Below are 135,623 nucleotides of genomic sequence, written 5' to 3'. Positions count from 1 at the left end.
CCACCGGGAGCTCGGCGCCAGCTCCCGAATTTGCCCCGGGATCCGCCGGAGGCTCTGAGCTTTCCACCACCCCCAAACTTCCCGCGGCTCCTCTTTGTGAGCCGCGGCCGCCGGAGCATGGACGAGCCCGGCGGGATCCATTCACCGCCATCTCCTCCTCCTCCTCCACTTCGGGGTCCCCCCCCTTCCCTTGATTCCTTTTTCCTCTTTTCTTTTCATTCTCTTGGGAACGGGGCGGGGAAGGGCACCTGCCACAACTTCAAGGGCGAGGAAGTTTGGGCTGGGGAGGAGGAGGAGGGTCCCGGGGTCCCCGCTTTGAGCGCCGCGGGATCAAAGCTGGACCACGCTTCACTGCCAAGAGCGCCCGGCCTCATCCAGCAGAAAAGCAGGATAGGGGAAAAAACATCAATCCCCTGGGGTTCCCTGCCATTCCCTCGGAATTTCTGCCCGAAGCCGAGCCAAGGTGCCCCCGGCTCCGCTCGTGCCCCCGACCCGAGGTTTTCATTGCAGGGCGCTGCCGTACAACAAGGGGGAGGGAAAAGAAACGGATTTTGGTGAAAAAAAAACCCATTTCCATCAACCCCACCACTCCCTGAGCTTCCTTCCTGCTACGTTGCTAATGAAGCTCGTTAGGTGTCGGTGCTAATTAACCTCAGAGGGACAATCAGGTGTGCAGGGAAGGCACAGGTTGTGCACAAGAGCTGCTGCTCCCAGGGGGCCTCAATCCCTTCCCAAAAAGGGGCCAAAAAGCCAAATACAAATAAAAAATTCCCCTCCAGAAGACTGGGGTGGATTTGGCATAGAGCTCCAGCGTGAGCTCCTGGTGCACCTGCGCTCTCTGCTACCTGCCCTGCGAACTCCCAGGTGGATTCTGCTCCATCCCATCCAGCCCATCCCGAAAATCCCGTGTTGCTACGGGGCTGGCCCTGCGCCCTGAAAAACATCAACATGACCTAAGGGAACATACTGGGGTAGGAAAAGAGGGAAAAGGGGGTTCGGTGGGAATTCCAGGAGCATCCCTCGTGATGTGGGAGGGAGGGATGGTGGGAAAAGGCAGAAACAGAGATGCATTCGTGGAGGAAAAAAAAGGAAAATAAATAAAATACAAGTGAATTGACACCGACACTGCCGCAGGTGAGGTGGCCACCGGCTCCACGTGGCAGCGAGCCACGATGACACCGGGAGGGGCAGGGACTGGGAAGTGGGGCACAGCGGGAGTGCTCCCGGCGGGATTCAGTTCCAGTGTGAGGAACTGGATGTGCTGGGGAGGGCGAGGGCTGGGAGCCCACAGGAGGCAGGATCCTGTCGGGCTCCCCTGGTCCAGGTGGGGCGAGCCCAGGGGGTCCTGCAGCCGCTCCCGGGGTGTGGGATGGCAGCGCCCGGAGGTGGGGGCTGTGTGAGGGTCTCTGCCCCGCCCCGTGGGGGTGATGGGGGCCGGGTCCTCCCAGTGCCCTGCCCAGAACGGCCACAGCCCCGGGAGCCGCTGGGCTGCTCAGGGGGCTCTGTCCGGACGCCCCACCCCGGGGGGCTCCATCCCAGGACCACCTGAACACCCTTGCACGGAGGGGTCTCTGCACCGGGACCCCCGAGCACCCAACGCCCCCTCACCAGGACCACCCTGCTGCCCCTTCCCCCGGGCCGAGGGCTCCTCACCGGGAGCCTCCCGTCTCTCTCACCGTGGTGGGGGGCTCCGCACCGGGACCACCGGCATCCCTGGACCCCTCCCCCGAGGCAAAGACTTCACGCCAGGACCCCAGACCCCCTTACCGCAGAGAGGGGCGCCGCACCACGACCCCCGGGACCACCGGACCTCCTTTCCCTGGGGTGAGGGCTGCCCACCGGTGACCCCGGGACCTCTTCCCCGGCAAGAGCGCGGCACTGGGACCCCCAGACCCCCTTAGAGCAGAGAGGGGCTCAGCAGCGGGACCCCCATCCCGTCCCCTCCCCTCTCACCGGCTCCACAGCGGCTGCGGGGCCGCAGGTGCGTCCGGGTGGGGCGGGGCCACCTGCGCTACCTGTGCCCGCCTCCGGGGCAGGTGCACGGGCGGGGCTGCCGCCGTCCTAAAGCCGCCCCGACCGGGAAAAACGCCGGGTCCTAAAGCCGCCCCGACCGGGAAAAACGCCGGGTCCTAAAGCCGCCCCGACCGGGAAAACGCCGGGCCCTGGAGGTGCTCACCCATCCCGGGAATAGCGCCCGGTCCTGGAGCCACTGGCCGGCCCCGCGCCTGAAATGGGGGTGCTGTGCTGGGACCAGTAAGGGACTGACACTGGGGACACTGGGAGCTGTAAGGGACTGGTACTGGAGACACTGGGATCCGCAGGGTAGGACCCCACGTGTACTGGGACCAATAAATGACTGGCACTGGGGACACTGGGATCCGCAGGGTAGGACCCCACGTGTACTGGGACCAGTAAGGGACCGGCACTGGGCACACTGGGGGCCGCAGGGTAGGACCCCACCTGTGCTGGGACCAGTAAAGGACCGGCACTGGGGACACTGGGAGCTGTAAGGGACTGACACTGGGGACACTGGGATCCGCAGGGTAGGACCCCACGTGTACTGGGACCAGTAAGGGACCGGCACTGGGCACACTGGGGGCCGCAGGGGTTTATGGAGGTGCCAAGGTCATGGCTCCAGGTGTGCTGGGACCGGTAAGCGCCTGGCACTGGGCGCGCTGGGAGAAGCAGGATGGCCACGGGAAAAGCCCCGGGGGGACGGGCCCGGACGGGCTCCAACACCCAGCCCAGGATTTTCCTTTGGCTCCGGCGCTGCGCGGAGGATTTGGGAGATTTGAGCCGGAGCAGAGCGCGGATTATTCGGGATTATTGGGATATTAGCTGGAATATTAACTGGTTTACAGGGCATGAGGTCTCCGGGGCACAAACACCCCTCAACCCCAGATTAAAGCGCTAATGAGCTGGAATAAGTTATGAGGGGAAACTGAGGCACCGACTGGTGCCAACCCTCGGTCCTCACGAGCCCTCCGGGGCCTCCATCGCCCTCCCCGGGGCTTTTCCGAGTTCTCTTCGAAGCCGTCGCTCTCTCCCCTTTCGTTTCCTGCTTCGGAGGTTTCGCTCTTCGCTCAAAACCCGAAAGGGAAATTCCCACCCCCAAATTTGCTGCTGCTCGACTTTCAGGACCAGCCACTCTCAGCCCGGCGTCACCGCGGCCACCGGGCAGGGCCAGGACGGTCCCCACCACGGTAAGTCACTTTTGGGGGAAAGAGAAGGGTTTTGGGGTCCACGCCGGGCTGGGCCGTGGGGATGGGATTTTGGGTGCCCCGTCCCCCCCACCCCGCCGGGCTCTGCCCGTCGGCGCCGCTCTGCCAACCCCGCAAACGGGAGTTCTGTGCTCCCAAATTGCTGCTTTTAATTGCAGTTTGGGAGTGGAGAAGTTTTTTTGGGACATAAAAATCTCCTGCAGGTTTGTCCCGGTGGCACCAGCCTGGGGGAAATGAGGAGTCGAGACCCGAGGAACCCTGGCAGGGCTGGGATGAAATCCACAACAAAATCTTCCCAGGCTTGTTAGGGAGTGGCGGCTCGGTGTCACACTCCAATTAATAATTAATTGGCGTCTTTATAGACAACTCTCAGGGAAAACAAAACTTGAATTAAAGGTGGAGTTGGCTGCCTTGTGGGAGGGGGTGAAAATGTTTTCTTTGAATGTTTTCAGGAGCACGAGAAGCCAAAGAGCCAAAATTGGGGTGAGCGGGGCGAGCACCGCGATTCCCTGCGCTGGGAGCAAACCTTACCATCGCCTCTGAGGTTTTCCTCGCTCCAAGTGCATTTCCTTCGGGATTTGTGCCCTTCAACCCTCCCGGGGAATCCACAGCGCCGGAGGCGGCTCCATCCAACCCTCCAGCCAAACCCCTAATTTGAGCCAGAGCTTAAATTTAACGCCGAGCTGAAATTTGCGGCTCTGAGAGGCAGCAAACCTGGAGGAGCTGACAGGAAGCCAGGCTGATTTGCATATTCATGTTTTCAAATCCCCTTTGCAGATGGTTCGCAGATTTGTGCCCAGCTTTGGGTTTATTTATTATCTTTTCGCCCGGTAATAATTGGTGCAAGATGGGAAAACTGGGAAGTTTAATCCGTAATACAGCTGTTAAAGAGGGGACAAATGTGGAGAACGCGATTTTCCTCCATAATGCCAACATTTGGTTAATTGATGCTGGGTGGTGCTTCCGGGGGTATTTTTGGGAGGAGAAGGGGCTGAGCAGCTCAAAAAAGGGAATTGTGTCCCCACCCCTGGACATCATTCCTTGGATGGGTTTGTTTTTAGGAGTTTTTGCTCTCATGCCCCAAAAATCGATCCTTTGGTACTGACTTGGAAATACAACTTTTTCCAGGTAGATTTTTTTTTTTCACTAAACGGGAATTTTGTGTTGTTTGGAGCTCTTGGAAGCTGTGGGGGAGAGGTGGAAAAGCCTAGTTCGGCTCCTCTTAGGAAGAACCTCTTCTTTTTTTTTTTTTTCTTCCTAAATTATGACAGAACTGGGAATGCTTCTCCCTGTGCAGTCCCACACACCTGCAGCACCTGACCCTCCCCATCCCACCAGCTCGGGATGACCCCGGCAGCTCCTCCTGCCCTTGGATAACACCAGTTACCAGCGGATGATTATTAATGTGATTATTATTGCTGTTACCAGGTGCTCACTCCCTCTTCTCCCCCCTGCCCCGGTGTGATGGAGATGGAGGAGGTGTTCCTGCAGCTCTGGGCGGAGGTGGCCAGGCTGCAGGAGCTGTGCTCGGAGCAGGGGAGGCTCCTCCAGAGGCTGAGGGCCAGGAAGGGACCAGTCCTGGGTGAGTGGGACCTGCAGAGTCCCCGGACTGCACGTTTGGGTCACTCCCACCTTGTCCTGGCAGGGTCACGGTCATTCCCATCTTGGTCCTGGCTGGGTCACTCCCACCTTGGTCCTGGCAGGGTCAGGGTCATTCCCATCTTGGTCCTGGCAGGGTCACTCCCACCTTGGTCCTGGCAGGGTCATTCCCATCTTGGTCCTGGCTGGGTCAGGGTCATTCCCACCTTGGTCCTGGCAGGGGCAGGATCATTCCCACCCTAGTCCTGGCAGGGTCGTTCCCACCTTGATCCCGGTGCCCTCAGCAGTTCCTCTGGTGGGGTGAAGGGGCTTGGAGCAGGAAGGTGCCCTGAGCCCATCGTGGCTTTGGGTGCTTCTGCTCAGGGATGCTCCTGGTCCTGGGAGCATCACCTGGAGGAGGTGGGAGCGGGACTGGGGAGGATCTACAGCCCAGAAAACACCCAGGAACCCTCTGGTTTTCCAAGGATTCCCCCTCTCCTCTCTCCCAAACACTAACAGCACCCCCACGGGGTCTGGCACCATTTCCCCAACCCTAAAATGGGAATTTTGTGGCCAGGAGGGATCAATTTGGACAAAGCTGTGCTGGGAACCTGCAGCCTCCCTGCCTTGGGGCTCCCTCCTCTCCACCCATGTCCTTCCAGGACTTAAACCAAAGCCCTTCCTGGGAATAACCTGGAGTTTGGGGACACGGGGATGTCCTGGTCTCCTGAGGGAGATGATGGTTTCCCACCTCTCACCCTCCCTGGCTGTCCTCTATGTCCTTCCTCTGGTGGCCCAGGCTCCAGAGGGGACAGGTGAGCTCTGCCAGCCCAGGGGTTCCCCAAGCCCAACGGGAAACAGAGCAATGGAAAGAGAATAAAAAACAACCCTTTGAATTCCCGGGAATGACCCCTGTGTCTCCCTCTCTCCCAAAGATATCCCGGTGTCGCTGCCTGTCCAGTGCACGGAGGACGTGGGGACAGGGGACGGACAAAGGCCACCTGAGAGCCGCCAACACCACCCAGGAGCTCTGACACCCTCCACATCCCACCTGGAGGGCTCTGCTTGTCCCATGGGACAGCCCCGGGCCACCAGCAGGCTGTCCCCGAGCCCTGGGCACGGCACCGGGGCCGCAGGGGCTGCAGGAGCCGCAGGGGCTGCAGGAGCTGCAGGGGCTGCAGGAGCCGCAGGAGCCGCAGGAGCTGCAGGGGCTGCAGGGGCCGCAGGAGCTGCAGAGGCTGCAGGAACTGCAGGAGCTGCAGAGGCTGCAGGAACCGCAGGAGCTGCAGGGGCCTCAGGAGCCGCAGCTCTGGGCAGCAGCGAGGGGCAGGAGGGAGAAGCGCCCGCCCGGAGGAGAACCTGGATCCTCCCCGTGCCCTGGGAAGGAGGGAGAGCTCCCTGCAGCCCTCGGGAGCTGGAAACCCTCAATCCAGGGGCTGGCGAATCCTTCCCAAATCTTCTGGATCTCTACGAAGCCCCGGACGCGCTGGAGAGGGAAGAGGCTCCCGGGGATGTGGCTCTGGTGGAGATCCGAGGGCCCCTGAAGGTAACGGGGGAGGCTGGGGAGAATTCAGTCCATGGCATCAGGGACACTTCAGCCTCCTCTCCATCAGCCCTGGACACTCTGGAAGTGTTCCAGAGTGATCATTTCCTTTAAAAGGATTATTTCCTTTAAAAGTCTCTGGGCACCCAATTTTCTGGTTCCTAGGGGAAAGCCCCTGAAGTCCGGCTGTCCAGCCAGGACATCCCTGCCCTGATCCTCACGGAGGCTTTGAGGATCCCTTGGAGGAGTCAGCTGGGGAAAAGTTCTCTCAACCTCCTTTGAATCTTCCAATTAAACTGCTCTAAAGTAGTTCCTTTATTCTCTCTGATCCCCACACCCCAAAACACATTTCCAAATCATTCCAAACAATTCCTCTCATTCTGGAAGGATTTCTACAGACCTCCCTGAGCTCTGGCCCCTCAGGCCTCCTGCTGAACCTTCACCCCAGTCCTGGCCTTCCCACCCAGGGTCCCTGGGATGCCAAACCCATTTTCTTTCATTCCTTTTCCTAAATGAAACCCTTAACAATACTTTAATGGCTTCAGGGGCTGGGTATTCCTGGAGATAACTCTGATGTTGGGCTGTACTTGGGAGGGAGTTTTTGAAGGAGAAGGGGGAAGTGGGACTGTGTTTGTTGGGGTCAGCGCTCAGATGACAATGGCACAGGGACAGGTGACAAATGTGCACCAGTTTGCTGCTCAAAGCCAGTTTTCCTCCTGGTTTGGCCCGTGGGAAGCGCTGGGGGAGGCTGGGGAGCCACATGGACACGGGATTGCCCAGTGGGATTCAGGGAGGATGGGGTGAGGGGCAGCTCGAGCCCCCCCAGGCTCCAGCCCAGCCCTTTTTGGGGGCTGGCCCAGGGCACTCCTGCGGGTTTCTCTGTCCCCAAATCCCCTTTTCCTCGCAGAGCTGCTGGACTCCGGGCTGGGTGCTGGAGGAGGGCAGCGGCCCCAGCGGCGAGGCTGCCCCGGGCTGTGAGCTGTGCCGGGAGATTCCCCCCGCGGAGTGCCTGAGCCACCTGCTGCTGCACCTGGAGCAGGATATCCGAGCCACCTGGAGCAGCACCTGGAGCAGGACTCCTCCTCCTGGTGGGAAAGCCATGGATTCGCACCCTGACCCGCAGGACAGACTCTGAACATTTCCCATTTCCGTGGACAAACTCTGGCGTTTCCCATTTCTACGGGACAGAATCAGGGCATTTCCACAGGACAGACTCTGGATATTTCCCATTTCCATGGACAGACTCTGAACATTTCCGATTTCCATGGACAAACTCTGGCATTTCCCCTTTCCATGGACAGACTCTGGCATTTCCATGGACAAACTCTGGCATTTCCATGGACAAATTCTGGCATTTCCCATTTCCACGGGCCAGTCTCTGGCATTTCCCCTTTCCATGGACAGAATCTGGACATTTCCAGGGACAGACTCTGGGCATTTCCGTGGACAAACTCTGGCATTTCCCATTTCTACGGGACAGACTCTGGGCATTTCCATGGAACAGACTCTGGACCTTTCCAGGGACAGACACTGGGCATTTCCGTGGACAAACTCTGGCATTTCCCCTTTCCATGGACAGATTCTGGACCTTTCCAGGGACAGACACTGAGCATTTCCGTGGACAAACTCTGGCATTTCCCATTTCCATGGACAAACTCTGGATATTTCCCATTTCCATGGACAGACTCTGACATTTCCCAGAATTTCAAGGAAGTCAGGGGAATTTCTGCAGGACAGACTCTGGATATTTCCCATTTCCATGGACAGACTCTGACATTTCCACAGAACAGATTCTGGTCTGTCCCATTTCCATGGACAGACTGGGCATTTCCATGGGACAGGCTCTGGCATTTCCCATTTCCATGGACAAACTCTGGATAATTCCCATTTCCATGGGACATTTCTGAGTTGGACTCGATGGCCTCAGGGGGCTCCTCCAGCCCTGGGGCTTTGGGCTGATGAGGATTCTGGGATCCTGCTGCTGGTTTGGACTGGGAGCAGGTTCCACATTCCCTGCCCTTCTCCATGTGGTCCCAGCTTTGGATCACCCCTGTGGATTATTGTGGATATCAAAGCCAATCTCATCCCAGGGTTTGATGGTGTGAGGGGGAGCTGCAACTCCTGGGAAAAGGGAATTCCTCAAAATTTGCCTTTGACTGAGTGAAAATGAATCTTCCATAAACAGTTAGGGATGTCTGGGAAGGCACATTGGCTTTTTCTGGGAGTTTAAAAGGCTGCGTGGGAGAGTCTCAAGGTTTTTGGGGTCACTAAGAATTATTTTAATTCACTAACAGGAATTTGAGTGTTTTATAGCATTTCCACCAGTGGAATCCAATGTGTTTCCCAAAGTGGGGAAACTGAGGCACAAAGCATCACTCCAAATCCCTCTTTTCTTTTGGAAAAATCTCATCTCAGGCTTTTCTATTTTGCAAGTTTCTCCCAAAGTGAATTTGGCATCTCCTCTTTGAGGAAACTTGTGTTGAAATGAAGAGTCAGGTTCTCCTCTGATTCGGGGGATGAGGAAGAACTGGGATCTCCAGCTCCACAATCTCCTCTTTGGCAGCACAGAAAAGCCAGGAGGGAAGTTTCTCCCCCAAAACAGAGCCACATTAATGGATTTACTTGTGACAAACTTCTGTGAGTCCCCAGGGTCCCTGGTACCATTTCCCAAGACAAATCCCACAATTTCTTTCTTTGCATCAGCAGCTTTGACCTTGGATTCTCCATCCACGTGGATGTTGGAGCTGCTTCCAGACCTGGGTAGAATCAGGGCCTTTATTTCACTGAAAATGGGTTTTCTCAGGGTTTTCTTGGGATTTTCTCAGGATTTTCTTGGGATTTTCTCAGGGTTTTCTCAAGGTTTCCTGGGGATTTTCTCCGGGATTTCTCCACACCACAATCAACTTTCCCACCACCGTCTCCTGCTCCAAGTTTTGTCCTGTGGCTCCTCACATTAATTGGGATTATTTGATGATTATTTGGGTGTTATGCTCTTGTTAGGGGAGAAAACCTAATTTCCCAGGTAAACCCCTGGAAGCTGCAGCCCCAAAGCTGGAGCAAGGACCCCATCAATTTATTCCCAAGGATTAGAGCTGGCCAGGAGGGAGGGATCCACCCGGGCTCTCCTCGCCCAGGAAATGGAATTCCCAAAGCAGGAGCACAGACGGTTTTTATCAGAGCCAAAGCCCCTGGCGTGGGGCTGGTGCAGCTCTGCAATGCCCAAAAAGCCGTGGAAAATCCCCCTGGGAGCCTTTGGGCTGAGCCACGAAGGAATTTTGGGCTGCTGGGACAGCAGCTCCGCCAACCCGGCCTCTCTCGAGGATGTTTTTAGTGGGGGGTAATTTTTTAATTAATCCCCTCCAGCTGGTCCCCAGGGCCACAGAGCTTCCCTTTTGGATCCAGCCCTCTCCAGGGCAGGACGGTGGCTCTGAAATAACTTTAATTGCAGGGTGCTGGTGGGACCGTGGGTGGGCTGTGGCTGCTGGGGCCAGCCCGGGCTCCAGGTGGGTGGGAGCTGTTTTGGGAAGGGAAGGAGCTGGATGAGGGCAGGTTCCCGTCAGGAGAAGCTGGAAAATCAGGAGTGGGTGAAGCTGTGCCAGGAGAGCTGGGGGTAAGGGTGCCCCACTCTGGTTCTCCAAGAAGGGATGGTGGTGGTGCTCCTGGGGAAACCACAGCAGCAAAAATACAGCTGGAAATGGGATTTTGGGTGGAAAATGTTCATTTTTGAGGGTTTCTAATACAGGGTCTGAGCTGTGGGAGGGGGAAGAGGCTGCCCAGGTGCTGGGGATGTCCTGACACCGAGCCCTGGGCACTAATCTGTGCCCAAACAGCCCCAAATTCCAACATCCAACTCCTTTGGGGCCACATTTTCAGAGGAGACAAAAGAAATGAGGGTGGGGCAGGCTGGGATTTCATCCCTGTCATGGGAGAGAGAGGAAAAAGGGAAATTTCCTGCCCAGGAACAGCATTTCTCTAAGGAAAAACTCTGTGCCTGCTGTGGTTGTCCCAAATCTGGGAGCTGCCACTGGAAATGAGGGATTGGGGGGGGATCATCTCCCCCCGTCTGCAGCATGAGCCCATCTGTGCCACCAGCGAGGACGGGAAGTCATTAATGCCTCTGTTAATTAATAACTGCCCCTCGATTTCATCCCTCGTTAAGGGAAGGGAAATGATCCTGCTGTGTTTGGACAGGAGCTGGAGGAGGCAGGGACTGGAAAATGGGACAAAAAAAAAGAATTTCAAGGAAGTCAGAGACTTCCAGGTGGTGTTTTGGGAAGAGTTGCAGGTGACAGCTCAACCCCCCGAATTTCTGAACCTTTCCTGCTGGGCCAAGGGGATTTTTGGGGAGCAAAGGGCCGGGTTTGGCCTCAGTGGGGGGAAAAGGGGGGTGGGAGGTAGTGGAGGAGGCCAGGAGGGGACATGGGGGGGAGGTTATGGGGTTTGGGGGTTCCTGAGGGGATGGGAGTGAGCTGGGGGGGGTCAGGATGGTGCTGGGGAGGAACAAGATGGGTCTGGGGGGGTCAGGATGGGTCTGGGAGGGTCAGGATGGTGTTGAAGGTGATGGTGGGGAGGGATGGTGGAGGGGAACTGGGGACGCTGCTGGAGAGGGTCTGGGGGTCTGAGGGGATTTGGGGGTGACACTGGAGAGGATCTGAGGGGGAGGCTTGAGGGGATCAAGGAACAGAGCTGAAGCAGAGTCGGGGTGATGCTGGGAGTACCAGGCTGGTGCTGGGGGGGTCGGGATGGTGATGGGGGTATCAGGAGGTGCTGGGGGGGTCAGGATGGTGTTGGGTGCTGCCTGCAAGGACAGACAGGGATTCAGGATGATGCTGGGGGGGATCAGGAGGTGCTGGGGGGGTCAGGGTGGTGCCGGGGAGCACCGAGGGTGGGCGATGGCTCTGGAGAGGGGGCACTAAAATGCCGGACGGGCCGGAGGCAATGCTTGGGGCTGGTGTGAGAGGGGAATCGGGGCGATACCGGGGGCGGTCGGGAGGATCCTGGGGTGCTGCTGCAGGGCAATTCCGGGGAGGGGGGGCACTGAACGCTGAGGAGAATGGGGGTGGATTGGGGGTAACCGGGGGTCAGCCGAGGGCAGGTGCTGCAGGGAAGCTGGGGGTGATGCCGGGGGGCAGCAGGAGGGTCCTGGGGACGTTTCGAAGGCGGAGGGGTCAAAGCCGGGGCGGGGGGCGCGGGGGGCCGCAGGAAACCCGGCGGGCATCGCCCCTCCCGGCCCTGCCTCCTCCCCCTCCTCCTCCTCCTCCTCCTCCTCCTGCCGCCGGCCTGGGCGGGGTTTGGCCCCGGCACCGGGCGATGCTGGAGCCGGTGTGAGCGGCACCGGCGCTGCAGCCGGCGGCCCCCCCTGGCCCCCACCCCGGGGGGGTGCCCGGGCCCAGCCATGCCCGCCGGCAGCAACGAGCCCGATGGCATCCTCAGCTACCAGGTGGGGGCTGGGGGATGCCCGGTGCCCCCGGGCCGGCCGGAGGATGCTCCGTGGCTGCTTCACTGCGGCATTTCCGACCGAGGGGGGGGGAAAGGGGAGCGGGGGGGGNNNNGGGGTCCGGCCTCTGAAAGAGGGGGCGAGAGGGGCTCAAGGTGGGCGCAGGAGGGAGGGGAAGAGGGGGGAAGGGCACCTGCCTGGGGCCTGCTGGGGGGTCCTCGCCGGGCCCCCCCGGCTCCTCCTCTGCATCTGCATGTGCCTCCCCTCCCTCCTGCCCCCTCCCCCGATCGGCCCTTTGGAGACGAGACAAAGGCCACTGTCCCCGCAGAGCCCCAGGCCACCCCGCCACTGCCACCCCGCCACTGCCACCCCGCACTGTCCCCTGTCACTGTCCCCTGCACTGCCACGGCGTCACTGTCCCCCATCACTGTCCTCCCCTGTCACTGCCCCTCATTACTGTCACTGTTCCCCCATCAGTCCCACCTCGTCACTGTCCCCCATCACTGTCCCCCATTACTGTCCCCTGTCACCATCCCCCATCACTGTCCCCCGTCACTGTCCCCCATTACTGTCCCTCCTATCAGTCCCACCTCGTCACTGTCCTCTGTCACTGTCCCCCGTCACTGTCCCCCATCACAGCCCTGCAGTCTGGGGGTCTCAGGGTTGTGCCCCCGTGCCCAGGGCAGGGGACACCTGGGCTGACCCCCCTTTCAGCGTCTCCTTGTCCCTGTCCCCCTGCCCTGCCCCCACAGGAGTGGCCGGAGCTGCTCTGGGTGACCACGGCAGGCGGGAATTAATTAATGAGAGGTTGGGAATTAACGAATCTGCCCGGAAATGACAGCGTGAATGGAGTTTCTGTCCCCCTGCACTGGTGACCATCGTGTCCTGGGGATGTCCTGGCTGTGACCCTCCCCAGCCCCATTTTGGGGGTCCGGAGTCCTGTCCCCTCCCCCAGGGGGGACAGAGGGGTCCCTGGGGGTGACACGGCCCAGGGGACCCCAGGGCTTTGTGCAGCAGGAGGGAGATGGAGAGGGGTGAGGGGGTCTCTGCCACCTCAGCAGCCCCCAGGTCCCCCCCGTTACCCTCATCCCATCAGAACAGTGGGTCAGTTGTTAATTAATTATTAATTACACCTCGGGCGAGGTGAGTGACATCAATCCTCCCAGCACTGCTGGTGGCCGCTCCCCCTGTGCCCTGGGCTGGGGGCCAAGGGGGCTCAGGGCTGGTCCTGAGCCTCTGCTTGGGGCTTTTCCTCATCCTCAATTACCCCAAAACATCCCCAGAGCAGGAGCTTTTCTTTCCTAACCTGAGGAGCTGCAGACAGCCAGGGAAACTGAGGCAGAACTCCCAAAGGTCTCTCTGGGGGACATAAAATCCCAACAAAATGTGAGTTTGGAGAAGGGGACAGGACACACTGAGCTCGTGACATGGAAGGGGATGGAAATGGGTTTTCCTGCCTTGCTCCAGCCATTCCTGATTTCATTTCTAGTAGCAACAACTCCTTTCAGTCTCCCCAGAAAACAACTCCCAGGCAGCCAAACTGAGGTTTTTTTCTTAGAAAACAGCAAATTGAAACAACTCTGGCTACTCTGAAACTCCAGGGTGAGCAATGCCAAGCTCGGCATCCCCTTCCCAGCCCAGTTTGGATGATTTGATGGCTCCCAGGCTGTTGGCAGTGGAGGAGGATGGAGAGGCAAGGCTGGTACCCATCCAGGCATCCTGGGATAACCCCTGCTGTGGAGCCATCCCCTTCCTGCTCCATCCCATCCCCAAACCCACGGCTCCACGGCCATAAATCCTCAAATCCCCGGAATGTCCTAGGGGGAACAGCCCCTCCCAGTGCATCTGAGTGCCCGGCTTGGGGCAGTTTGGAGGGGGAGCCTTTCCCTCTGTGTGATTTCGGGAAGGGCGATAGGATGTCCGAGCATCCCTGGACCCACAGGTGCCCACCTGCCCCTCCTAAAGCTCCGGGAGCCTCAATCCTGGTTAATAACCCGCAGTGGGGCTCCGAGCTTGGGTCCCGGCGGGATTTTCCCTGCTCAGCCCTCGGTGTCACCTTCCCCGGCCGGGTCATTTGACACCCGGGTCACCTTTCCGGGCAGGTGACCTCTGAGTCCGCGGCGCCGGGAGGGAGCTCATTAAAGCAAACGAGTCTGGAGGATGGAGATGCCGGATTAGCTCAGCTCGGGAAGTCAGGCAGAGCTGGAGAGCGAGGAGAGGAAAAATGGGGCTTGTCCAGAGCCTCTGTCCCGTGGCAGGACTGGCTCTGGCTGATGAGGATCCCCCAAGGGATGGGGTTGTGCCAAAGTGAGACCTTCCAGGAATTCCCTGACTTTCTGCAGGAAATTTGGATGGAAACCAGCCCTGCCCATGATGTTTCTTTTCCAGGCAGTTTGTACCTCACTTGTTCTTTGGGAATTCGGGTTTAAAATCCACCCAAATGCTGATGTCCTTGCCCTGGCAGGATGTGGTGTTTTCAGCCCATTCTGCAGAATTCTCCATAAGCCAGAGCTGGATTCTTCCCCTCCACTGTGTTTTCTGAGTGTGCAGAGTTTTGGGGAGTGTAAATAATCCTGGGTTGGCACCCTGGATTCTGATCCTGTCCCTTTTTGTGTCTGGAGCTGAGGGACACAAGGTGCCACCTTGTCCTGAGGGAATCTGGCCCCCTGATCCATCCAGAGTCCCCCAAAACCAGGGACTGACATGAGGATGAAGGAATGGCCTGAATGGGAAGGGACCCACGAGGTCACAGCAGTGACAGCGTGACCCTTTCTGGGAGAATCCCAGGGGCTCTGCTGAGGGCTGTGCATCCCCCTGATGGAGGGAAAACTCTCCCAAATCCTGCTGGAGCTTCCCTGGGGTGCAGGAGGCGAGGTTGACAAAATGTATTTTTGGGGAGAAAGAGGCTGCCTGTGTCACCAACGGGAGGTTTGAATCTGCCCCTCCCAAATCCTTGTTTACTCCCACTGCCACAGGTGGTGCATGCTCAAATTTGCCATTTAATTAAAATTCCCATTTTAAATTGTGATTTCTTGAGCCCTTTCACCCTGTGCCTTTTCCAGGGTTGGGGTTTAGTCCCTTTTGGTGGCTCTGGAGGGAGCAGGGTGCTGGGAAGGGCAGGAGGGTGGTGGTGGATGTCACTGGAGCGAGGACAGAGAGCCACTGGCGCAGGAAAATCCGGCTGCTGGGCAACGTGGGGAGGGCAAGTCCAGGAGCAGGCAGAGGGAGCGACAGTGAACTCTGGAATTGGTGCTCAGGGAGCAGCACTCATTCCCAGCAGGAATGTTTGCTCCTCTTCCTCATCAAACTCACCAGTGACTGGGAGGGACCCGAAGGTTTTCCATCCATTGGTTAAAGTGGGAATTTGGGGGAGCAGATTCCCCCAAATTCAGTTGTTCCAGGTGAAATCATAATCCATTATTTACTCTCCATTTTCCAATAACCCCATGGCATCATTATCAATCCAAGGGCAGCGTTTGCCCAGTGGTGCTGCAAATTTTCCTTACAGATTCCAGCTGTGGATGCTCTGAGCTGGTTCCCTGGGCATGGGGGAGCTCTTGCTCCTGGAATCTCATCCAGCAGCCCCACCAGTTCCCCCAGTTCCCTCAGGATTTTGCTTCTTTTCCACCTTCAGTTTCAGGAATTGAAATCTGGGTGTGGTTTTTGTTGTTTGAATAATTTTCGGTTGCTGCAATGGCATCAAGGTGAGGTTGGACCTCATCCACTCAATCATCCCTAACCTGCCCTTTGAGCCTTTAAATGAGGAATAATTGGGAAACTGATAGAAAATATGGGTTGTTGGGCATGCAGGGTGTTTGTTTGCACAGAGGATAGGATTTTGGTTTTCTTGGATTATCTGCGAGCACAAGGAAGGGGAAGGTGAGCAGTGGTGACATATTTCCTTTAGTATTTGAAGCATAAAATAATCATGGAATGGTTTGGGTTGGAAAACCCTCAGACCATCCTGCTCCACCCCTCTGCCATGGACAGGGATCCTTCCCACGAGCCCAGGTTGCTCAGAAATCTCAATTAAAATATGAAAAATGCTGTTTACCATGGAGAACTCACACCGAGGGGAGCCCGGGCCTCTGTGGGACCTTGAAGGCTTTTGGAGGTCATTGGTGGCCACGTGCTGTGGCCAAGAGCCACCCAGGGAGTCCTGCAGGAGCCACCCTGAGACCTGCAGTGGCTCTTTCCCCCCAGCTTAGAAATCCCTGTGTATTTTTTCTTTTTTAAGAAAGGAACCACAAAAACAAAGCAGGCGGTTGGGTATTTTTAGGTCTGAAGTGCTCAAATTTGGGTCTGAAGTCCCTCTTCCCCCACAGTAACCCTTCCAGACTCCTGTTGTGTACAACGTGGATGGGTTTATTTGGGATTGGGAAAAGAACCTTCCACAGGTCCTTGTTTCTTGGGCTGTGCCTGGAGGAGAAGCCGTGATCCTCATGGAATGGTGGATGGACAGGGAGGGTGGAGACAGCTCCACAGACCCATCCCCAAATTTTCCCTTCTTCTCCTTGTTAGAGACATGACGAGGAGGCCGTGATTGACCAGGGCAGGACGAGCAACGTGGTCAACATCCACTATGAGAAGGAGGAGCTGGAAGGTGAGATCCTGCTGGATTCCTGCTGGGATCCTGCTGAGATCCTGCTGGGATCCTGCTGGGATCCTGCTGGGATCCTGCTGGTATCATGCTGGATTCCTGCTGAGATCCTGCTGGGTTCTTGCTGGGTTCCTGCTGAGATCCTGCTGGGATCCTGCTGAGATCCTACTGGATTCCTGCTGAGATACTGCTGGGATCCTGCTGGAGGAGCCTCCAGGCCCTGGTTAAAACAGTCCCTTGCCTGCTGTCACATCAAGGGCAGCAAAACCTGTTGTGGTTCTTGATTAAACGACAAATTATTGATTCATTTTTTAACACAATGGCTTTTAAAGCCCTGGTGGAGGCGCTGGTGTGAAATGTGTTCGTGGGGTTGGATAATTCCCGTCTGCTTTTCCCACAGCAGCTGCTCCCGGCTTGGAGAGGGCAGGAGAATCATTTGATGTGGTGCAGATTCCCTGTTTTCCTCCTGGAGTTCATTGTCGTGGGGCTCCTTTGATCTTTCCTTGTCACCTTCTGCCACAAAAAATATTTCAAAACTATAATTATTGTATTATCTCCTGCTTAATGAGCAAATCTGAGGGTTGTTGGTGGTGGTGGTGTTGTCCAGCCCAAGCTGGAATTTGAGAAGGGTTTTGTTGCTCTCAGGGCACATTTAGGTGACTCCAAATCATCCCTTGGTGTGAAGCTTGAGTAAAACAGGCTTGGAAAAAAGGACAAGTCTGGGAAAGTCAGGGATCCACTGAAATTTGCATTGAGGGAAGTCGCTGTGGGATTTTTGGGGTGTCCTGGATGAACGTGCGGGTCCCTTCCCACTGAGGAGCTTCCCTGACTCCGTGGCTTCCTCCTGGGGTGGCTGCAGTGGCTGGGCCACCAATGGTTGCCACCTCCATGTTTTCCCAGGCCACCGGACCCTGTACGTGGGCGTGCGGATGCCGCTGGTGCGCCAGAGCCACCGGCACCACCGCGCCCACAGCCAGAAGCACCGGAAGCGGGAGCGGGAGAAGGAGCCGGTCCCCGCGGAGCAGGGATACCACTGTAAGTCCTGCTGGGGTGGCCACCACGGCACTTCCCAGGCAGCTCCTTGTGGACACTTTGTGTGGCTGTTTTACTGAGGAAAAGTGGCTTTTTTAAAGCAAGGCTTCTCTTTTTCCAAACTTTTCTCTGGTTTTGGAGTTAAATCCGTAATGGATTTTGGGATCCTGGTGTAAAAGTGGAGGTGTGGGGAAGGAATGCAGTCTATCCTTATGGAGCTTGGGATGGAGGCTCCACCTTCCCTGTGAGGGCCTGGAGGGAGCCATGGGAGAGGGGCCAGCCCAACATTTATGGCTGGACTGGTCCCAGTGTGATGCCACTGGAATGTGAGCGTGCCAGGATGGATCCAGGCTCAGTAATGGGATGGGGAATCTCCTCCTGTCCCCAGACACCCCATCCCAGCGGGTGCAGTTCATCCTGGGCACGGAGGAGGATGAGCAGCACGTCCCCCATGACTTGTTCACGGAGCTGGACGAGATCTGCGTGAAGGAGGGGGAAGATGCTGAGTGGAAGGAGACAGCCAGGTAAATAAATCCCTGGGATTTATTTGGGAATGGCAGGAAGCTGTGTCAGGAGGGATTTAGGTTGGATACTGGGAAAAGGTTCTTCCCCTACTGGAGCAGCTCCTCAGGGAATGGTCACAGCCCCAAGGCTGCCAGAGCTCCAGGAGTGTTTGGACAAAGCTCTCTGGGACAGGGTGGGATTTTGGGGTGTCTGGGCAGCGCCAGGGATTGGACTTGATGATCTTTGTGGGTCTCTTCCCACTTAGGAGATTCCATGGTTCTAGAGGTCAGGAAATGCTTGGACATTGGGGTTTGGGGATCAGTGAGATTTTCAGGGTTATCCTGGGCCAGTAATTGGACTTGATGGTCCTCATGGGTCTCTTCTAATTCCAGAGTTTCCATGATCCTGTGATCCTCATAGGTCCCTTTCACCTCTGGACATTCCATGATTCCATGTTTCCAGAGGTCAGGGATGGCTCTAAGTGGGATCGTTGGGGTGTCCTGCAGAGGGTCAGGGGTTGCACTCTGTGATCCTTGTGGATCCCTTCCAGCTGAGGACATTCCAGGATTCCGTGATCCCTGCTGCTGGCTGCGGTGGCAGAGGAGTCTCTGTTCCCTGGGACACGGGAAGTTCCCAGCTGCAGGAACCTCCTCCGGCCTCTCCACGCTTTTATCCAAGAGGCTACAGGGCTGGAGCCCGTTTTTCCCTGGCTGATCCCACCCCAAATCCACAGGTGGCTGAAGTTCGAGGAGGACGTGGAGGATGGGGGCGAGCGCTGGAGCAAACCCTACGTGGCCACGCTGTCCCTGCACAGCCTCTTCGAGCTGCGCAGCTGCATCATCAACGGCACCGTGCTGCTGGACGTGCGCGCCACCAGCGTCGAGGACATCGCCGGTACCGTGGGGGAAATCCTGGGAAATCCTGGCCCGGGGCTCCCAGCTGGCCTGGCGGGGTTCCTAGGGTGGGAGTGGGGTTCCGTGTGCAGCTCTTGCTGGCAATGTGGGGTCCTTCGGAAAGTGGTTTTTGGGTTGGAGAGAGACTGGAGCAAAGCTCTGCAGGAAAAAGGAGAATATTCTGCAGTAAAAAGGAGAATATTTTGCAGGAAAAAGGAGAATATTCAGCAGTAAAAGGAGAATATTCTGCAGTAAGAAGGAGAATATTCTGCAGTAAAAGGAGAATATTCTGTAGTAAAAAGGAGAATGGGTGTGCAGCTCTTGCTGGCAGTGTGTGGTCCTTCGGAAAGTGGCTTTTGGGTTGGAGGGAGACTGGAGCAAAGCTCTGCAGTAAAAAGGAGAATATTCTGCAGTAAAAAGGAGAATATTTTGCAGGAAAAAGGAGAATATTCAGCAGTAAAAGGAGAATATTCTGCAGTAAGAAGGAGAATATTCTGCAGTAAAAGGAGAATATTCTGTAGTAAAAAGGAGAATATTCAGCAGTAAAAGGAGAATATCCTGCAGTAAGAAGGAGAATATTCTGCAGTAAAAGGAGAATGTTCTGCAGCAAAAAGGAGAATATTATGCAGCAAAAAAAGATAATATTCAGCAGTAAAAGGAGAATATTCCACATTAAAAAGGAGAATATTCAGCAGTAAAAGGAGATTATTCCACAGTAAAAAGGAGAATATTCTGTAGTAAAAAGAAGAATTTTCCACAGTAAAAAGGAGAATATTCTGCAGCAAAGAAGGAGAATGTCCTGCACATTTTTGAGTATTTTGGGACCTGGCTCTTTGGCTCCCCCTGAGAGCTGACCCTTCTTCAATAACAACTCACTCCAAGCCATTTCTTCTCATCACTCTGATTTCATTTTCCCTCCACACGCCGGGGTTCAGGGCTTTAAGGGCAGAGTGGCTGTGGCAGGGCAGGCTCATGCTCTGACATGTCCCTGTCCCACCAGACCTGATCCTGGCCCAGCAGGAGCCGTCGCCAGAGTTCGACGAGCGCACGCGGGCCAAGGTGCGGGAGGTGCTGCTGAAGAAGCACCACCACCAGAACGAGAGGAAGAGGAACAACCTCCTGCCCATCGTGCGCTCCTTTGCTGATGTCAGCAAGAAACAGGACCTGCACCTGCTTGAGAAGCCAGGTGAGGCTCTGTGGGGTTTGCAGCCACCAGGTGAGGTTCTGTGGGGTTTGGAGGCAGTGAGGTTCTGTAGGGTATGGAACCAGATGAGGTTCTGTGGGGTTTGCAGCCAGGTGAGATTCTGCAGGGGTTTGGGGCCAGGTGAGGTTCTGAAAAGTTTGGAGTAAGGTGAGGTTCTGCAGGGCTTGGAGCCTGGTGAAGTTCTGTGTGGTTTGGGGCCAGATGAGGTTCTGTGTAGTTTGGAGCCAGGTGAGGTTCTGTGTGGTTTGGGGCCAGGTGAGGTTCTGTGGTGTTTGGGGCCAGGTGAGGTTCTGCAGTGTTTGGGGCCAGGTGAGGTTCTGCAGGGCTTGGAGCCAGGTGAGTTTCTGTGGATTTTGCAGCCACCAGGTGAGGTCCTTCAGGGCTTGTAGCCTGGTGAGGTTTTTGCCAGGTTTTAGCACCAGCTGGAGGTTTCTGCCAGGCTTTACCACAAGGTGAAGGTTTCTCCAGGGATTTGGCACCAGGTGAGGGTTCCTGCCAGTTTTCAGCACCAGGTGAGGGTTTCTGGAGGAGATTGTCACTAGGTGAAGGTTTCCATCAGATTTGGTACCAGCTGAAGGTTTCTATCAGGATTTGGCACCACGTGATGTTTTCTCCAGGAATTTGCACTGGGTGAAGTTTTCTCCCAGGGCTTTAGCACCAGGTGAGGTCTTCTGCCTGTCTTTGGCCTGAGGTGAAGGTTTCTCCAGGGATTTGACACCCCCTCAGTGTTTCTCCAGTCTTTGGCACCAGATGGGGGTTTCTGGGTGACTTTGTCCCCTTTAGACTTGTTCTGGCAAAATACAAACCCCAACTCCTCCTTTCCTCCCTTTCTGAGTGTCTTTCTCTTCCCTCCCAGCGCAAACCCTCACCCCTCACCCTTCTCCCACCACTGCAGAAGCTAAAAATGGGGTGACCCCTGAGACCAGTGCCATGGACCTGAGCAAGGTGAGATCCCTGCAACTCTCCCACTGCTCCAGGGGGGTGAGAGAGACCTTGGGGGTCCCTGAGGGCTTCGTTTTTGGGGGATTCCCTGAGAATGGCTGGTCCTGCCCAGGCGGAGCTACACTTCATGAAGAAGATCCCCAGTGGAGCAGAGGCATCCAACGTGCTGGTGGGAGAGCTGGATTTCCTCCACCAGCCCCTCGTGGCCTTTGTCCGCCTGACCCCGGCCGTGCTCCTGTCGGGAATGACAGAAGTTCCCATCCCAACAAGGTCTGAAGGAAAAGCACAAAGTTTTTATTTTAAAAAACCCAAAACCCACCTGAAATCGTCCCATGATTTGGGGCCCAAGGGAACAACTGGGAGCTGCATGTTTCTCCCATGCTGCTCCTCACCTTCCTCCCTTCCCTGCTGGATATTTGAAACCTATGGATTAATTTCAATGAAATTGGCCCTAAAATGAGAATTGTGATTGGTTTTGGTGAGCAATTCATCCCATGGAGGAGGTGGGGAGCCAACGTGTTTCCCCTTGAGGTCGCAGGGGTTTCCCTGGGTGCTCTTGGAGTGAAGCCACATTCCCCTCTCTCAGTTTGGTTTTCCTTGTCCAGGTTCCTGTTTGTTCTGCTGGGGCCAGGAGGAAAAGCCCATCAGTACCACGAGATTGGCAGGTCCATGGCCACCACCATGACGGATGAGGTGTGATGAGATAAGAGGCATCGCGGGGTCACTTTTGGGGTTCTTCACCATTCCCTGTCCCTGGAGCAGTGAGGAAGAGGATTTGCTGTCCCAGCCCTTCATTCACACCCCAAACCAGGCAGATTTACATCACCCCAAATCCTGGGAGCTGAAATCCCCTCTGGGTACATCCTACACCCCATCCTTCCCTACGGGATACCCAGGACATTGTCCCCAGTGGTGGCATCACCCGAGCCAGAAGAACTTCTCCCCTTTAAGCCAACAGCTCCAGTGTGGCCATGGGGGGCAGGGCTGAAATCCCACCTGGGATTCATCCTGCACCTCGTCGTCCCCACATCCAGGGCTGGCACCATCCCAGGGCTGGCATTGCCAGAGTGGTAGATCCTCAAAGCCATGAAGGACAGTGACCTCATGGAGGAGATGATTACAAGCACCACAATGCCCAGATTTTTCCTGCTGGGGAAACGTTTCCAGCTGCCATTTCCAGCAGGAGAAATTTGGGGAAGATGATCTGCCGCAGCCAAAGGGGAGCTGCCCAGGTGAGGACACCTGGGGTGGGTTGTGCTCTCACTTGGGGGTCTCCTCTGGGCAGGTTTTCCATGACGTTGCCTACAAAGCCAAGGACCGGGCTGACCTCGTGGCTGGCATCGACGAGTTCCTGGATCAGGTCACGGTCTTGCCACCAGGAGAGTGGGACCCATCCATCCGAATTGAGCCCCCCAAAAATGTCCCCTCCCAGGTGGGTGCTGCAAGGGGCACGGGCAGAACAACACCCCAAATTCTGGTAAACTTGGAATCCCCAGTTTGGCACAGCCACACCCAGGCCAGGAGCACAACAAGCTGGTGGTTGATAAAATACCTGAAAAATGCCAGTTTTGAGCTGAATTCCGTGCTCACAGGAAAAGAGGAAGATGCCGGGAGCTCTGGATGAGAGTTCTTCCCACAGCAAACCGGAGAAACACAGCGGTCCTGAACTGGAGCGGACTGGGAGGTGGGAGCTCTCCTGGTTTGGGGCCGCCTTGTTTTGCTCCCAATATCTGAGCAGGCACCTCCCCTTCCAGCAGCTTCTGGGGTCACCTGGTTCAGTGAAAGGACTGCATGTTGCCCCCTTGGTCCCCTGGGCTGGGCAGAGGGGACGTCTGGGTAGTGAGGAGGTCTGGAAAGGTGGGAGATCTGGGCAGGGAGGTCTGTGAAGGTGGGAGATCTGGGCAGGGAGGTCTGGGCAGGTGGGAGATCTGGGCAGGGGGGACACCTGGGCTGGGGGGACACAGGTGGGCCCAGCCCCAGCATCAGCACACTGGGGTTTCGTGGCTTTGGGGCGGGGGCAGGTCTGGAAACACCTCCAGGGTGGGAGATCTGGGCAGGGAGGTCTGTGAAGGTGGGAGATCTGGGCAGGGAGGTCTGGGCAGGTGGGAGATCTGGGCAGGGGGGACACCTGGGCTGGGGGGACACAGGTGGGCCCAGCCCCAGCATCAGCACACTGGGGTTTCGTGGCTTTGGGGCGGGGGCAGGTCTGGAAACACCTCCAGGCGAAGGCATTTTCTGCCCAGAGGAAACCAAACGTGGTCTCCCAAGAGAACAGCCTGGTCTTCCCTCCCTCCCTGCAGGCTCTTTGGAGGTCTGGTCCTGGACGTGAAGCGCAAGGCGCCGTGGTTCTGGAGTGACTTCAGGGATGGTCTGAGCCTGCAGTGCCTGGCGTCCTTCCTGTTCCTTTACTGTGCCTGCATGTCCCCCGTCATCACCTTCGGGGGACTGCTGGGGGAGGCAACCCACGGCCACATTGTGAGCTCCTCTCTCTGTAGGGAGCGTGGGGAGGGGGAAACGCCCCAAAAGGACCCCCTGGACTGGTGGGAAGTGTCCCTGCTCGTGGGGAGTGTTTGGAGCCCAAACCGGCCCCTGCCAACCCAACCCATTGGTCCCTTCCAACCCAACCCACTCCATAACCTTGGAATTCTCTTCGCAGCTGTGAACTTCCTTTGGATTTTCTGGGGGGCTTTTATCCCTAATGATTGATTTACTCCCTGCTCCCTCTCTTCCCTGCCAGAGTGCCATGGAGTCACTGCTGGGAGCATCCATGACGGGTGTGGTTTATTCTCTCTTTGCTGGCCAACCCCTCACCATCCTCGGCAGCACTGGACCCGTCCTGGTCTTTGAGAAGATCCTCTACAAATTCTGCAAGTGAGATAATTTGTCTTCTATTCTTCTGGGGAAAAGACTTTTTTATTTTTTTGGGCAGGGAGATGTTTTTCTCATTTTCTCGGTGAGAATTGTCAGATTTAAGTTTTTTGCTGGGTCACAGAGGCCTCCTGCTGCTGCTGCTGATGCGCAGGAAGGGTGAGAGTCCTTGGGCTTGGGGATCATTTGGGGTTTTTGGCTTGGGGTCATTTTGGGATTTTTAGGGTTGTAATGTGGGAGAATGAGGAACCAGAGGCTCTAGATGGATGCCCAAGGAAGGTGAGACAAATCCCTCTGGTTTGGGAGTGACAGAGGGTTTGTTTTCCACTGAGTACAAAACTTTTAAACCTGGTTTTTGTTGGAAGAAGAAATAGATTTTGCCCAAATATCCATGTAGTTCAATTAGAATATTTTGAGTTTTGGGGATTTTATTGAACAAGTAGGAGCTTTTCCTGGGAAATAGCTCTTTTCTATGACAGTCCTTTCATCCTGGTGACTTTGGTGTGGGATTCCAAAGTTTAATTCCCCCTCAGCGGAATTAAACTTCTCATTCACCCACAACCTGACTGTGGGTGACCGGGGCAAACCCAGCTGGTTTTGATGTCGGGGCTCTGTGGGACATGGGAGAACCTTCCACAACCTCAATCAGCCTCCAAGGCATTAAGACAACGTTAATTAATGCTAATTAAACACTTGCCTTCTCCACCCGCACTCTGCAACCTCAAGGACACGGAAACCTCAATTATCACCCGCAACCTCCACACCCTCCCCCATTGCTCCTAATTTTCTCTGCAGAAAGGCTCAGCTCCGAGGCCTGTTCTGGCCTTTCCCCCAGGAGATTTTGTGGTTTTCCAGGGAATACACGCTCTCCTATCTGTCCCTGCGGACGTGCATCGGGCTCTGGACCGCGTTCTTCTGCGTGGTGCTGGTGGCCACGGACGCCAGCTGCCTGGTGTGCTACATCACCCGCTTCACCGAGGAGGCCTTCGCCTCCCTCATCTGCATCATCTTCATCTACGAGGCCCTGGAGAAGCTGAGCCACCTGCGGGAGACCTTCCCCGTGCACATGCACAGCAAGCTGGACCTCCTCACCATCTATTAGTGGGTGTTCTCCTCCTCTCCCCAAGCAGGTGCCTCTGGGCTCGTCCTGGCGCTGTTCCCTCAGCCCTGTCCTGGTTTCCCTCCTCCAGCTGTAAGTGTGAGCCCCCAGCTCATCCCAGCAACGAGACCCTGCAGTTCTGGCAGAGCAACGGGATCAGCGTGTCGGGAATCACCTGGGGAAACCTCACAGTGACCGTAAGTGCCCTGGGCCACCACTTCCTCAGGGAGGCCAGGGGCGTTCACGGTGCCAAAGCCACCATCCTCAGGTGACTTTGGGCTTCAAAGGGCTCTGAGAAGTCCCTGCTTAAATCTCATGAGTTCTTTGAGCCTGCTTGGTCCTGGGAAGGAGAGTCCAGGGGTGCCCAGCCCACCTGATCCAGCTCCCCTGGTCCACCCCACCTGGTCCAGCCCCCCTGATCCAGCTCCCCTGGTCCAGCCCCCCTGATCCAGCTCACTTTGTCCCCAACCTCGGAGATAAGAACTGTCCCCCTCAGCTGGGCTGTGGGACCCCGATCAAGGTTAAGGGAGCGCTTTGGTTCCTGGAGCATTTGAAGGACTGAAGTTCCTGCCTGAAGGCAGTGATTGGCTCCCTTAATTGGTTCCTAATGACTCCAGGCCCTGCTGTCTGTAAGGTCTCACATAAATTTGCATGTCTGAGCAGCCCCACAGGGATTGTCCCTGGAAGCAGAGCCCAGGTGTGGGATGGGGGCTTTTTGGGAGATCTCCAGCCCCTTTTGGCCTTGTCCTGAGAGCCCCGACTGCAAAGGGACAATTTGTCTCTTTTTCCCCCATGGTTGTCCCAGCCCTCCTTCCCTGGTCTCTCTTTATCCACAAATTTCCAGCTTTTCCTTCCTCTCCAGTGTTTTCCTCAGCCATGGTGGAGCAGATGACATGCTGTGTGTCCATAGTGTCCCACCACATCCCGCCCCTGCTCCCCTCTGTGTAATTCCAGCTCCATGTGTCACTTGTTCTGATGCTGTTGCCCATATTTACATTATATAAATATATAAGTATTTTTGTTTATGTATAAACACCCTCATATTTTATAAATATAATAACATTTAAACTATATATTTCTATTTATTTATATATTTAAATATATAAATATTTATATATTTATAATATACTGATATATTTAGAATATATTGATATATTCATATTTATAACTTCTATGGCAGCTGCAGGGTCACAGATCTTGCACCAAGACCCTCAACCCTTGGCTTATCATTGTTCTCCTCCGTGTCCTGATGCTCTGTTTCTCCAGGAATGTCGCTCTTTGCATGGGGAGTTCCACGGACCTGCCTGTGGACACAACGGCCCCTACGCGCCCAATGTCCTCTTCTGGTGCTGCATCCTCTTCTTCTCCACCTTTGTCCTGTCGAGTTTGTTGAAGAAGTTTAAAACCAGCCGTTACTTCCCAACCAGAGTAGGTAGAAGGTGGTGGCCCGGCACAGATTCCATGCTCCTTTCCCAAAATGCCATTCCTGGAGCACTGAAGGATTGGCCACCGCTCAGTCAGGCTGGGAAACGCCGACCTTGGATGTCCCTCCCTCATTTCCATGAGTGCAGAGAGGTTGTGGCATTCCCCACCTGCCTCACAACCTGTTCCTTGTTTTTTGGCTCAGGCAGTGGGAAATCAGCTCTTCCAAAGTTATTTATTTCTTTTCCCCTTCTGTGCATCGTTTTCTGGAGTGGCATTCGAATGAGGAGTTGCCATGGAAAAACAGGAATGAACGATGCCTCAGTGCCTTACTCCCATTTTACCCAGAAGCGTGGCACCTTTCCTTATTTTTAGTATTTTTGTTAATGTCTGAATTAAAATTTTAATTTTCCCCCTAATTAAACTCTTTCTACTGTCCCACACCAGATCCCCAGATCTCCAACATGGCAGCAACACCCACCCCAGGGAGTTGGCTGCATGTCCTCGTAGTGGTGGAATTTTAGGGATTAACCAGTCCCAACTCCTTGGGTGTCCCCAGGTTTCCCACCTCGTGTCCTGGCCCCTCTCAGCCTTGGTTTCTCGCCCCAGGTCCGATCCACAGTGAGTGACTTTGCTGTGTTCCTCACCATTGTCATCATGGTGCTCATCGACCTCGGGATCGGGATCCCGTCCCCCAAGCTCCACGTCCCCCACATGTTCAAGGTAATGGGGCTGGGGATTGGTGGAGAAGGCTTTTGGCACCTCAGGTGCCACCAGGTGATGTCAGGGCAGGGCTGAAGGAGGTGCTGGTGGTGGAACCATCTCCTCGTCGACATCCAAGAGCATCGATCTCCCCTGGAAACCAGGGTACAGCCCCAAAACCAGACACCGGACAGGAGAACCATCTCCAGCAGGGCAGGGCTGGGCTGGAGGAGCTGCTGGTGGTGTGAGCTTCTGCCACATCCAAGTGCATCAATTCCTTCCTGTCTTTTGGGAAGAGAGCCCTAAAACCAGGGGAGAGGGGACTCTGGGACAGATGACACCGGCACTTTGAAGCCCCCTGGGAGAGGGTGACATGAAGGGAAATGGGGATGACTGCGAAGCCCCCTGGGAGAGGGTGACATGAAGGGAAATGGGAAATGTTTGGACAGAGGGATGGAGTGGAACTGAGGCCAGGGAGGTTTGGGCTGGGAGCTGATCCTGCCCTGTGCTGCAGCCCACCAGGGATGACCGTGGGTGGCTCATCAACCCCATTGGGCCCAACCCGTGGTGGACGGTGTTGGCCGCGCTCATCCCCGCCCTGCTCTGCACCATCCTCATCTTCATGGACCAGCAGATCACCGCTGTCATCGTCAACAGGAAGGAGCACAGGCTCAAGGTGAGGGGCTGCAGGGGGTCGCCCCCTCCCCGCCCCGCTGGGGCTGAGGGGCTGGGACAAGCTCCTGTCCCAAATGCTTTGGGAAGGTTTGGGATAAGACCAGAGTGTGTGGCAGGAGCTCTCCTGGACACAGGGAGGGGATGGCAACTTTTGGGAGCAGCAAGTGAATACTGGAGTGTAGAAAGGTGGTGTTTTTTCAAATGTCAGTGGCAGCTGGGGAAGGGATCTCAATGAGCTCCGGGGATCACTCAGAGCCATGTCCTACCTAAAAGTGGTGGGAATTTCTTTATGAAAGAAAGAATAATAATTTTTTAAATTATTTCTGAGAAGCAGAGATGTACAAACCCTCCAGACCCACTTTGTCTGAATCTGCCAGACTTTTGTGCAAGATGTCAAATCCGCATTTGGTTCCAGTTCTTATTTCAAACCTTATTTAAATTTCTCAGAAGTTGACCTGTGCTTGAGCAGGGTTTGAGCCCCACCCGTGGTGTTGTCCTGGTCCCTGAGGGATGCTCCTGTTCCACTTTTGCTCCCCAGAAAGGCTGTGGGTACCACCTGGACCTGTTCATGGTGGCCGTGATGCTCGGGGTATGCTCGGTGATGGGGCTGCCCTGGTTCGTGGCTGCCACGGTCCTGTCCATCACCCACGTCAACAGCCTCAAAGTGGAGTCCGACTGCTCCGCGCCGGGTGAGCAGCCCAAGTTCTTGGGGATCCGGGAGCAGAGGGTCACTGGCCTGATGATCTTCGTGCTCATGGGCTGCTCTGTTTTCTTCACCTCTGTGCTCAAGGTGAGAGCGGGATGGAAACCCCCTGGTGACCCAGAGGAGTTTGGGAGGGGATGTGGAATTAGGGCCTCTCTCCCCCAGGAGGTGATGCCAAAGGCAGGATGGGAACCAGCTTGGTGACTTCCCAGCCCTTCAGACCCAGCTTGCTCAAGTCAAGCAAACAAAACAAATCCCTTAATTCCCATGTGTCCTCCAGACCCTCTGTACTGAGAGGGATCCTGGCTGGATCCCACCAAAGCTGGTCCATCCCTGCCCTTCCCAGCTGGATTGGAGAGAAAATGGACCAAAGGTTCATGGCTTGACATAAGGACAGGGACAGATCCCTCATCAGTCATGATCACAAGAAAACAGGCTGGAATTAGGGATATGAACTGTACTGAGAGGGATCCTGGCTGGATCCCACCAAAGCTGGTCCATCCCTGCCCTTCCCAGCTGGATTGGAGAGAAAATAGACCAAAGGTTCATGGCTTGAGATAAGGACAGGGACAGATCCCTGTCATGATCACAAGAAAACAGGCTGGAATTAGGGATATGAACTGAATTTATTACTGAGAAAGTCACAGCAGGATCAGAGAAGTAAAACTAAACATTAAAAATCCTTCCTTCCTTCCTTCCTTCCTTCCTTCCTTCCTTCCTTCCTTCCTTCCTTCCTTCCTTCCTTTCCCAGCACAGGGAGGCAGGATTGAGGGTTTCAGTCAGGTCATCCCATGTTGTTCCAGCTGCTCCTCAGGGAGAGGAGCCAAAGCCCTTCCCCATCAGTCCCTCCCAGGGGAGACAGCTCTGCAGGAACTGCTCCATCCTGAGTCCATCCCAGGGGAGACAGCTCTCCCCAAACTGCTCCAGCGTGGGTCCTTGCTCCTTGGCCAGCAGCAGGTCCATCCTGGAGCCAGCTGGAGCTGGCTCTGCCAGGCATGGAAGAAACTTCCAGCAGCTTCTTACAGAGGGCATCCCTGCTCCCCAAACATGGCCACACAAACTCTACACATCCACCCCTGCTTTGGGTTAGAATTTAGCCTTTTCCGACAAGCAGGACTTTATTGGCTGCAATTCACTCCCCCAAGAGCCTCGGAAGAGCCATTCCCAGGAGCTGAGCCCTCAGAGTTCCCCACACAGGCTTCCCTGCCTGTTCTTCCCACCAAACAATCCCAGCTCCAGGTTCAAAGGAGACACAATCCCAACTCCAGGCTCAAAGCAGACCCATTCCCAACTCCAGGCTCAAAGCAGACCCATTCCCAACTCCAGGCTCGAAGGAGATGTCTCTTCCATGCCTTCTCACAAGAGTTTTTCGAGATCATTTTTTACCCCCACAGGAGGTCTCAGATAGATGAAATGTGGTCCTGATGGATGAAATCCCCTCTTTGTCTCCAACCTCTCTGGAAAAGAGGATTATTCTGATGAAATGAATCAAAAGATCAGCCTGACACAGAGAACAAAATCTGTGCTGGATAAAATCCAGCATGGGAAAGCTGGGAATCTTCAGGCAGTACCTGAGAAAGGAGTGATGAGAGAGAGTGGCAATACTGCAAATGAAATTGAAAACCATTAATTATTGCATTTTTTCCCCCAGTTTATCCCAATGCCAGTGCTTTACGGGGTCTTTCTGTACATGGGAGTCTCGTCACTCCGAGGAATCCAGGTACGGCTGCTCCGGGGAATTTCCTCTCCCTGAAGGCCTTGGGATGGGAGAAAATGTCTTTGAGAGGAGGAAATTCAAGTGGTTTTTGTCAGGGACTGATGGGTAGAGGCTCCGGAAGTTTTTAGGGCTGGGAGGGCCAGTTCAGCACTGGAAGAACCCAGTTCAGCACTGGGACAACCCAGTTCAGCACTGGGAGGACCCAGTTCAGCGCTGGGAGGACCCAGTTCAGCGCTGGGAGGACCCAGTTCAGCACTGGGAGGACCCAGTTCAGTGCTGGGAGGACCCAGTTCAGCGCTGGGACAACCCAGTTCAGCGCTGGGAGAGTCCAGTTCAGCACTGGGAACGCCGAGTTCAGTGCTGGGAGGGGCAGTTCAGCACTGGGAGAACCCAGTTCAGCACTGGGAGGGGCAGTTCAGCACTGGGAAGGCCCAGTTGAGCACTGGGACAGCCCGTTCAGCACTCGGAGGACCCAGTTCAGCACTGGGAGGGCCCAGTTCAGTGCTGGGAGAGCCCAGTTCAGTGCTGGGAGGGGCAGTTCAGTCCTGGGAGGGCCCAGTTCAGCACTGGGAGGGGCAGTTCAGTGCTCTCTGTTTCAGGTTTTAGTACAGGGTGGTGTTTGGTGATGGGAATTGGCAGAATTCAGTGTGAAGGGAAGGAAATTCCACCAGTGGGAATCCTCGCTGTGGGATTCCCTGGGCTAAGAGATGCTGACCAGAGAAAACCCTGGAATAATTCAGAATGTGGTGGACAAAGCCAGGTGGATTTTCGATGAAGCGAAGGGAAAGCAGGTGCTGCTCCCAGGAGGAACAGGAGATCCTGGGTTTCTCCTTGCTCCCAAAATCTCCACATCTCAGCAGCCGCAGGAGCTGTGGCAGTGCTCCCTTTTCCCTGCAGTTCTTTGACCGCCTGAAGCTGTTCTGGATGCCGGCCAAGCACCAGCCCGATTTCATCTACCTGCGTCACGTGCCCCTGCGCAAGGTGCACCTCTTCACCCTCATCCAGCTGCTCTGCCTCGTGCTGCTCTGGGCCATCAAAGCTTCCCGCGCTGCCATCATCTTCCCCATGATGGTGAGAGACGGCGTTCCAGTGTTCCCGGTATTCCCAGTGCTCCCAGTATCCCAGGTGTTCCCAGTATTCCCAGTGTTCCCAGTATTCCCAGTGTTCCCAGTGTTATCGGTGTTCCCAGTATTCCTGGTGCTCCCAGTGTTCCCAGTGTTCCCAATATCCCCAGTGTTCCCAGTGTTCCTGGTGTTCCCAGTGTTCCCGGAGTTCCCAGTGTTCCCAGTATTCCCAGTGTTCCTGGTGTTCCCAGTATTCCCAGTGCTCCCAGTGTTCCCAGTATCCCCAGTGTTCCCGGTCTTCCCAGTGTTCCTGATGTTACTGCTGTTACCAGTGTTCCCAGTGTTCCCAGTATCCCCAGTGTTCCCAGTAGTCCTGGTGTTCCCAGTGTTCCCAGTATTCCTAGTGTTCCTGGTGTTACCGGTGTTCCCAGTATTCCCAGTGTTTCCAGTGTTTCCAGTGTTCCCAGTATCCCCAGTGCTCCCAGTGTTCCCGATATCCCCAGTGTTCCCAGTGCTCCCAGTGTTCCTGGTGTTCCCAGCGTTCCCAGTATCCCAGGTGTTCCCGATATCCCCAGTGTTCCCGGTCTTCCCAGTGTTCCCAGTATCCCAGGTGTTTCCAGTATTCCCGGCTGTCTGGGTTTGAAAAGCCAGGTGTGTGCTGAGGAAGGCAGGAGCCTCCCTTGAAATGGAAAATGGAAACCCCCTCCCTCTGAATTGTTATAAATTTGAAATTAAGGGGCTCTCAGGCAAAGATATGGGAGCAGGAATAACAGTTCTTTATTCAAATAACTGCCCCACTTCTGACAGATCCAAATGGAATACACACTTACCTTGCAATCCAGGATGCTGGTGTTCCCAGTATTCCCAGTATTCCCAGTGTTCCCAGTATTCCTGGTGCTCCCGACGCCCCTCACTGCTGCCGGTGCTCTCAGCCCTAGAGGGATGGGAAGCACCATCTCTGGCCTCACCCATCTTCCCTTTCCTTCCTGAAGGTTTTGGCTCTTGTTTTTGTCCGGAAAGTGATGGATTTCTGCTTCTCCAAGCGGGAGCTCAGCTTCCTGGATGACCTCATGCCAGAAAGCAAGAAGAAGAAGTTGGACGATGCCAAAAATGAAGCCAAAGAAGAGGAGGTAACGCCAGGAGCTGGGAATCTCCTCTGGGCTGTGACATTCCCATTCCTGTCACAGCTCATCCTTCGATCATGGAATTGTGGGGCCATGGAATGGGTGGGAATGGACATCAAAGCCCACCCAATGCCACCCCTGCTGTGGGCAGGGACATCTCCCACTATCCCAGGGTGCTTCAGGCTCATCCAGCCTGGCCTTGGGCACTGCCAGGCTGGGAAGGGATGGGGAATCCACAGCTCCTCTGGGCAGCAGCTGTTGGGGAACATCAGAGCTGAGTCAAACAGATCTCATAGCCTGGATCCCACATTCTGAACCTTTTTCCCTAAATTCTGAGAGAGTTTCGCACTGGAACAGAGACACTGTTATAATTTTTAAATGAGCCTTATAATAAAAAGTTACTATATTTCTGTGAGGGTTTGCTCCCAGCAGTGTCACTACCCCAAACACACCCACAGGGGAAGGTCTTTACCTGCTGCTAAAGGTGCTGTGGGTCAGAGGAGAGGGCAGCCTGCCAGGTTTTTACTGGAGTTTCATTTTTCCCCTCTTGGATCAAGGAGAGAGAACTTGACTCATCTCTTTTCAGGAGTCCCAGAAAATGATGGAAGCAGCTGCTGCGAATTCTGTTCAGCTGAAGCTGGGCAAGACCAGCAGGGTGGACACCCCAAAGCCCAGCAGTGACAGGTAAAGACTCCCCAGGTCAGGACCCCTCACAGGATCAGTGGGAAATGTCTGGCTCACGTTTCTCCACTTGCAGATTTATCCCCAGTCAGCTTAGTGGGAAAATCCCAATTTACTGGCAATTTACGAGGTGACGGCAGAGCTCTGACCTCACACAGTGGCTGCACAATTCCTGTTTTATCCCTAAACTACATCACCAGTGGCTTTCTGGGGTCTGGAGACCCTCCTGCTCCCACCTGAGAGATCACAGGGGGAAACACCAGCTGTGGGTCTGCAGCTCCGGGCCTTGATTCCCAAAATTACTCATCCAGCCAAACCATCCTTGCCAGCTGAGCTCTGGTTTTCCAGGCCCTCCTGTTCCTCTGGCTGCTGCCAATGCTCCTGGTGGGATCAGACCCATCCTCATGGAAAAATATTCCTTGCAGGGCTGATCCATCCGAGATCAACATTTCGGACGAGATGTCCAAGACCACGGTGTGGAAGGCTCTGACCATGAACACAGAAACGCTCTGAAGCTGGGAGGAAGGAGGTAAAAGCTCAGCTGTGGCGTGGCCTTGCGGGGACAGCACGTGCCCACGGCCTCCCTGCGCTCTGCCAGTGCTGCTGAGCAAGGGGCACGTTCCTGGGAACAGGCAGCAGGACCATGGCCACCAGCTTCTCTCTGCAGGGAAGTGTGGGAACCGCACCTGGAATCCTGGGATCAGACTGGGACCCTCCACCCAGAGAGGCTTTGAGGGGATGGGGGCATCTCCAGAGCTGGAAAAGGGCTGGAGCAGCAGGAGGAGGGTCTGGAGAGCTCCTGAGGGAGCTGGAAAGGAGCTCAGCCTTTCCTCTTTCCTGGAGAAAAGGGCTCAGGAGGGACCTTGTAGCTCTGCACAACTCCTGACAGGAGGGGGCAGCTGGGGGGGTTTGGGATCTGCTCCTGGGCAACAGGGACAGGAGGAGAGGGAATGGACTCAGGTTGACCAGGGAAGGTTCAGGTTGGATACTGGGGAAAATTCCTTCATGAAAATGTTGTCCAAGGCCTGGCACAGCTGCCCAGGGCAGGGATGGAGCCATCATCCCTGGAAGAGTTCCATAAACTTGGGTGTGGCACCTGGGGACATGGCCAGTGGTTGACAGTTGGATTTGATTATCTTAAACATCTTTTCCAACCTAAACAATTCCATGGATCTCTGATTCTGGGTCTTCCACTGATGATACCCCCCCTGTTTCCCTCTTTTCCCCCCATCCCCACATTTAGGCGCCTCGACGCTGCTGTCGAGGAGCAGGAAAGTGACTCAGGGATGTGCCAAGGCAGACACGGAGGAGCGGCTCGTTTCCCACCCGAGGGGTCCCATAAAGCCATGCAGAGTTTCCCGTTCCCCGGGCTGCTGCGTCCCGGGGATCCGTGTTGTCCAGCCTCGTGTGTCTTCGTGTGTGTGTTGTGCTGTGGTGGAGGCTCCGCTACCGCTTCCCATCAGTTCTATTTTTTTAATCTTGAATTCCTCCTCTCCTTCCTCTTTTATTTTCTTTTTTATTTTATTTTTTTCTTTTTCTTTTCCAAATATAAACTCTGAATGTACAAAACCATTCCCTGCTGGATCTGGCGCCTTCTCCTTCCTCACAGCCGGGGTTTTGGTCTGGTTTGGGATCCTCCTTTGGATAACTTCTGTCTCTTACTGGTACAAGAGGGATGCTCTCCATGGTGGGGCAGCATTGGGAGCATCTCAGAAACTGGGATGAACCACACCTGAGCACTCAGGATAACACATAGGAAAAACTTCCTATGCTCCATTTTCCCATCTTTTTTGAGGGTTGTTGTTGGGCTCTGCCACCAGCCTGAAAGCGGTAAAATCCAGAAATGTCCCTTTTTAGTCAGCTCCAAAATGACCATAAGGGAAGCTTAAAAATAAAATCACTGGTGGTGGGAGCAGCCAGGTGAGATGTGGAGCTCTGCACCCCCAGAACCCCCACCCTTGTTCCTCCCCTTCCCTTCCTGTCCCCTCCCTGGACTCTGGTTTTTCCTTCACCCCGTCCTTGCAAAGCCTCTTTGGAGCTGGCAGGGAAGTGGGAAGTGCCTTTTCCTCCTCCTTTTCCCTGCTGTTTCACAGGGAGAGGCTGGGAAGCAGCAAAGGTCCTGAAGCTCTCCCCACATTCTGGGGGCTTGGGGGGCTCTGCTGTCCCCCTGGGGTGTGTGGTTGAGTCTGGGGGCTGTGGAGCTGAGAAGGGAGAACATTCCAGAGGAAAAGGTGCTCCCACAACCCTTGGGAGGCTTGGAACACGCTGCAGCCTCTTGGAATATGCAGCTGGGACACGGGCACCACCACTCCTGTTCATCCTACCCATCCGGGAGCGTTTTCCTGCATGGAACCACCCCAAAAAGGACAATGTCTGGGGAAAAGAAGACGTGGAATTGCTCTGTAAGGATGGAGGTGCCACCTCCCCAGGCAGGGCAAAACTCCATCCAATTTGATGGATGGGGATTTGGGAAGTGGAATTTCACTCCCACCAGCCTGGGATGGGCAGTGGCCGAGCAGGAAAAGCTGCCTGGGGCCTTCAGGAAGGAGAGGAGGTGGAAAGATGAAGTAAGTTCTGGAGAAAGGGAAAGTTGGGATCGGTGGGATCCTACGCTTGGACAAGTTTGGTTTTCCTGTTTTCTTTCTCTCTCTGGAAGTAGAGAGACAGGACTGGGCTCAATTTCCATCCAGGGAAAGGAAGGAAGGAAGGAAGGATGGAAGGAAGGAAGGAAGGAAGGAAGGAAGGAAGGCTGGCTCAGTATTTTGGGAGGAGTTGATATTTCCTTGTGCAGGGGAAAACAACACGGAGGGAAAACTTTCCAGAAATGGCTCCTGGAGCTGCTTTAGGGATAAACCTAAAATATCTTTGGAATGACCCAGAAAGTGAAATCTGACATCAATCCCCTCCCACTTCCCCCCGGGCCCTTCCAGACTATTCCCAAAAGGAAATCCATGGGCATGGGGACGACAAAGGCTGTAAACAAGGAATAACTCAAACAGGGAATAAACGAGGTGCTGACACTTTCTTTGTGTTGTTTTTGTGCTCTCTGTGAAAATTCTGGAGTTGTTTCTCTTTCTGAGAGGCGGAAATAATTTTATTTATTTTATCTCAAGGGAGTTGGGGAACACTCTGGGCTGGAAATAAAACCATGGGGGGGAATTTTTAATTTTTAAAAGTATATTTTATTTTTAATGTATTTTATTTTTATTTAGAATTATATTATTCAAAATGAATATATTTTAATTTAAAAATGATTTAATTTTGAAATTATTCTAGTTTTCCATTATTTTTTCTAAATTATTTCATTTTTAAACTACCCTATTTTAAAAGTATTATCTAATTATTATACTTTTTTCCAAATTATTTTATCTTTAAATGATAAAATATTATTTTAAAAATAATAAAAATAATTATTATTTTAAAAATAATTTGTTTTAATTATATATTTTAAATTTAATTTAATTTAATTTAATTTAATTTATCTGTGGGAGTAGCTGTGTTACACGTGTCCCCTGTGCCAGCCCTGGCTGTGCTGGGACTCCAGGAATGCCTTGGAGAGGTGAAATTCCCCATCCAGAGCTGTTGCCTCTGCTGCCTTTCTGGGCTTTTTATTGGCCCACTTGCCCTGTAATTAATTAGAACTAAATTAACTCCAAAGAGGTTCTTTGGATCCAGGTTAAATTGGAATAATTTAACACCAACAAGGGAATTACTGCAGGGTTTTTCCTAAATTTCTTTTGGCCCTGGTCAGTGGGGTCAGGTGGGCACATCCTGGTTGTCCCTTTTATCCAAAACTTAAGGAATTGAGGGAAAATGAGGCACCAAGTGGGGAGTCAGAGGCTCAGAATCCATGGGGCCTGTGTGGGATCCCAGTGGGACGCTTGGAAAGGCTGGAGACATCAGGAACCAGCTGCAGGACTGAGCGAAGGTTTTATTGGCATTTAGGGAAAACTGCAGGGAGAAGGAAGGCAGAGAGAAATCCAGGTTGGAGGGATGGCTGATCCATGGGGGCAGATTTTAGGAGGAGCTCCTAGGGACCACGGGGTGGGTCTGGGAGCTGGGAATCCTTCTGTGGAGCTCCCAGGGACCACGGGTTGGGTTTGGGAGATGGGAATCCTTCTGTGGAGCACCCAGGAACCACGGGGTGGATCTGGGAGCTGGGAATCCTTCCCCTGGAGCTTCCAGGGACCACGGGCTGGGTCTGGGAGCTTGGAATCCTTCTGTGGAGCTCCCAGGGACCACAGGCTGGGTCTGGGAGCTGGGAATCCTTCCCCTGGAGCTCCCAGAGATCATGGGCTGGGTCCAGGAGCTGGGAATCCTTCCCTTGGAGCTCCCAAGAACCATGGGCTGGATCTGGGAGCCGTGGGTGATGGGTGAATCCTTCCATGGAGCTCCCGATTCCGGCGGGCGAGGAGAGGCCCAACCTTCCTGCGTGGATGTGGCTGGAAAGCTGCTGCCTGGATTTGCTGTTAATTGTACCTTAAAAACAAACCCCAAAGAGCTTCAGGGGATGGGAACTCCTGCTAAAATCAGGAGCTGGGAAAGGGCAGGGAGGGTTCCCTTGCTCAGGAGGGAGCTGCCCCTTGGGAATGGCTGGAACAGAAATGCCGGTGATCCCAGGAGGGTAAGGCTGGAGTGAGGAGGAAACAGCCCCTTCCCATCCCATAATTCCAATCCCACCACAAATGCCTCCATTTTCCTGACCTTATTACAAGAGACCAGAGGATCCCCAGGAGCTGTGGGGCATCAGGAAAAGGGAGTCCAGCCCTGCCTTAGCACCAGATCCACAGATTTCATGGAATCACAGAATGGTTGGGGTTGGGAAGGACCTCAAAGCTCATCCCACCCCACCCGTTGCCATGGGAGAACACCTCCCACTATCCCACGCTGCTCCAACTTGGAGGGATGGGGCAGCCACAGCAGCTCTGAGAAATCCATTCCAGGACTTCCCCACCCTCACAGGGAGGAATTCCTTCCCAATCTCCCATCCATCCCTCCCTCTGCAGTGGGAGCCATTTGCTGTGTCCTGGCACTGCTCCAGGTCCCTCTCCAGCTCTCCATCAGGATCAGGATTGGGGTGGGGGGTGGTTGTTTCCCAGCACAATCCCACCCCTCTCCCTCCTCCTGGCACCTCTTTGTGTTGATGAGCCAGTGCACGAAGTCCTTGGCCTTCATCCTGTCCAGGTACCGCGTGAAGTCGCTCGTGAAGGTCCCCTCCGAGTGTCGCTTGATGTGGGACAGGAAGCTCTGGGAGTTCTGGGGTCCAAACAACTTCCATCTGCTCGGGGTGGGAGGAGAAGGGAGGAAAATGGGGTTTAATGGACACCCTAGCAGCATCCTCCCCCAGGGCATGCCCAGGGCAGGGCTGTGCCCTCCAAACCCTGTCCCTGTGGGGATCATCCCCCAGAAAAGATGGAATAGGGCAGAGGAATAAATCTGGATTATTTCATATGATTCCTACAAATCAAAAATAATTCTTGTTTCAGTTTCTGGAGGTTTGCCAAGCCTGGCCTGGATTTCCTGGCATCCATTAAATACACCCAGTGTCCTGTCCCAAATCATCCCCCTCTGTCCTGCTTGGTGGATCCCAACCTCCACCCTGGTCCCTGCTGCCCACATCAGAGCATGAACGTGGGGCTGCTCCGAGGTTTGGATCATCCTCTATAGCTCCAGGGTGAATTTGGGATTCACCACAGAGGATTCCCAAAGGACTTTGTGCCATTGGATGTGAATGGGGCTCAGCCCCAGCCTGGCTGGCCTGGGGCAGGGTGTCTCTGCTGTGACCCAGGCAGGAAATCCCGGGATTCCCTATAGGGAATGTCCCTGCCTGGGCTGTGGGGAGCCAGGAGGGAGTTTGTTTGAATCCATACAAAATAAATAGGAACACTGAAACAGGGAGAACTGGGACAGCCACCAGGAGTGGAGAGGGATAAGCTGCTCCCACAGCCCTGCTCCACCCAGCCCCCGTACCTGGATGGCTCCTCCAGGTCCTTGGGAGCCACCTGCCCTCCGGCCGGGATGAGCACGGCGAGCAGCAGCCCGGACAGGTACAGCCAGCGCACCATCTGAGCTCCTGGGGAGGCAGAAATCCAGGGAATTCCCTGGCTGCAATTGCCACCGAGCCCCCAAGCACAGCCTGGGACTGCTCCACGTGGGACAGCCCCTTCCCGGGGTGGGGGCAGCACTGGGGTGACAAACCCATCCTCACCCTTCCCTGCGGGCACACGGCATGCAGAACGGCACCCAACAATAAAACTGCAACGAGCTTTATCCCAAACCTCCCTTTTTTTTCTGGGGGTGACATTTCTATCCTGGAATTATCACCGCAGTGCTGGAGAACTTTCCCACTGCTTGGAAAAGTGCCTTCCAGATGAGCAGGTTTATTTGTATTTTACATTCCTTATTTTTGCCAGACACCTCAGAAATTCTGCAAGAATAAAATGCCACCTCCCACCCTTTATTTGCCAAAACTCAGGCTTCTGTTGCCCATCACCAAATGCTTTCTTCACCTGGTTAGATTGGAGTTTGGGAGAACGGAGGGGGGAAGAAGCACCTACCTTGGGGATTGAGCTGCTCCCTCCACACCGGATCCGATTGTCCTCCTTCAAGCCGGTTCTGGCTGAACTCTTCTCTTCTCTGGTGCTTTTAAGCTCATCTGGAGGATGCCCAGAGCTGACAGGTGGGTCACAGGTATCCTGCTTTTTCTCGGATGGGTCACTGTGAATCATTATAGCTTTTCTGGACTGGGGCTGCTGCAGACAATATTGTTACTGGTGGATTTTCCAACTGACGCCTTCAATTAAGTGTTTTTCTTTTTTTTTTTTTTTTAATTGTTGTTGCTGTTTTTCTTATATTTGCTTTTCCCCCCCACTTTTTGGACCAAAGCAGTGACCTGTGGGTTTCCTCCTCTCAGGTGAGGTGGCCTCTTGCTGGCACAGCGTGTCCTGCACGGATTCCTCTGCCCACGGGCCCCCCTTTCCAGCACCTTCACTGGAGAGAAGAAACAAGAAGGAAAAAAGAGCAAAGGCATAAACCAATGATTTGTGTCTCCAAACACTTTCTGCCGTGTGAAATTCCTGCTGCAGCTCCTCAGCCAGGCAGATCCTACTTGTGATCCCAGCCTGGTGAGGCTCCCTGAGTCCAGACCTGAAACTGGGGATGTTCCCTGTGATTTATGGGATTTGGGGGTGAAAGGAGGCCCCATGAGGGGCTGCAGTTCTGGATCCCCATGAGACATCCAGGCTCAGCCCAGGAGCCCAGGGAACACCTGGAACTCACTGGTTCAGAGTTTTCCAGGGTGTCCCATAGGAACTGGGCTCGTTTGTTTCAAATCCTTGAATCCAGCCAAGGAAAAAGGAAAAAAAGAGAAGAGGAAAACTGAGGGCAACCGTAAAGAGCTGGATCTGGGCCTGGAGGAGGGTGGGGGCTCCCAGGTGGGCCCAGGGCAGAGCCCTGAGCTCCCTGAAGAGCTTCTCCCCACCTGGGGGCCAGGTGGGCTCCTGGGGGCTCCCCATTCCCAGTGTGGATGGCAGGAGCTGTTTCCAGGGCAGGTTTGAGATCTCTGGGGAGTTTCCAAGAAAGAAGAATGTCAAGGTTTGGTGTTTGGGGGTCTGAATGTGCCTTTTCTCCCAGGCAGTGGGAGACAAGAGCCAGTCCTGGGGAGCTGGGCCTCGTCTCTACTACCTGGAGAGAAGGGGGCTCCAGGACCAGATTTCTCTTTTTTTCTCTCTTTCTCCAGAGTTTTCTGTGCTCTCCCCCCAGGACCTTTCTGCTCGTGCCTGGGTAATTATTGTCATTCCACCACGGAGAGCTCTGTAATTACTGCCACTGTCAAAATAAGGTCGGTGTTTGGGGGACACTCATCCTGAGGAGCCTTTAATGAGGGCCGCTCACGGCCTTTGGAGGGAGCCTGACATCACCCGAGGGAGGGGGACATTAATTAGCTGAATCTCGGGAGGAGAGGGCCAGCTCTCCTGCCCGTCACTCGGGTGGGATGTTTGTTATTAATGCCACCAAATTAGCTCATGATGTCACTGTTTGCAATGTCCCCCGGCCCAGCAGGCGACGGTGCTGCCTGCGGAGGTGGCAGCTCAGGGAGGGGAGATTCAGCTCAGCCGATGCTCCCCGTGAGGCTCCTCGATTTTCTCACCATGGCTCCCAGTGCTGGAGTGGCCTCAGGAAATGTCCCATGGGGATCTTTCCTCACAGCCCCCCGTGATTTTCTGCAGCCCTTTGGGACGTGGCGCTTCCCCATTCCAAGCAAACCCAGTCATGCTCCCTTTCCCAACTGGACGGAGTTGCCGGTGGCTCTCCCGGGCTGGAGGAGCCCAGCAGGCAGGATCCTGAGCTTTGGGATCTTGCAGAGCTGAATTCATCCCGGTTAGGGACTTTGAGAGGTTTTCATGGACACCAGGTGGCAGCGTTTGTCTGTCTGTCTTTCCCTGCCCATCCTTCCTCTGCCCATCCTTCCTCCCCTGCCCTTCATCATCCTCCCTTCTCCGAGGCTCCCAGAACTCCAGTCCTGCCCCTCCAAGGATCGCGGCGATTCCCTCATTTTGGGGGTTGGGAGGCCCCAAGCTGGGGGTGCTGTCGATGACCTCACAGTGACATCACAGCTGAATTGGGATGGTTTGGGGTCAAACTCTGGCTCTGGGAGCACCCCTGGAGAAGCAGCTTTGAGGTTACTGGAGCATCCTCTTCTGATGGAACAGGGACCAAAAAGCCGATGAGGGAAAACTCCTGGAGCGTGTCCAGACTCCATGTCCATCAGCTCTGGAGAAGCTCATCCATTCCCCATCCAGCCTTTTTCCTTTTTTCCCCAGGAGCTCCCATGAAGATGAGCTGATCTCCAGGAGTGGGGAGAGGCAGGAGGAGCCAAGGCTGCTCCCATGGGGGTGGTGGGACATGGCCCTGCTGGGACTGTCTAAAATCAGGCTGGAAACATGATGAGCTTGTCATGGAAGCACAGATGATTTGGGTTAGAAGGGACCTTAAATCCAGTTCCACATCCCTACCACGGGCAGGAAAGTTTATGTTTAAACCTGCTCTTAAATTTAACCCAGATTGCTTCAGTGAGGTCAAAGAGGGGATGCTTCATTTTGAGGGGATTTAGGGCTAACAGGGAAGAATAAAGGCTTTGGCTTCCTCTTGGCTCCTCTGAGAGGCCTTTGCTGCCCACAGAGCCCAGCCCAGGCTCTAACCAGGGCAGGGACTGGAGAAGGTCCCCAGCTGTCCCCCAGCTGTGGTTCCGAGCCCAGGCCCTGGAAATCAGCACTTTTCACTCCCATTTTCCTCTTGAAGGAGTTTGTGGCCTCCTCCTCCCCACCACAGCTGGAGGTGCCAGAGTGGCCAAGGCAAAACTGGCGAAGAAAAACCTCCTTGGGTCACTGGTTCCACCTGGAGCCTCCCCTGTGACGCTGAGTGCCTGGGTTTGGTCTCAGCATTTTTTGGGCTGGTTTTTTCTGTTTCGCTTTGCAGGCGTTGAAGAGCCAAGGGAGGGGCCACTGCAGAGCGAAACTCTGTGTTCTCACCGGGTACTTTCGCAGCTCTGAAGGGCTGGGGATTATTTCCTCTCCCCTTTGTGCCTGGTTTTTGGCAGGAAACATCTTGGAGTTGATGTCCCACAGGCTTGGTCCTAGGGAGGAGCAGTGGGGTGGGAAGCTGAGCTGGTGCCAAGAGTGGGACCTGATGGGTTGAGCTGTGAGAAGTCAAAAATTGGGCCCTTCCCAAAACCCAGCTCAGGCTGATCCCTGTGGTGGATCCCCATTTCTGATGGATTTATGACTCTTCTCACATTGCTGGTGACAAACTGGGTGAGGTCCCTCTCGTCCCCAGCTGCCAGCACTCTTCCGTCCCCAGGCACCTTCCCTGAGCTCTCAGTGTCCATGATCCCTGGGCACTGGACACGGACACAGAGCCACGGGGGGCCAAGGACAGGCTTTGCCCATGGGAAACTTGGATGTGAGCCTGGAGAGTGGAAGTGGTTTCATCAGTGGGGGTTGGAGCAGAAACCAGTTTGAGCCCGTTGTGGGGCTGGGAAATGGGTGGGAAAATGGGATTTGCAGGTGAAACTCTTTGGGGTCAAGCATGGGGCTCTCACCCCTGGGATCTGGACACCTCTGGTGGGTCCCCAGCCATGGTGACACCTCTGATGATGTCCCTGCTCCTCCTCATCACTGGGAGCAGGTCTTTGGGGTCACCTGGAGGTCAGGCTCAGTCCTCTCACCTGGGTGAACTTGTGCACTTCACCTCTTCTGGCTGAACCCCAGCCTTGGTGGGTGGAGCAGGGCGTGGGGTACACCCGGCTGAGCCCATGCTGCCTAAAACACCTGGGGTCCAAGCCCTGCATGGTCTCCAGCCCTGGCCCTCCTTGGTGGTTTCTCCTGCTCTCTGGAGCTCCTCAGTGACCCCTGTTTCTCCCTGGCTGGGTTCTCTGGTTCCTCCTGGGTGGTCCCTCCTACTCCTTCACTCTCCATGTGCTCCCAGCACGATTCCCTACAGTTAAAGGTGGCTTCCATTTCCTTTATGGAGGAAAGACTTTTTTGGGTACTATCAGAAGTTTTTGGGGAACCCTTGGGTGCTCTGAGCAGCCTCAGGCCCTCAAGGCCCAGCACCAGCGATTGCTGGTTCATACTGGGACCCCACAGGAGCTGAACTGGGCAGCTCTGGGCATCACCAGCTCTTAGCACTGGTTTTGGGGGGCCGTGGGGAGGTTTTGGGTGGCTGTGGGATGGTTTGGAGAGGCTGTGGGATAGTTTGGGTGACTATAGATGGTTTGGGAAACAGACGTTTTTGTGAGGTTATGGGATGGTTTTGGGTGTGTGAAGGAGGGTTTGGGAGGATGTGCAGTGGTTTTGGGTGGCTGTGGGATGGTTTTGGGAGTGTGTGGGATGGTTTTGGGTGGCTGAGGGATGTTTTTGGGAGGTTATGGGATGGTTTTGGGTTGCTGAGGGATAGTTTGGGAAGGCTGTGGAATGTTTTTGGGTGGCTGTGGGATGGTTTGGGTGACTGTGGATGGTTTGGGAAACAGAGGTTTTTGGGAGGTTATGGGATGGTTTTGGGTGGCTGAGGGATGGTTTGGGAAATTGAGGTTTTTGGGAGGTTATGGGATGGTTTTGGATTGCTGAGGGATAGTTTGGGAAGGCTGTGGAATGTTTTTGGGTGACTGTGGGATGGTTTGGGAAGCTGTAAGATGTTTTTGGGAGGTTGTGGAATGTTTTTGGGTGGCTGTGGAATAGTTTGGGTGACTGTGGATGGTTTGGGAAACAGAGGTTTTTGGGAGGTTATGGGATGGTTTTGGGTGGCTGAGGGGTAGTTTGGGAAATTGAGGTTTTTGGGAGGTTATGGGATGGTTTTGGGTTGCTGAGGGATAGTTTGGGAAGGCTGTGGAATGTTTTTGGGTGACTGTGGGATGGTTTGGGAAGCTGTAAGATGTTTTTGGGAGGTTGTGGAATGTTTTTGGGTGGCTGTGGAATAGTTTGGGTGACTGTGGATGGTTTGGGAAACAGAGGGTTTTGGGTGGTTATGGGATGGTTTTGGTTGGCTGAGGGGTAGTTTGGGAAATTGAGGTTTTTGGGAGGTTATGGGATGGTTTTGGTTGGCTGAGGGGTAGTTTGGGAAATTGAGGTTTTTGGGAGGTTATGGGATGGTTTTGGGTGGCTGAGGGATGGTTTGGGAAGCTGTGGGATGGTTTTGACCCAGCACCTCGGTGGTTACACACCTGCAGCCTCACAACGGCTGAACTTGGGGCAGGGTGGGGTTAATTTCCCCTCTTTATCTGAGACAGAGGCAGATGGTAGTTAATGGTTTATCCTGCTAAAGGTTTATTTCTGCTAAATGTCCCTCTGGCTTTGAATGTGGAAAAACATCAGGGTTTTGTTTCCCTGTCTCTTCTTCCTGCCCATAATTCTGTGGAAATCTTAGACACCCTCCCGAGGCAACTTCCCCTAGTGCAGGAGCCAAAAACCTTCAGTGGAGTCTGGAGCCAATGTGGTCAAGGTTTTAATTCCCCCCTCTTGCAGGCTTAGGGATGATTAAAGAACCCAAATACTCCTAGCTCTGAAAAAAAACCACATGAGAGCTCTTTTTTTTTGGCTGTTTGCAGTGCTTTTAGTCGGGCATCAATCACCAGTAACGGCTGATGAAACCTGATGGGGCCATAAATCTGCCCTGCTTTGAATTCAAATGCAGCAATTAATCCCGGGGGGTGTGGCTGCAATTAGATGACAAATTGTGCCTCCAGATTCACTTGCCTGCTTGGACAGAAGCCGCCCGTGTTTGCTCAGCCGCCGAGGCTTGGCTGCAGCTTCTGCTCTTCCCCGGGGACAGGAACGAGCCCTGGGAGCTGCAGCTGCACAGTGAGGACCCTTCGGCCTCGGCTCCTTCCCCTGGAGCTGGGAAGTTTGGCTCTCTGCTGCCTTGGATTGTCTGAGTCCTCCTTTTCCCAAGGTCGTAGAAATCATCCAGGCTGGGAGAAAACCTCCAAGAGCATCAGCAGCATTAACCCAGGTCCCCAAGGGCCGCATTCCTGTGGGTTTTGGACACTTCCAGGCCTGATGACTTCACTGCTACCCTGGTGCCAGGGCTGGACAACCTTCCAGTGAGGAAATTTCCCAACCTAGACTTCCCCAGGCTCTTTATTCTTGTCCCTGTTCCCTGGAGCAGATCCTGAGCTGCCCTGGCTGTCCCCTCCTGTCCAGGAGTTGTGCAGAGCCACAGGGTCCCCCCTGAGCCTCCTCTTCTCCAGGCTGAGCCCCCCAGGTCCCTCAGGAGTTCTCCAGACCCTTCCCTGCTGCTCCAGCCCTTCCCCAGCCCCATTCCTGGTTCTAGGCTCACTCCAACCCCTCGGGGTCTTTCTTCTGGCCCCAACCTGAGCCCAGGTTTCAGATCTGGGCTGAATTTGCCCAGGATGCAGGATTTATCCTGACTATCCTCGAGCCTTGGCAGGAGGATTTGGGACCCCCGGCTGGGGCAGGAGCTGCCTCCACCTGAGACACCCCCGGCAGTGCCTGATTTGGCCCCTTTGGGCTGGGTTTGACACTAGAACTGGTCCTAGACAGCATCGGCTGAAGGAGCCCAGGGCTGGATTTGCCGCTGGATCTCTCTCCTGCCGATGCCAGCGCTGCGGGATGGCTCCTCCAGGGATGGTCTGGGGTCCTGCCCGGGGTGGGGGGCCTTCCCTGCCCTGGGAAGGCTCTGGGTAACACACCCAGACCTTGTCCTGCTGCAAAGCCTGGGGGTCAATCAGGGTGGCTGCTAGCGGCGGGGAGTTCTCAGGTACACTCCTGTTTCCATGCAAAGAAAGGAGCATTTGGGGGTTGGATGGTGCAGCAGGGACGAGCAAACCCCAGCACAGCTCTGCTGCTGCAGAGAGAGCCCAGCTCTGCCGAGCCCGGCTCTGCAGCTGAGCTCAAAATCCAAACACAAAGTGGCAAAAATCCAGGGCAAAGCCGTGGAGATGCAAGGCCTGATGTCAGCAGTGGGATAAGGTTGTGTTTGCACACCCAACACGCTTTTATCCACTGATTAACTGTTCCTACAGGGCTCCTTTGCGAAACACACCAGTGGTTTCTGTTCCAAGAGATAAGAAAACAAGCTGGGTTTTATATCCCTTCATCACCCATGAGGGTGATAACAGGTTTCAGAATTCCTGTGGACTCTGATCTCCAAATGGGGGGCTCCCCGTGAGGAAACAACTGGCTATTGGGATAAGTAGCTTAAAAAATAAGGAATTAAGAAAAAAAGAACGGAGAAAGGGCTCATTTCTCATTTTTGGCTGCATGGCAGGGAACCAACTGCCCTGTCCCCAGAGAAACCAGCTTCTGGGAAGGAGGGAAAAATCCCCGCTGGTAAAAGCTGAAAGATTTGTTGGGGAAGAGGAATTGATTTATTTTTTTTCTTTCTGACATTTTAGAAAAGGCTGATTGTGCCGGACATTTAAGTTTGTTTTCATCCCCATTTTTAATCCTGGCTGCACAAGAGGGCTTTATCCCAACCTGCAGCTGCACCTTGCTCTTGGGCACAGGAGCTCCCTTGGCCTTTGCCAAGCAGGATTAATGTCAAGTGGCAGAGCCGGGCCCGGATCCTGGAGGCCTCGTGCCAGGGGATTAATTTGGTTTATTTTGCTGGTTTGTGGTGATTTTTCAGGGGTTGTTTCTGCCGTGGATCAGGTCCCAGTTCTTCTGAGTGGTTCTGTGCATGGAGAGGACCCTCGAGGTCTTGTCCTCCTTTTCCTGCACATCCTGGGGCTGGATGGAGGCACTGCGCTTGCAGAGCTCTTGTTTTGGAGGAACCCAGCCCAAAACCTGGCTGGAGGAGCTGGGGCAACTCCGACACCTCACCCCAGGCTGTGGTTTAACAAAGCTGAGTTTAATCCCCTCCTTGCCTGCTGGGTTCTTGCTTTCTCCAGCCTGGAAAACCCTCTCAGCTCCAGCTGACCTTTCCCAACAAAGCCCCTTTGTTAGGCCAAGCTCAGGCCTGCAGGGCGCCTTTATCTTCCCTTCTTATTACTCTTGATTTTTATTGATGCCATCACCAGCAGCCCTCAGAGGAGCCGCCTGGACTTTGTTTGGAGGGTGATTAAGAACAAACAGATCCTGGAAAGCCGAGGCAAAACCTTGAGCAAGAGGAAACTTGGCAGCGGGAAGAGCGCGCCGGCAGCAGCATGAGCGGAGTCCCCAGAAGCCAGGGAGGAACCTCCATGTCCATGGGGTGCTGAGGCTGAGCTTTGGGAAGGGTGGGTGGAAACAACAGAGGGGTTTTCCCTCAGCTGGGGCTGTTTTGGGGAGGGTTTTCCTGCCACCTCTCCTTTCCCCACGGGCAATCCCAGCAGAGGGCAGCAGGAGATGGCCTCGGCACCCTTCGCTCTCCCAGGGGCGCTGCTCCAGAGCACGCAGGGCAGGGGGACTCCTGTCCCCTCCTGGTCCCCACCCTGGGACATCTGCTAAAAACTCCCAGCTGTTCTGGCTTGAAAAAGGTGATTTTGGGGCTGAAGGAGTTGGAATGTATTAGAGTTGAGTTGGGACTTATTAAAAGCTAAGTTGGGACTCATTAAAGCTGTTGGAATTTATTAAAGAGGCATTTTTTGGGCTGTAGGAGTTGGGACTTATTAAAGTTGGGAATTATTAAAGAGGTATTGGGGGCTGTGGGAGGTGTTTAGTGGGAACAGAAGCACCTTTGGGTCTCTTCTTGCCCTCCCTGCTCTCTGGACATCTCCAGCCCTTTGCCTCCTCAAAGTTCTGGGTGTTTTTTGGGCAGCTCTCACCTTTCCATGAGTGATGGTGCTGCCATGCACACATTGGGGTCTTGGTGCACTGTGGGGACCAGGCAGGGCACTGGTGGCACTGGCAGCACCGGGGGGTGCCCAGCCTGACCCCCAAATCCCCGTGAACTGAGCCAGGGAGCCAAACACAAATTCCAGGAGGTGCTGCTCAGGCAGAGGCCGCGTTCCTGGCCGGAGTGACAACAGGAAGGGTGGCTGTTGTCCCTTGGTGGCCTGGGAGCTGTTTCCTGGCTCCTAACGAGGGATCTCATGGCACAACAGGCTGGGCAGAGGCTGAGTAGGAGGAGGAAGGCTCTGGAGGAGGTGGGTGCTGGCACAGCCTGTGCTGTGACTAATGCCAACACCCAGGCTGGGCTCTCCTCCTGGGGCACAGCTCCCTCCTCTCCAGCGACATTTCAACCCTGGAAATGCTCTGGAAATGCTCTGGAAATGTCAGTATTTGCAGGAATAAAATTTCCTGGTGTGGAGCCTTGAGCTCTGTTCTGGGTTCTTTGTTCTGTGTTCTTTATTCTGAGTTCTGGGTTCTGTTCTGTATTCTGGGTTCTGTTCTGTGTTCTCAGTTCTCTCCTCTGGCTCAGCTCCTTCGTGGCTGCTCTCTGCTTGCTCGGGGCTCTCCAGAGCAGCCCTGGAATTCCTCCTGCAGCAGGGAGCTGCTCCCTGGGCTGCTGGGATTTCCCAGCTGGGATTCAAGCCCTCCTGTAATCCTTTTCTCCCTCTCTGGGATTTCCTGGGTTGTTTTCTCCTCATCTTCCCAGTGAGCTGGGTGAAACCAGACTCTGCTCTCCAGGACCTGAGGATTCAAACAAAGCATTCAGGGATGCAAAATAGTTGGAGCTGGGAGCAGGGTGGAAGGGATGTGTCCCAGATGTGGAGCTCTGTCCCTGCTGCCTCCTGGACTGAGCTAGGCCTCACCCTCTGCAAGGAGCAGAAACAAAGAAGCTCCTGCATCCCACAGAAAAATCCTTAACTGGGCCATTTCCACCGAATTTTGCTTCTTCTCATGGCCCTGGTTCCTTCCCCTGTCCAGAAAACTTGGGGTTCAGGGAACTTAAATTATCTGGTGGACATCTTTCTTAATTAGACTTAAATAGACCTGAAAGCCCTTTGATGTATTAAAAATGTGAAGTTTCCAGACTGTTGCAACTCGTGAAAATTATTGGGTTTGTCCTCCCTCCAGAAAAAAAGAAAAAAACCCCATTTTTTAAAGCTGAGAAGTGATTACCTGAGGATGGAAAAGGTACTCAGGAGTGAGGAATTATCTGTGAAATCTTCTTAAGAGCAGAGCAGCTGCTCGTGGGCACGTTCAGGGAATAACCCTTAATTAGAGCAAAACCACCCAGGCATGGTAATGAGGTGCCTTTGGAGTGGTTTCACCTGGTGAGAAATATTTAAATTAGGGTAAAAAAAGCTGGTAATAAAATGTAATTCACCTTTTAATGCCCCAAACAATGGTGGAGCTGTGTGGCTTAGGGAATGGAATGGAATGGAATGGAAGCTCCTGTTTTAGGGAGAAGCAGGAAAACCAGCACAGCACTGCAGGTAAGTCAGTGTGAACACACAGGTTTGTACCTGGCCTTGCTGTTTCTGCTGAAATAAAGGTGGATTTTTCCATGAAAAGCCAATTTCTGCTCAGGGAGTGAATGGGGCATTGCTGCCTCCCAGCCTTCCAATCTAATTAAAAATTAGTCTGAAGAAGCTGGAATGTTAAAGAAGTAATAATAAATTCTGCACTGGTTTTCAAGTGCTGCTGTTCCCATTCCTGGACAGGTGAGCACAGGTGGGAGGCCCTCAGTCCTTTCCCAGCCCTGCCCTGGGCGCTGCCCTGGCCAGGTGAGGTCACGGGGTTTGCTGGATGCCAAAATTCAGCCTGGATTAAATTCACCTCCCTGCCTGGATCAAATCCTCAGGGCCCAGGGAAGCTGGTGGGGGAAGGAGCTCTGGGCTCTGTTCCTGCTGGGCTCAGCTGCACCTGCCCTGCTTTGGGGTCCCGCTGACCCCAAATCCCCCTGGCAGTGCCCGAGCTGGGCTCAGGGCTGGGCCCTGGACGGTTTTTGTGCTGACACAGAGCTGGAGCTGCAGGAGCCTCTGATTCATCCCGGGAGGGCTCACACCCAGCCCGGGCTCCTTCCCCTGCTGGTGATCACCTGGAGGGACTGGGGGGGCTGTGGTGGTCCCCAGTTCCCACCGGGGCTCCCCCATCCCTCCTCTGGAGTGGGGATGGATGGGGTTCAGAGCTCCAGAATCAGGGGGACGGCCAAGATTCCCAGTTCTGGGGAGTGAATGCAACCTTTGTGTGCATCCTCAGGGCCCTGGGGCACAGGGGAAGCACACTGGGGGGTGCAGGTTTTGAGGGGGCTGCCCTACCCCAGCCCCTGACCGGGGGTCTCTGGGTCTGCTTTAATCTCCCCAGGGCTGGGTTTTTTCCCATCTCCCCATGGGAAGGTGGCCAAATATCCCTCAAAAAGGCAAACTGAGGTGTGGGGGGTCCTCAGCCCATCCCTGAGGACACCTGGGGGGGTTTGCAGAGTTTAATTTCCTGCCCTGCTGCTGACCCAAAGGGCTCTTCTACCTCCCTTCCTCCTTCTGCTTGTCCCCAACCCCTTCTGGGGACAGTTGGGGGAGTGAAGATGAAGGCTCAGCTGGGACTGCAGGTCCAGGGTGTCAAAATCCAGGTGAGGCTGCCCATCCCCCCCGGCCAAGGCTGCAGAATGCTCCAGGATGGGATGGAGCTGAACCTGGGATGGGGGAGCTCCCAGGGAAGAGCCTCCCCCCTCCCTGGGGGTTCTCCCCTTGATGGGAACCTCGCCTTGGCAGCAGGAGAAGGGGCTGGATCTGGGGAGTGGGGCCGGGGTGGGTGTCCCTGTGCCGGTGTCCCTGTCCTGGTGTCCCTGTGCCGGTGTCCCTGTCCTGGTGTCCCTGTCCCTGTGCCGGGAGCTGCTCTGGCAGAGTGTTGTGGTAGAACTGGAAGAGCAGGGCCAGAGCAGAAGGTCAGGTGAAGGTGTGGGTTTGGCACAGCTGAGGGGCTGGGGAGTTGTGGGTCACTTTTTGAGGGCACCCGTGGAGCTGTCTGGGAGAACTGGTACGGCTGGAGTCAAACCGGCCGTGTGGGAAGGGTTGGAAGTGCTGGAAGGAAGGCTCCTGCTCCTTCCAGCCCGGGATGGACTCCCAGCTGCTCTGCACCTGCTTCTCTTCCCTACTCCAGCACAGACACCCACTTATGCTTCTCAGGACTCATGTTTTCCCCTCCCAAACCACCAGCTCCCACAGGATCCAGGGTCTGAGCCTTTGCTATTTCCCTGACCCTCTGGGATGAGTTTGTGCCCAGCTCAATCTGTTTTCCCTCCTAAACTTTGAGACTTGAGCTGATTTGCACCCAGGAATTTTTTTTTTTTTTTTTTTTTTTAAACTTTCCTTTATTTGCAATAAATAATAAACTATAATACAAAGATCTCAACACAGAATCCAAAAAGTCTCATTGTTTGGGAATAAAAAGGACTCCCAGCACCAGGAAAGGTGAAAGAGCATCTACGAGCAGCCCCTGGGCTGGGGGTAGCTGCACCCCCCTGCCCTAAGCAGTTGTTCCCCTTCCCCCAGGGGCCCCCAGGTGTTCCCATACCTGGGCCGGGTGAGGTCCTGCAGGTGCCCCAGTGTGGGGTGTGGGGCCCTGCCACAGTGCAGAGCTGCACCAGGAGGGCAGGGCTGCAGCCGAGGGTGCCAGGGCCTGGCTGAGGGGCTTTGTGGCTGTGGGGAAGCTGGGGAGGTTCTAGAGCTCATGCAGGGGTTCTTTACACACACAGAGAGCCCCCGGCCTTCCGGCATCCACGGGGCCTGGATGGGAAGGTCTGGATGAAGAGTCAGCAGCTGCAGCTGGGTGTGGTGGTTGCCTGGCTTTGGGGCACACACGAGCCCACGGGTGGGCCTTCCTCCCCTCCCTCGGCTTGGCTTTGCCAGCTGCTCTTATGGCGGGGTCAGCTCCATGGACTTCTTCCTCTCCTCCCGCTGCTCTTCCCACTCCTCCTCGGACTCGTAGGTGCCCTTGATGATGGCCACCCTGTCAGACATGTTCATGCAGTAGGGGACCAGGATGTAGAAGTAGAGCAGGGAGGCCAAGCAAGCCCCAAGGATGGGCCCAACCCAGAACACCTGGAAAGCAACAGGGACGTGGTGAGAGCAGCTTCCGGGGCTGCTGTTCCAGCTCTGCTCATGGCTCCATCCTTCATCATCCATCCATCCCTCCATCATCCATCCCTCCATCATCCATCCCTCCATCATCCATCCATCCATCCATCCATCCATCCATCCATCCCTGCTCCACATCTCCTGCCATGCAGAGAGGAAAATACCTGTTCCAGAGACTTCCTGGGCTGAACCCCCCCCAGTCTGTGCTCACTGAGGGCCAAACCTGCTCTGTGAGTCTGGGGCTGAGCTTGCAGGAAGTGCTGAGTAAGAGGGAGGACCAAGCTGGGCTCCTCTGTGGGCTTCCTTCCCCTCAGATGGTGCACCAATGGTGCTCAGGGGGCACCACGGCTGATTTCTGTGCTTGGAAATGTCCAAGGCTGGGTTGGATGGGGCTTGGAGCAACCTGGGCTGGTGGAAGATGTCCCTGCCCATGGCATGGGGACTGGATGAGTTTTTAGGTTGTTCCCACCCAACCTACCCTGGGATGGGCTCATTTTCTGTCCCCTGGCTGGCTCTGTGCCCGGGGATTAACTGTTCCCGATGCATCAGGAGGCAAAACCTCCCTCCTTCTCCAGCCCCTTTTAATCCTTCCTGCCTGGGGTGGGCTCTGAAACCCCCACCCCTGCCATTCCCATGGCAGTCCCTGCCTGTCCCCACATGGCCCCCACCAGTCCCTGTCTGCAGTGCCACCAACACCCACCCAGTGCACGGGGCTGAACCTCCTGGTGACAACGGCGGGCCCGAAGGAGCGTGCAGGGTTCATGGAGCAGCCGGTGAAGTAAATCTGGAGGGGTGGAAAGAACCCTGGGTTAAGGAGCAGATCGGAGCCACCCTTTGGAAGCAGGGACTGAGTGGCCCCTGATGTGTCTCTGTTCCACAGAGCTGGAGATGACCCCCCACCACAAAAGACCCCAAGATCTCCTGTGTTTGCTCCTCCAGAGCAGCTCCCTCAGGACCAGCTGCACGAGGGCCTTTTGGGAAGCTCTGTGCTCGCAGGACCCTCCCCCTGGACTCACCCCCACCAGGTGGCCCAGGGTGACCGAGAGGCCGATGGACAGTGCTGGGGAGCCGACGCCGTTGCGCCGGTTGTCCGTGGATGCAAAGATGCAAGCGGCCAGCTGGAAGGTGAGGATGATCTCCACCACCAGGGCCTGGCCTGGGGTTATGTTGTTGTTGAGCTGGAATCACGAGAGTGACAATAATTAACCCTCCCAGGGCTCGGCACCACCAGGAGGGCTCCCAGGTGCTTTGCTGGGAGGTTTGGGAGGGTGAAGTTGGAGGAGAAAACCCTCAGGGGCCCTGCCTAGCCCCTGCTTGAGCTCCCTGCTCCTTCTCTGAAAGGAAAGAAATGATCTTTCTTTCTTTGCAATTCTCCAAGATCTGTCTCTCCCCCAAGCCTGTCCCTTCCCTGGGCTCTCCACATCTCTCTCCACTTCCCTGTCTCCACAACACTGAGTGCTTTCCCACCAAATCCCTTTTTTCCTGCATTTCTTTGATCCTTGCAGGCTGTTGTACCCTGACTTCTGCCCTGCACTTTGTGGAGCACCTGCCCAGGAGGATGAGGAGCAGCCGGGATGGGACGGAGGGAGAGGGTTGGGATGAAGGTCATGGGCTGGAATTTGCTGTTGTGTCCCAATGACTCTGCACAAAACCCTGGGGACTCTCAGGGGAACTCAATCCCACTGTACATGAAAAGGACAAAGTGACCCAACCCATCACAGATCATTTTTTATCTAAATCTGACTTGTTTGGGATGTGGAACCTGAGGAATGAGAGGCATTGGAGCTCCTCATGCCAGTGACCGATCCCTCTGACACGTCTGCTGCCCCCAGGGGTCCAGGCCTGTCTGTGGTTGGAGCAGCAGCTCCACCACTCTCATTGCAGATGTTCTCCAGCACTGCCCCGAGGGTTTTAGGCCGTGCTTCATTCCTGCTTATCTCAGAGGGTTCTGCTGTGCCCCCTCCTCCCCTGGGAGCAGCCCCTGCTGCTTGCGGCCCCTGACACCGTCCTGCCCTCGCTCCTTCTCCAGGTCTTCCCCACCACTCTCCCCACCCGTCTCTGTTCCCAGCTCCCCCAGTGCTCTGGTTCCAGTGGGCTCCTGCTCCCGCTGCCCGTACTGGTCTGACTGGGCTCTGCTCCCTCCCTTCCCCTGCTGCTGGCACGGCTCCTCTCCCGCGCTAATCTCCAGGTGGAGAGGCTGCACTGCGCACATCTCAATGGTGCAGGTGACTCACGGGGCCCTCAGGACAGAGGAAGCCCTCATTAAAGGAGGGAAAAACATCCCACTCATCACTCGCACAATAAAGCCGTCATGTCAGAGCTCGGCTTCACTCCGGTCCCATTCCCAGCCCGCCGTGCGTGCCGGACAGAGCACTGAGGATCCATCCCGACCGATTCTCCTCCCCATGTCGGTGCCAAAGGGAAGGCAAGGGAAGAGGGGAGCGCCCCAGGCAGGGACTCACTGCGTTGATGGCCAGGTTGCCGCGGGTGTTGGCAGGGGTGACGCCATAGAGGATCCCGGCGCCGGCGATGGCCCCGACCAGCTGGGCCACGACGTAGAGCAGCGTGCGGAGCAGGGAGATCTGGTTGCCTACGAAGAAGGCGATGGTCACGGCGGGGTTGATGTGGGCGCCGCTGATGTGACCGAAGGCCTGCACCAAGGTGCCGATGGCCAGCCCGAAGGCCAGCGCGATCTGCAGGATGCTGGGCAGCGCCGACGGCCACTTCAGTGCCGAGCCCAGCCCGATGAAGACGAAGATGAGTGTGCAGAGGAACTCCACAAAGACGGCTCGAGCAAAAGCCAGGGTTAGTATTTCCTTCTTCATGGTGGGAGCAGGTGGAGGGCAGCCAGGGAGGAAGAAAGTTTAGGATTGCTCTGTGCCCGGGCTCTGGTGTGTGCAGCCGGGTGTAGGGCCATACCTATCTATATATGCAAGAGCAGCAGGAGCTGTGTTACAGGGTGGTGGGTGGAGCCAGGGGATTAGCCAGTCCTCCCAAATTACCAAGTGAACCTGCAAAAGTTTCCACCTGAAAATGTCTTCAGAGCCTCTTGGTGAACCTGTGACTCAGATACTGGTGGTATTTCTCTCCTTTCCCTCTGCAAACAAAGAGCCCCTATAGGGTGTCTCTGTGGTCGTTAAATAACGAGGTTGCATAACGAGGCTGAGCTCCCTCCTCTGCTTTTGGCTTTTCCTGCCTCTCACCAGGTCCTGGGTGTTTCACTAGCACAGGTGTAGTTAATCTTTGCTCCCTCCCTTCCGTCCCTGTGCTTGCACACTCCTCCTGTTGGAAAACCCTTGTTGGGCTGGAGGAGCTCTGCTGGGGCTGGGCTCCGTGTGTGTTCGATTTCCATGGAACCTTGAAATGTAAAGGAAAATCAAACACCTGGAGCTTCTCCCAGTCTGTCAAGAGAGCTCAGCTCCAGGAAATAAGTGGTTTGCAGTTGTCCAGGGAGCAGGGGAGGGTTTGGGGGAAGCTTTGTCCATCTGGGGAGTTGTAGATGAGCCGGAGCTTCCTTGAGGTGTGCAGATGGAGAAATAGCATGGAGAGGGCTCCTGGTGCAGAGTCTGGCTCTAAACCTCTGCTCCCTTTCCTTTCTGCTGCTCCTTCCAGAGCACTGGAACAAGTGCTGGAGTTGGGGCGTGCAGCTGGGAATGGTGTCTCCTCCCCGTCACCCTGTGCCCTTTCCTTTTCTTTCTGCCTTTCCAGCTCTTGCTCAATGGGCAATGATTTTGCTCCTGGGAATGCCAGCACCAAGGCACAGGCTCAGCATGGACACAGGCTGTGTTTACACATCCCCTTTCATGTTCCTGGGGCGCTGCCCTCCATCCCAAACCCATACATTGGCAGATGCTTGGCTGGCAGGGAGGGGCAGGGGAGGCTCTCGGGGCTGTGCACATGGAGCTGGTGGAAAAGGTCTCGGGTGACACTTAACAAAGAATTCTTGGTTCTCTCATAGCCCTCGCAGCCTTGTGCCAGGATATTTGTTTTAGATGGGTTTGGGTGCCAGATTTGCTCTCCTTGCTCGGTTGATCCACTTTTCCTTTCCCAGATGATGCCCAGGCTGGTTTTATCCCTGGCTGCCAGGTCCCTCTGCAGGGGCAGCCATGCTGCAGCACTCAGGGAGCAAAGCTCTGCATTTGTAAATTGTAAACCAGTTGGACATGGGCAAAATCCTCCCTAAATCAAAAAAGTTGGATTCACTGCTGCCTTCTGAGGAAGCCTGGGGGGGTCAAACACCTGGAGGATTCCTGTCCAGAGCAAGGAGAGAGGACTTCTTGTCCAGGACTGGAAATAAGTGAGCTTTTCTCTTCCTTTGTACCCAAAATCCTGAGCAAAACAGACCTGGAGGGCCTCGAGGGACTGAGGATCTGTTACAGCCTTAATTCCTGATAATGGTTTTCTCCTAGATCTGCTGATCCCAGGGCTGATTGCAGAGTCAAAGCCCAGATCTGTTATCCTCGAAACACCTGGTCCGTTGGCGTGTTTTGGTGAAAGTTTTGCAAGCTGGTATTTCAAGACACCCTGGCCGGATTCCAGGGTGGTAATTACTTGCCACTTCCCTTCAGCCCTGTCTGTGGCTCCAGCTGGATAAAATGATCCCTGTTCCCATCCTTCAAATCCTTCCTCGATGTCTCCATCCCCTGGTGGCAGCTGCATTTTGCTGAGTGTGCTACTCCAGCACACTCCTTGCTTCGGCTGAAAGGCCAAAAAATTGCTCTTCCAGCCTCCCAAGCGTGGATAATAACAAGCAAAATCCTGCAGCTGACTAGGAGATATAATCAAATAGGGCTGGGAATGAAAGGAAAACTTCCGGAAAACACACCATGCAAAGCTTCTCTTCCCGAGGCAGTTCGGGAACCTTTTCTAACTGGGGCATTCCTGCTTGCCTCCTCCGATGCCAGCCCTGGCACTTGGAAGGCTCCCTGTCCTCTCCGTGGCTCCCTGCCACCCGAGGAGCTTGGCTGAACTGAAAGTGCTTTGATGTGTCGGGTTTAATGGAATTGGGCAAGGTGCTGCAGGCCTGGGGCAGGCCGGTGCTGACAGACGGACACCCACGTGCAGGGGTCACACACGCCTCGCCTCACCCGCCCTGCAGGAGACAGCACCAGGGCAGGTTTGGCTGCCTCCTTCCTCCTCCTCATTCTCCTCCTTCCTCCTCCTCATCCTCCTCCTCATCCTCCTCTTCCTCCTCCTCATCCTCGCTGGCATCGGCAGGCAAAAAACACAACCATAACCTGCCCTAATCTCCCACTCAGGAGAGGGACCCCAAAGTGGGGAGGGGGTGGGAGGGAGGCATCTGCTGCCTCATCCTCACCTGTGGCTGCCTCGCCCAGGGAGGCTGTGTGTCATTGAGGCCACCCTGTGCCAGCCCCTGGCAGTCCCTGCTGTCACCCAGCTCGTAGTTGGAGCCTGTGTGGGGCTGTTGTTAATTTGCTGTTGTTAATTTGCTGCTGTTAATTTGCATTTCCTCGCTTTTTCTGGTGAGTTCAGCTCTGTGCTGCACCTTGGGGCCTGGCAGAGGCTGCTCCAAATTCAGGTTACAAATGCTGCTGAGCCAGGGTTTGGGATTTCCTCCTCACCTGGCTCTGTACCTCAGCCAAGGACCTTAAAACTGGCCCAGTAACAGAGGCAGGAATAACAACAGTGACAGGATGTCCTGAGCAGAAGACACCAATTCTGCTGGAACTGAGGTCAGAAACACACAATTAATTGAGCTGGAAAAGATCTCTGAGATCTTCAAGTCCAAGCCATGACCTAAAGTCATGAGCAGGGATTAGATGACCCAATGACCTTGGTTGGGATGACATCAGAAGAGAAAGTTTCGTTCAGTTTTTCAAGAGAAAAGGTGTTTCTTGCTGGCTCAGCTCCAGCATTTTGCAATGAGGAATTGATAAGGAAAAACTGAAATATCACAGAGCAGAAGCAGCAAACTTTGCCCTCGTGATCCTCAGTTTGAGGGCTGCAGGGAAGTGTTTTCTGCTGCTTTGGGATGCCCCTGTGCAGGTGTTTCAGATGGGGATTTAAGGATCCCTCTTATCTGACTGCCATCTGCTGCCCTGTCTTTGAAGCTGAGTGATGACACCGCTGGCCTGGGGCTGGCGGCGTTTCCACTTTCTCCTGCCCTGCAGCAACGAGGCTTTGGCTTCCTTTAGTGCTGGCTCCAGAGCCAGAACGCTGTGACACTGAGCTCTGGGGCTGTCCTCATGTCCCCTGCTGCTGTCCCTGCAGCCTGCCGTGGCTGCCAGGGGTGACAGTGACCTGCTGACCCGTGCTCTGCGTGCCACCTGAACGCTCTTTAATGCTGGCTGGTGACAAAGCTTAATGACAGCTCTGCTCTTTGCTCAGTAACTCCTGCTGGTCACGGCAGCTCTGGGGCTGCTCTGCCCCCTCAGGAGTTCATTTCCATTGAAACCACTGTTAAATTGTCCCGTGGGATAATGAGTGTCAGGGAAAGCAAAGCCCGGTTGGAAAACCAAACCACACAGCGGGAAAGGTGGGATGAACCCCCAGTGTCCTGATTTTCAGGTCCAGCCCTTTCCAGCAAAGCCACCGGCACCAGGGACATCCCAAGGCCCTCCTTCTGCTCACTTGGAATTCTTTTGGGCCGTTTGTTGTATCCTCAGGATTCAGAGCTGGGGGCAGTGGTGTTTCTCCTCTGGAAAGGTGTTTGCTGTGGAAATGTCTTCATCTGTGCAGTCCTTCCTTGGTTTACAAGGAGCACATCCTGGAATAAATGGGAAGGATGTGGGGAGGGAGATGGCCCTGGGAAGGTGATTTTCCCCCTCCCCTTGGCACTGCCATCCCACCTGGCCTGGAGGAGCTTCAGCTGCACCAAGACAAAGGGGCCTGAAATCTGATCTCTGTCCTCCCTGTCCCACAGGTGTGACCAGGAGCTGAAGAGGTTTGTCCTGTGCTGGGATTTCCAAGCTACAGGTGGGCCTGGGCTTCTCCAGGCCATGATTTTATTTATATGTTCTCCCAGTCATTTTCCCATTTCCCCACGTGATGCAGAAACCCCTCAGGCACTGATCAAGGTCTGTGCTCCCAGGTTCTCCCAGATTCCTTGAGCAGGGGTTTGGATGCTCCTGGGTCCCTACAACAGGTAAGGGATCAGTGGGTGGGTGTGGCAATGCTCCATCCTGGAGCTGGAATGGGCAAGGGAGGGAATTCCTTGGGATTAACTACAAATTGTGGCTGAAGTTGTGAGGAGCAGGACAAAGGCACGGCCCCTGGGCTGGGCTCTGCTGAGACCCCTCAAATCCTGGGGTCCCCTTGGACCCCACTGCCAGAAGAGACCCTGAGGGGCTGGAGCAAGTCCAGGGCTGGGAATGGAGCTGGGGAAGGGCTGGAGAACTCCTGAGGGACCTGGGCAGGGCTGAGCCTGGAGAAAAGGAGGTTCAGGGGGGACCTTGTGGCTCTGCACAACTCCCAGACATGAGGGTTCAGTCAGGGGGGTCAGGCTCTGCTCCCAGGGAACAACAGGACAAGGGAAGTGGCCTCAGGCTGTGCCAGGGGAGGTTTAGTCGGATATTGGGGGAAATTTCCTCAATGGAAAGGGTTTTCCAGACCAGGGACAGCTGCTCAGGGCAGGGGTGGGGTCCCATCCCTGGAGAGATTTCAAAGCTGTGGCACCTGGGGACATGATCAGGGGTGGGGAAACGCTTGGGCTGGATGGTCTCCAAGGCGTTTTCCAACCTAAACAACACCATGGCTCCAGGAACATGGCGGCCAAGCAGCAAGGACAAGGAAGGGGATGTGAGGGTGTGCAAAATGCTCTGGAATTTTTGCAGCTCTGCAGAAGGATCAGCCCAAAGCTGAGGCACCCCTGACCCCAAGGTGGGAGAAGGTGAAAACCTTGATCTTGGAGGTGGAAGGACATGGGAATGCTTCAAATCCTGGCTCTGACATCCAGCTGCTGCCAGTTTAGTGAGGATTGTGGTCGGCCCGTGGCAGCTCCAGGTTCCTGGCCCTGCCCTCCAATTCCAGCTCCCCTGGTGCAATCTGGAATGTTGGGATGGTTTCCTGACAGGGCAAGTTTGGGAAGCGACCCAGCTCCACAGGGAAGGCAATTTTGTATTCTCAGGAAGACTGGGACTGCTTCAGCCCCCTGGCTGAGGGGTTTGGGGTCTGAGGTGATTTTATAGCTATTTTTTACCACAAATATGTCAGTGTTTTTCATAAATGTGTCAGTATTTGATCCCCATGTCCAAATTCAGGGAGTAAAAGGAAATTTAAAGCACTTCATGGGAAAGAGGAGAGCCATTACCAGATATTAAACCTCAGGTTCAGGCCCTGTGAGACTTAAACATCGTCAGGGTAAATAATAAATGAAATGCTTCGATCTGGAGAAGAGACATTGAACACACCAACATTAATTTAAATAAATAACTGAATTCAGCTGTGGCTTTTTCTACAACAGAACATGCCCAGAGTGACTTCTGGAAAAGTCCGCCGGGATTTTCCTGCACACATACATGGATTAATTTTCCTTTAAGAAAGCATCAAAACCCCCATATGACTTTCAAAAGTGAGCATTTGATAACAGAAATACAATTTGACACTGGGATTGATTTATTGCCATTGCTGAGAACAGAGGGAATTTTCGAGAAGCCTCTTCTGAGCTAAAATTCAAATCCACCATCAAGGAGCAAAGGGAAGCAGAATCCTGGTTTTGGGTGGATCAAACCAGGGCTGGAAGTGCTGCCTTGGCAAAGCCCTCTGGGGGTATTTTCATGGATTGGCTGTGGATAAACACCAGGTCTGGGCCAGATCAAAGCTGGGCTCCTTCCTCACCCCTCCAGTAACAGCCACTCCAACATCTGAGGAAGAGCACGGGGAGGAAGGCAAGGATGGATCTGATGGGAGGAGGGGATGGTGCCAGTGGAGCAGAGTGAAGGACACCCCTCATCCTTTGGTGAGGGGTGTCCTGTCAGAACAGGGGGAGGGAAATGATCCACAATGATCCATAAATCACCCTTATGATTTGGAATTGGGCCCAGTCTCATTGAATATTCCTGTAACAGCCTTTCCAGAGAAATCCTGGTGGGGCTGACACTGGTGGGGCAATGCTGGAGACACTGCTGGGATCCACTCTGGGAATGGAGAACTTGGGACAAAGAAAGTGAAACCAATGGCTGAAAGAGCAAAGTTCACCCAAAGACCAACCCAAATTCCTTGGCCAGGCTGAGGACCATGACCAGGTCCTGAGAGGGCTCAGGGAAGGCTTGGGAGGGGTTTGGAGGGTCTGGAGTGATGCAGCCATGAGAAAGGGCTGTGAGAAGCCAGTGATGGAGATGAGAAGGAATTCCTCCCTGTGAGGGTGGGGAGGCCCTGGAATGGATTTCCCAGAGCAGCTGTGGCTGCCCCTGGATCCCTGGAAGTGTCCACAGTCAGGTTGGACAGGGCTTGGAGCAGCCTGGGATAGTGGGAGGTGTCCCTGCCCACAGCAGGGGTGGGACTGGGTGGGGTTTGAGGTCCCTTCCCATCCAACCCATTCCATGATTCTGGTTCTTCACACCTGGAACACGCTGGATGTGAAATCGTTCCTTGGTGTGTTCCAGGTGATCTGAGCGTCCGAGGGGAACAGGACCAGACAAAAGAAGGGAAAATCAGGGAGAGAGAGGAAGGACAACCCTGGCGCAACAATAAGGTGGGTATGAGTTTGGGCTGTAACCCGGGTTTGTTGTTTCACAGGAGGGAGAATTTGCAAGTGCTCCCCAGCGGGGCCTGCAGGGACTCATGGCCATGCTCCCAGTCCCATCTTCCCAGGAAAGCCCCTGTGGGAGCACCTCCGTGTCTCGTGGCGGGTGGGAAATGGCACTTTGGTCCCTTTCACAGCAGAACCTGTCGTGTGTGGCACTCATGGCTCAGAGTGAGTGCTCTCGCTCCTGCTCCCGCTCCTGTGTGTGAGCCAAGAGCCAAGCAGGGACCCGAGACGGGAGCAGAGTGCAGCAGCAATGAGGCATCGGGTGGCAACCTCCACACCCAGGGTAATGAACACTCTTCAGGCTCCTCGGAGCTCTCCGGGAGGGAGCAGCCTCAGCCAAGCTCCGTGTCCTGCGAGGGGGACGTGGAAGAGGGCATCCTGGGGAGATCCCTTGTTCCTGCAGGGTTGGGATTTACTGGCTCTCCCCCAGATCAGAACCCCCCGGGTGTGGGGAGAGCTGGGGACAGGAGGTGGGTGGGACCAGCACACATCTCCCCGGGAGAGGAGTCAACTTCAGTGCCCCAGGAGAAACGAAGGAAGAGAGGGGAGAGGTGAGATGCTCCTCTGGACGAGCACTAAAACCGTGCCAGAGATTTCCAGCTCCTCTCTCGGCCCAGGGAGAGGTTTGGCTACACCTTCTCAGACATCCCCCTGGGCAGGGTCTGGGGGGAGTGCAGCTCCACGGACTGGCGCCGCCGGGCCTCGCGCTCGGCCCAGTCCTGCTCGGGCTCGCAGCCCTTGAGGATGGCCAAGCGCTCCGAGAGGGATTTGGCCTGAGGGAACAGCACGTAGTTGTAGAGGATGGAAGCTGCTGCAGCCCCAATCAGGGGGCCCACCCAGAACACCTGGAGAGGAGAGAAAATTGGGGTGAGCAAAACCCAGCCTGGCTTTGGAGGGTGGGGAGGAACTCTGAGGGGCATTCCAGGGGTTTGGGTTCCTTCCTGGGAACAAAACACCAAGTCAGCTCTGCTTTGGCCATCACTGGGGATCTGAGCTCCCCTCCAGTGCCGGGATATTCCCAACCATCCTCTTCCACCATCCCCCCTGTGCTCAGACTCTGCATTAATGACAGGCCCATTGTGAACGTGCTGAGCGATGTGGCATCATCTGGAGGAGCATTTTCCTGCCCACTCATGGATTGCTGTGGGAGGAGGAGCAGGAGAAGGAGGAAGAGGAGGAGGTGGAGGCACCAGCCTGGGCCAGACACCTTGGAAAACATCAGGAACACCACAGCTCTGCCTCCAGCCAGGCTCTTTATAGATGAAAACAATAAAATCATGGAATCTCCTGAGCTGGAAAGGACTCACAAGGATCCTGAAAATCCTCCCTGGCCCTGCTCAGGACAACCACCACCAATCCCACCCTGTGCCTGAGAGCATTGCTGAAATGCTCCTGGAGCTCTGGCAGGCTCAGAGCCATGGCCATTCCCTGGGGAGCCAGGGAGTGTTCCCAAAGGTGCACCTAGATCCAGGAACCAGGAAAGTTCCCCAGGACTGGCAACAGCTCCGCTCTCCATTGGTTTTGTTCCCTGTGCCAAGTCATGTCAACAGACCTCACACCCTGATCCTGTTGCAATGCTCCCACTTTGGAGTTTGGAAAAGCCAATTAAGCACCCAGCAGCCCCACCTCCTTCTCCTAATCTCTCCATCTCTCCTCCAGCTGGGAGCTGGCATGGAAATGCCCAGAATTTGTCTGGCTTGGTGAGTTTCGAGGAATATTGGCAGTGTGGGGGCCTCATCCAACCCAACCCTCGGGGCCAAGTTCTCACCCAGTGGTCGCTGAAGTCTCCCACGACGACAGCGGGGGCGAAGGACCTGGCGGGATTCATGGAGCAGCCGGTGTAACGGATCTGCCGGGAACACCACGGCCTCTGTCAGCACTGAGCCCTTCTACCTCATTTTTAAAACGTTGGGGTGTCATTAGGGTGACAGCTGAGCTGCTGCTTCACCCTTCAGCATTCCTGTTCCAGGAGGAGGGATCCCAGGAGCTGCCTCCACCTGAGTCAGCACTGTGAGGTGTCTGAGCTTGTGTGTCCTGGTGTTGCTGTGCTGCAGCCCCAGGACCTGCAGGGACCAGCTCCCATTCCTGCGGAAAATTCCCTCTCGTGCCTCTGGGGACAGGAGAGGAATGATCCCACGGACACAGCGGCTCGTGGAGCACTGAGGATGGAAGGTGTGGTGTGACCAACAGCTTTCTCCTGTGTGCACTGGTGTGGGGGCTGCTTTGGGCATTTGGGTGGGATTTCCCTGAGTGTCCATCCCAAACACTTCCCAGGCTCATCCTGCACTTGGCAGCCCCAGCGGCCAACACCTTTGCTCCAGGAGAGATTCCACAGAAAACTGGAACTCCCAGTGGGACTCAAGGAGAGACAGAGTCCAAAAAACCAAGTTTTTAATGCCAAATAAAGGCTGAGCTCAGGCCACAGCTTTCTCTGTCTTCAGTGGGATTTTTTCCTCTCTCTACTGGATAACCACAGGTTACATATTCCCCATCAAGCCCGGAGATGCAGCCAAACCAACTTGGGGCATAAACAAAAAAAGAACTCCAAAAGTGCCAAGTTTTGGCCCATCCACTCACCCCGAGGAGGTGCCCCACGGCCACAGAGAGGCCAATGGAGAGGGCAGGGGAGCCCAGGTTGTCCTCACGCCGCTCGTCTGTGGAAGCAAAGATGCACAGGACCAGCTGGAAGGTGAGGAACAGCTCCACCGTCACTGCCTGCCCCGTCGTGGTCTCATTGTGCAGCTGGAACGGGAGGAAAAACATGTTCCAAGGCCAGGTTCTGTGAGTATGGAGGTATGGAGGAAATATGGAGGAGGAATCCAAAATCGGGGGGGGCAAAGGAGACAGGGGAGATTTTTGGCACCAATAAGAAAAAGCTTCCCAGGTAGAAGAAGTGGCTCAATGGGAAATGCTTGATTGACCTCTCAGGAAATTTTATTGGCAATTTTTTGGTATTTTTGCATTTTTTTTCCTTTTCCTCCTACTCAAAATGCCTTTTGGAAAAGTTTACAAGTTGCATTTTGAAGACATCGAAAATAAATATTTTGGAATGAAAAAAAGAAAAAAAAATCCTTTTCCACACTTTTTTGACTCAGGTCTGATCTGGAGCTGATCCTGGTGGTAACCCATCTCCTTCAACTCAGTCCCTTCTTTCCTTCTCCCCTCCCAAATCTAATCCCAGGTAATCCCAGGAAGGTCCTAACTGCCCTCCTGCCCAAGCTCCAGAGTCAGATATTCTTTATTCTCCCCAGTATTCCCCTCCCTTTTTACAGGGATAATCTGTGCAGGCAGCCACACCATGAACAGCTCACAGGAGAAAAAAGCCTTCTCAAAATCCCCAGTTCCCACTTTAAGCTGTAAACCAACAAAGCTGGGCAGTCTGAGTCTCCCTTAAACCTCGTGCTTTTATTACCTTCAGTCATTGCCAGCCTAAATCCCCTCATTCACATTAAACCACAACAAACTCCCTCTTTTTAACCCTCTTAATCACGCCGGCAGTGCTGCTGAGTCCTGGCAGTGCCTCCCTGCTGTGGGAAAGGCAATTTCCATGTGCTGCTTCCCAACCCAGCTCCCTGCTCCTCCCTCGCTCCTTTGGGGTTGGGTGATGCTGATCCTGGCAGGTGCCTGTGCCCCCCTGGGATGGGACAGTGAATCCCTGGGTTTCATTTCCTTTTCCCCCTCCTGTGGGGAAGGGGGAGTTGGAGGCCAGGATACCATTGGAGAATCCCCCGTGGGCATCCTGAGCTTCCCTGGATTTATTTTTTCCCTGTCTGAAACCAGCCTGGGATCCTTGTGGAGCTGTAGGGAATCCATGTGTTGGGTTTTGGGATGAACCAGCTGGATCTGGTGTGATCATCCCATCACAGTGGGAGGCAACGAGCTGAATCTAATGAAAATCTGTGATTTAGACCCAAATCTCTCCTGTCCCCACCACTTCAGCAACCTGGGAATTGTGGCTTGACCAAAGCAGAGCCAGGAAAAGGCTGCCTGTGCCCACACCTGAGGGGAAATTGGGATAAGACTGGGACAAGAGGAATGGAGAGGGGGTGTTTTGAATGTGTCCTTCCTTAAACCCCTGGGACTCCCAGAATCCAGGTCCCCTGAGAACAGTCCTGGGGAAAAACGAGATGGTTGTGACTCCAAGGGATGTGTCTGTGGCCAGCTGCATCCTTCCTCTGGCTTTAGCCCCAAAACCAGGGGACATTTTTGGCACCAATATAAAAAGAGGAGAAATTTCCCAGTTGGAAGAAGTGGCTCAATGGGAAATAGTTGATGGACCTCAGGAAATTCTAGCCACAAAACCAGAGGAGGAAGAGGAGTCCTGCCTTCTTCCATGCTCCTGGCAGGACCCTTGGAGCAGCAGGGTCCAGCAGGTGCGGGGCTGTGGCATTCAGAGGCTTCCTCACTGGGAATTCTGGGAATTTTTGAGAATTTTGGGAATTCTGGGATCCCTGGCAGGAGGTTTTGGGGAGCTGAGGGCGTTTTTAGGAATTTTTGGGTGGATTTGGGATGAAATTTGCACAGAATTCCTCCGTTTTGGGACCTTTCCCCATTCTCTGAGGAAAATCCCAGTGGGAATTTTGGGGAATCCCTGGATTTTTTGGGGAATTCCAGGAATTCTGGGATCCCCAGCTGGAGGTTTTGGAGCAGCTGAGGGGGTTTTTAGGGATTTTTGGGTGGATTTGGGATGAAACTCCCATGGAATTCCTCTGATTTTGGGCCTCTCACAGTTCTCTAAGGAAAATCCCAGTGGGAATTTTGGGGAATCCCTGGAATTTTTGGGAATTCCGGGAATTCTGGGATTGCCAGCTGGAGGTTTTGGGCCAGCTGAGGGGGTTTTTAGGGATTTTGGGGTGGATTTGGGATGAAACTCCCATGGAATCTGGGCCTCTCCCAGTTCTCTGAGGAAAATCCCCATGGGAATTTTGGGGAATTCTGGGATCACCAGCTGGAGGTTTTGGGCCAGCTGAGGGGGTTTTTAGGGATTTTGGGGTGGATTTGGGATGAAACTCCCATGGAATCTGGGCCTCTCCCAGTTCTCTGAGGAAAATCCCCATGGGAATTTTGGGGAATTCTGGGATCACCAGCTGGAGGTTTTGGGCCAGCTGAGGGGGTTTTTAGGGATTTTGGGGTGGATTTGGGATGAAACTCCCATGGAATCTGGGCCTCTCCCAGTTCTCTGAGGAAAATCCCCATGGGAATTTTGGGGAATTCTGGGATCACCAGCTGGAGGTTTTGGGCCAGCTGAGGGGGTTTTTAGGGATTTTGGGGTGGATTTGGGATGAAACTCCCATGGAATCTGGGCCTCTCCCAGTTCTCTGAGGAAAATCCCCATGGGAATTTTGGGGAATTCTGGGATCACCAGCTGGAGGTTTTGGGCCAGCTGAGGGGGTTTTTAGGGATTTTTGGGTGGATTTGGGATGAAATTTGCACAGAATTCCTCCGTTTTGGGACCTTTCCCCATTCTCTGAGGAAAATCCCAGTGGGAATTTTGGGGAATCCCTGGAATTTTTGGGGAATTCCGGGAATTCTGGGATCCCCAGCTGGAGGTTTTGGAGCAGCTGAGGGGGTTTTTAGGGATTTTTGGGTGGATTTGGGATGAAACTCCCATGGAATTTGGGCCTCTCCCAGTTCTCTGAGGAAAATCCCCATGGGAATTTTGGGGAATTCTGGGATCACCAGCTGGAGGTTTTGGGCCAGCTGAGGGGGTTTTTCCTGCCACCCCTCATGCTCCCCGCAGCCTGCCGCGCCCACCCCGTGCCGCGGCCTCACCTTGTTGAGGGCCAGGCCCTCGCGGGCGCTGGCCGGGGTGACCTCGTGCAGGATGGCAGCGCCCACCACGCCGCCCAGCAGCTGCGCCACCACGTAGAAGAGGGCACGGAGCAGGGAGAGCTGCGAGCCCAGCAGGCAGCCCAGGGTCACGGCGGGGTTGATGTGGGCGCCGCTGACGTGGCCCAGCGCCTGCACCAGCGTCCCGATGGCCAGGCCGAAGGCCAGCGCGATCTGCAGCGTGCTTGGGGCCGGCGCCGAGGGCCAGTTCAGGGCCGAGCCCAGGCCGAAGAGGACGAAGACCAGAGTGGCCAGGAATTCCGCGAGGACGGCCCTGGTGAAGGCGATGGAGCGCAGTTCCCACATCATGGAGGCTCCCAGGAACGATCCGTGCCACCTCCTGCTGTGTCCCTGAGGGTGACCTGGGACAACATTTATATACCTGGAGGCAGGGGGGGCACAGGATCAGCTGCTGAAGGGGATGGGATCACGCTCCCGGGAAATCTGATGCTTTTTTCCTGCTGTGTTCCAGCTGAGGGAACATCAGATCCTGCCCCTTCTATTAGAGCCGGGAATGCAGCGCTCGCCACCCTGGGGAGGTCGTAGATCAGCCTCCAGCAGTGCTGGGAAGGACTGCTTCCCTTCTCCTGGGCTTCCTTACCTGGGATCAATCCCCAGAAATGCTCTTGCAGCTGGACCCTGGGAGCATGGAGAGGGCAGGAAGCAATGGGGGGATCTGTGGAGTTGGAGCTGAGATCGGGTTGTGTTGAAAATCAGGCCATGGGTTGTGACTTAACAACCAGAAAAATCCAGGAGCGTGGAGGGATTCCTGGGGGTGTCCTGTGCAGGGCCAGGAGTTGGATTCAATGATCCTGGAGAGTTTCTTCCAACCGAGGATGTTCCATGATTCCATGAAGAGTGCGGGGGAGGCACAAAAGGGATTCACTACAGCTCAGCTCCTCAGAGCACCAGAATTTTGCAGCCTGGGCACAGATTTCCTACCCAGAAAATTGGGAACCAATCTCAACGCAAAGACTGTCAGAAATTCCCATGTAACCCCACAGCTGGAGCACCAACTGTACCCTGATTATGGCCATTCTGGCCAACTCTGCTCTTCATAAACGTCCTTTTAGTTCTTGGTGTCAATCCCAGAGTGAGAACTTCTTCTCTGGGATTTGGTTCTTCCCATCTGCTCCTTGCCCAGAAAGTTTCTTTTCCCTTTTCTCCATTTCCTGTTCCTGAGGGATGTCTGCAAAACCTTTTCCTCACCTTGTCATTGGGGTTGGTGGCTTTACTGGAAATTGAGGAGTTGGTTTTTCCTCCCCAGAGCCGGCTCTGAGGTGGGATCATTTTATCCCAGAGGGATGCAGAGCAGCAGGACCAACTGTCCATGTTTGGGCTCTAACAGAGGCTCTTGCTCTACAATAAACGGAGTATTTTTCCCTTCCAGAGGAGCTGTGCAAGTGCCATGGGACTGATGGCCAATGTTCCATATTGCTGGGAATATGTAATGGGATGATGGGGTATCCCAGGCTGGAAGGGACCCACAGGGGTTTTTGAAGGTTCTTTTCTCCATGACAGATGGGAACAGAGCTCCAGGTGGAGCAGAGGATGGATGTAGGTCCCTTCCAATGGAACTGTTCTTCTCGTGTTCCCCCTTCTCCCTTCTTGTCTCCCTTCCTCCTCCTCTTTCCCCTTCCCCTTTGCTTTCTCCTTCTCCCTTCTTTTTTCCCTTCCCCCTTCTTTTCCCCCTTCCTCCATCCCGTTTTCCCTTCTCTTTCCCTCTCCCCTCTCCCTCTCCCTCTCCCTCTCCCTTTTCTTCCCTCTAAAAAAAGAGAGAACATTTTTTTTTTTAGGAACATTGCTCTTAACAAGTGAGGGACTGTGGGAGAAACAAGTCCAGCCCATGGCTGAGTCTGAACAAGGTGGGACTGTGGTCCAATAAAAACTTTTCCTCTGGAAATCCTCTCCTTGGACTGTGTCCCGCCCCAGCATCTCTCCAGCCAGAGCTCTTCCATCAGTGGAGTCAGTCTCGTAAAACAGGTTTGGAGGCTAAAGGGATTTGGGTGCTGCTGAGCCTCAGGATCATGGTCCTGGCCAGGCTCGTGCTCCACATGCCTGGCACAGGGCTCAGCCCTACTCAGGGCAGGAGTTACTCAGGGCTGCAATTACTGCAGGGAGGATGGAGAGCAAATCCGGGTAATTACTGGAGCTCATACCCTGCCTGATTAGTGGTTACTTCTGGGGAGCGTGGGGATGTCTCAGTGCTCAGGACTAATTAAAAGGAAAGAGAAGTCAGCAGGATTAGTTCTGAGCCACTTAGAAGTCCAACCCCATGGTCCTGACTTTTGTCTGGAGATACAAAACTCATTGCAGCTGGTTTGTACTGAGCTTAGAGATGCTGGTGCTGAAATTGGAGACGTTTGTTTTGAGCTTGGAGCAGTCTGTGCCATGGCTGGGGGTTCCTGTGGTGCTGGACTGTGGGGAAAGGGTCAGAGCTGTACTTTGAGACTGGCTGTCGTGGTGTCCATGGCATTTGCTGGGAGATGGTGTTTTCCAAGAACAGCCCATGCCAGCTTTCCCCAGAGACCCCCAGCACTGTAATTCCACTGGTTTTACAGAGGAATCCATCCACGGCACAAAACCAGACCCTGCTGACTCCAGGCACTGAGTCAGTGGCAGAACCAAGGTTTCCTGGCAGTGCCATGGTTGGGCACTACCTCAGAAAAATGGGAAATCCCACAAGCGGAAGGGTTGGGAATGGGCTGTTGAATCTGTGCTTGTGTCTAGGAGGGGGTCCTGGAGCTGCTGGAGATGATGGAAATGTGGATTTCCACCTCACCCCAGGTGTGCTGCTGCTTTGGGAGCAGCCAGGAGCATTCCAGCCCTGCAGGGTGTCCAGCAAGTTTGGGAAAGTGCATTATTTTACCTGCCAACACCAGCCCCTGGAGTGTGACGGTGTTATCAGCCCTCCCTGGGACCAAGTGCAAATTTAATGATCTCGAGGAGCGGGTTGGCATCTGCAGGAAGTTGGAACCCCTGTTGGTGCCTCATGCTGGTGCCCTGTGTTGGAGCCCCATGTTGATGTCTCATGTTTGGAGGCCCATGTTTGGAATGCCATGTTGATGCCCTGTGCCTCGTGTTTGAAACCTGTGTTGGTGCCTCATCTTCATGTCCTGTGTTTGGAACCCCATTTTGGTGCCCTGTGTTGGAACCCCATGTTTGGAACCCTGTATTTGTGCCCTGTGTTGGTGCCCATGTTTGGAACCCTGTATTTGTGCCCTGTGTTGGAGCCTGTGTTTGGAACCCTGTGTTAGTGCCAGTGTTCCAGCCCATGGATTCCCTATGTTCATGTCCCATGCTGGAACTTCATAATCTTCATGTCCTGTGTTTGGAACCCCATTTTGGTGCCCTGTGTTGGAACCCCATGTTTGGAACCCTGTATTTGTGCCCTGTGTTGGTGCCCATGTTTGGAACCCTGTATTTGTGCCCTGTGTTGGTGCCCTGTGTTGGTGCCCATGTTTGGAACCCTGTATTTGTGCCCTGTGTTGGAGCCTGTGTTTGGAACCCTGTGTTAGTGCCAGTGTTCCAGCCCATGGATTCCCTATGTTCATGTCCCATGCTGGAACTTCATATTTGGAACCCCTTGATGGTGCCCTATGTGGATTCCCTGAGCTGGTGGTGCTTGTGTTGGAATCCTGTGTTTGGAACCCCAGGCTGGTGTCCAGTGTTTGCAGCCCTGTGGTGGTGCTCATGTTTGGAACTCTGTCTTTGTAATGGGATGTTGGTTCCCCATGTTTAAACCCCATGTTGGTGCCTGTGTTGGTACCTCATGTTTGGAGCCCCATGTTGGTGTCTCATGTTGGAACCCTGTGTTGGGAACCCCGTGTGGGTTCCCCATATTTGGAACCCCATCTTGGTGCCCTGTGTTGGAACCCCATAATTGGAACTCCATGTTGGTGTCCCATGTTGCAGTGCTGTGTTTGGAACCCTGTGCTGGTGCCTCCTGTTGGTGCCCCATCCTGGTGCCTCATGTTTGGAGCCCCATGTTGGTGCCCCGTGTTTGAACCTTGTGTTTGGAGCCCCATGTTGGTGCCCCGTGTTTGAACCTTGTGTTTGGAGCCCCATGTTGGTGCCCCGTGTTGAAACTGCGTGTTTGGAACCCTGTGTTGATGCCCTGTGTGGGTTCCCTGTGTTTGGAATCTGGTGTTGGTGCCCTGTGTTTGAGCACTGTATTGGTGTCCGTGTTTGGAACCCCATGTTTGGAACACTGTGTTTGGAGCCGAGTGTTTGGGCCCCGTGTTTGAGCCCTGTGTTGGTGTTTGTGTTTGGAACCCTCTGTTTGAGCCCTGTGTTTGAGTCCCGTGTTGGTGTTTGTGTTTGGAACCCTGTGTTTGGAGTCCTGTGTTGGTGTTTGTGTTTGGAATCCCCTGTTTGAGCCCCATATTGGTGTTTGTGTTTGGAGCCCCATGTTTGAGCCCTGTGTTTGAGCCCCATGATGGTGTTTGTGTTTGGAACCGCGTGTTTGGAGTCCTGTGTTGGTGTTTGTGTTTGGAACCCTCTGTTTGAGTCCCGTGTTGGTGTTTGTGTTTGGAACCCCTTGTTTGGAGCCCTGTGCTGGTGTTTGTGTTTGAGCCCCCTGTTTGGAACTCCATGTTTGAGCCCTGTACTGTTGTTTGTGTTTGGAACCCCCTGTTTGGAAGCCCCTGTCTGTGTTTGAGGCCCATGTTAGTGTTTGTGTTTGGAGCCCCCTGTTTGGAGCCCTGTGTTGGTGTCCATGTTTGAGCCCCCTGTTGGTGTCTGTGTTTGCAGCCCCGTGTTTGGAGCCCCGTGCTGGTGTTTGTGTTTGAGCCCCCTGTTGGTGTCTGTGTTTGCAGCCCCGTGTTTGGAGCCCCGTGCTGGTGTTTGTGTTTGAGCCCCCTGTTGGTGTCTGTGTTTGCAGCCCCGTGTTTGGAGCCCCGTGCTGGTGTTTGTGTTTGGAACCCCCTGTTTGGAGCCCTGTGTTGGTGTCCATGTTTGAGCCCCATGTTGGTGTCTGTGTTTGGAGCCCCGTGTTTGGAGCCCCGTGCTGTTGTTTGTGTTTGGAACCCCCTGTTTGGAGGCTCCTGTCTGTGTTTGAGCCCCGTGTTGGTGTTTGTGTTTGGAACCCCCTGTTTGAGCCCCATATTGGTGTTTGTGTTTGGAGCCCCATGTTTGAGCCCTGTGTTTGAGCCCCATGTTAGTGTTTGTGTTTGGAACCCCCTGTTTGGAGCCCTGTGTTGGTGTCCATGTTTGAGCCCCATGTTGGTGTCTGTGTTTGGAGCCCCGTGTTTGGAGCCCCGTGCTGTTGTTTGTGTTTGGAACCCCCTGTTTGGAGGCCCCTGCCTGTGTCTGAACCCCGTGTTGGTGTTGGTGTTTGGAACCCTGTGTCTGAGCCCCATGTTTGAGCCCCGTGCTGGTGCAGCAGGGAAGGTCCCAGCGCCGCATTTCGAAGAATGTTTTGAAGGTGCCGTATTTTGAAGAACGTTTTGCAAGGCAGGGAATGGTTCTTGCACAACCAGGAGCTCCTCCAGTGCTTTAGATGGCCCTGATATCTTTGCTCCCCTGGCTTCCAGGAAAGTATAAACATCCCGAGGTATCTCCATTCCATCTGAAATACCTCGGAGCCACAAAAACACTTATTGCATAAACAACACGCAGTTTTCCTGCTTGGATCCAACCTGTCACAGGAGTCCCATGTGCTGCCAGACCTGCTGGAAATCCCATTTTTTGCTCTTTTCTGGGAGCAGGGAGCTCCTGAAGGCACCCCCTCTTCTAAAATAGCCTAAGGGACAACCTCAACTGCTTCTTCCCAAGGCAGCAAAAGCCCTTTTCATTGGACACCGGAGAACCCACCACTGGAATAAGGCTGAGGAGAAAATTTTGTACAAATTGAATGGTTTTGGTTCTGCTGTTCCTTGAAATGCAAGATTTCTGTCCCACAAAGGAGGGGCAAAACTGAAATGTGTAAAACTGGAATAGGTAAAACTGAAGTGGGTAAAACTGGAATGAGTAAAACTGAAATCCTCTCTTAGAGAGTTCTCAAGGAGCAGCCATTAAAAGAAAAGAAATAAATTCTTGTATTGTGACAAATGCTGTTCTTTGTTCTCTGTTGGCTGCTTGAAAAAAATGGATGTGCCTGAGCATTTAGTCCCATCCTGCTCCCCAGCAGAGTGTGGGGAATGGCAGCCGTGGGAATGGGAAGCAGATGGGAATGAAGGAATGGACTCACCTGTGTTGGGATCAGCAGGGGCAGAAATGCCTGGGCCTGGCTTCCATCTGGGAATTGGAGCAGCAGCAGCAGTTTGGCTCCAGGGATCTTTGCACCCTGGAGCTCCTGATCCTGGCAGGATCCCCAGACAGGAGGGGCTGTGAGTGGGGATCCCTCAGCAGGGACAGGACCAAACATAGGTCCCTCACTGTGGGAGGGAGCCTGTGCTGGGTTTTTCCAGGATTTGGCTCCTGCTGCCTGATTCCAGACTGGTTTGGGTTGAATTCCATTGAATTCCAACCTCTGCCTTGGGCAGGGACACCTCCCACTGTCCCAGGCTGCTCCCAGCCCCATCCAACCTGGCCTGGACCTGGCCTTGGACACTTTGAGGGATCCAGGGGCAGCCACAGCTGCTCTGGGAAATCCATCCCAGGGCCTGTCCACCCTCACAGGGAGAATTCCGTCCCAGTATCCCATCCATCCCTGCCCTCTGGCAGTGGGAGCCATTCCCTGTGTCCCGTCCCTCCACCCCTTGTCCCAAGCCCCTCTCCAGCAGGGAGCTGTGGCAGCAAGGGAGGGGTTTAAGGTCCCTTTTGGTGACCATCAGGAGAAGGGATTTTCTCCCACAGCCCAATTCCATCCAAAGGAAGTTCATTCAGGTGAGCAAAGTAGGGACAGAATCCCCACCTTCTCTGCCTTTCAGGCCGAGTCCTAAATCCCTTTTTGCACAAAGCCTCTGTTGGCTCTGGCTGTGTTTGTTGTTCCTTAGGGAGGCACATGGATTATTGCAGCCCCGATTCCCTCCAGTGCCTCCCGAAGGGACCTTGGGTGTGGGCCAGGAGCAGAACCTGCCTGAGAGGCTTTGCTTGGTTTCTTTAACCCATCTCAAGGACCTGCAAGTTCAGTCCTGAATGTTTGCCCGGGTTTTAGTGCGGGCAGACAGCAAGACTGGTGCTGCCAGAGCCGGGCTGTGGATCCTGCTGGGATCAAGACATTCCCATGGCTGTGGAGACCACGGAGACTTTTGGTCCAGCAAGAATCATGCAGCAGTTTGGGTTGGAAAGGACTTTAAAGCCATTCTGTCCCACCCCTGCCATGGCAGGGATACCTCCTGCTATCCCAGGTTGCTCCAAGCCCCATCCAACCTGGCCTTGGGCACTTTCAGGGATGGGGCAGACTCAGCTTCTCTGGGATTTGGCCATTCCCAACATCCCATGGCATCAGAGATGGAAGCTGGGACCTCCCTTCAATCCCACCTAAGGGGTGGCAGAGAGGACAACGTTCTTCCCATTGTTGGGTGCTGAAGTTCAGGCCAGGGCATCTAAACATTTATAGGAAAATAATTAATGCTTTTCTTTCAAATCCATGAAACAACTCCATCCAGATCCAGGACATCCAGAAACCAGCAAACTCCCAAGTGATGGAGCCCCCATGGCCCCGCTGGGAGTTGGAAGCTCTTTGCCACCTGACCAGGCAGGAATGTGACATCGGTGAGGAGCAGGGAGGGTGGGACACGACCCTGGTGACAGAGCCGGGCAGGAGAGCTCAGCTTGGCTGCACCGGGGTTTGTTTGCACAACCAAACACCTCCGAGAGCCCCAGTGCTGCGGGTGGGACTGGGGAGTGGCTGTGACATGGTGCGGTGACACCGAGCAGTGACACGGAGCAGTGACGAGCAGTGACACGGGGCAGTGCCAGGCTGAGCTCAGCTTTCCTCATTTTATGTAAATCTCGGTAATCCGGGGCTGTGGGCTGGAAGGGAATGAGCTCTGGGAGATGCCAGCTCCAGGTGACCCCAGAGTCAAAAAGAAAATTAAAACCAGTGTTAGATGCTGCTGGGAGTTGGTCCTGGTGGTGGCTCTAGGAATGATGTCCCATATCCCCATCTCACCTGGCAGCTGCAGCCCCTTCTCCCTGTCCCCTCCAGCCTCAGGGATCCAAGGTTCTCATTCCCTGTCCTCTCCTCTCGTGTCCCCTGCACATTACCCCTGTGCCAGTGCCTTTCCTGGGGAGCTGCTCCTGGTGAGGAGGTGCAGGGATGGGCAGGGAAAGAAGAGAGGGTTATTGCCAAAAATCCCTCTAAAAACCAGCTGGGATTGAGGCAGAAAGAAAAAAGTTTTTGGCTTCTCTCACCTGATCCCAAGGTCAGTCCATGGCCCTCGTGGGCCAGACACAGCAGAGGCAGGGCAGGGAACTTTGGGGTCCACAGGGGAAAAAAAGCAAGGATAATTTTCAGGCTGAGGTGCAGCAATCAGAGGAAGCTGGAGGAAATGTTGGACTGCAGCAAATACCTCCCAGCTTTTACATGGAACATCTTCAAATCAATTCCTGAGCAAGAACTGCTCCTGCCTCTGCTTTGGGGGAGTGGGGAACTGGGAGCTGGGTGGGGAGTTGGGATTTGGATGTGGAATTGGGATGTGGTGTGGAGCTGGGATCTGGGCACTGAACTGGGATCAGGGTATGGAGCTGGGATCTGGGCACTGAGCTGGGATCTGGGCACTGAGCTGGGATCTGGGCATTGAGCTGGGATCTGGGCACTGAGCTGGGATCTGACAACCCCAGCATTCCCAGTGCTGAGTTCCTGAGTCCAGTGGGGTTTATGCAGGAGCACTGGACCAGTTGATCACTGAAGGTCGATCCCACCCAGGATGGGATCCAGGGAAGTCGCCTTGCCCAGAGCCAAGAGGACAGGGATAGTTTCTGTCCTCCAGCAGCTGCCTGGCACTGTCCCTCCTGGGGCTGGAAGGGATTGGAAGCCATTCTGGGCTCTGGGACAGCATCAGGAGCAAGGTTGGGAGCTTGTGATGAATTCCCAGAGTTCCATCCCCCCCAAGCTGCTTCTGGGAGCTGCTCTGGCAACCTCCAGGCACAGCAAATGAAACCCTCACACTTCTCATAATCCCTACATTGCTTCATTGCTTCCCTACGTGGGAAAGTTTTTCCCATGGAGATGGAGTCTGGGAGGGTGGGAGAAGCAGGCAAAAGGGCAGAACAGCTCCACAACTGGACACCCCCATGGAAAGGCCTCCACAGCCATCAGGGTTGGCTGCAGCCCTTCCCACCAGCCCGGATTCTGCAGAGGTCTCTGTGTGATCAACAGCTGGAAAGGGTCTGGGACAGGCTCCAAAACTGCTCCAAAAACTTTTGCTTTTACACAGGAGGTGCAGGCAGGAGATCCAATCTCTTGCTTTTCAATTTTCACTGGAAGGGCCATTTATCTTCCCTCCTTCCATCTCTTTTCATCATCTCCTTCATCTTCCATCCTCCATGTCCCTCCTTCTGCTTCCTGGTCCTTCCTGACCCCTCCTCAATGCTGAGGCTGAAACGAGAGAAGCCCAAAATGGGTTCTGCAAAAGCTCTGTCTCCTTCTCACTGTGGAGGAGGAAGGGGAGGGTGAAGGTTCAGGGTGGGATATTTTTGTTTGTGGTGACTGGATTTCAGTGGGGTTTGGGCGTGGTGAGGCCTGGGTTGGGATTTGCCCTCCTGCCACGGTACAGAGACTTTTGGAGGAGTTTTGTTTTTAAATCTGGGCTGTGGCTCTGATTTCCTCCGTGCCCATGCCCGTGCTGATGGGATTTGGCCCCGCTGTCACTGTGATTTGCTTTGGCTCTCTGAGCTGTGCTGAGGCTGGGGGAGCCCTGGCAGCTCCTCGAGGCCATGCCAGCCAGTCCAGCGTGAGCAAAGCTCTGAAATCCTCTCCTGGGTGGGGACAGAGCTGCCCAGGGAGCTCAGAATTTCATTCTGCTGCTCCAGTGGAGCTCGTGAATCTGCTGCTCTGGAATCCAACAGGGGCTGGGCCTCGCTGGGGGTGGAGGAGCTTTGCTGTACCCCAAAACAGGGGACAGTCCACCCAAAGAGCACAAACTAAGACTAAAAGAATTCTGCCTGGAGGTTTTGGGGCTAAAGGTCCCAACGTGGGACAGGGAGAGCTGGGGGCAGCGCCAGGTCCATCCTGGGAGGAATGGAGCTGTTCCCTCCTGGTGGAATGGGGGAGAGAAAGAAATCTGCCCCCATTTAGGGTCTAAAGGTGCTTTCCAGGCAGAGATGTGAGAGCAGGGATGTCAGGGGAAAGGTGGGGTTTGGGGAGGAAAGAGAGAAAGAAGTAGCTTTTGGGATGTCTGCAGCCACACAAAGGAGGACAGTGAGGTCTTTGTGTGCCAGGGATGAAGGTCAGGGAGGCATCAGCCACAGGCTTGGATCACAAACTGCTGCAAGAACCTGAGAGGTGCAGTTCAGATACTGGGGAGGAATTCCTCCCTGTGAGGGTGGGCAGGCCCTGGGATGGATTTCCCTGTGGCTGCCCCTGGATCCCTGGCAGTGCCCAAGGCCAGGTTGGACACTGGGACAGTGGGAGGTGTCCCTGCCCTGGTCCCTTCCAACCCAAACCATTCCAGGATCCCCTGATTGTGCAGTTCCATTCCTGAGACATCCTTAGGCCAGGTGGGAAATGCCCTTCTTTCTAAATTTCGCCTTCCTGGGCAAGGATAGAGGATCCTTCCAGGAGAACACCAGCAAACCTGGGTTCTGAGCCAATTGCTGCCAATTTGGGCTCTGGAACCACAGAACCTGGGATACCCTGAGTAGGAAAGGACCCCCAAGGATGACCCAAGCCCTTCCTCCATGTGCTGTGCTGGCAGGATGCAGTGATGCCACCAGCACAGTGATCCTGGGCCAGCAGCAGAGCCAGACACGCCGTGGGCACCCTGGGCTGTGTTATATAAAATCCCTGCAAGCAGCTCGGAGCAGGAACTGCTCGGCGGCGCGGAGGTGGCGCTGCCAGTGTCCCCAAACCTGTTCTGCTCCCCCTCCCAGCCAGGACCGGGAGCTCTTGAGCAATTCCTGCCCTCCAGCAGCCCGGCTGCACCCGGGGGCAGGACAGGCTCCGCTGGCAGCGGGCAGGGAGCGCTGCCAAGGCCTGAGAGCTGCACAATTCAGTCCTGGGCAGAGCCTGGATTGCAGTGTTTGCTCGGGCCCGGGAGCACACAGAGCTGCTGCTCTGACGTGGGAGCGCGGATCTCGCTTCCGTTTGTTCCTTCGTGTCCACACTGTCAGGAAAATTAATCTACAAACATCAGAGGTTTGTGTCCAAAAAGGAGACAGAGGAGTCCTTTTACTTTATTCCAATAAAGGGAGAGGCCACGGGGCATTCCCCTGGGGTATCTCAGATTTTTGGAGGACGCAGCCTCCTTTTTATCCCAATTTCCCGGCCGCATTTCCCTTCTCTCTTTCCCCATTTCTGAGGTACGTGAGAGGTTCAGACTTCCCAGAACACCTGATCCCAAAGATTCCCCTCTAATGTAGAACCCTCCCTTTTAATTTTTCATTCTTATGGAATTTAGGGGTTTTTCTTCCCCATTGTTTCTTTCATCTTTCAATGTCTAATTTCATTTATCAACAGACCTGAAGTTTATTTGTAAAAGCAAAATCTCTTTTTCCATTCATCTATCATTGGAATCCTTCCCATTGTTTCTTTTATCTCCCAGTGCTGGTTTTATCCCCCAGCAGACCCAGAGCTGGTTTGGAAAGACAAATCCCTCATTCCTCTCAACACCGTCCCCTGTGGCCCATGGAAATCTCACACCACAGCTCTGCAGGTGTTCAGAGAAATAAACCAGCCCCAAATTTCTCCAAACACCCCAATCCTGCCGTTGCCTTGGTCCCCGGGCAGGGATGAAGCAGGAGCTTCCTCAGCTGCTGCTCCTCGCGGGCGCTGCCCACCACGGCAGGCCAAGCCCTCGTTAATTAAAAAGGCTGCTCAGGGTTATAATTAATGTTCCCTGGGAGCCCTGGATCAGGGGGACAGCTCAGTTTGTGGGATCTCCCTCCAGGCAATGGAAAACTGGAGGCATGAAGGGGGTGCTGGAAGGGGGTTTGGGGTCAGCTCAGGCACTCTCCAGGCCTGAGTGCAGAAACCCCAGAGAACATTCCCATCCCAAAGCGTCCAGGCTCATCCAGCTCCTGCTCCCACATGTTCAGGGGGTGTTGTCCCATCCTTCAGGAACATCCTGGGGAGGAATTTCAGCTGGAGGGGGCTGGGTGGGAGTCAAGAGGCAGGAGCTGGCTGGGAATCATGGAATGGTTGGGTGGGAAAGGACCTGAAAGCCCACCCAGTCCCAGGGCAGGGACAACTTCCACTGTCCCAGGCTGCTCCAAGCTCCTCCAACCTGGCCTTGGACACTCCCAGGGATGGGGCATCCTCTGGGAAATCCATTCCAGGGCCTCCCCACCCTCCCAGGGAGGAATCCCTTCCTCACATCCCCTCTAAATCTTTCCTGGTTTAGTCTAAAACCTTTCTCCCTTGTCCTGTCCAGGTTTCCATCTCCCATGGAGATGAAGCTCCAAGACTGACAGGCCTGGGGACCTTCCTGGGATGTTGGCAGGGCTCAGCCCCTCAAGGACAAGGAGGTTTTCATTTCTTTTATTCTCCAAACCCCTCTTTGTGCATTCCCTGATGTTCCCAGCCTGCATGTTAATCCCCCACCCAGGGACCAGGGATTTAGCATTAATAATCCACGGATAATTCAGCGGCCTGGGGTAAATTCCTGAATTTTTAATGTTTTATTCTGAAGCCCACAGCACATCTTTCACTGCCAGGGTTTTTTTTTCCCTCTTGGGATGGGGGAGAGAGTATTTACCGAGGGCTTCTGGGTGTGCCACTGTGGATGTTGGCCCAGCAAATCCCTTAATTATCCCATCAGGTTCCCTTTCCTTTGTTTTTGATGTGATTGAGTGTTCAGCAAAGTTGTTTTAATCCTGGAAAATCCCTGGTGGATTTGGCTGGGTGTGGCCTGGACAGAGATTTTTTATTGCCATTATTTCTCAGTCTGAGTGTTAAAGAGAAGAGTGAGGAGGGCAATGCTGGAGCTGGATGGGCATGCCAGGCACCTGCACCTGGGCTCCTCTCCCTGTGGGACGGGCCCTGGGGACAATTAACACCATGGGAGGACTCTGGCACATTGGGAGCTGCCAGCTCAAACAGGAGAACAAGGATCCAGCCTGGGGGCAGGGGTCTGGGGGGAGGGATGGCCCCTGCAAGCCCGAGGGATCTGCTCTCCATCACTCAGCTCAAACAGGAGAACAAGGATCCAGCCTTGGGGCAGGGGTCTGGGGGGAGGGATGGCCCCTGCAAGCCCGAGGGATCTGCTCTCCATCACTCAGCTCAAACAGGAGAACAAGGATCCATGCTTGGGGCAGGGGTTTGGGGAGAGAAAGGGCCCCTGCAAGCCCGAGGGATCTGCTCTCCATCACTGTGGGCTGGGCAGAGTCATCCTTGTGTTCTCCAGGACCAAGCAGAGCCCTGAGGGCTCTCCCAGATGCTTTTCCTGGCTCAGGAAGGACGTGGTGGCTCCCCAGAGCCCCACGGGGGTGGTGCCTGTTGGTGCTGGATTGGTGCCAGGCTGGGCCAGGAGAGGAGACCAAGATCCCCTGGGTGGGGATGGACCTTGGACACCTGGAGCTGGGCCAGGGGGGGATCAGGCTGGAGATCAGGACAAGGTTCTTCCCCCAGAGGGTGCTGAACAGGCTCCCCAGGGATTGGTCATGGCTCCAAGGCTGCCAGAGCTCCTGGAGCCTTTGGACACCGCTCTCGGGCAGAGGGTGGGATTTTGGGGTGTCCGTGCAGGGCCAGGGATTGGACTGGATGATCCTGGGGGTCAATGAGGATGTTCCCTGAACAGAGCAGGGCAGGGGCTGGAGTCTCTTCCCTGCTGTTTTTATCCAGGAGGAGCTGCTGGGGTTGTTGCTTTGCTGGGGTTGATGCTTTGCTGGGGTTGTTCTTTGCTGGGGTTGTTCTTTGCTGGGTTTGATGCTCTGCTGGGGTTGTTCATTGCTGGGGTTGTTGTTTTGCTGGGGTTGTTCTTTGCTGGGGTTGTTCTTTGCTGGGGTTGATGCTTTGCTGGGGTTGATGCTTTGCTGGGGTTGTTCTTTGCTGGGAGTTTTTCCTCCCCCAGAACGTTTCACCTCTTTGAGTCTTTCTAGCCCGGGGTGGAGTTAGGGCTCCGAGGAACCTGGCTTGGCTGGGCAGCAGAGCCCTGGGGCTGCCTGAGGAACTGGGCTCACAAAGCACCCAGAGCCCCTGCCCCAAGCCCCTGACCCCTTGGCCGGGCCCCTGCCTGGAGGGGCTCACACCTGAGTGTGTTGGAGGTTCTTTACCCGTCCTCGTGCTCAGTAATTTATCCGTGGTTGTTTATCCATCCTTGTTCTTGGCCGTTTGTCCATCCTCACCCTCGCAGAGCAGCCGGAATCCGGGCTCAGCTTCTCTCCCTCCCTTGGGACCTGCCCAGGTCTCTCAGCCCCGGCCCAGCCCCGGGAGAATGAAGCCCTTGAGGAGCCGCAGGTTAAGTGGCCCTTAATTGATTCGGAATAATCCTGACAGGTCCTTCGGAATCGCCCCTTTCCAGCTGAATGGCTCGGGCTGGGTCCGTGTGGATGCCAGCGCTGCTTTGCTTGGCTGCATTCCTGCCCTTCCAGCTCGTGCTTTTCTTTTAACCCTTCCTTTCCCGGCTTCTCCGCAGAATCCAGGAACGGGGATGGTTTTTCCACCCCGTTTCCCTGCATAGATTCCTCACCTTCTGTGCGCTGGGTCGGGGGAGCCTGCAGTTCGTCACGTTTTGTTTTTTTCCCCGGCAGAGTGCTCAGAACAGCTGATTTATTGTTTGTACCTCTGTTATCGACCTGGCAAACTCAGGAGTGACTGGAAGGGGCTGGGGAGGGACGGGAGGGGGGATGGAGGGTCTCAGCTCCAAATTGTCTCATTTAGGGGGAACAGAGAGCGCGGCTGCTCTGCTGAGAGCTCCCATTCCTCTCCAGCCCCTCTCTGGGCTCCAGGTGGAGCCTGGGCTGTGTTTCCACTGTTCCTTCCTCTATCCTGGGCCCGTGGGAGCCCCTTCACCCTTCAAAAGGGACAATTTTCCCTCACGTCCTGCTGCCTGTGGCACAAGAGCAGATGTCCCCATCTCCCTGTACCCTGAGGTTGTATTTCCCCCACTCAGGCTCTGTCAGAGCAGTGAAAACCCCGATTCCCTAAGTGCCCCTTCCCCTGGGCTGGGAGATCCCCATTTTCCCCCTGTCCATGGGCTTGGATCAATAACACTGATCAATAACCTGCTGTGGGGGTGGGGCTGCTCCAGACCCTCCCTGTGCCCCCTGGGGCTGCAGCGGCCCCGAGGGGACAAGGGTGGGACCCAGGAGCCGTCCATGTGGGATTCCTCCCTCCTGCCCTCTGTCCGAGCCCGGCTCAGGCTGTTCCCTCTTGTCCCACTGGAGCGTCCAGCCCCCACAGCACCCCCAGGATATTTGGGAGCTGCTCCCACGGCTGGCTCTGAGGCAGCAGCAAAGGCTCCTCAGAGCCTCCTTCCCTTTGCAAATCCCAGTCCCGAGGTTCAGCAGCTCTGGGGCAGCTGCTTCCCAGCCCTGGAGTGGGATCCTATCCCTGCATCCTTCCTAACCCTGGATCATCCCTGTTCCTGGATCCCCACATTCTCCTAACCCTGGGTTATCCCTTTCCCTGGATCCCCACATTCTCCCTAACCCTGGATCATCCCTGTTCCTGGATCCCCACATTCTCCTAACCCTGGGTTATCCCTTTCCCTGAATCCCCACATCCTCCCTGTCCATGCACCCTCCCCATTCCTGACCTCAACCCTTCACGCTCCTGGGTGCCGTGTCTGTCCATCCTCCCCATCCCACCCCTGCATCCTCCCTAACCCTGCACCCCATCCCATCCCATCCCATCCCATCCCATCCCATCCCATCCCAGCCCTGTATCCTCTCCATCCCTAAGCCCATCCCCACATCCCCTCGTCCCGACCCTCTCTCCATGGCCCCCATCCCAACCCTTTCTCCATCTCCCCCCCACCCCGACCCTCTCTCTATCCCAACCCTCTCTCCATCCCAGCCCTTTCTCTATGTCCCCTCCACCCTGATCCTCTCCCCATTCCCCCCATCCCGACCCTCTCTCCATCCTGACCTTCTCTCCGTCTCCCCATCCTGACCCCCTCTCCACTGCCCCATCCTGACCCTTTCCCCATCCTTCTCATCTCGACCCTCTCTCCTTCCCCCCCATCCCGACCCTCTCTCCATCCTGGCCCTCTCTTTGTCTCCCCATCCTGACCCCCTCTCCATTGCTCCATCCTGAATCTCTCCCCGTCCCAATCCTCTTCCTCAGCCAGACCCTCTCCCCATCCCTCTCATCTCGACCCTCTCTCCATCTCCCCCATCCCGACCCTCTCTCCATCCGGACCCTCTCCCCAGCCGACCCTCTCTCCCCCCCCCATCCCTCGCTGCTCTCCCGGCTCCCCTGTGCCGCGGACTGGCAGTGGTACAGCCCTGCCTGCAGCGCCCGCAGCTCCGGGGACGCTGCTGGAAGCTGAAGGCAGCGGCTGCGGGGGCTGCGGGGGCCGCGGGAGCCGCATCCAGCCCCACACCGCCGGGGAGAAGGGCTGGAAGGGACCCCGCGCCCAGCTCGGTCCCGATCCGGGGGCAGCAGCAGCCATGACCCAGGGGAAGGTGAGGAGGCCGGAGCGGGCAGGATGAGCCCGTCCCTGTTGCATAACGGCGCGTTCGGAGGGGAAGAGCGGCGCAGGGAAGGGATTTAGGAGCAGAACGATGGGTGGAAGGGGAGCTGGGTACCGGGCACGGAACTTGCCGTGGGGGTGGAGGGGCTGGGGGCTGGAAGGGGCTGGGGGGGCTGGTTTTGGGGTTGAGGGCTGGTTTAGGGATGATTTTGAGAGTGGAGGTCGGTTTGGGGTTGGTTTTGGGATCGGGCTGGTTTAGGGGTGATGGATGCACAGCTTAAACCCTGTTGGACCTGACCTGTGGCCGCTTTACCCCCCTGCGCCCCCCAAATCGCAGGTGTCGGGGGACTCCGTGACCTGATTGTACTGTCCCACCCTGTCCCCACCTGGCAGCTCCTGCCCGGCCCGGGGGCTCTGGATTTTGGGGATTTGGGGGATTTTGGGGTTCTCCAATGCTCTCAGACCGAGGAGGGGGGATTGTGGATCCTCTGCCAGCTCATGCACCATCGCCATGGCAACGCTCTGGATGCAGCTCCATCCCTCTGGATCTCCTTGGATATCCGGGGGGGTGGGGAGGGGGCTTGCAGGATCTCGGCCCCCTAAACCCAAGGGACAGGGAAGGACAGACCCTAGGGGCTGGCAGGGGGGCTGGCACAGCTGGATCTGCCCGTGGGACTCAGCTCGACCCCTGCTGTTTTCAGTGCCCTGGCCCCTTCAGCCCTGCTCACTCTGCTCTGTTAATGCCCCCTGGTTTTGGGGCTCGTTGCCACTGCAGCCCCCCGAGCTGTGGGGAGCCGCTCCCGGGGCCGAGCTGGCTCCTCCGCGGGCAGCAGAGTTTATCCTGGCACTTATCTACCCCAGGGCCAGCCGGCAGGTTAAAGGGATCATGTTCCCAAGGAGAGTGCTCAGGTGGCCCCAGGCGGGCTCCTCGCTGCAGTCCCACGTCCTTGGAATGCGGGGAAGCAGCAGAGCTGAGCCTCCTCACGGGCACCGAGGAGAAAATTCTGGAGGGCCAAACCAGAGCATTCCTGGGAGCAGCTGACCCAAAATGGGCTAAATGGGAATGAAGAGTTCAGGATTTCCTGCCCAGGAACTGAAAGCTCTTTTTAAGGAGCAATGTAGGAAGTTTGATGAGAAGCAGAGAATTCCTTGGATGTTTTTGGTGTCACGTTGAGCCCGAGGCACCGCGGGGGCTCCGGGTCTCCCCTCAGACCTCCCTGCCTGGAACTTCTCATCCCAATGAGCACCTCCGGGGCTTTCCCATCTCCCCCGAGTTATGAACACCCTTCCCGAGGTGCAGGGATGGGCCCGTGCCCAGCTCCCAGGAATGGCTGGGGGCTCCCAGTTCAGTTCCTGCATCTCCCAGTTCCTGACCCCTTCTCCAGAACCTGTCCGTGCCAGCTTCTCGTCCAGGGCGGTTTCTGGGATGCTTTCACTCAGCTCTCTCTCTCTTTGCCCCTTTCTGTGCAGCTCTCTGTGAACAACAAACCCCCCAGCTCTGAGGGGCAGGGGGACAAGAAGGACAATGCCACAGCCCCCCCGGCTCCCCCGTCCTACGAGGAGGCGACAGCGGGAGAAGGGATGAAATCCGGGGCTTTTCCTGCCCCGCCCGCGGCCCCGCTCCACCCCAGCTGGGCTTACGTGGATCCCAGTAAGTCCTTCCATGGCTCGGCTGGGTGAGCCTGGGAGAGGGGGCAGAGATCCCTCCGGGATGGAGAGGAGAGGAGAGGGGGAGCTGGGATAAGAGGGGGAGCAGGGATAAGAGGGGGAACTGGGATAAAAGGGGGAACAGGGATAAGAACAGGATAAGAGGGGGAGCAGGGATGAGAGGGGGAGCAGGGATAGGAGAAGAACCAGGGATGTGGTGCCCATTTTGGCCCAGGGTAGAGCTGTGAGCCTCTGTCTGCACAGGAGAGTCTCTATCGATGTGTAAAAGTTTCCATCTGCACATAAAATCTCCATCTGCACATAAAAGTCTGTATCTGTGAATAAAAGCCATTCCAGCCATCCCAGAGAGCTCACTCCCTTCCAGACGAGGGGGTAAACTCCTTCCCTGTCCCATGGTGGGAGAAATCCCCATTCCCACCTCCCAGGGCTGGAGGAAAAGTCCTGGAGCAGCTGCAGGGATCCCCCCACCCCCTCCTGCAGCTCCTGCTCAGCCCCAGCTCTCAGAGCAGCTGAGGTGGCACAATTGGTGTCACAAGAGGTGTCACAGTCCTGAGTGTGGCTGCTGCCAGAGCCAGGGAGGCTGGGACACGGCTGGAGCCAAAGGCTGGATTGTTCCAGCATCCTTGTGGCCATTCCTGGGCAAACCAGCAGTTTTTCCAACACAGAAGCTCCCTGGAGCTCCTGCTGGGCCATAGCAGAGGACGAAGCCCTGGCTGTGCCCAGGGAATGGCTGCAGGCTTGCAGCTGGGGCTGGTGCCCAGGAAGTGACGCTGGGGGTGGCTAAGTGCTCACTCAGCACAGTTCCAGCCAGAGAAAACGCTGGGATTATGGGATTTTGGGACTCCTGAGCTCTTGCCCTGCTCCGTCCTTTGCTGCCTGTTCTGTCCAGGTGCAGGGATGGGATACCTGGGGAAGGGGAAGGAGTGAAAACCTCCCCTGCTGTCTGTGCTGGCATGTTCTGATGGTTTCTCAGCCTTTCCCCTAAGGAACAGGATAAATCCCCCCAGGTGCCTCTGGGGATCATCTGGATTTTTCTGCTGTCACCATGAATTATTGGGGGTGAGGCCTAAAGGGGGTGAGATGGGGTGTTTGGGGTTTAGGGGTTGGGATGGGGTATTTGGAGTTTAGGGGGTGGGATGGGGTATTTTGGGGCTCCAGGTGGGAAACCCATTCTATGGGATGTCTCACACCTGAGTGGGAGCACCTGGAGACAAGGGATGTGGATTTGGGATTTTTCTGTGACCATGAACTCAGGACACACCGTCCTGCTGTGGCCTTGGGAGGGGGGACAGATGTGGGGACACCAGGAGGGAGGAGAATGAAACCCTCTGGATGCTGGCAGGGAGGGAGGAGGGTAAAACCCTTCAGTTCCTCGGGGCACTGAGGTGCCAGCTGGGTGTTTAGGGGCCAGCTGGGTGTTTAGGGGCCAATTTGGTGTTTAGGGACCAGTTGGTGTTTAGGGGCCAGCTGGGTGTTTAGAGGCCAATTTGGTGTTTAGGGGCCAATTTGGTGTTTAGGGGCCAGTTGGTGTTTAGAGGCCAGTTGGTGTTTAGGGGCCAGCTGGGTGTTTGTGGGCTGGGACTGCTTTGGTGCAGGAGGCTGGCAGTGTCCCAGGGATTCTCCCTGCCCCAGGCACTCTGGGCCCCATGGGGGATCCAGGAGAACACACAGGAGGTTCAGCTCCAGTGGGGCAGGAAGGAAGGACCAAGGGATTTATTGGCAACAGAAGAGCACCAGGGACTTATTTGCTGCTGGGGTCACCTAAGTGAGGCTCCTGCATTTTGAATGAGTAACTTTTGACCAGGAAAACAGGAGAAAATCAGGATCAGGACCTTGAGTTTGGCTCTCCTGGTGTCTGCTCTGAGATTAAGAGGATCTTTGCTCCACCTTCCTGAAGGATTTGGGTATCCCTGAGCTCAGAAGCCTCAGGAGGAGGGGAGGTGTCTGTGGACCAGGCAGGGACAGGAATGTAAAGCAGGAAAATCACACAAAAATCCTTCAGTGGAAACCCAGCAGGGGGAACTTCAGTGACACAGGAGGGGACATCAGCAAGGAAAGCACAGAGGGCACAGAATCATGGAGTCATGGAATGGTTTGGGTGGGTGGGCCCTCCCAGCCCATCCAGTGCCACCCCTGCCATGGCAGGGACACTGCCACTGCCCCAGGCTGCTCCCAGCCCCATCCAGCCTGGCCTGGGACAGTTCCAGGGATGGGGTAAGAAAAACCAGCAACAGGAGCTTCTGTTCTTGTTTCGGCAAAGCAGAGATGACTTGTGCAGGGATTTGAGGATTTGGGGGAAGGTTTTTCTCACTGGTAGCGTTGGAGCTGTTTCCTCCTTTTTCAGGCTCGGTGCTTGACTGTTTCCTGAGTCCCTGCATGGAAATGGGGTTGAGGGATGGAGCTCAGGGAGCTGCCAGGAGCTGCTCTTGGAGCAGGGAGGTTGTTGACAAAGCCACGATGCAAACACAGCTCAGGAGAGCAGCGAGGGAATCCTCCTGCTCCGCAGGGAATGCTGAGTCACAGCTGCTCTGGGGATGTTTAACATCCAGTGAAAGGAGAGCAAGGGATGATCCCAGCCCTCCCATTGCTGTGGAGGGTTTGGTGTTTCCTCAGACAAGGACCCAGCCTGGTGTTGGGATGGTTTGTGGGAACGTTCCCCCTCTGTTCCCAGGGATGGTCCTAAGGAGCAGCAGGAGTGGGAAGGGAGCAGAGGAACTGTTGTATTTGCTGGGAAGTGTCCCAACGAGGGCAGGAATGATGCACCTGACTCCATGTTCTCAGAAGGCTAATTTATTACTTTATGATGTTGTATTATATTAAAGAATACTAAACTATACTAAAGAATACAGAAGGGATACTTACTGATTGCTAAAAAGATAATAATGAAACTCGTGACTCTTTCCAGAGTCCTGACACAGCTTGGCCCCGATTGGCCAAAGACTCAATTCACATCAGAATCCAATGAAACAATCACCTCCAAACACATTCCACATGAGCAGAACACAGGAGAAGCAAATGAGATAAGAATTGCTTTCCTTCTCACTGAGGCTTCTCAGCTTCCCAGGAGAAAAATCCTGGGCGAAGGGATTTTTTCAGAGGTGTGAATGCCACAGGGAACCTGTGGGAATTTGGGGCACCTGAGCCGTGGTGGGTCCCTGGGATCAGGTCCCACAGCTGGGGGGGAATTGGGGTGGGAGCTGGAGCGGCTCCTTTGGCCTCTCTGCAGGCAGCAGCCCGAGCTACGGCAGCGGGGGGTACCCGGGGGACACGGAGCTGCTCACCACCTTCAGCTGGGACGACCGCAACGTGCGCAGGGTGTTCATCAGGAAGGTGAGGGAGGGACACGTCCCTCGCGCTCTGGGCCGGCAGAGCTGGACCCCCAGCCCCTGGAGGGCCCGGCTCTGCTGGGTTCTGGGATCCATGGATCACCTCTCCCTGCAGGTTTACGCCATCCTCATGGTCCAGCTCCTGGTCACCGTTGTCATCGTGGCTTTCTTCACCTTCTGGTGGGTGCTGGGTGTGTCCTGAGCCACCTGGGAGCGGGCCCTGGGCAGCTTCCTGGGGGTTGTGTCACACCTGGATTCTTTCTGAGTATTCCAATAGAAAAGCAAAGCTGAGGGAACACTCAGAGGTCCCTCAGTCCTTTTGCTCCCATTCCCACCCACGCTCAGGATTGGATCTTCCATCCTGAGTGATCCCCAGGGCTGCTGCCCTTGGCAGTGACTGCTGGGTTTTCCCTGTGGGAGTTACCAGATCCCAGCTCTAGGGGCTGCTTTCCCTCCCCTGCTCATCCCCTTGTCCAGCTCGGATGACCGAGCGCTCTGGGTGTGTGTGGCTCATGTTGCCTCCAGAATAAATAATGGATCACTGCCAGCCTGAGGATTTGGGCTCCCTAATCCCCTGTGGGAGCCATTCCCAGCCAGCTCCGCTGTGGAACTGGGGGAGCAGCGCTGCCCTTCCCTCCTGGCAGCTGGAATTCCTCTCCACAGGCTCAGGATTCACCCAGGGCTGGGTTTTTAATCCCGTGCTAGGGCTGTTCCTGGGTTCATTGAGCAGGGAGCTGTGAGGGACTGGCTTCTTCCTGCTCAGGATCTTTTCCTTCTGTCTTGCAGTGAACCAGTCAAGGGCTACATCCAGACCCACTCTGCCTGGTACTGGGCTTCCTAGTGAGTATCCCTGGCTTTTCCTAGGCCTTGTGCGCTCCAGACAGCCTAGCTGGGGCTGTGGGGATGTGGGAAGGGTCTCCAACACTCCCCAAACACTTCCCTGTCCTGCATGCGAAGCATCACTCCAGAGAGTCCAGGGGCAACTGGGAAGGTCATGGAATCGTGGAATGGGTTGGGTTGGGAGGGACCTTAAAGCTCACCATGGCAGGGACACCTCTCACCATCTCAGGCTGCTCCAAGCCCCAGTGCCCAACCTTGGGCACTGCCCCAGCTGCTCTGGGCACCAAGCCATGGGTGAGCCTGAGGTGAGCAGATGGGAAATCTCACCTGAATGAGCAAGAAACACCAGAGAGGAGAACTCCAAACACTTCCCCAAAAATGGCTCTAGAAACCAGGGTCGAAATAAATACCTGAGTATTTCCTGCAGAAAGCCAGGGAAAACTGGGGAGTTTCCAGGGAAACAGGAGCTCCTAATGAGACCTGGAAGGATGTCCAGGGTACCTTAGAGGGTTGATTTTGGGAAGGTCTCCTGGGAAGCTCCAAAGGCCTCCTTGCAGAGCATTCAGGAAAACACTGCAGAGCCCCATATCTGACACCTGGAAGGATGTTCAGGGCACCATGGAGGCTGAATTTTGGGATTTTCCCCTTGGAAGCCAGGTGGTTGTTGGCATTTGCATTACATAATATCCAGGGGATATGGGGGGTGGATTTGGAGGTTTTGGGATGTTCCTGGCCATGTCTGAGTGGAACTGTCACTCCTGGAGCTCCATCCCAGAGCCCCAAAGTTGGGATTCTGTTCCTTGGTTCCCCCAGCCGGCCCAGAACGGAGCTTCCCCATGCTGGTATCTCCTGGCTCCGTGGTTTCTGGGCTGCTGGTGGGGTCAGTGCTGCTCACTGAGTGTGAGGTGAACTCAGCTTTAATCAGTTCACACCCAAATCAGGAGATGAGACACCGGCTTATGTAACCTGGGAGAAGCCTCGGAACAGCAGCAATGGGAGCTCCGGGCCACCAGCAGGGAACCAGAGGTGCTCCAGAGGGCAGCTGGGCTTGGAGAGGCAGTGTCACCTCCCAGGGGACAAGGGAGAGGAGGCTCAGCCCTGCTCAGGTCCCCACCTTGGCCTCTGGGGTCACTCTTCCAGCCTCCTGCCCAGATGGAGTTTATTCCCTCCCTTTCCCAGCAGGAACACCCTCAGGGCAGCTGGGGGGTTCTGTCCTGGAGGAATTTCCCCCTGGTCATTGTCCCCCTGTGCCCAGGTGAGACCCCACCTGCAGAGCTGCCCCAGCCCGGGGGTCCCGCACAGGGAGGATGAGGAGCTGCTGGAGAGAGCCCAGAGGAGGCCACAGAGCTGCTCAGGGCTGGAGCCCCTGTGGAGCCAGGCTGGGAGAGCTGGGGGTGCTCACCCCACTGCAGGGAGAGCTCAGAGCCCGTGCAGGGCCTGGAGGGGCTCCAGGAGAGCTGCAGAGGGACTGGGGACAAGGGACAGGGGGACAGGACACAGGGAATGGCTCCCACTGCAGGGGGCAGGGATGGATGGGAGATTGGGCAGGAATTCCTCCCTGGGAGGGTGGGCAGGCCCTGGGATGGATTTCCCAGAGCTGGCCCTGGATCCCTGGCAGTGCCCAGGCCAGGCTGGACAGGGCTGGGAGCAGCCTGGGGCAGTGGGAGGTGTCCCTGCCATGTCAGGGGTGGGATGGGGTGGGTTTTAAGGTCCCTTCCCATCCAGACCATTCCATGACTTTAATTTTGTCTGTTTTTTCGCTGCTCAGTGAGCCAAGCCCTTCCCTTCATTCCAGTGTCTCCAAATGTTTTTCCTGCTCTTTGCCTGGGTCTCCTTCCCAACCAGAGACCTCTGTAAAATAAACCTGGGAACCCCAGGATGTTTTCCCACTGCTGGGATGGCACCTCAGTGGCAATAAATCCAGAGCAGACAGGGGATGGATTGCCCTGCTGGCTCTGTGCTCCTGACAGTCTCCTCCCAGCTGCTCAGCCGTGTCCAGGCTGGCTTTCCTGGTTTCCCAGTGGGAGAGCTGGGCCCGGGTTTATCTCTGTGCCCTGGGTCTCGTGGCCCTGGGCTCTGCCCTCACCTCCCTGCCGTGGCCGAGGGTCAGTGGCTATCGGGAGCCATCGGCACGCCCGGAACTGCTGCTCCGGGGAGAGCAGGGGAGCAGCTTCCCGAGCCTGGAAAAACACCCAGCTGCGGGCAGGAGAGCCTCCTTCGGCTCTGGGGCTGCTGTGCTTCGAGAGGGTCAAATGCTGGGAGGTAAAACCTGCCAGGACCTGGGAGGAGCTGGGCAGCCACGGCACCTTGGGCTCTGCTGAGCTGGGAGGATCCTCCAGCCCTGGGCTTGTCCCTGAGCCCTTTTCTGAATGGATCCTCCAGCCCTGAGCCCTTCCCTGAGCCCTTTTCTGAATGGATCCTCCTGCCTTGGGCTTGTCCCTGAGCCCTTTTCTGAATGGATTCTCCTGCCCTGAGCCCTTCCCCGAGCAGCTCTTCCTGCCCTGAGCCCTTCCCTGCCCTGGGCTCTTCCTCAAGCACTCCAGCAGTGGAACTCTGGAGTGGATTGGGTTGGAGGGACCTTCAAGTCCATCCAGTGCCACCCCTGCCATGGGCAGGGACACCTTCCACTGTCCCAGCTTTCTCCAATCCCTGTCCAGCCTGGCCTGGGACACTTCCAGGGGTGGAAAGTCTAGAAATTCCCATTTCTGGAGGGATGTACCATGGGAGCAGCTCCTCCTCCAGCACAGCCCTTCCAACCCGGTCACTTTGCTAGCTCTTTGTCTAAGAACCTCCAGCCTTGACACCCTCAAGCCAGAAAGGGTTTGGAAACAAGGAGCAAAGCCTGGCACCTCCTGTGAGAAACTCACAGAACCATGGAATCCTGGAATCATGAAGGTGGGAAAAGCCCCCGGAGACCATCGAGTCCAACCACCAACCCTCCCCTCCCCGCTGCCCATGTCCCCAGTGCCACTTCCACAGGCTTTTGGACACTTCCAAGGATGGGATTCCACCACTGCCTGGGCAGCCCCTTCCCTTCCAATGCCTGACCTCCCTTGCCAGGAAGGAATGTTTCCTAAGAGCCAGCACAAACCCAGATCCTGCCCTGTTTGTCATTAACATATTTGGGTGCTCCCTGGGGTCTGAACCCGACCTTGGCTCTGCTCCAAACCCAGCCCTCAGCTTCTCCAGGGATGTTTTGTCCCACCCCGGGGACAGGAACATGCAGAGCAGGCCCCTGAGGGCAGGAAGGGGCTTAGTGAGAGGGACCAGAGGCGGGAACCACTCTGCTCCATGCCTGCTGGGTGTTTGCATCTCCAACAACCCCATCCCAGGGACTTCTCCCTGTGCCACCATCCCCGGCTGCTTTTCCAGGGAATTCCATCCCAGGGAATTCCTCCTGCACCACCATCCCTGGCTGCTTTTTCAGGGAATTCCATCCCAGGGAATTCCCCCCTGCACCACCATCCCTGGCTGCTTTTTCAGGGAATTCCATCCCAGGGAATTTCCCCCTGCACCACCATCCCTGGCTGCTTTTTCAGGGAATTCCATCCCAGGCTGCTTTTCCAAAGAATTCCATCCCAGGGAATTCCTCCTGCACCACCATCCCAGGCTGCTTTTCCAGGGAATTCCATCACAGGGAATTCCTCCTGCACCACCCTCCCAGTTGCTTTTCCCCCCTGAGCTCTCCCTCTCTCCTTGCAGCGCCGTTTTCTTCGTCACCTACCTGATCCTCGCCTGCTGCTCCGGGCCCAGGTAAGGGGATGCTTTGGGGTCTGGGACAGCCTGGGGAGGGCAGCAGGAATGTTTTCCTCAGGTTTCCAGCCCTATTATGGGGCAGGGATGCAGCTGCTGTGTTTCCTTGGGATCATGGAATAGTTTGGGTTGGAAAGGACCTCAAAGCCCATCCAGTGCCACCCCTGCCAGGGGCAGGGACACCTCCCACTGTCCCAGGCTGCTCCAAGTCCCATCCAGCCTGGCCTTGGACACTGCCAGGGATCCAGGGGCAGCCCCAGCTGCTCTGGGGGAGTCCAGTGGCATCTGTGACTTCCCAGCAGGAACTGCCCCGTTTGCAGCCCTGGGAATGAAACATTCCAGAAGATCTCTTGTCAGCTCCCAGAGGAGCAGGAATACCCTGGGGACCTTTGTCCTGCTGGCCCCAGAGGACCCCAAATGCCCTGTGGCTCCCAGCAGGGTGACTGTGCCCTGCACTGCCCCAGCACTGGTGCACAGGGCGCTAATTACCAGCATGGACATTAATTACCCAGCAGGGTCATTGATGGCCATTAATTACCCTCACAGTCACTAATTATCCTCGTGGTCAGGGATTCCCTGGCACAGCCCCGGCTGATTGACCCCTGTTTCCTTTGCAGGAGATACTTCCCATGGAATCTGATCCTGCTCAGCATCTTTGTGAGTAGCACATCTGGACAACATCTGCCTGGGGTCAGAGTGGCTCCAAGGACAAGGCTGGCATTCCTGGGGAAAAGTGGAAATTTCATCCCCTTATTGTCCTGAGGAGCTGTGGTTGCACTGGAATGAGAGAAGCTGAGAAAAAAGGGAGCCTCTGTTTGTTAAAAATTTGCAAAAAATAATCTGTGGAGTCTGGTGGGAACTGGGGTGGGAACTGGGGTGGGAACTGGGGTGGGAGCTGGGATGGGAGCTGGGATGTGGGATGGGAGCTGGGATATGGGATGGGAGCTGGGATGTGGGATGGGAGCTGGGATGTGGGATGGGAGCTGGAATGTGGGATGGGAGCTGGAATTGGGATGGGAGCTGGCTCTGTGTGGGAGGGATGCAGGAGCAGGGGATGCTCCTGTCCCGTTTGCCCTCCCCCTGCCCTCTCCTGTGCCCATAATCACTGGAGGGGTCCAAATGCTGCCAAGTTCCTTCTCCTGAGAGTCTGAGATGCTTCCCTGCCCTTTTCTCTGGGATTGAGGGATTTCCTGTGGTGTCTGCTCTGGGCATGAGGGCACTAACCAGGCTGTGTTTTCCCCCAGACCCTGTCCATGGCCTATCTCACTGCCATGCTCTCCAGGTGGGTTGGGCTCTGTCCTGTGTCCTGTCTCTTCCTGAAAACATTCCATATTCCTGAGCTACCTGAGCTGTCTGGGGCTCCCAGCAGCCACACAAAGCTGGAGCTTCCCTGTGAAAACTTTCCAAGGAAGGTTTCCAAGGTCTGTCCCTGTCCCAAGGGTGGCAGCACTGGAGGATTCCCACATCCCAAATCCTGCAGGAGAGCCCTGGAGGGCCAGGACAGGGCAGCACCTGGATGGGCAGGAGGTGACCGCTCAGTGATCCCACATTTCTCACTGGGCAGGTCCCAGGCAGGTGGGGCTGCAGTGAGCCAAGGATTTTTTTCCAGCACTTTCAGGAATTTGTATCCCAGCCGGTTCCCTTCCGCTCATTTGCACCAGGAAATCTGCTCCTAGCTCACGTGGGAGCCTGGAGAGAGGGACACGACCCAGGGTGGCTGATGGATGGATTGGGACAAAGAAATCTGCAGCCTCAGCAGCTCCAGGGGGAAAACTCCAGAGACTCCACACCAATGCCCCCAGGGAGAGCAGGACTGGCTTTCCCAAGGGCTGAGCCTGGCACTGCAGCCAAAATCCTGATCCAGCCTGGAAACCATTCCAGCCTGAGACTGCAGCCCCTGTGCCCGCTCCAATCCCTCCTTCCTGCCCTTTTCCAAAAGCCAGACAGGGCAGGAGCCAGGGGCTGCTCCTTTGGTTTCCCCTCGTGCTGCAGTGCCTTTTGTCATCCTGGTTTTGTTGCCTCCTCGTCAGGATCTCCCCCATTCCCTGTCTGTCCATGGACAGTGGGATTGGTGGACTTGGAGCTGCCCCGAAGCTCTGGGAGGCCCAGACGGACCCTCCTGCCTTCCCTCTGTGCTTCAAAACAGCAGGAAAACCCATCCAAGCTTTTTTCTATCCTTCCTCTTCTAACACTAGTGTGGAATATTGATAATTCCAGCACTGTTTGTGCCTGTAGGATTCCTTGCCCAGCTCCTGCCTGTCTGAATCCCCCTTCCCATCCCCGTGGGAATGATCCCAATGTGCTTTTCCTGCTCATTCTGCAGTTACTACAACACCAAGTCGGTGCTGCTGTGCCTGGGGATCACGGCCCTGGTCTGTCTGTCTGTCACCATCTTCAGCTTCCAGAGCAAGGTGGGACTGTGGGAGCCTCCCTCGGGAAGGGGCACTCCTGGGGCACGGTGGGGGCAGCTGGGGGTGTCTGGAGGGCTCTGGAAACAGGAGCAGCCCGAGGCAGGTGGGGATGGCACGAGGAGGTTGGAGTGGATCAGGATACGTGCTAGGGAGGGATGTGGCTGGGATGTAAGTGGGGCTAGAAGATTCTGATTCATGGGAACAAAATGAGATTTTTTGTGGATTGGGGTGGGGGCTAGAAGATGCTGATTTATGGGAATAAAATGAGATTTTTTGTGGATTGGGGTGGGGCCAGAAGATGCTGATTTATGGGAATAAAATGAGATTTTTTGTGGATTGGGGTGGGGGCTAGAAGATGCTGATTTATGGGAATAAAATGGGACTTTTTGTGGATTGGGGTGGGGGCTAGAAGATGCTGATTCATGGGAATAAAATGAGATTTTTTGTGGATTGGGGTGGGGGCTAGAAGATGCTGATTCATGGGAATAAAATGAGATTTTTTGTGGATTGGGGTGGGGGTTAGAAGATGCTGATTTATGGAAATAAAATGGGATTTCTTTGTGGGTTGGGGTGTGCCATAGGTGTACACGGGACTGGAAGTTGCTGAGGTGTGGGAATAATCTGGGATTTTTGGAGGATTGGGATGTGTCAGGGATGTCAGAGGGGCTGGAAGAGGCTGCATGGTGGCAGACTGGGAGTTTCAGAGGGCTGGGCTGTGGGGGCAGGAGAACACTCGTGTGTGATGGATTTGGGATTCCCGGTGCGTGGCGAGACCCAAGCCCTTCCCGTGGCACTAAGGGGGATTTGGGAGGTCTTGGCTCTGTGCCAGGGGCTGGCTGTTGGGATGCAGAGGCAGAACCAGCTCCAGGTGAGTCCCAGTGGGGCTCGGGAGCTGCAGCTCCCCCAGAGCAGCCCTGGAACAGAAACTCCTCCTTCCCGTCCGCAGTTTGACTTCACCTCGTACCAGGGCGTTCTCTTCGTGCTGCTCATGGTGCTGTTCCTGGGGGGGCTGGTCCTGGCTGTCATCCTGCCCTACCAATACGTGAGTGAAAGCTGGCCCAAACTGGGCGTGCTGGGAGGGGGGGCCCAGCTCCCTGAAAATGGGTGGGAACCCCCATGGAGGGATGGAAGGGCAGGGTCATTCCTGGGATGGACCGTGAGGAACGGCTCAAGGATGGAACTGCCCAGGGCTGAGGACGCTTCCTGCTGTTCCTGGCGGTGGAATCATGGAATGAGTTTGGTCAGGAGGGACCTCAAAGCCCATACAGTCCCACCCCTGCCATGGCAGGGACACCTCCCGCTGCCCCAGACTGCTCCAGCCCTGTCCAGCCTGGCCTGGGCACTGCCAGGGATCAGGGGCAGCTCTGGGAAATCCATCCCAGGGCCTGCCCACCCTCCCAGGGAGGAATTCCTGCCCAATCTCCCATCCATCCCTGCCCCCTGCAGTGGCAGCCATTCGCTGTGTCCTGTCCCCCTGTCCCTTGTCCCCAGTCCCTCTGCAGCTCTCCTGGAGCCCCTCCAGGCCCTGCACGGGCTCTGAGCTCTCCCTGGAGCCTTCTCCTCTCCAGGTGAGCACCCCCAGCTCTCCCAGCCTGCCTCCAGCCCTTGGAGCAGCTCCGTGGCCTCCTTTGGGCTCATTCCAACACATCCATGCTCTTCCTGTGCTGGGACCCCCCTGGATGCCAATGGGGTCTCACCTGGGCACAGCTGCCTCTGCTCAGGCCTCTGTTTCCCCTCAGTAAAACCAAGGAAATGAGCTCATTAAACTCTGTCCCAAGTCCAGGGCAGGACTTGGGCTCAGGACTAACACCCAGCACCTGCAGAGTTCAAATCCTGAGGCCTCAGTTTCTCAGCAATGGCCCTGAGGTGTGAGTGACCCTCAGGAGCCAAGTCCAAGGGGACAGTGACACCCCTGTGTGTCCCCAAGGGACAGTGACCCCCCCTGTGTGTCCCTGAAGGACAGTGACCCCCTGTGTGTCCCTGAAAGACAGTGACCCCCTGTGTGTCCCTGAAGGACAGTGACATCCCTGTATGTCCCCGAGGGACAGTGACCCCCTGTGTGTCCCTGAAGGACAGTGACCCCCCTGTGTCCCTTAGGGACAGTGACCCCCTGTGTGTCCCTGAAGGACAGTGACCCCTATGTGTCCCCAGGGGACAGTGACCCCCTGTGTGTCCCTTAGGGACAGTGACACCCCTGCGTTTCCCCAGGGGACAGTGACACTCCTGTGTGTCCCCAAGGGACAGTGACCCCCCCTGTGTGTCCCTGAAAGACAGTGACCCCCTGTGTGTCCCTTAGGGACAGTGACACCCCTGTGTGTCCCCAGGGGACAGTGACCCCTGTGTGTCCCCAAGGGACAGTGACATCCCTGTATGTCCCCGAGGGACAGTGACCCCCCTGTGTCCCTTAGGGACAGTGACCCCCTGTGTGTCCCTGAAGGACAGTGACCCCTATGTGTCCCCAGGGGACAGTGACCCCCTGTGTGTCCCTTAGGGACAGTGACACCCCTGCGTTTCCCCAGGGGACAGTGACACTCCTGTGTGTCCCCAAGGGACAGTGACCCCTGTGTGTCCCTGAGGGACAGTGACACCCCTGTGTCCCTTAGGGACACACAGGAGTGACACTGTCCCCTGGGGGAACGCAGGGGTGTCACTGTCCCCTGGGCAAACGCAGGGGTGTCCCTGTCCCTAAGGGACAGTGACGCCCCTGCGTTTCCCCAGGGGACAGTGACCCCCTGTGTGTCCCCAGGGGAGAGTGACACCCCTGTGTTCCCCAAGGGACAGTGACCCCCTGTGTGTCCCTGAAGGACAGTGACCCCCTGTGTGTCCCTGAGGGACAGTGACACCCCTGTGTGTCCCCAGGGGACAGTGACCCCTGTGTGTCCCCGAGGGACAGTGACCCCTGTGTGTCCCTGAAGGACAGTGACCCCTGTGTGTCCCCGAGGGACAGTGACCCCTGTGTGTCCCTGAAGGACAGTGACCCCCTGTGTGTCCCCAGGGGACAGTGACCCCCGTGTGTCCCCAGGGCCTGCCAAGCCCTCACACAGCTCCAGCCACCTCCTTTGGCCTCTGCAGCCACTCCTGGCCCCAGCTGTGCTCAGGGAAATCTTGGAGCAGCTTCCAGCCAGCCTGGAGCAGGGCTGGGCGGCATCCAAGGGTGTCTCGTCCTGGCAGGTGTCACCCCCAGAGGGTCTGGCAGCCCCGGGGACACGGGCATGGATGAGGGAAGGGGGTTGGGGCCAGGCAGGTGCCATAAATCACCTGAGAGGCTCCTGGGATCCCAAATCCCTCCCCATCCCAGCCAGCTCCTCTGCCCCGAGTCATTCCCTAAGGGAGACCTCCAGGAGGATCCCACTGGTCCCAGCCCTGGAGCTGGTGCTGGACAAACGCAGCCTGGCCATTCCAAAGGGTTGGAGTCTGGCTGTCTGGGCTTGAGCTTCTCCTCTTCCCAGTGGGAATGTGAGGCTGGAGCAGCTCCCAGTGCCAAAGCACATCCGTGAAACCAGAGAGACAGCTCCTCCTCACCTGACACGTGGTGAGATAAGAACCACAGTGTGGGAATGAGCCCAAAGGCAGGGACAGCCCTGGCTTCACTGAACCCATCTGGGACTGGACCAGAACCTCCTCCTGGTTCCTCTGGGCCACAGCAGGGGCTGAGCTTTGCTCCCAGTCCCGGTGAAATTCCCCTGAGACTCCCACGGATGAATATATTTAAATTGTTCTTTAATTAGAATCATGGAGTGTCCTAAGGGGGAAGGGACACCCAGGGTCAGCCAGTCCAACTCCTGGCCCTGCCCAGGACATCCCAACAATCCCACCTTGTGCCTGGGCATTGCCCAACTGCTCCTGGAGCTCTGGCAGCCCTGGGGAGGTGTTCCAGTGCAAGAAGCTTTTCCCAATATCCAACCCAAACCTCCCCTGACACAGACCCAGCTGTTCCCTCAGGCCAGTTAAAGCTGGCTCCAGCTCTTGGAATATTTGGTGTTTCTTCCAGGGGGACCAGCTGTGTTTGGGTAATAAATCCATTCTGGGGGTGCTCCAGAGTGTTCCATCATGAGAGTGCTGGGACTGGGACCTGTGGCTTCCCCACCCGTGGAAGTGTCCAAGGCCAGGTTGGACAGGGCTTGGAGCAGCCTGGGACAGTGGGAGGTGTCCCTGCCATGGCAGGGTGGGACTGGATGGCCTTTGAGGTCCCTTCCCACCCAAACCATTCCAGGATGCCATGATTTCCACAGGACAGGTACTGGGGCCAAGTGCTGTTTGCAATAAGGAGCAGCTGGTGGAGAAGTTCAGGAGCCGAGGACCCGTGCCCTGCTCTGTGCCACAGAAACATTCCCAAACAGCTGCACAAGCTGGAAGTGGTGCAAATCCAGCCTGGGTTTTGGGGCATTTCCCAACTTTCCCCCTCCACCCGGCAGCCAAGTACCTCGGGAGGGAAGTCCTGCACAGTCCATTCTGTGCAGCTCTGACAGCTGTGTCTGTGTGTCCCTGTCCGTGTGTCCCTGTCTGTGTTTGTGTGTCCCTGTCCATGTGTCCCTGTGTCCATGTGTCCCTGTCCATGTCCATGTGTCTGTGTCCGTGTCCATGTGTCCATGTGTCCCTGTCCATGTGTCTGTGTCCCTGTGTCCCTGTGTTCGTGTGTCCATGTGCCCATGTGTCCGTGTGTCCATGTGTCTCTGTCCCTGTGTCCCTGTCTCTGTGTCCCTGTACATTTTCCTGTCTCCGTGTGTCCCTGTGTTCCTGTCCCTGTGTCCCTGTGTCTGTGTGTCCGTGTGTCCGTGTGTCCCTGTGTCCGTGTGTTCCTGTCCCTGTGTCCCTGTGTCCGTGTGTCCCTGTGTTCCTGTCCCTGTGTTCCTGTCCCTGTGTCCTTCAGGTCCCGTGGCTCCACGCGATCTACGCTCTGCTCGGGGCTGGGATCTTCACCATGGTGAGTGGCTGTTCCTGGCACCCGGCAGGGAAAACAGCAGGGAAAGGAGCTGGAGCCTCGCAGGGAGCCGGGCAGGGGCTGGGGCTGGGGTATTGCAGGGAGCCGGGCAGGGGCTGGAGCCTCGCAGGGAGCCGGGCAGGGGCTGGAGCATGGCAGGGAGCCGGGCAGGGGATGGAGCATGGCAGGGAGCCGGGCAGGGGCTGGAGCATGGCAGGGAGCCGGGCAGGGGATGGAGCATGGCAGGGAGCCGGGCAGGGGTTGCAGAGCTCGGGGCAGCCCCGGAGCAGCGATCCCGGCGGGAGCTGCCGCAGACGTGCTGGTGCCCGCGCAGGGCATGGAATGAGTGCCAAGCCGTGTGGGGTGAGCAATCCCGGCTGGATTGCTCCGCAGGGATCGTGGGGACAGGCCAGAAGTGCCTCTGGAGTGGAGCAGGCAGAGCTGAGCTCGGCACAGCCCCGGGAGCGCTGGGATCCAGGGATGAGGCTGCACGGTCGAGTCGGGGCTGGTTGGGGGAGAGCGAGCCAAGGTTTGAGATGAGCTTGGCTCACAGAGGTGCAGAAAAACAGGGAAGGCTGAGATTGGGGATTAAGAGGCATTAGGACAGGCGGGAAAAGCCCCGGAGCTGGGCAGCTCCTCCAAAAAAAGGCTTGGCTTGCTGCCGGGGTCCGTTCCCGTGCGCGTCCCGGCGGTGCTGCACCGGGACCCGGCCGGGGCAGATGCCAGGGGAGGTGCCCGGTGCTCCCGGGGCCTGGGCTCAGCCCGGGGCTGCCCTGGGCTCCGAGGCGGTGCCCATTGGGCATGTTGGGAATCGGAGCAGTTGAGCAATTGCCTTTATCACCCATAAAAGTCACTCCAAGGGAGCGCGGGGAGCTCAGCGCTGATTCATGGCTCAAGATCCCTCTGTAAAATACAAGGAGGCTTCAACATCTGATAATTACCCCATAAACATCAGTCAGAGCCTCGGCCTGGCCCTGCCAGGGCAGCTCGGCTGGGATTTGTTCTGGGGGGATAAAACAGCATCTCTGGAGAGTGGTGCAGCCCTGGGGAGCTCTGGAGCCGTGAGGAGGCAGGAGGAAAGGGAGGGAGGAGAGAATGGTGGATTTGGGTCACACCTGGGATTTCTGGTGGTGCTGCTCTGTATCCTGTTGGGGCCAGGTCACCCTGTGACCACCTCGTTCCCTGGCAGGTGTTTCCCACCCGAGGGAAGTGTGGGAATAACAAATTATGGGCTCTGGGGGAGAAAGAGGAGGGAGTGTGGCTCCAGAGCTGGCCTTGGGATGGAGGAAGCCTGAGGGAAGAGGGCCTGGAGTGGGAGCTGCACTTAGGGTTTGATTGTCAGGAGGGAAATGAGGGAAGGAGAAAGTTACAGCTCATTCAGTGCCTTGTTCTGAGCTCTTAAATTGTGGCTACAGCACATAAAAAGGGGCTGCACCCTGATCCAGGGACTTCTTCTGTCATTAGAGCCCTTCTTGCCTCCCTGGGACAAACCTCCCTGTCACTGTCCCAGGGTTTCCTCCTTTCCCTTCCAGTTCCTGGCCCTGGACACGCAGATGCTGATGGGGAACCGCCGGTACTCGCTGAGCCCCGAGGAATACATCTTTGGAGCCCTCAACATCTACCTGGACATCATCTATATCTTCTCCTTCTTCCTGCAGTTCTTTGGCTCCAGCCAGGAGTGAGGGCAGCGGGGCAGGATGCTCCCTGTGCTGGCAAACATGAGGGGTTCAATTGAAAAGCAGAGGTGAAAGGGTTCAAACCCTCCAGCCTGACCCAGTCCCTCCCTTTCTGGTCCATCCAACGCACTGAGGAGCCCCAGGCCCCTCCTGCAGCTTTGTACATTTGCTGCCAGGCCTTTGTGACCCAGAGAGCAAAGCAGGGCTTCAGTGTCGTGTCTCTTCTGCTCCCCCCAATCCTGCCCAGCCCACACCAATCCAGAGGCTGGGGCAGGAGACCGGGACCTTCCTGGCCCCAGGGGCTGCTGGAGGTGCCCTCTGAGTGCTGCCCATCACGGGGTGAAAGTGCTGTGACAAAACAACAGTGAAGGCAGCAGAGCAGGGAATTTGGTTAGGGAAAAGGGAAAAGCCTTGGGGAATCCTTGCATTGCCCTGTTTCCCACAATCCATTGGAGCTTGGTGGCCTCTGTGCTATTCCTGGTGACTCCTGCTGTTGGAAACGTGGAGTGTGGGATCACGTAGATGGATTTCAGTGCTCCAGGCACAGGGAACCTGTTTGTTCAGGACGTGCAGCTCTCTGAGGTCATCCCTGGTGCCACTGCAGGAAAAATTCCCCTGGATCCCTTGCATCCAGCTGAGTGTCCTTCCCTTCCCTTCCCTTCCCTTCCCTTCCCTTCCCTTCCCAGATCCATGAGTCCCACCCAGGGGAGTGTGCTGGTTCTCTCTGGAGTGTGGCTCCTCATGGAGGGGTTGGGATCCCAGGGAAGGAATATTGCCAAGAAATGGCAGAGAAGAGATGGAGGAGGCTGGGTTTCCATGCTGGGAAATGCCATTCCGTGTGGGAAATGGGCTGGGATCCTGTGACCCACCCTGAGGCTCTGACACCCCCACAGAACTCTCTTGGTTGCTCCAACTGAGCATTCCTAAGGGCTTCTTTCCAGGGGCTGAGGCCATTGGAGCAGCAGTGTTCCCTCTCCCTGGCTGTTTTCCATTTCTCCTCTCCCAAACGGGAATGTCAGCGCGGGCTCTGGATGTGCTCGGGTAACTTTCCACCGTGGCCGCTCACATTCCCTGTTTGGGGCTCAGCTGGCTGATCTGGGGCTGTAAAGCTCCCCGGAGAGATAAGGGGCCTTTTGCTCTCATTCCAAGAGTGATCCCTCCTGCAGATAGGACCTGGTATCTCCCATCTCGCTGGGAATGCCGGCGAGTGCGTCAGGGAGCTGCCTCCAGCAATTCCTGCTGCAGAGAGGCTCTGCCAGAACGCTGGAACGTTCCTGCTCCTTCTGCCCTGGGTTTTACCCCACACATGTCCTGTCCTCATGCCACACGTGTCCAGGGAAAGTCACTGTGCAGGGAATGGAAACGCTCCGGCCCCTCCGCGGCTGCAGCGATGAGCAGGAGTGATGCCTTCGCCTTGTCTTCCTTCCTAAAACATCCCAAAAAAAAAAAAAAAAAAAAAAACCCAACCCAACCAAACCAAAAAACCCAAACCAACCCAAAATTCCCCTTGTCTTCCTTCCTAAAACATCCCCAAAAAAAAAAAAAACCCCAACCCAACCAGACCAAAAAACCTCAACCAGACCAAAAAACCTCAGTCAGACACAAAAAAATGCAACCAGACAAAAAACCCATAACCAGACCAAAAAAACCCAACCAGACCAAAAAAACCCAACCAGACCAAAAAACCTCAGTCAGACACAAAAAAATGCAACCAGACAAAAAACCCATAACCAGACCAAAAAATCTTACTGGACAAAAACCACAACGAGGCAAAAGAACCCCAACCAGACAAAAAACCCATAACCAGACCAAAAAATCTGACTGGACAATAACCCCAACCAGACCAAAAAATCCCAGTCAGACAGAAAAAAAACCCAACCAGACAAAAAAAAAAAAAAAAAAAAACCCAGTCAGACAAAAAAAAACCCCAACTGTCCTCATGCCACACGTGTCCAGGGAAAGTCACTGTGCAGGGAATGGAAACGCTCCGGCCCCTCCGCGGCTGCAGCGATGAGCAGGAGTGATGCCTTCGCCTTGTCTTCCTTCCTAATTCCTAAAACATCCCCAAAAAAAAAAAAACCCCAACCCAACCAGACCAAAAAAACCCAACCAGACCAAAAAACCTCAGTCAGACACAAAAAAATGCAACCAGACAAAAAACCCATAACCAGACCAAAAAATCTTACTGGACAAAAACCACGAGGCAAAAGAACCCCAACCAGACAAAAAACCCATAACCAGACCAAAAAATCTGACTGGACAATAACCCCAACCAGACCAAAAAATCCCAGTCAGACACAAAAAAACCCCAACCAGACAAAAAAAAACCCAGTCAGACACAAAAAACCCCAACCAAAACACAATTCTTGGTAGGGTTGAAGGACAGCACGAGGTGAAGCCAGCAGGAAGTTCATGCCGTGCTGGTTCCTGCTGAGGAGAACCAAACCCTTGGATTGCTGAGCAGGCAGAACTGGGAATTGCACAGGACCACCCTAAAAGTGGATGGAGTTAAGAGTTTCAAGAGTGAATTTCCTGGCCCTTAGTAGACTGGCTGGGCAGTTCCTTGCTCACAGTTATTTCCTGTAGGGATTTGTGCTTTCCTGGCTTGGAGGGAGGAGTGTGGAGCTCCATGATGAGGTCTGGCTCTGAAATAGTCCCAAAACTCCTCCAAAATGCCCTGCTGGGAGCTGGGGAGAAGCACAGGGACCTGCAGCCCCCTCTGGAATTGTTCTTTTTCCTTCTGGTGTGGAGTAACTTTGCTGCTGCTGCATCCTGGCTTTGCTGCTGCCGCATCCTGGCTTTCTGCTGATATATCCTGGCTTTCTGCTGATATATCCTGGCTTTCTGCTGATATATCCTGGGCTTTCTGCTGATATATCCTGGCTTTTCTGCTCCTGTCGGGAACACCTGGCATGACTCCCCTCCAGGCACCTGGCTGGGGGGCCTTGCTGCCCTCCTGTGTGCCTTGCACGTGTCCTGCTCCCTTTTCCACACTGTTCCCACCCCAGCCAGCCCCTGATGGATGCTGAGCACTGTCCTGCTCGGGGAGGTGCAGCTCCTCAGGAGGCTGAGGAATGCAGGATTTGGGGTGGGATGTGGAGGGCTGCTCCCCCTCCTCCTGTGTCCTCCGTCCCAAGTCCTCATCCAGCTCCAAACCCAATCCTTTAGAGCTGTCGTTCCTATGATTTCACTGTAAATAGAATTTTGTATCTTCTCTGACTATTGCTAATAAATGGTTGCAAAACTGTTCCTGTGCCTGTTCCTGCTCTGGTTGTGCGGGTGCTGCTTCATCCCTTCAGATGTAAACAAGATCCTGGCATGGCCCAGAGGTTTAACGGAGCCCGAGTCACCTCTTCCCCGGTTATGAGTAAGGAAAACATCCCACACAGAGCAATAAAAGCACATGGATCTGGAACAGGTGTCATGGCTGCGGAGTAGCTGAGAACTGAGGGCCAAAGGGCTCCTGGAATGAGGGATTTGCTCCCTTTCCCACTCAGTTTATATGGCCACAGGATTCAAAATTCAATGAGTGGGGATAAGTCGTGGGAGGGCTTCAGCTCCAAGGGAATTTTCTGCCGTGCTGGAGAGCAGCTGGAGCTTTCCCAAGAGTAAATGGAGGAAAAAAATTCCTCCACGGACAATTCAACACCCAAAAGGAGAGCCTGCGCTGGGAGGGATGAATTCCCATCTCAGTCCCTCAGCTCTGAAGGGATGGCTGTCCAGGACAGAAATCCCAATGCAGCAGGGATTGGATCCTCCCCAAAAGCAGTCTGTGCTTTTGGGAAGGAGTCAAACCCAAAATGTGGGCAATTTGGTTCCTGGGAAGTGATGCTGAGCAGCCAGGAGGGATTTTCTTGCATTTTCTGCAGAAAAAAAAGACTGAAGTGGAACATTCTCACACAAATAATGAGGTGTCCAAGAGCAGGATGAGGCATCATCAGCGTTCCCTGAAACTACCACAGACATGATGAAAGGCTGATGATTCCATCAAATTTCAGCACTGGGCTTTTGGATGCTCAGGCAAAAAATTGGATTAATCAGACTGAAACCATCAAAGGAAGGATGGAGGGATGCAGGATAAGGGGGAAGATTGGTCAGTGTGTGAGAGATGCTGGAAGGAGGAAGGGATGGAGCTGCTTCCCATGCCTGTTGAAAACAGGAATTTGGGGCTCCTAAATCCAGCCAGAGAGAGTCAGAGGAGACTTCAAACCCCTGAATTCCACTGCCTGGAGAAGGGGGGAAATTGTATTTATTTTTGCACTTTTTTCTGCCTTTCTTTTGTGCCCGGGGGTCCCACACAGGGAGGATGAGGAGCTGCTGGAGAGAGCCCAGAGGAGGCCACGGAGCTGCTAAGGGCTGGAGCCCCTCTGGAGCCAGGCTGGGAGAGCTGGGGGTGCTCACCCCACTGCAGGGAGAGCTCAGAGCCTGTGCAGGGCCTGGAGGGGCTCCAGGAGAGCTGCAGAGGGACTGGGGACAAGGGACAGGGGGACAGGACACAGGGAATGGCTGCCACTGCAGGGGGCAGGGATGGATGGGAGATTGGGCAGGAATTCCTCCCTGGGAGGGTGGGCAGGCCCTGGGATGGATTTCCCAGAGCTGGCCCTGGATCCCTGGCAGTGCCCAGGCCAGGCAGGAGCAGCCTGGGGCAGTGGGAGGTGTCCCTGCCATGGCAGGGGTTTGGGTGGGATGAGCTTTGAGATCCCTCACCCCAGAGCATTCCCTGACTCCAGGACGTCCAGGCCCAAGCCATCCCCGTGTCCCACGGGGAGCTCGTGCTGTGACCGGGCTCCTTCCAGCTCCTCCAACCCCACGGAGTCCAGCTGATCCTGGACAGGATGTTCTGGGATGGATTTCCCAGAGCAGCTGGGGCTGCCCCTGCATCCCTGGAAGTGCCCAAAGTCAGATTGGATGGGGCTTGGAGCAGCCTGGGAAAGTGGGAGGTGTCCCTGGCAATGGGACGGGATGGGATGGGACAGGATGGGATGGGATGGGATGGGACAGGAGGATGTTAAGGTCCCTCCCCACCCAAACCATTCCGTGATCCCATGAAAACACAGAAGGGCCGATGCAAGGAGCCAGAGCCTTTCACCTGCATTTGTGAGCTCCAGGCGCCCTCTGCTCTCCATGCTGTGCTTGAAACCAGCAGCACATGAAACGCAGCTTCTTGTGCCAGCTTAACCCTACACCTGCGCCAGGCTTGGTTTTAACCTGCACCTCCTCTCCCTTAAAGCCCCTTTTAACAGAGAACTTTCATTTTCTTCTGCTTTAAAACCTCTCTCAGCTGCAGCCCGTGGGGTCCTGGGCCCCCCCAGCACCATCATGTATTTAATTGTGATTTAAACAACTTTTACTTGTCATTGATGTGTATAACATTTATACAGTATTTATTTTATAACATCAGTCTATATTATTCAAATATGCTTTCAATAGCGTTGATATAAGCAGCATTTACACGCTATTTATTTGAACAAAATTCATATGTTTTATACGACAAAATATTATGTTTATATTACTTAATTAACAGGTTCGTGTAATTTAAACGCCCTAACCCCGCCAAGGCCTCAAGGCCTCAGACCCTCTGGGGGCCGCGGCGTCGCCATGGCAACGGGGGGGGAGCATTCAAAGGGGACACACGGGTGGTCGGCGCCGTCCCTCTGCAGCTTGGCAGGGCCCAGACAGGATTCTTTACACAAAATCTCTTCTTTTCACCCCCAAGTGGGTGCCCTGGTGGTGGTGTCCCTTGTCCTTGTCCCTTGTCCCTGTCCCTCCTCCGGACATTTCTGCCCCGGAACGTTTCTCCCCAGTTGCCGTTCATTTCTGCCCCGGAACGTTTCTCTCCAGTTGCGGTTCCCGCCCGGAGCGGGGAGCAGTGCCAAGATGGCGGCGCCCATCAGCCGTGATAGCCGCCGCTCCGAGCCTGGCGCGGCTCCCTACGGCAACTTCCCGAATTATTCCCGGTTCCACCCGCCCGAAGGGCGCATCAGCCTCCTGCCCCAAGGGCTCCTGCGCAGCCTCTTCCCCGCGGCCACCCGCCCGCTCCTCGGGCTCGATGTGGGCTGCAACTCCGGGGTGAGGGGGCCACACGCAGGCGGGTTTGGGGCACCTTTGTGGGGGTGTGGGGGCGACTGGGGAGGCACCAGTTTGGGGTGTTGGGGGCACTGGGACAGACTGGGAAGTCCTGGCGTGGGGTCCTGGGTGACACTGGTACAGACTGCTGTGGGGTGCTGGGAATACTGTGAGGCACTGGTGGGGACACTGGGGACACTGGCAGTACTGGGGGTACTGGGGCACACTGGGGAGGCACTGCTGGGGGCAGTTGACACTCGGACAGACTGGGGGGCACAGAGGACAATCCAGCCCGTGGAAAAGGCTCGGGATGAGGCACTGGCGTGGGGTGGTGCAGACTGGGAACGCTGGTGGGGAACAAAGGAGGGCAGTGGGACAAACTGGGAATGCAGGGAAAGGCAGGGGCCTGGGGGAGATGGAGCAGCCGAGGGAGGCACTGGTGGGGCGTGCTGGGGGCACTGGGAGAGATGGGCAGCGCTGGGGCAGGCAGTGCCCAGCGTGGGAGGGAGCACTGGGAGCAGTGGGACAGTCACCTCCATGGGGCACTGGGAGGAGTGGGGCAGACTGGGGAGAAACATTGTCCTGGGTCTGTTAATTCCCTCTGGGAATGGGGACTCCTCCCCTGCCCTGGACAGGCCTTTCCATGAGGAGTTTTCCTAAAACTGAATCTAAACCTCCCCTGGGATCTGCTTCCTCTCATTCTGTTCCTGGGAGCAGATCCTGATCCCTGCTGCTCCACCTCCTGTCCAGTTTGGAGAGTGAGGAGGTCCCACGTGAGACCCCCAGCTCCCTCAGGGATTTCCAGCTCAGACTGGTGCTCCAGCCCTTTCCCAGCTCCAGACACATTCCAGTCCCTCAGAGGCCTGCCCTGGATCCAGGTGTGGCCTCACCTGACCCAGCAAAGGTGAATCATTGATCCCACCTGAAACCCACCCTGGCCAGGACACTGCTGCTGTTCCTGGGCTTTGGAATTCCCCTGAGGCATTACCAAAGGGACAATTCCAGCTCCCATTCCAGGTGAGCCGGTGGAGCAGGTCAGTGAGAGGCACCTGTCACCACCAGAGGACGTTCCCAGCCTGTCCTGTGCCGGTGGCTCCAGGAGCTCCATGGGATCTCCTTTAATTAAGGATTAATTCACTTTCCACCAGTGTGCACTGTGGAAAGAGATTCCAGGCTGGGGACCTGGACATTCCAGGGGCTTGGAGGCCCTGCTCTTGTGGAAGGTGTCCCGTGGCAGGGGTGGAGATAAGCTGTGTTCCTCCAGCCCAGAGCATTCCATGATTCCCTGGATTTTGGAGCAGGCCCTCACTGTGGGGGTGTCAGCACAGGGGGATCCCCTGTAATAATAACTGAAATAAGTTACACAGACTCCAGCACTCACAGAAGGTTGAGCCATTTCTTTATTAAGAAACCCATTGCTTTTTTTACACCCTGGTTTGCTACAGGGGGACCTAATTGGTCCTTTAATTAAAACACCATCACCATTGGCTAATTAACAAACCACTCTTTGATAAACAAATCTCCACATGTTCACAACACCGGGTGCAGCAAGTGAAGATAGGAATTGTTTCTCATTCTTTTCTCTGATCTTCTCACAGCCTTCCCCAGAGCCATGCCTGGGAAAGCTGTGCCTCTCTCTGTGGCCACAGAGCTGCTGCCCCATGGGGGATCCACTCCAGGTGCTCAGGGCTCCCAGGACAGATCTTTTGCTGATCTTGGTTAGATTTTCCTTTGGACAGCCACGAGAGGAAGCTCTGGGAGCTCTCCCTGAATCCCTGTTTTCCTCCTGCAGGAGCTCAGCGTGGCTCTGTACCAGCACCTGCTGGGGCTCCAGGACAGCAATTCCAGCCCGGAGCCGCCAGGGGCCGGGAAGGAGCTGAAGCTGCTGTGCTGTGACATCGATCCCGAGCTGATCCGGAGGGCCCAGCAGAGCAGCCCCTTCCCTGCTTCCATCTCCTTCGCCAGCCTGGACATCATGGACTCGGGGGCCAGGGAGCCCTTCCTGAGCTCCTACCTGGAGCGCTTCGGCCGCTCCTCCTTCGACATCGGCTTCTGCATGTCCGTGACCATGTGGATCCACCTGAACCACGGCGACAGGGGCCTGCTGGAGTTCCTGGCCCTGCTGGCCTCGCTGTGCACCTTCCTGCTGGTGGAGCCCCAGCCCTGGAGGTGCTACCGGGCGGCCGCGCGCCGGCTCCGCAGGCTGGGCCGCGATGACTTCGAGCACTTCCGCTCGCTGCGGATCAACGGGGACATGGCCGAGAGCGTCACCCGCATCCTGACCCAGGAGTGTGCCATGGAGCTGGTCTGCTCCTTCGGGAGCACCTCCTGGGACAGGAGCCTGCTGCTCTTCAAATCCACCGCTGCCCGTCCCGAGGGCTCCGGCTGAGGGCCGGCCTCGCGCTGCCGTGGGTTCACGGGCGAGGAGGCGGAGTGGGAATTCCTGAATCCCTGCTAGGACCGGGCCTTGGCTTCCTGTGGGAGTCCAGGGCAAGGAATGTGTGTGACTGATTGTTTTTAACCGGTTTTGTGGGGTGGGAGGTTGTTCAAGGAAGTGCTCCTGGAGTCCAAGTTCCTACATGTGCTTTCCACGTGTATTCCCTGGAATACCAGTCCCTCAGAGGCCTGCCTTGGATCCAGGTTTGGCCTCACCTGGCCCAGCAAAGGTGAATTATTGATCCCACCTGAAACCCACCCTGGCTGGGACACTGCTGCTGTTCTGGAATACCAGGGAACATGCCCTAGGGAATGTAGAATGTCCTGATTGGAACGGCCTCACAAGGATCCTCCAGTCCAGCTCCTGGCCCTGCACAAGGCATCCAAAACTCCCCCAGGACTGGGGTGAGGCACCTGCAGGACAATCCCTTCCCTGGACCCAGCAGCCCAGGCTGAATTCTCCTAGTACAGGGGTTTATCCCTAATGGTGAGTGCTTTTGGGAGAATTGAAAGGGCCTCACAAGGATTCTCCAGTCCAGCTTCTGGCCCTGCACAAGACATTCCAAAAAAATCCCATTAACCCCAAAATCCTGATGCCCAGGTTGTCCAGACATTCCCAGACCTCCAGAATCATGGAATATCCCAGAGCTGAAAGGGACCTGTGAGGATCTGAGAGTCATGGAACATCCAGTGTTGGAAGGGACCTGCCTGGGTCATCAACTCCAACTCCTGGTCCTGCACAGGACATCCCAAAATCCCACCCACTGCCTGAGAGTGTTGCCCAAGCATTCCCTGACCTCCAGAATTATGGAATAATCAGAGTTGAAAGGTACCCACAAGGATCACAGAGTCATGGAGTACCCTGAGTTGGAAGGGACCAACTCCAACTCCTGGCCCAGGACAACCCAAAAATCCCCCTGATGCCAAAATCCCAGCACCCTGAGCTCTGGCTTCTTGGGGCTGTCACCATTCCCTGGGGAGTTATTCCAGTGCCGAGCACCCTCTGGATGAGGAGCCCTTTCCCAAAATCCACCCAAAACTCCCCCAGGACTGGGGTGAGGCACCTGCAGGACAATCCCCTGCCTGGACCCAGCAGCCAGGCTGAACTCTCCCAGGACAGGCTCATCCCTAACGGTGAGTGCTTTTGGGAATGATATCCTTGGAATAAAAATCACTGAATTTTATCCTAAATTCCGTGTTGGGGTTTTTAATCCCACTTTTATTCCCATTCCTTTCAGCACCTCAGGGGTGCCAGGGAACTGAGCAGGTAATTCTGTTGTACTTCCACTTTTCCTTGCTGCAATGGGAGCGAGGGAAGCCCAGGGGTGTCCCGAGCCTTGTTCCAGGTGAGCTCCATCCCAGAGGGACAGGAGGTGTCACCTCCAGGAGGTGGTGCTCGTGTGTCGCTGCTCCTGCCCAGGTGAGCAGGGACAGGGGAAAACCTGGATGGATTTGTCCTTGTCCTTACTGGGAATTCCTTGTTTCCTCCTGCAGGGAGAGTGTAGGGGGGAAAGGAAATGTGTGGATCTGTCAGGGGAAGGGAAGGGAAGGGAAGGGAAGGGAAGGGAAGGGGAGGGAAGGGAAGGGAAGGGGAGGGAGAGCTTGGAGCCCCATCTGGTGCCTAAAGGGGCTCCAGGAGAGCTGGAGAGGGGCTTCAGAGAAGGAATGGAGGGACAGGACACAGGGAATGGCTCCCAGTGCCAGAGGGCAGGGATAGATGGGATATTGGGAAGGAATTCCTCTCTGGGAGGGTGGGGAAGCCCTGGAATGAATTTCCCAGAGCAGCTGTGGCTGCCCCTGGATCCCTGGCAGTGCCCAAGGCCAGGTTGGAGCAGCCTGGGACAGTGGAATGCGTCCCTGACGATGGGATGGATTTTAAGGTCCCTTCCCACCCAAACCATTCCATGACCCCGGGTGTTTCAGGATGCTGAGCAGGGCTGCAGGAAAACTTTGAGGCCCTTCCCATAAATGCAACTTCCCCAGGGATCCTGCAGCTCCCCCAGCACCTGAATCCCTTTGGGAACTGAGCAGCTCCCTGACATTCCAGGAGCTCTGGGGAAGCTCTGCTGACTCCAGGGCTGTCACTCAAGGTGTGTTTTCCTCCCTTTGCTCCTGCTGCTCTTTCCCAGCCGTGCTGCTGGGGGCACTGGAGGATCATGCATCCCACACCCTTCGCCCATGGAATGTTTCCCTTCCCTTGTGTCAATATTTGGTGCTGTTTTCTTTCACCTTTGAAATGTTTCTGAACTAAGCCCAGCCCCATCCCTGCTCCCAGTTAAAGGGGGAAAGAATTTCTGCCTTTCTTTTTCCTTTGGGGATTTTCATGCTTCCCTGTGAAAAATTCTAGGAAGAGTTGCTAGGAAGGTGCCTCCCAAATTGTTGTCCCTGCACCTGGCTGGAAGAATCTTTTCCTTCAGGCATACCCTGGTTCATGTTCCTTATTTATTGGGAATCCCCCCAGGATGTGCCTGTGGAGTCCTCCTGGGCTGCTGTTTGAGGGAGGAGTGTGGGTTGGAGTTGATAGTTCCTATTTTATTTTTATGGAGTTGATAGTTCCTATTTTCCCAGCTTTTCCATGCTGTCCCTGCCTGGTGTGTGTCTGTAACTGCAATGGCTCCTTATCTCTCATTCCTGGACTTTGGAATTGCTGATATGGCTCAGGAGTGGCCCAGCTCCAGAATTCCCTCTGCTTGACTTTGGCACAGCCAAATCCTTTGGGTTTTACCACAAATACAGCTCAGAATGGTCAAAACAAGTCCCTGTGCTCAGCCTGGAGAAAAGGAGGCTTAGGGGGGACCCTCTTCCTCTCCTGGTGGAGCCAGGGGGGATTTGGGATCTGCTACCAGGGAACAAGAGAAAAACAGCCTCAAGTTGGAAGTTTGGGCTGCATATTGAGAAAATTCCCTCATGGAAAGGGTTGTAAAGCACTGGAAGGGGCTGCCCAGGGCAGTGGGGAGTCCCCATCCCAGGGAGTGTCCAAGAAAAGTGTGGATGTGGCACTTGGGGACATGGTCAGGGATGACCAAGGTGGTGCTGTGTTGATGATCGGACTCAATCATCTCTGAGGGCTTTTCCAACCTGAACAATTCCATGGTTTTGTGATCCTGGGATACTGCAGAGCTCAGCATGGAGTCAGTCCTTCAGCGAAGAGGAGGAAAGATCACTTTCATTTTCCTTTCAGCTCCGTGCTCCTGCTGTCCAGGAAGGTGTGGGACTGGAGAGGTGGGAGCAGCTCTGGGACCCAGCAATGGCAGAGCCTGGAGGAGATCCCGTGGATCCCAGCTGCAGTAAGGATCTGGAGAATTCTACTTTGAACACTCTGCATTTCCCATATCACTAAAATGTGTTCCCAGTTTTCCTGAGGGTGGGACAGAGGGAAATTCCAGCTGGGGGTTAAACCCACATCTGCTCCTTGGACAGCAGCAAAGCTCTGTGGTGATTCCTCATGGAGAAGGAATGGTCATGGGGAGGTGGAGGTCCTGGACTTGGGGAAGGTTTTGCCTGGGAAGGAACTCCTAATATTCCATCCCACCCCTGCCATGGGCAGGGACACCTCCCACTGTGCCAGGCTGCTCCAAGCCCCATCCAGCCTGGACACTTCCAGGGATCCAGGGGCAGCCCCAGCTGCTCTGGACAACCTGCCTCAGTTTCCTTGAAGGACCCCTGGGCTTGGTCACCCTGGTAGGATTCAGGACACCTGGAGCAGGGCAGGAGAGGGATGTCCCTGATCCCAGGATAGACCTGCCAGTGGTGGCTGCTGCTGCTGAGGGAGCAGGAGCTTCCCTGGGAGTGCACAGCTCCCCTGGAGCATCTGGCTGAGCTTTGGGATTGTTCCTGAGCTCTGAGCTTTGGGATTGTTCCCAAGATTTGGGATTGTTCCTGAGCTTTGGGATTGTTCCCAAGCTTTGCGATTGTTCCTGAGCTCTGAGCTTTGGGATTGTTCCCAAGCTTTGGGATTGTTCCTGAGCTCTGAGCTTTGGGATTGTTCCCAAGCTTTGGGATTGTTCCTGAGCTTTGGGATTGTTCCCGAGCTTTGGGATTGTTCCCGAGCTCCGAGCTTTGGGATTGTTCCCAAGCACCAAGCTTTGGGATTGTTTCTGAGCTTTGGGATTGTTCCTGGCCTCCAGCCCAGTTTGCCTCTGTTTTTCCCTCCCCAGAGTGGGTTTGATTCCCTGATGGGGAATCTTGGCTGTGTGATTGCACAGCGCTTTTGGGATGGAGAACCTGAGGAGCTGAGCTGGAGCCTGGGCTCAGAGCTGTGCCCTGTTCCCAGTAATCCCTGCAGGGATTAATTAGTCCCCTGCCAAGTGCTGGGACTCATTAAGCCTCCCTCCTGCTGTGGGGAGGTCGCTCTCCCCTTCCTTGCATGGAAGAATTGAGGCAGGGGAGCTGAAGTATCAAAATTCAGATGTTGGAGCTTCCACTTTCCAGATGGTTCTGCAGGTGCTTCCAGCCCTTGGAGGAAGTGGAATTGGCTTGGAGTCGATGAGATACTTTTTTATTTTTGTTTTGAATTTCTCTTTACTGTCACTCCTGTGACACTCGATGTCCCTTCCTCTAAGGGACACTTTGCTGTCTCCCAGATTCCCGTGCTGAGTGAGCACAAAGGACACATTCCCAGGGAACAATGGAGAGTGGAACTCTGGAACCAGGCAGGAACTGGAGAGGAAACAACCTGAGAGCACCAGATGTCCTGGAGCTGCTCCCTTCCACATCCAGAACTTCCTGACACAGCTGGAGAGGCAGTCCCCACCCCTGGAGGGATCTCACAGCTGTGTGGATGTGGCACTTGGGGACATGGTCAGGGGTGGCCTTGGCTGTGCTGGGGCATGGGTGGACTCCATGGTCTCAGGGGGCTTTTCCAAGCCAGGCCATTCCATGATTCTGTGGTCATTGTGCCATTTCCATGGCTGCTTTTCCTGAGCCCTTGGAGCAGAAGGAATCCTTCAGACTCCTCAGCTCAGCTGTGATTCCTTCCCATTCCCCCACCCCTGGCCCTGGAAGGGATGAGTCCCCCCAGCAGTCCCTTTTCCAGAGCTCATTCAGGTTTTCATTCTCTACTTCCCCATTTTACCACATTTAGAAGTTTCTGCGAGCTTCCCCTTCCTAGAATTGGGTTGGACATTAGCAAATAGAATTGCATTTCCTCAAACCAGGGCTGGATCATATCCATAAAAGGCTTTCTCTGAGTTTGTTCAGCTGTGTTTGGCTTTGATGCTGAGGGATGGACAGTTCCCACCCCTGGGAATTCCTGGCTGGGGAAATGGAGGATAATTCTGTCAATGTTAAATCATGGCTGCCCTATCCTGGGAAGTGTTCAAGGCCAAGCTGGACAGGGCTTGGGGCACCCTGGGATAGTGAAAGGTGTCCCTGGAGACATTAAAGCCCACCCTGGGACTGGGTGGGCTTTAATGTCCCTTTCCACCCAGGCCATCCCTTGATTTCTAACTGAGAACATGGCAAAAAATGGATAAATTCAATTTCCAGTTTATTCCAAGCAGCCCAGGAGTGGAGGGACCCACCTCAGGAGCTGGGAGTTGGCAGCAGCTTCCTGGGCCCAGGAACTTGTTCCTGCAGGTCCCAGGGCAGAGGTTTGGACTTCCTTGGCTCAGCTCAGGGCAGGTTCCTTCTTGTTCCTCCTGTCACTTTGGAATTACAGAAGAAAAGGGAGAGGTGGCAACCTGTGGACATCTGGGAATTTGATTCTGGAGAGCTGGGAAAAGAGCAGTCCCAACCCAAACAACACACTCTGGGAGTTTGGCTTTTCCCTCCCAGTGTCTCCAGTTCTGGGGCAGAGGTTGGACTGGGGAGGTGAACTGGGGAGGGAGCAGAGCCCTGGTGGGATCTTGGTGGGAAACCACAAGTCCAAGGGTGAGGCTGGGGTCACTGGACATTTGTCCAGAGCAGCCGTGGCTGCCCCATCCCTGGAAGTGTCCAAGGCCAGCGTGGATGGGACTGGAAGCAGCCTGGAACAGTGGGAGGTGTCCCTGGCCATGGCAGGGGCTGGGATGGGATGGATTTTAAGGTCCCTTCCCACCCAAACCATCCCAGGATTCCCTGACGTGCTGCGGGCAGGTCGTGCTCCGCTGGGTTACAAACAGGGAGAGTTTGGCTGTTCCCTTCCTCGGGCTGTCACTGCTTGAAATGGAAGTGCCTTGGTCCTGAGTCCTTGGGTTTAAATTCCAGGTGGGAAGGGTTCCTTGGAGTCCCCACAGCTTTATCCTCGCTGGTCCTGGTGGAGAAGCTGGCCCATTGTGGAAGCTTCTCATTGAGCTCCTTCATCCCTCTCTGGGATTTTGTTTCAACACCTCAGGTTTCCCATTTTATTCACTTATGGAACAAACTGAGGCAGGTATGTTTTCCTCCTTGGCACAGAAGTCCCTTGGATCATTGTGGACATAATCTTTGCCACCATTTCTTAGCTCAGGCTCAAGTTCTTTGGAATGAGTTAATTTGGATCATCCTTGTTCTCCTGGAGCTGGGCCCACTGGAAGGGGCTGGAGTCGTGGTGCAGGATGGGGATCTGCTTCCAGGAAATATAAAATGCTCTCAGACCTTATCTCTTCTGACCTGACAATCCCAGTTCAATCAGGATCATAAATCACTTCTTATCAGCCCCCTGGAATTTCATCCTGATGTTTAACAAAGCTGCTCCGTCCTTGGATCCTCCCTGGAGCCACGGAGCCACTTTACTGGGAGTGAGAAAGTTCTGAGGCCAGAGCTGCCTAAACTCCTGTGGGGACCCTGCTGTGGAGCAGGGAGGCTCAGGAGGGATCTGATCCACGTCTCCATGGCAGGACACACACTGGATAATTGATCAATCCCCTGTCATGTGGTGGGTCAGGGATCAGACCCAGCCCTGTGAGGGGGCATCCCTGTGGGGTGGGATGCACCAGGATCCCAGAATAACCCATTCTGCTGGACTGTAACTCCTGGGAAGGACAGGGGAGCTGATGCTGAGGGGGTCTCTCTGTGTCACTTGGTGTCCCTGCTCTGCCCCGGGGCCAGTCCCAGCCTCTGGAAGGTGCTGAGGTGCAGCTTTGTTCCCGCAGGAATCTGGGAGCAGTCGTGCTGGAACAGGCCCTGCTGCCAGGCTGACACATCAAAGCAACTCCTGGGATCCTCCATGGATCAAACAGAGGCAGCAGGGAGGGAACAGGGAGGCTCCCAAACCTGCCAGCCCTGCGATGGCTCAGCTCTGTCTCCACATCTCCATTAACTCTGGGAACATCCCTGCTGGACACCCCTGCTCCAGGCACTCCCAGCTTGGGTTGCAGCCCCTCTGGAGCCAGGCTGGGAGAGCTGGGGGTGCTCACCTCACTCCAGGGAGAGCTCAGAGCCCCTTCCAGGGCCTGAAGGGGCTCCAGGAGAACTGGAGAGGGACTTTGGACAATGGCCTAGAGTGTCAGGATGAGGGGGAATTCCTGGCTGTGAGGGTGGGGAGGCCCTGGGATGGATTTCCCAGATCAGCTGTGGCTGTCCCTAGTTCCCTGGCAGTGCCCAGGCCAGGTTGGACAGGGCTTGGAGCAACGTGGGACAGTGGGAGGTGTCCCTGCCCATGGCAGGGGTGGCACTTGATGGGCTTTAATGTCCCTTTAATGTCCCTTCCCACCCAAACCATTCCATGGATCTGTGTGAGATGGTGCTGGGAAAAGCTCAGTGAAGGAACTGCTGTCAGGGAAGAGATCCTTGCTGGCATTTTGGGCAGAATTCCCGTTCCCTGTGGGAGGAAAACAGGCAGGAGGGTGAAGGTTTTATGGGAAAAACTCCTGTAATCCAGCCAGTCTTGGTGCCCCTCAGAGCAGGTGACACAGCCTGAGCCAGGAATCATGGAATTGTTCAGGTTGGAGAAGCCCTCAGAGATCATCAAATCCAGCCTAGTCCCAGCAAGGTCACCCCTGACCGTGCCACATCCACACATTTCTTGGACACTTTCTGGGATGGGGGCTCTGCCCCTGCCCTGGGGCAGCCTTTTAGGGCAGGACAACCCTCCTATGAAGGATTCTCCCCAAATCTCTAATAAATGTGTGCAAATATGGAATATCTCCTGCAAAGGCCCAGGGAGCTGCTCAGGCTCCGTGTCCACCTGGAGAAGATCCATCCCCTCGGGCAGGAACATCCTCTGGAGGTGTCTCCAGGGGTGGCCAGTGCATGGACACAAGGGAATTTGGAAGTTGTGAAGGCTCCTCTGGAATGTGTGGTGGCTTCTCTCCAGGGCTCGTGGATCTCCTGGGAATGATTTGAGGGAGTGACTGCTGTGTTGTCTGGCTGGACATTCCCAGTCTGACCAGTGCCAGCTCCTGGGGGATAACTGGGGCAGATCCCAAAGGATTTCCTGTCCCCCAGCCCCTGAAGCAGGACCTGCAGCACATTCCTCAGGTGGGGCTTTACCTCCACACCTGCCCCATTGCTGACACAGGTGGGGCTCCATCCTGTCCTCAGAATTCCCACAGGATGAACCCCTGAGAGCTGCCTTTGGTTTGCCCCGCTCCCGTTGTGGATCCTGACTGTTGACAGCCTTGTCCTTGGATCCAGGCAAGCATAGGGACCTGGGAAGGCCCCATTTCCACTCAGCCTCGTCCCACCTGGGGGACTTGTGGTTTGGCTTCTTCCAGGACAGCTTGTTCAGTGCTCTGGGCAGGTGGGAAAGGTGTCCAGGTTTCCATGGAAAAGCCAGGAGAGAGCAGAGGGGTTGCACCTGGGAGCACAGGAATGTGCAGGAAAGGTCTGAGTGGAAAAGGTGCTGTCTGGAGCCTCAGTGAGAGGGAACAGGGATCCCATGGGATTTGTGAGCCTGGGAGCTGCCTGGGAGAGGAGGGAGGGAGGAAGGGAGGGTGACTGAATGAGAATTGGGAATGAAATCAGACATTACTGGAGTATCTCCTGAGCTTTGAGTGTGGATGAGGTTTGGGAATCAAGTATTCCTGCAGTACCTCCTGGGCCTTGTGTTCATGAGCTCCATTCTCCTGAAGATTGAGGCTGGATGTGGGAATCTCACCTGAGCTTGGCTAAGCCTGGATGAACCTTGGGAATGGAACCAGGAATTCTTGGGCTTCCTGCTGGCCATGCCCTCCTGAGCTCCCTTCTCCTGAGGGTCGTGCTGGGATCTCACCTGGCCTGGACAACCCCAGTGCAGATCTGACCTGGGGGGTTCCTGCTGGCCATGCCCTCCTGATCTCCCCTCTCCTGAGGGTCCTGCTGTGGGGGCTGGGATCTCACCTGGCCTGGATAACCCCAGTGCAGATCTGACCTGGGGGATCCCGTGCCCAAAGGAGCTTTCCCTGGGCTGCAGGAGAAGGGAAGGCCAGCCCTGGGCTGGCTCCAGCTTTCCCAGGAGACTCCAACATGTCCCAGACAGGGCCCTGTGCCTGGGGGGGAGGCAGAGCTGCTCCCTGTTCTCTCCTGCTGCGTGTTTCTGCCGGGTGCTGTCACCAGCACATTCCCGGTGCCCCGTGCCAGCCCGGCAGGTCCCGGCGGGTCCCTCCGTGGGGATGTGGCTGCGTTTTTCCAGGCCCAGCTCCAGCTGCTTTGTGGGAAGTGCTGACTCGGGCGTTGTGCAGAGCTGACTCACACAGGACAGGCTTGGCCAGGAAAGGCTTTGTAAGGAGTTGTAGGATCTGGACTCCATGGTGGAGCTGGGCTGGTTCCCCTTCAGGCTCCAAAGGAAGAGTTGTAAGGATTTTTAAGGATTTAGAGAGTTGGAAGGTGAAGGAGTGTTTTAGTGAGAGTGGAAATGCCCATAGAGCCTCTGATCTGGTGGGCGGTGTGGACACAGGAGCAGAGGATGGGACAGGGCACCTGGAGGTTCCAGAGAGCCCTGGAAGCTTCCAGGTCCCTCCCAATCCAACTCCTTCTGGGATTCCATGATTCTCCCCCATTCCCTGGGAAATACCCCAAGGATGGTCCCAGTTGGTTGATGCAGAACTTGGTTCCTTTGGACTCTGTTTCGGGTGCAGGGTGGGCCTGAATCTGCTGATCCCTGAGGGAACACCTTGTGCAGGAGCATCCCAAGGGTCTGCAAGGCTTTGGGAAGCCCAGAGGAGCCATGGGATCCCTTGGAGGGAGGTCCTGGAGAGTGGCTCACCCCAGCCCCTCTCCGTGATGTCCCGTCACAGAAATCCAGGTTTGGGTGGTGACAGAGCAGGGAAAGGTCCTGCTTTCCCCACGACAGGAGGATGCTTTCCCTGGGCATCTGAGCCGTGGTTCCAGGATGGAAGACCAGGTGGAGGTGGTTGGGTCAGAGGGAAGGGGTGGGAGAGCTTGGAATCACAGAATCACCAAGGTTGGAAGAGACCCTCGGGATCATCCAGTCCAACCCCAGCAGCACCACCAAAGGGACCTTGGGAACAGGAGCTGGGCACCTCCACAGGCTCCAGGAGCCCCCCCTTCCCTGGCCTTGGCATTTCTGTGCTGGGATGGCCGGGAAGGCTCCGCTCCTGCCAATGTGCTGATGTGGGAGCTTTGCACCGCCAAGATTTGCCTCCTGTGCAAAACCCACGGAAAGTGGGTTGGAGCTGGAGCCGCGGCGTTCCCAGCCCAGGGCAGGGACGCGGGAGGATCAGAGGGATCGCAGCTCGGGAGGGTCCAGGGACGCGCCCACAGCGGCTCCCGAAGCTGCCCCGGGGCCGGGCGGAGCCTCCCGAGCGCCTTTCCCAGCCAGGTGCAGCAGCAGCTGAGGAAAAACGAGGATCCTTACTGAAAACAGGGATGTGCACCTGGATTTTTGGGGATGCTCCCCCACGGGTGGGATTCAGAGGTGCTCCCCCGGGTGTGTTTTACAGATGCAGGTTTAGTCCCAGATGTTCCATTCCCACACGCAGGGATCCGTGTGTGTGATCCTGGGCCTGATACCCCTGGATTCCCCCGTGCTCTGGGCAGTGTTTGCTCTCTGAGTCTGTTTTCTCTCAAATTCCAGTCTCTTGACACTCGGAGCTGAGCACGTCCAGCAGGGAGAGGTGAGAGGAGGGAGCTGGGTGGGATCTGGACGTGATCCAGGACTCCCTGTCAAAACAACCCCACCCCATTCCTGGCATGGTTGGGATGGCTGGTAAAAACCTCCCAGTTCAGAGTAAAACACACAGGAATTGGCACAAAGGGACTGTTAAAGGGGCCCAGCTCCCACAAAATCCACAGGGATTCATCCCATTTGTGCTGGAGCTGGAATTTTGGGTTTAAGCTGGCAGGGAAGGCAACTCTGTCAATGCCTCCTTTAGGTACACCTGGATTAGTCCCAGAATCGCAGGATGGTTTGGGTGGGAAGGGATGTTAAAGCCCATCCCATTCCTGACACCTTCCATAGCCCAGCTCTTCCAAGCCCCGACCAGCCTGGCCTGGAGATGGGGCAGCAGGATTTTGGGGGACTGGGAAACACCATGAGGATGTCTGAGCTTATCCTGCCTGGCCTGGGGATGGGGCAGCAGGATTTTGGGGGACTGGGAAACACCATGAGGATGTCTGAGCTGATCCTGCCTGGCCTGGAGATGGGGCAGCAGGATTTTGGGGGACTGGGAAACACCATGAGGATGTCTGAGCTTATCCTGCCTGGCCTGGGGATGGGGCAGCAGGATTTTGGGGGACTGGGAAACACCATGAGGATGTCTGAGCTGATCCTGCCTTTTCCACGTGCAGCTGCAGCTCCGGCATGGCCAAGCACAGGGAGCAGCTGGGGGGGGGGGTGTCTTTGCCTGAGTGGAGAATTTGGGGCTCTTTCCTGGATAGAACAGCTCAGCCTCTTTGGGAAGGGGAAGTGGGAATGCTTCCCCTTCCCAGGATGAAGTGAGGAATAGGGTGAGCAGTCCAAAGGCAATTCCCAGTTGTGGACTGGGATTTTATGCAGAGCAGGGGCTGGAGCCACTCGAGGCCTGTTTTATAAAGCCAAGTACAAGGCCCTGAGTTGCTCCTTCCTGCACTCAAGGTGGGCTGAGGACCTTCCAGCAAGGTGGGAATTCCTGGGGGACATTCGGGCAGTTCATGTTGGAATTCAGTCCCACCAACCCCTGGATCCCTGCCCTGGTCCAGGTGGGATCCCCTGCCCTGGTCCAGTTGGGATCCCCTCTCCTGATCCAGGGGGGGATCCCATGCTCTGGTCCAGGTGGGATCCCCTGCTGTGTCCCATGGCCCAGGTGCTGAGGGTTCCGACCCCTCCAGGGAATGGGATCCCCTGTCCTGGTCCAGGTGGGATCCCCTGCTGTGTCCCATGCCCTGGTCCAGGTGGGGTCCCCTGCTGTGTCCAGGTGGGATCCCCACGCTCCTGCCCAGCTTTCCCTGCCTTGTGTAAGTGCAGAGCTGCTGCCAGCGCCGGGCGTGGGCCGATCCCAAATCCCAGCTCAGGTCAGAGCGTGTCCCGTGGGTGTGGGCCATGGCAGGAGCTGCTGTTGGGAACTGCCAGGAGCAGGGATGGAGGGGATCCAGCCCTTCATCCAGGGGCTCCACTGGTGCTCTCCAGAAGGCTGGGGGAGCTCGGACAGAGCTGATCCCCTGGGGGCTCTGAAGAGGGGAAACGTCTCATGCTCCTGGATTTCAGATTCCCCATGGCAAATGCGAGGCTAGAGGAACTCTGGGATTTTTTGAGTGTCTTGTGATCCAGACATTTGGATTTATTCCCCCTGGTTCAGTCAGGATTTGGGGTCCCTGTTTTTGAGGGTTTTCCATTGTTGGTTTGAACCAGGAGAGCACCTGGGGTTCCATGAGGTTTTCACTTCAGGAACTGGGACTTAAACTGGGAATGCTGGGGGATTAACTGGTGCAGCTCCATCATTCTGGTGAATTAGCCAGGGAATGCTGAGGGAATGCTGGATTTACCCATTGTGGAGGGCAGGGGGGTGTAAATCCAGAGTGGATCCACAGCTGAGGCACTGAGCTGGGACTGTTTTACTCCTGTCCTTGCAATTCCAAACCTCCAAAGGCTCCAAGTCTTATGTCAGTGGTGGGGTCCTCACCCTACTTCCCTTCTCTTGCCCAGAGGAAGTGACAGATCCTTTGGCTCCGTGATGAGGCTATGGAAGCATTGGAAATAAAGCTCCAGGTGTTTTATATTCCCTTTTTTCAAGGGTAAATTTCCTCTCTGTGGGCAGGGGGCCGCTCTTGGTGCTGCACTAGGATTTCACCAGCCTGAGAAGCGCTGGGACGAAGGAGATTTTGGGACCCTTGGAGCTGTTTCTGAGCCAGATAAAGGCGGGTGTTGGGAAGTTGGGAAGTGCTTGGAGCAGCTTTGCTGCAGCTGGAAACACCCCATGGACTCTGATGGTCCCAGTCTCCCTGGGCACAGGGGCAGAGGGGCTGCCTGCCCCCCAGGATCCCTCCCGGGGCTGCCCGACCCTCGTCCCACCGTTCCCAGCCCTGTTTGCTTCCTGCGTCAGGGCCTGAGTCACCCTGGGATTCCTCAGCTCTGAAGTGGTTCCTCCTCTCCCTCCCCTGCCCAGGTGCTGAGGGTTTTTTTTCCGAAGCCCTGAATTTCTGGGTGTGCCCGGGGCCTCGCAAGCGCGGCAGGTCCCGGCAGGAGCGGCTCAGCTCCGCTCCCACTGTGCATTCCTGGCGTGGCTCCAGGGGCTGGGCCAGGAGCAGCCCCCGGGAGCTCCTTTCCCTGCTGAGCTGGGGCTTTTCTGCTCCCGCTGGGTCCCTCCATGGACACGGGCACAGCGCTGCATCCCCCAGAGCCCTGTGGCTCCTCCAGACCCCTCCAGGGACATGGGCACTGTCCCAGATCCCTGTGGCTCCTCCAGACCCCTCCAGGGACATGGGCACTGTCCCAGATCCCTGTGGCTCCTCCAGACCCCTCCAGGGACATGGGCACTGTCCCAGATCCCTGTGGCTCCTCCAGACCCCTCCAGGGACATGGGCACTGTCCCAGATCCCTGTGGCTCCTCCAGACCCCTCCAGGGACATGGGCACTGTCCCAGATCCCTGTGGCTCCTCCAGACCCCTCCAGGGACATGGGCACTGTCCCAGATCCCTGTGGCTCCTCCAGACCCCTCCAGGGACATGGGCACTGTCCCAGATCCCTGTGGCTCCTCCAGACCCCTCCAGGGACATGGGCACTGTCCCAGATCCCTGTGGCTCCTCCAGACCCCTCCAGGGACATGGGCACTGTCCCAGATCCCTGTGGCTCCTCCAGACCCCTCCAGGGACATGGGCACTGTCCCAGATCCCTGTGGCTCCTCCAGACCCCTCCAGGGACATGGGCACTGTCCCAGATCCCTGTGGCTCCTCCAGACCCCTCCAGGGACATGGGCACTGTCCCAGATCCCTGTGGCTCCTCCAGACCCCTCCAGGGACATGGGCACTGTCCCAGATCCCTGTGGCTCCTCCAGACCCCTCCAGGGACATGGGCACTGTCCCAGATCCCTGTGGCTCCTCCAGACCCCTCCAGGGACATGGGCACTGTCCCAGATCCCTGTGGCTCCTCCAGACCCCTCCAGGGACATGGGCACTGTCCCAGATCCCTGTGGCTCCTCCAGACCCCTCCAGGGACATGGGCACTGTCCCAGATCCCTGTGGCTCCTCCAGACCCCTCCAGGGACATGGGCACTGTCCCAGATCCCTGTGGCTCCTCCAGACCCCTCCAGGGACATGGGCACTGTCCCAGATCCCTGTGGCTCCTCCAGACCCCTCCAGGGACATGGGCACTGTCCCAGATCCCTGTGGCTCCTCCAGACCCCTCCAGGGACATGGGCACTGTCCCAGATCCCTGTGGCTCCTCCAGACCCCTCCATGGGCACAAGGCACTGTCCCATATCCCCCAGAGCCCTCTGTGGATCCCAGCTTCCTGAGGTTTGGAGAGTTCCTGGTGAATGTGTGCATCAGAGAGATCCATGGGATTGGGAAGGAGCAGGGCTGGGAGAAGGGAAGGCCCTGGAGACACCTTGGAGCCTTTTCCAGTGCCCAAAGGGGCTCCAGGAGAGCTGGAAAGGGACTGGGGACAAGGCCTGGAGTGCCAGGACACAGGGAATGGCTTCCCACTGCCAGAGGGAGGGATAGATGGGATATTGGGAAGGAATTTATCCCTGGAATGGATTTCCCAGAGGATGCCCCTGGATCCTGGCAGTGCCCAGGCCAGGCTGGACAGGGCTGGGAGCCGCCTGGGACAGTGGGAGGTGTCCCTGCCATGGCAGGGGTTGGGGGTGGGATGAACTTTGAGATCCCTCACCCCAGAGCATTCCCTGACTCCAGGACGTCCAGGCCCAAGCCATCCCCGTGTCCCACGGGGAGCTCGTGCTGTGACCGGGGCTCCTTCCAGCTCCTCCAACCCCACGGTGTCCAGCTGATCCTGGAGAGGACGTTCTGGGATGGTGTTCAGTGCCTGAAGGGAGCAGGGAGGACGAGCTGAGCCCAACTCCAAACCCCAGGAACCACCTCTGGTCGCTGCTGTCCACAAGCCATGGAATTGCTCAGGTTGGAAAAGCCCTCAGAGAGCATCAGGTGCAACCAACAACCCAGCACCACCCCAACCCTGACCAGGTCCCCAGGTGCCACAGCCACACATTTCTGGACACTTCCAAGGATGGGGACTCTGCCCCTGCCCTGGGCAGCCCCTTCCAGTGCTTTACAACCCTTTCAGTGAGGAATTTTTCCTAAATCCAACTAAAATCATCCCTGCTGCACCTTGAGGCTGTTTTCACTTGTTCCCTTGCAGCAGATGCCGATCCCACCCTCCTGTCAGGGAGTTGTGAGAGGGAGAAGGTCCCCCCTGAGCCTCCTTTTCCCCAGCTGAGCCTCAGGGAGCAGCTTTGGATAAGGGGGAAGGGAAAGCCCTGGAGCAGGAGCTCAGCCCGTGCCAAGGGGAGGCTGGAAATGGTTCCTGGAGGTGTCCCAGACCAGGCTGCTCCCCCCACTGCGGGGGTCTGCTCAGGTGTAAATCCAGCAAAGCCCAAATTCCCTGTGTGCCCCAGGTAGGGCTGGTGCTTCCCTGGCTGGAATTGGGGCAGGAATTGGGGCAGGGCGGGCCCGCGGCAGCTGCTGCGCTCCAGTCCCCGGCCCGGGGGTGGCACACGGGGCACTCCCAGCCCCGGGGCCGGGCTGGCACCGCTCCCGCGGGGCTGGGGCACGGCCCGGCCCTGGCAGCACAACAAGGCAGCTCTGCTTGCCCCCAGATTCCGGGGCTGGCAGGGACAGGGACAGCGCCCGGCTGTGCCAGCACCCCGGGGTCCCTCCCGTGCCCCCCCGGCCCGGTGGCACCTTAGGGCTGGGATCCAGGTGAGGTCCCCGGATCCCAGAACAGCTGGGGCTGGAAGGGACCTGTGGAGATCACCCGGGCCAGTCCCCCTGGCCAGACAGGGCCACCAGGGCCCGGAGCCCCGGGGCTGGCAGCAGCCGGAGCTGGCACATCCCGGGGCTGCCGCGACCCCCGGGAGCGCCCCGGATCCTGCCGAGAGCAGAGACAGCGGGGCTGGGGACACCGGGGACGGGAACCCCGGCCCCAGGCCGGTTTAGGGGAATGAATCCCGATCCTAGCCGGGCACGGAGAGGGTGACTCGAGATCCCAGCCGGGCTCAGGGGGTGAATCCTGATCCCAGATGGGTTTAGGGGGATGAACTCTGATCGTAGCAGGGCACTGGGGATGAATCCCAATCCCAGGCAGGTTTAGTGGGGTGAATCCCGATCGTAGCAGGGCACTGGTGGTAAATCCCAATGCCAGTCAGGTTTAGGGGGGGTGAATCCCAATCCCAGGCAGGTTTAGGGGAATGAATCCTGATCCTAGCCGGGCACTGGGGGTGAATCCCAATGCCAGGCAGGTTTAGAGGGGTGAATCCCACTCCCAGGCGGGCACTGGGGATGAATCCCAATGCCAGGCAGATTTAGGGAGGTGAATCCCGATCCTAGCCGGGCACAGAAGGTGACTCTCGAGCCCAGCCGGGCTCAGGGGGTGAATCCCAGCACCGGGACACAGGGAGAGCTGTTCCACCTCCCGTGTGGAGAATGGCTGGCAGTGGGGAAGGGAAAGGTGCCACCCGGCCTTAAAACTGAGCCGGTGTGGCCACCTTGGGGCCTCTGGGGCCATTGTTCCCAGGGCGGAATTCCCACCGGCCACAGCTCCCGCTCCTTGCCAGCTGGGGAGGGGCTGCAGCCGCGGCCCCCCCGCCCCGAGCAGGGCGAGCTCGGCTCCCCTGGGCGGGGCCGGGCTCAGGTGTTCCCAATTCCTGCCCGGATTGGGCCGGGAGAGCCCAACCTGGCCTTATACGGGCACGGAGCAGCGCCAGCCGCTCCCCCGGGATGGGCCGACGGGGCCGGGCTCCCTCCTCCCCTCCCCGGACGCAATGCAGGCGTTTGTTTGCTGCCAGCCCGGGGATTTGGGGGTCCCGGAGGGGTTTGGGCACCCAGGGTGGCGCTGGTGATCCCCTCGAGCCTGGGGAGAGGGACAGGGACAAATCCCTGCTGAGCCCTTCCCTGCTCGCTGAATTCCCTGCTCTGACCTGGAGCATTTCATTAGGAAAATGAAATTATCCCCCCCAAATTCCATCCTCCCCAAGGCTGTAGGCTGAAAAAGCCAGGAAACTGAGGCACGGTTTGGGCCAGGCTGGTGCAGGAAAGGGAAATCCAACCCGTGTCTTTTCCCCAAAGTGGGGGAGCTCCTTTTCCCAGTGGCTGATTTCCAGGAGAGAGCCACTTCCATCCCTGCAAACAGTTGTGCCAGGCCAGGAGAGGGCCTGGAGCATCCATCTTCCTCCTTCTATTCCACTGGAGTCGCTCCAGGTGTTGGCTGGAAGTGGGGGAGCAGCTGTGGGAGAACTGGGATGGGTGGATTAAACTGGGTTTGGAACTGGCGTGGGAGCCCTGGGCCATCAGTTCCCCGTGCCAGGATATTTCCATCTCCCTTCCCACACATTTAACCCCATGGCACATGTCGGGGGGGAGGTTTGGCTCCCCTCTGGTGCTGAGCAGAACTCAGCTGGTGCCGGATTTCTCCAGGATCCGTGCACTGGGACAAGGCCTGGCTGCTTCCAGACTGAGGGTGCATCCTGAAATCCACTGGGGAAGGAAGGAGAGGTGGAAGAAGAACCAGGAATGCTCCCACCTGCAGCTGTTTCCTGGGGAGCAGAGGGGCTGTGAGCTGAGATTCCAGATGGGAAAAGGGTTTTTCCCCTGATAAGGATGTTTTGGGTGTGTTCCTGGAGGATTTGGCCCTTAGAGGATAAAAATGGAGTCAGAAAGGATCTGGGGATATTTCAGAGAGGGACTGGCAGCACAACCAGAGCCCAGGGAGGGGAAGGTGACAGATCCATCGCTGGTCCAAGTGGGATCAGATGGAGGGATGGGTTCCTCACCCTGGGAGCTGTTTCATCTTCCCAGAGTGATTCCAGGTGTGTGGGGGCAGCGAGTCTGGGAGCAGTGGAACAGCCAGGCTGGATCCCAGGAGTCGTTCCCACCTGGATGGGAGCTATTGGTGGATGAGAAACACCCTTTTGGATCACAGAACCATGGAATGGTTCATGTGGGGACACCTTACAGCAGTGGGCAGGGACAGGTCCCACCATCCCAGGGTGCTCCAAGGCCGTCCAACCTGGCCAGGGATGGGGCAGCCACAGCTGCTCTGGGCTGCAGGATCACCTGTAGGATTCCCTGCAGGATTCCCTTTAGGGTTTCCTGTGGGTCCCATGTGGGTCCCCTGTAGGATCCCATGTAGGTCCCCTGTAGGATTCCCTTTAGGATCCCCTGTAGGAATCCTGTGTAGGATTCCCTGTAGGGTCCCCTGTAGGATTCCTTATAATATCCTGTGTAGATCCCCTGTAGGATTCCCTTTAGGATCTCCTGAGGGTCCCCTGTAGGATCCTGTGTAGATCACCTTTAGGACCCTTTTAGCATCCCCTGGAGGATCCTATGTAGCCCCCCTGTAGGATTCCCTGTAGGATCACATATAGTATTCCCTGTAGGATCCCATGTAGAATCTCCTGTAGATCCCCTGTAGGATTCCCTTTAGGATCTCCTGAGGGTCCCCTGTAGGATCCTGTGTAGATCACCTTTAGGACCCTTTTAGCATCCCCTGGAGGATCCTATGTAGACCCCCTGTAGGATTCCCTGTAGGATCACATATAGTATTCCCTGTAGGATCCCATGTAGAATCTCCTGTAGGATTCCATGTAGGATCATATATAGGATTCCCTGTAGGATTCCCTGTAGGATTCCCTGTAGGATCCCCTGTAGGATTCCCTGTAGGATCATATATAGGATTCCCTGCAGGATTCCCTGTAGGATTCCATGTAGGATCATATATAGGATTCCCTGTAGGATCCCCTTTAGGGTCCCCTCCGTGCCTCGCTCCCTGGGAGCCGTTTCCCTTCTCTGCAGCCGGACCTGTGGAATGAAGCCGGGAATTGTTGGGATTTTTGGGGAGGCGCTGCAGCGGCCTCACCTGCCCGGCAGGGGGAGCCCGGAGCTCGTTCCTGGCCGCTCCAGGTGCGCGGATCCCGGGATGCGCTCCGGGCGCCGCTCCCGCCTCCGGGCCCTGCGGCCGGGACGGAGTCCCTGCTGCTCCTCCCAAAATCCCCGCAGCCCCCGCTGCCAGCAGCCCGGGATTTGCCCCTGGGATGTCTCATGTCCGAGACCTCCAGGACATCTGACGTGTCCAGTCCTGGAGAGGCTCCAGGCAGGGATGGGATCATCCTTGGGAGCGGCTGGAGCTGATACGGCCTGGAGGAGGCTGGGCCGTGGATTCCTGAGGGGCCTGGCAGATAAGAGGGATAAATATCCCTTGATAACACAGATGCTCTCAGCAGGTCCCAAATCCCCCTGGGGAATGTGCCCCTGCACCCCAGGGGTGGCTGATTGAAGGGGATCACTGGAACTGGCCATAAAACACCATTACTGAGCCATAAATGGGGGAATGCTGTTAATTATCCCGTTATTTCCCATTTATTAGTTAATTACCCTCCCTAACCCTGGTTTTTCCAGCAATCCTCAGGCCCTGATCCATTTTTTACGTGGATCTGAGAAGGTGAGCAATGCTTCCACCCCTCCAAGCACCCTCTAACCATCACACAACCATCCCTTTTTTCCATAAAACCTGAGCTTTTCTATCAATTTCTACACCACCCCCCACCACCACCCCCACCCAAATTCAAGATCCTTTCAGTCCTTAGGAATTTTTAGGAAGCAGCCAGGTGGGATTTTGTAGCATTTTGAGCCAAAACTGGGGCTGTGACAATCCTGGCACTTTCTGGGGCTGCTCTTCACTGCATCCTTCTCTGTTTCCTCCTTTTTTTCACATTCTATCCCTAAATAAAGGTAAATCCAGTGTGTGTTATTCTGGATTGACAGCACTGATCTGGACACATAGGGGTGCAGCCAGGACCTCTTATGAAGGGCTGGGATAGGGATTCTTTGGGGGGTCCTGAGCTGATGGTGCTGCCTGGAACCTGCAGCAATTCCCGGGGGAATTTACAGCTGGAATTGGGGCTGGTTGTTACTCTGGGATGAGAACAGCCACGGGAATTTGCCCTGAGGAAGAGGCTGGGTCCCAGTGAGGGAGGGGTGGTGGAGGGGGCAGGATGGGCCTCCCAAAGCCATGGATCATCCCAGGCAGAGCTCAGCTCCCTTCAGGGAGGGCAGGAATTCTGCTGGATGGAGCCATTCCCTGGTGCCCTCGGGAACTGAGGCTGGGAGCAGTGGCACAGGGGAGTGCTGGGTTGGGTCTGCCCCAGAACAGGGACATGAGTCCAGGAATGTGGCCAAAATCCCAAATCTCAATCCTTTAATCCCCTGCTGCGGCCTCAGGGATCTCTCCCAATCCCATGGGTGGTGAAGGCTCAGAAACAGCAAAAAAATCCCCAAAATCCAAGGTCAGGGAGGAAAAGCAGCAGGAAAATCTCAGCTGAGCCGCAGCCCTCCCTGAGTTCCCCCAGCTGGGGTGTCCCAGGCTCCCATTCCAGCCTCATCCTGGGCAACACCAGCCCTGTTCCTGCTCCTGGGAATGGGGCTGTTCTGAGCACAGACCCTGCTTTGTTCCTTGGGCTGGAAGGGCTTTTCCCAAGGGCTTTTTCCAAGGACTTTTCCCAAGAGTTCTGCAGGTTCCTGGCTCCAGGTGCAGCCCTGCACTAACCCTACCCAACGGGGAGCAACTGCAAACTGCTCAGAGACCCCCCTTCCCCATCCTGCCAGGCTGGGAAACTGGATGGAACTTTTTCCTCTGGTCTGGAATGTCCTTCCCATCCTCTGTCTCCCATCCCCTGCCCTGGACCTGGAGAGCTGCTCCCAAATTTGGGTCCTCTGGCACCGTGGGAGCCCTGGGCTGCTTTGGATCTCCCAGGAAAGTCCCCTAGGGGAACAGGGAGCATCTGTGATCCAAAAGGGCACCTCTGGAATGAAGGGCTGCAGGAAAATGTGGGTGCCTAGGATGGCTTAGGTGTGCAGGAATTCCCCTTTGGAGAGGGACAGGAGGAGTTTGGGAAGGGGAAGCTGACCCTGGAAGGGCAGAGTGTCTCTCAGGTGAGCAGCAAACAGCAAAGCTGCTCCCAGATTTGGGTCCTCCAGCACCCCAGGGAACCTGGTCTGGTTTGGATCTCCCAGGAAAGTCCCTGTGGGGATAAAGGAGCACTAAAAGGACACCTCTGGAATGAGGGGCTGCAGGGAAATGGGTGCTCAGCTGTGCAGGAATTCCCCTTTGGAGAGAGACAGGAAGAGTATGGGAAGGGGAAGCTGAGCAGTGCTGACTGTGTTCCCCTCATTCCCAAATTTGGTCCCCAAGGATCCCACCCCGTGTCTGCCCCTCTGGCCCTGTGCCCTTGAACCATGATTTACCACTTTCTAACTCTGATAGTTAGAGAGTCTTGGTGATTTTTGGTTTTAAGGATTCACCCTTCCTCCCGGGGATGTGCCCAGGCCAATCCCTGGGAAGCAATTCCAGCCTCACCTGGCTGCCAGGACCCAGCCAGAGTCCCCAGGTGAGTCCTGCTGGGAAGGAGCTGCTGCTCCAGCTGTGGTGGGAAGCTGAGAGAAAACCAAGGACAGGATGGATTCTGAGTGACAGAACTTTATTGTAACAGCCAAACCCCACGAGCCAGAGCTGTGCTTCCTATCCTACGGGAATGTGGGAATGGGGACCCAGAATTTGGGAATTTTGGGGGGCTGAGTGGCAGTGGCTGGGACCAGGAAGGAAAATACTGCAGGATTCTGGGTGAGGTTGGGAAGAGGCCACAGCATCCCCCACCTGTGGCCACGTGGCACTTCCAGGGTTGGCTCTGGGAGCTCTGGGGCATCGGGATTGGGATGGACCAGTGGGGGCAGCTGGGCCAGGTACAAGCTGAGGTCAATAAATACAAAGGCAAGGGAATTTTCCAGCTTTAGGCTGAAAGAGGCAAGATTTGGATTCGATTTTAGGAAGGAAATTCTTCCTTATGAGGGGAGTGAGGCCCTGGAATGGATTTCCCAGAGCAGCTGTGGCTGCCTCTGCATCCCTGGAAGTGCCCAAGGGCAGGCTGGATGGTGCTTGGAGAACCTGGGACAGTGGGAGGTGTCCCTGCCATGGCAGGGGTGGGAGGGGATGAGCTTTGAGGTCCCTCCCAACCCCAACCAGGCTGTTCCCAGGGCAGTTAAATAGGAACCAATACCCTGACTTTAGGAGCTGGAACTGCTGTGTGGAGCCTGGAGAGAGGGAGGGATTATGGAAATCAAGAGTTTTGAGGCATTTTAGCTTTGATGAAGGAATGAGGGGCCCCCCAAAGGCAGGGAAATGCCCTGAGGTGGCCAAGGGTACCCCAGGGTGTCACCAGATCTGTCAATCCAGGTGACAAATCCATCCCTGGGGTTGTTTTCCTCTCTCTGCCCCAGTGTGGAATTTGGATGGTGCTTTCCTTGGAAGCCCTGCCAGAGACCACCCTCAGAGCAGGGAAAGGGTTTGTCAACACCAGTAAAAGGACCGATGGCAGCTGCTAAAAGTGGGGTAGGGACACTTCCCTCCTGCTGGGCACATTCCAAGGGGTGACTGCAAATCCTCTGGGAAGGGAGCTGTAGAGAGGAAGGAGAAGGGAATGGGAGAGTCCCTAAAGTCCTGGGGTGGTTCCTGCTGCAACTGGGAATGGAGCTGTGAACTGGGATGGTGGAAAGCCAAGGGACAGCCTGGACAGGACGCTCATCCTTCACCCCTTGGATGTGGGCTGGAGTTCAGGAGGAAGAGCTTCCCAGGTGCTTTGGATCCATGTTCATCCCGTTCTCCTAGGAACACGCCCCGAGGGCCCTGGAGCTGAACTTGGGCCGGGTCCCGGTGCCTGGAGTCCCCGGCAGGTCCTGGGCTCTCCCCGGGCTCCCGGGGCCGCCTCCGCTTGGCTCCGTGTCCCCCGAGCCCCGGGCAAAGAGCCATGAGTTCCGCAGGGTGCTGGCAGAAACTGGGAGAGGGGGGAAGGTTAAAACCCTTCCATCCATTCCCCCATCCCCTGGATCACAGGGATCAAAGCACTTACGAGGCTTGGGCCGGGAGTGGACAGCGCTGATGACGGTGGGAATGGGCTGCTCCATGCTGGGAAGGGAAGGACACAGTGTGAGATATGGCTTGAGCTCTCCCAGAGGGGTGAAAAGGGCTGGGAGTTGGCCTGGGGGAGTTGGGATAGTGATAGGGCCAGGATGGGCTTCAACAGCACCTGGAGAAGGTCTGGAACCTCAGCCTGGGGAGTCTGAGGAAGACTTGGGAGCAAGAAATGGGATTGAACTGCTGGGAACCACCAGGATTTGGTCCTTCTTTGACCAAACCTTCAGTACCCAACTCAGAACTTGGGATTTGGGTAACCTGGGCTTTGGGAGGAGTTCCTGCCCGTGGAAGTGTCCCTGCCCATGGCAGGGGGTGGGACTGGGTTCCAAAGCATTCTATGATTCCATGATGTCTTCATCCCCCCAGGTATCCTGGTGCATCCTTTC

At 55.8% G+C, this 135,623-nt stretch overlaps 7 protein-coding genes across 9 annotated transcripts in view; 3 read left to right on the top strand and 4 right to left on the bottom strand.

Annotated features, from left to right (window-relative positions):
* Positions 1–17,293: 17,293 nt before the first annotated feature.
* Positions 17,294–33,522, top strand: LOC121342981 (electroneutral sodium bicarbonate exchanger 1-like). The gene is made up of 22 exons (XM_041417761.1): positions 17,294–17,414; positions 17,800–17,935; positions 18,649–18,809; positions 19,809–19,940; positions 20,848–20,957; positions 21,067–21,224; positions 21,560–21,647; positions 22,240–22,386; positions 22,547–22,638; positions 23,255–23,429; positions 23,692–23,825; positions 24,678–24,923; positions 25,013–25,118; positions 26,188–26,349; positions 26,953–27,066; positions 27,560–27,721; positions 28,259–28,510; positions 30,075–30,143; positions 31,038–31,211; positions 32,197–32,334; positions 32,915–33,012; positions 33,435–33,522. Exons 1-22 carry the CDS (start codon positions 17,309–17,311, stop codon positions 33,520–33,522), a joined length of 3,048 nt encoding a protein of 1,015 aa, XP_041273695.1. The 5' UTR covers positions 17,294–17,308.
* Positions 33,523–37,403: 3,881 nt separating this feature from the next.
* Positions 37,404–39,076, bottom strand: LOC121343473 (pro-glucagon-like). Of its 2 annotated transcripts, none has more exons than XM_041418682.1 (3): positions 38,980–39,076; positions 38,141–38,290; positions 37,404–37,488 (listed from the first exon to the last, which is right to left on the bottom strand). In XM_041418682.1, the coding sequence occupies exons 1-3, from the start codon at positions 39,072–39,074 to the stop codon at positions 37,479–37,481; spliced, it is 255 nt and encodes an 84-aa protein (XP_041274616.1). In that variant the 5' UTR covers positions 39,075–39,076; the 3' UTR covers positions 37,404–37,478. The 2 variants fall into 2 exon arrangements, with proteins under 2 accessions (XP_041274616.1, XP_041274625.1); XM_041418691.1 differs by having other exon boundaries at positions 38,141–38,287.
* Positions 39,077–52,246: 13,170 nt separating this feature from the next.
* On the bottom strand, positions 52,247–55,308 carry AQP5 (aquaporin 5). The gene is made up of 4 exons (XM_041418281.1): positions 54,931–55,308; positions 53,485–53,646; positions 53,169–53,252; positions 52,247–52,432 (listed from the first exon to the last, which is right to left on the bottom strand). Exons 1-4 carry the CDS (start codon positions 55,291–55,293, stop codon positions 52,247–52,249), a joined length of 795 nt encoding a protein of 264 aa, XP_041274215.1. The 5' UTR covers positions 55,294–55,308.
* A 7,498-nt stretch (positions 55,309–62,806) lies between these two features.
* Positions 62,807–68,315, bottom strand: AQP2 (aquaporin 2). Its single transcript, XM_041418291.1, has 4 exons — positions 67,950–68,315; positions 64,755–64,919; positions 63,946–64,026; positions 62,807–63,022 (listed from the first exon to the last, which is right to left on the bottom strand). Exons 1-4 carry the CDS (start codon positions 68,313–68,315, stop codon positions 62,807–62,809), a joined length of 828 nt encoding a protein of 275 aa, XP_041274225.1.
* Positions 68,316–84,665: 16,350 nt separating this feature from the next.
* Positions 84,666–103,289, top strand: FAIM2 (Fas apoptotic inhibitory molecule 2). Its single transcript, XM_041418655.1, has 12 exons — positions 84,666–84,680; positions 86,159–86,339; positions 89,583–89,686; positions 89,798–89,862; positions 90,469–90,522; positions 94,225–94,275; positions 94,893–94,932; positions 95,520–95,557; positions 96,599–96,686; positions 97,633–97,728; positions 101,557–101,610; positions 103,140–103,289. The coding sequence occupies exons 1-12, from the start codon at positions 84,666–84,668 to the stop codon at positions 103,287–103,289; spliced, it is 936 nt and encodes a 311-aa protein (XP_041274589.1).
* Positions 103,290–109,141: 5,852 nt separating this feature from the next.
* On the top strand, positions 109,142–115,042 carry BCDIN3D (BCDIN3 domain containing RNA methyltransferase). 2 transcript variants are annotated; one of them, XR_005953648.1, is made up of 3 exons: positions 109,142–109,352; positions 111,142–112,919; positions 114,967–115,042. XR_005953648.1 is itself a non-coding variant. In XM_041418022.1 (2 exons), the coding sequence occupies exons 1-2, from the start codon at positions 109,161–109,163 to the stop codon at positions 111,736–111,738; spliced, it is 789 nt and encodes a 262-aa protein (XP_041273956.1). In that variant the 3' UTR covers positions 111,739–112,976. The 2 variants fall into 2 exon arrangements, 1 of the variants encoding a protein (XP_041273956.1); XM_041418022.1 differs by lacking the exon at positions 114,967–115,042 and having other exon boundaries at positions 109,161–109,352; positions 111,142–112,976.
* Positions 115,043–134,927: 19,885 nt separating this feature from the next.
* The window catches only part of KRT80 (keratin 80), a 16,691-nt gene continuing 15,995 nt past the window's right edge, over positions 134,928–135,623 (bottom strand). The window contains exons 8-9 of the mRNA XM_041418242.1: positions 135,173–135,228; positions 134,928–135,097 (exon numbers count right to left, since the gene is read on the bottom strand). Of these exons, the coding sequence (XP_041274176.1) occupies positions 134,928–135,097; positions 135,173–135,228 (226 nt within the window). The remainder of the gene's footprint in view (positions 135,098–135,172; positions 135,229–135,623) is intronic.

Source organism: Onychostruthus taczanowskii, unplaced genomic scaffold, assembly GCF_017590055.1.
Source record: "Onychostruthus taczanowskii isolate IOZ18803 unplaced genomic scaffold, ASM1759005v1 scaffold107, whole genome shotgun sequence".
NCBI lineage: Eukaryota > Metazoa > Chordata > Aves > Passeriformes > Passeridae > Onychostruthus > Onychostruthus taczanowskii.
This window is presented reverse-complemented; position numbering and strand designations above follow the sequence as displayed.

Excerpts from the sequence above, each read along its gene's own strand:
- LOC121342981 (XM_041417761.1), top strand. The coding sequence starts at position 17,309 with ATGCCGCTGGTGCGCCAGAGCCACCGGCACCACCGCGCCCACAGCCAG. Across the intron at positions 20,958-21,066 it reads GTGCCATGGACCTGAGCAAG|GCGGAGCTACACTTCATGAA; the intron begins GTGAGATCCCTG and ends GGTCCTGCCCAG. Across the intron at positions 31,212-32,196 it reads CCATCATCTTCCCCATGATG|GTTTTGGCTCTTGTTTTTGT; the intron begins GTGAGAGACGGC and ends TCCTTCCTGAAG.
- BCDIN3D (XM_041418022.1), top strand. The coding sequence starts at position 109,161 with ATGGCGGCGCCCATCAGCCGTGATAGCCGCCGCTCCGAGCCTGGCGCG. Across the intron at positions 109,353-111,141 it reads ATGTGGGCTGCAACTCCGGG|GAGCTCAGCGTGGCTCTGTA; the intron begins GTGAGGGGGCCA and ends TTCCTCCTGCAG.
- LOC121343473 (XM_041418682.1), bottom strand. The coding sequence starts at position 39,074 with ATGGTGCGCTGGCTGTACCTGTCCGGGCTGCTGCTCGCCGTGCTCATC. Across the intron at positions 38,291-38,979 it reads GACCTGGAGGAGCCATCCAG|CAGATGGAAGTTGTTTGGAC; the intron begins GTACGGGGGCTG and ends TCCCACCCCGAG.
- FAIM2 (XM_041418655.1), top strand. Across the intron at positions 94,276-94,892 it reads GCCTGCTGCTCCGGGCCCAG|GAGATACTTCCCATGGAATC; the intron begins GTAAGGGGATGC and ends TTTCCTTTGCAG. Across the intron at positions 94,933-95,519 it reads TGATCCTGCTCAGCATCTTT|ACCCTGTCCATGGCCTATCT; the intron begins GTGAGTAGCACA and ends GTTTTCCCCCAG.
- AQP2 (XM_041418291.1), bottom strand. The coding sequence starts at position 68,315 with ATGATGTGGGAACTGCGCTCCATCGCCTTCACCAGGGCCGTCCTCGCG. Across the intron at positions 64,920-67,949 it reads AGGGCCTGGCCCTCAACAAG|CTGCACAATGAGACCACGAC; the intron begins GTGAGGCCGCGG and ends CTCCCGTTCCAG. Across the intron at positions 64,027-64,754 it reads CCGTGGGGCACCTCCTCGGG|ATCCGTTACACCGGCTGCTC; the intron begins GTGAGTGGATGG and ends TGTTCCCGGCAG.
- AQP5 (XM_041418281.1), bottom strand. The coding sequence starts at position 55,293 with ATGAAGAAGGAAATACTAACCCTGGCTTTTGCTCGAGCCGTCTTTGTG. Across the intron at positions 53,647-54,930 it reads GCAACCTGGCCATCAACGCA|CTCAACAACAACATAACCCC; the intron begins GTGAGTCCCTGC and ends TCGTGATTCCAG. Across the intron at positions 53,253-53,484 it reads CCCTGGGCCACCTGGTGGGG|ATTTACTTCACCGGCTGCTC; the intron begins GTGAGTCCAGGG and ends CCACCCCTCCAG.